At 27.8% G+C, this 144179-nt stretch overlaps 4 protein-coding genes across 6 annotated transcripts; 1 reads left to right on the forward strand and 3 right to left on the reverse strand.

Annotated features, from left to right (window-relative positions):
• Window positions 1-2406: 2406 nt before the first annotated feature.
• Window positions 2407-25978, reverse strand: LOC107450087 (matrix metalloproteinase-14). The gene is made up of 11 exons (XM_043042132.2): window positions 25714-25978; window positions 20079-20205; window positions 16326-16433; window positions 15042-15145; window positions 12876-13080; window positions 12067-12225; window positions 11687-11833; window positions 8791-8927; window positions 7103-7244; window positions 5163-5344; window positions 2407-3974 (listed from the first exon to the last, which is right to left on the reverse strand). The coding sequence occupies exons 1-11, from the start codon at window positions 25804-25806 to the stop codon at window positions 3894-3896; spliced, it is 1485 nt and encodes a 494-aa protein (XP_042898066.1). The 5' UTR covers window positions 25807-25978; the 3' UTR covers window positions 2407-3893.
• An 11644-nt stretch (window positions 25979-37622) lies between these two features.
• On the forward strand, window positions 37623-70838 carry LOC107450098 (tyrosine-protein kinase HTK16). 3 transcript variants are annotated; one of them, XM_043042133.2, is made up of 18 exons: window positions 37623-38188; window positions 40698-40880; window positions 41712-41870; window positions 42403-42546; window positions 43825-44009; window positions 45146-45283; window positions 47131-47236; window positions 48494-48561; window positions 49845-49982; window positions 53997-54114; window positions 54893-54927; window positions 57320-57479; window positions 61372-61442; window positions 61979-62125; window positions 63477-63662; window positions 66143-66234; window positions 67080-67206; window positions 69281-70838. In XM_043042133.2, the coding sequence occupies exons 2-18, from the start codon at window positions 40745-40747 to the stop codon at window positions 69461-69463; spliced, it is 2193 nt and encodes a 730-aa protein (XP_042898067.1). In that variant the 5' UTR covers window positions 37623-38188; window positions 40698-40744; the 3' UTR covers window positions 69464-70838. The 3 variants fall into 3 exon arrangements, with proteins under 3 accessions (XP_042898067.1, XP_015921309.1, XP_042898068.1); XM_016065823.4 differs by having other exon boundaries at window positions 57332-57479; XM_043042134.2 differs by having other exon boundaries at window positions 37667-37683.
• Window positions 70839-78692: 7854 nt separating this feature from the next.
• Window positions 78693-112295, reverse strand: LOC107450102 (thymosin beta). The gene is made up of 6 exons (XM_043042135.2): window positions 112123-112295; window positions 92224-92363; window positions 90409-90522; window positions 85637-85759; window positions 84943-85065; window positions 78693-79278 (listed from the first exon to the last, which is right to left on the reverse strand). Exons 2-6 carry the CDS (start codon window positions 92351-92353, stop codon window positions 79250-79252), a joined length of 519 nt encoding a protein of 172 aa, XP_042898069.1. The 5' UTR covers window positions 92354-92363; window positions 112123-112295; the 3' UTR covers window positions 78693-79249.
• Window positions 112296-128414: 16119 nt separating this feature from the next.
• On the reverse strand, window positions 128415-141123 carry LOC107450109 (steroid receptor RNA activator 1). The gene is made up of 6 exons (XM_016065845.3): window positions 140778-141123; window positions 139095-139214; window positions 138260-138468; window positions 135922-136024; window positions 132644-132714; window positions 128415-128629 (listed from the first exon to the last, which is right to left on the reverse strand). The coding sequence occupies exons 1-6, from the start codon at window positions 140794-140796 to the stop codon at window positions 128528-128530; spliced, it is 624 nt and encodes a 207-aa protein (XP_015921331.1). The 5' UTR covers window positions 140797-141123; the 3' UTR covers window positions 128415-128527.
• Window positions 141124-144179: the final 3056 nt, after the last annotated feature.

A 144179-nucleotide genomic window follows, 5' to 3' on the forward strand; every position in this document is an offset into this window, starting at 1 on the left:
ATAGCATTTTACTGATAAAAAAATGTGTGGTACTTTTTTCATGTAGGTTTTTTTAGCCGTTATAAAAGTTCAGCTGTATACGTATCTTAATATTTATTGCAATTAATAATAAAAAAACGGAACAAATTATTTAAATGAGAAGCAAATAAGGTTTTTTTTCCAGAAAAATTTAAATTTTATGGTGTTTATTTTTTAAAGAATTTTTGTAACACACGCTTAATTGGAATTTAAATATTTTAGAAAATGTTGCATTGTGACAGAATATATATTATCGATTTCTATTGATTTGAAATGAATAAGGCCCCAGGCTACCTACCAGCCCCAGGCCCCTTCTCACGCTGCTTCACCCTTGTATGTTTTTTCCTCTGCATCTCCTATATCTTCTTTGCAATCGTTAATTTGGGAAAATTTGAAAGCATTGGAAAAATTAAAAATGTTTTTTTTATTTAAATTTTTTTTTTCACTTTATTTACTCATTTATCTTTCGTATTGAAATTTTTCATTATTTTTTTATTTTATATTCATTTTTATATTTATTTTTTATTTTTTTATTACCGTTATTAGGATTGTAGAGAATCCACGAAAATGTTTTAGTAAAAAAAACTCATGTTATTTTTTTCTTTGAGACAGAAAAATTCAGGAAAAAATTGAATTGTGAATGGGTTAAAAAAATACTAATCTTTAATTACTTAAACTAATTAAAGATTTTATTTTAATTACTTTATTTATTTTCATTAATTAAGCTTTGATTAATTAAAATAATTATCACTATTAATTAAAAATGTATAAATTCTTTAATATCTGATTTGTTTAAAATGCTCATTTCCTCTTTTAGATGGCAGCACCTTATAAGAAAAAATAATTTGAGCTTTTGTTTTTTTTTAGCGAAGGGATTTTTTCAAGAAAAGTTTTCAAATTTAGACTTTTTCTAATGAATTTAATTTACTAGCATCTATGTATTTTATAAAATTTCTAATTAAAATCGGTTTCAATTCACAATAAAACATACGAATTTTGACGAACTATAAATATTATTCTCAGTAATTTGAAACACAGATTTCAATTATGTTAATCCAATAGTGTTAATTATTAATTCCTTTACGAAATCAGGCTCAAACACGTACTTTCTCCGAAAACATACACGCACGCCTTTTTTATTGTATTATTATTTTTCTAATTTAATACAATAATGTTTGAAAAATTTCAATTTGCATGATTTACAAATTTTCCTGTCATTTTCACACTTCGTAATTTCTAAAGACAAACTGTAAAGTTTGAAATAAATCGGTTAAATGGTTTTTGAATTAAAAAAATGTTTTTAAAAAAGTCTTATTTTTGAATTTTTATTTCCTAAGAATACAAGACTAATTTCATTTAAATTTTCCTTTTGCGAATTAAAATTGTGGGGTTTAAAAACAAAATGGAAATTTTCAGAGTTTACAATTCAAATTTTTTTTAAACAATTACTAAATTAAGTAATAAAAGATAATTAGCAAGTATTATAAATTATTTTTACGTGGAATAATCTTTAAATGAACGTGTTTTATAATTGAGGACAAAAAGTATTCACTTAAAAAATTTCTAACTTGTAGCAAAATACACAAAAAATTAATTTAAAATTAACGGATCCAAACTTTTTATCGCACTTCTGGCAACACTATTGGAACCACAACTTTTCAAATTGCGAATACCCCTTTTTTCGATAGTGAACAATCCGAATCATTCAAAATAAAGATATGTTTATTTATAGAAGGTACATTTTAGAAGCGTTTTGAAAGTACGTTTTTTCGAATTTCAGTGAATATTTAGCTCTAACTATTTAGCATATCTGAAGTCAATCCTTCAAACCTTTAAAAATTAGTTTCTGGTGGGCGAAAATCTGATCATTAAAACAGAAATTATTTTAGGTGATCCTTTTTTTGCTTTGTTTTTTTTTTGCTCATTATTCATTAGAGTATTATATATGCATTTAATATTTATTGGAAATATATGAAATTAGTGTTTTTTTTAAACATACATCATTGCTTTGTTCAGTTACTTTAAAGCGATGCTATAAATTTTCATTTTAATGGTATTCCTATGCACAGTCGGTGGGGTAAGCATTTTTTGATAAAAATAATCATCACTAGAGAAATCAAAAAGAATGAACTGATTTTGTACACTAAATTCTTATTAATCAAATTAAAGTCAATTACTTTTAAGCCTTTTCAAATACTACGGAATCTCTTTTTTTCTCCAGTTTTTGGTGCCATTAATACGCCATTCTCATCAAAATTTGAGAGGTGCATAATATGTATTATAGAGAGTTTCAATTTAAGTATTATACCCTGGTGGACATGTAAAGGTAAAAAATAAATGCCCGATACTTTTCGAACCTTCTTTATATAGAAAATCAGTGCAAAAAAATTCACCCTATTCCTTTCTGTTTTTATTTTGAAGAGCAAAGTTTTGCTAACAAACCTTATTATAGCACATTTTATAACACAACTGAAAATATAGTTCAAAAATGTTATGTTTAACAAACATTGGATTAAAAAAATATACACATCAGTGGTAGCAAATTAATATTTAAGTTAAAAACTGAATCACTACTGAAATTTGAAGTATCAGTACTGAGAAAGGTGGGATAAAACCTGTTTGTTGCTTCCTTTACTTCTGCAAGTTCCATGCCAAGTAAAGTTATTATTTTTTTTAAAGCAAGTAAAATTATGAAAAACAATTTTAAGAACCAATGTCATTTTCAGCTTTACACTGTCATAGCTTTCTCGGAAAAAATGGTCAAATAACAATATATCAAATTATTTCTTTACCATATTTAATCGAAACAGCTAAATGACCAGAAAAATATGGTATTCGAACTGTAAGTTGTGAGAAAAATCGTTTATTGACTGTTTTAATACGGTTAAGAAGCCAAAATGCTTCCCACGCCAACATAGGCCCACCTTATGAATCACTTAGTTTCTTGCAGCTGGGTACATATTATAGCCGAGAGGGCAAATCTGTAAATTTCATGACCAGCTGAACAGAGGTTCAGATCTCAGCGTAGTTAGCTTAAATATTTCTTCTATTCTTACAACTCATGAAGAATTTCCAGTATGCTACACTTTCCGACTGGTGATGGACTATTAAACTACGAAATTCTTACTCTCGCATGTCAGCAACACAGAACAGCAGAGCAAAAAAAGTATAGTACTTCTCATCTCTCATGATAGATGGCACCACCAGATATACTTATAAAGTTACATTCCTCGGTTTTGACAAAACACAACTCAACCACAACCTAACTCCAATGTCCATTACATAACTTTACTCTAATCTCCAGTTAAATTTCAATTCTACAGTTTTGAAACCATGCTAGTTGTAAATGGATACAGAACAGTATAATTTTGTATTTATGTTTTTTTTTAAACCATACCAGTTGTAAACGTTTCAAAAACAGTTCAGGTAAAGAAATGCTCCTAATTTTACCGTTAAATGGATATACACAATCTGCTGCCGGTTACTTTATTGTAATTTTCAGTTTATTTATTTTAACAGTTTAGTCTATGAGTCTTTAAATATACCACGCTTATGTCAACTTTTTTGAATGATCGGACAAAAGATTGAAATAAAAATTCAAGAAATTTATTCCTACAACCTTTAAACGGTTTCAGATGCAGTGCTTATTTCTGCAAATAAATAAAAAGTGATTCTTGATTTCTTCATCTTGTCCATATGAATCACCTGAAGTTACATGAAATAATGATTTGACTAGCTGAAATTTTGTTAATCACATCAAAAGTTGTGTAATTTCTTTTCTTGATGAACTATAGACTAATCATAAATTTATGTCTTATGTCATTCTTATACCAAGGCTTCAAAATGTATCGCAGCATCTGTACTTGTGATGTTAATTATGTTTCTTGTGGTATTGGTTTACAGAAAAACCACCAAACGGATGTTAATCGTGGATACGGTGGATCTTCTGCATCAATCTGTAAAAACATGAAATATATTAGATTAACTTTCCTTCTATTTCAACAAAAAATTTGCCTAGAAAAATACGTTTATCTAACCATGATTATTGTGAGTCAAATATCAGTTGTCTAGAATAGGTTATCAGGAACATAAACTTTGAGATGAAATTAGAATACATTTTATTTTTATTTTTTTATTACAGAAAAAAATATTTATATAAATAATAATTAACTTTCAGTAAAAACATTATTTCAATTGAAAGAGCTAAATTTGAAAATGACTATTCTAAAGGCGTCTACGTATTATACAGATAGTTTCTATTTGGCTCTGCTATGTAGAACACAAATAAAATTTTTTTCCAGCTTTTTCACAATGATAAAAAAGTATCAAATATGTTTTAATTACCCTTTTCTTGATTTCTATTATTAATTTGTTATTTTTATAAATTTACATTCCATTATTATTCTAAAATTACATTCTATTATTATTCTAAGATAGCATTTTATTATTATTTCAAGATTGCATTCTATTGATATTCTCAAATTGCATATTCTATTGTTATTCTATAATAGGTTATCAGGAACATAAACTTTGAGATGAAATTAGAATAAATTTCATTTTTATTATTTTCATCACAGAAAAAACTAATTATATAAATAACATTTAACTTTCAGTAAAAACATTATTTCAATTGAAAGAGCTAAATTTGAAAATAGCTATTCTAAAGACGTCTAAATATTATACAGATAGTTTCTATATGGCTCTGCTACATAGAACACAAATATAATTTTTTTCCAGCTTTTTCACAATGATTAAAAAGTATCAAATATGTTTTAATTATACTTTTCTTGATTTCTATCATTAATTTGTTATTTTTATAAATTTACATTTTATTATTATTCTAAAATTACATTCTATTATTATTCTGTGACAGTATTCTATTATTATTGTAAGATTGCATTTTATTGATATTCTCAAAGTACATATTCTATTATTATTCTAAAATTACATTCAATTATAATTCTAAAATTACAAAAAAAATTTCTTCCATAGTTCGCCCACACAAAATAATTTCAATCATCCCTTAATAAAGCAGTGTTTAAATTCTCAGTTAGAAACTAACAGTCATGCTAATTTTTATGCGTCTGTTATATTATTTCAATAGGAAATGAACCTTTAATTAATGAGATAAATTTCAAACTCACATTGAATGTGTTATCATCGAATCTATAATATCTGTCCCCTTTAAAGAAATAGGATTTTCCATTTTCAAACTGAAATGCAGCTTCAAGATTATTCGGCAGGCCAGTCCATTTGCTTATTGGTTGAGGATATTTACCACTTACCGGAGGATCACTGTTACTATCAAATCGCCAATATTTATCTCCTAATAAAAATTTAAAATTAGTACTCTTAAAGAAAAAAAAACAAATTTCTAAGAATTTTGCTTGAAGTATAACAGCTTTCATTTTAAAACACTTGCACAGATATTAGATTTTTTATTAGATAAATATCGATGCTTTTGTGAAAAAAAATTCCATGAAGAGGTGGCGGAATACCGTTATTTTTACAGTAATACTATCGGTAAAATCACTGAATCATTGCAATTAAATAGATATTACTGTAAAAACTACGATATGAAATTTTACGGTAAAATAGATTCGACGGAAGGGAAAATATTTAACATATGGTGCAAATGTGCGTGATCTTGAAGTTAACTTTTTGGATTGTAGGTGTTCATACACCATTCCACTTTCATACACCATTACGTAAGCTTGATTTAGTGTTAACTTGAAAAAAAGTGCTCCTTCACACAATTTTTGGGGTTGTTGCGCATTTAATTCGGAGAGATATTACACCACAGTTTTCACAGTGTAGCTGGGCATGCAAGGGCCCAAATAAATAAATAAAATGATGGATTAACTGCCTTCTGCTAGTGACATTCTTATATGCATTATTTTAGTATACATGTAGGGTAAATCAACCAGTGAAGGAACACTACCCAGTGAAGGAACATTTCATATATATTGATTAAAAATAAGAATTCGAAAGATTTTTCTATAGATTGATTGGTAACAATAGCTTGCTGCCAAACAATAGGAAGTCATCTAGCAATGTTTTGGATTACCTGGTCAAATAGACTTCTCTGGAAAAATTTTTGAATTTGTTATTATCTCTGCAACACCTTGTTTCTTTGAAAAAATTATAAGGTGAGTGTTTGTATTTATATGTTTGAAGTGGAATTAATTGCATGTAATAGTTTTATTTTTCTCACTGTGAAAAAGAGAATTCAAAATATAGTTATTGAAGTTACGTTTTATTTTTTTTAAGCATCATAGCATAATAAAGTACTGAGATAAGGGGGTGTTTATTCACTGGATCACCAAACGATGAAAAACCAGTGAAGGAACAAGTGTTCCTTTACTGGTTTTTTTTCTAAGTTAATGAAAATAAAAGATAAACTTTAATTTTCTTGTACCTTTAGTGATGTTCCGCATCAAAAGTATGTTAAAAATACGAAAAACAACTTCTAACCAGTGAGGGAACAGGCATGTTCCTTTACTGGGCATAGATTTCCCAGTGAATGAACAGTATGTGTTAATATGTTGACACTTTAATTTTCAATTCATGATTACAAAAAAAAGTTAACATTTTCCAAGTATTTATATGTTATAATTTCAAGAATAGGCTTGTTTTTAAATATTTGTATGGCTTATAAATTCATAAAGAGCATTAAAAAATAACCAAAATTAAGTGTTCCTTTACTGGGTGTTCATTCACTGGTAAGAGCTGCTCCTTCACTTGGTCTTCCTACTACTTGTTATTTGAACCTCCAAAACTTTAAAACAATATTATGTAAGCTCTCTACAATTTTTTTACATGATTTGCAATTAGTAACAAATATGCTGACACAGTCATTTAACTAAAATTACGAACTTTGAAATTAATATGATTTTTTAAAAGGCAAGAGAAGCTTAAGTGTTCCTTCGCTGGTTAGTTCACCATATACATATTTGTAAATTTAATACATTACATAATACACTTTGCTTCGATTTTATAATTCACACATAATTGCAAAATGAGCATTATAATTATGTTCAAACATTCATCGTTTTATAAATGTATAAGGAAAAAAATCACTAACCTTTGAAAAAATATGTTTTACCATTATTACCCCATACAAAAGCAGCATCTATTTTATCTGGTATTCCTTCAAATCCTTGTGATATTCTTCTGGGATAACCAGGTTCCATTTCTTTGTTTTTAAATTTCCAATACCATCTTCCCTGTAAGTTAAAAATGTTAAAGCGTAATTAATGAATAAAGAAATGTAGAATTCTGTAAATCATACTTATGCATCAAACATAAAACAGCATAGCATAGGCTGTTCAATTTGAAACATCTTGTGCATTCAAAAATGATTGAAATTGATACAATTTCTGGAAACTTTTACTTTAGGATCTAAATTCAATAAATATATACTGGGTGTCCCATAAATATTTTATTTTAAAATCGGTATTGAACAGCCGACCCAATTCTGAGTTGACGGCTATCAATTTTCATTTTTGTAGCCTTGTAGTTTTGAACCCAATCCAGAAGACTCCTGGATCAAGCATTGGAGAAAACTAGCCTTTGTAGAAGACTTTTTGAGGGTACGAACCAGTATTTGCATTACACGAAGAGATAAACCACAGAAACCTCCCATGGTTAGCCTGACGATAATGGAATTCTAACAAATGATCCGTCTACAACTGAGAATATTTTAGATCAGCACTGTAGTCGGTGTGAGCCAGGAGCAAGAATTCGTATTAACCAGCCACCGCTCAGATTCGATTCTGGGTCACCTCATTGGGAGACAAGTGCTCTATCCTCTGAGCTACCACGCTCTCGCATTAATATTTTTATTTCATTTCATAATCGTCGTAGGGTATATCAAAAGAAAAGAGAACTGAATAGCAACTCTTGACCTGGAAATGTTATCGTACACTGTTAGGAATATCATATCAATTGATGCCTCTTAATGAGTTCCTTTTAAGAAAAAATTGCGATAAGACTATTTTCTCCAAATTATATGTTAGAGGAAATTCGACAGTAAATATTATATTTCATATTTGTTTATTTTACGTTTACTACTTTCTTTTTTACTTTAATATGCAAATAAAATATTCGTCTTATTTAATCTGACCTCGGCCTGTACAGATTTTTTATCTATTTAAGTACAAGTAGTGTATCAATAATTTGTTAAGTTACCCTAGGATCTTAAGTATGAAATGGTTGAGAAGCACTAACGTATAATTTTATGTAAGTAGCTAAATAGTAGATTTCTCTTTCTGGGATTAATTCACAAATAAAAAGGACTTAATCTTTTGTACTAATTGCACACTGTAAAAACTTTCGAATCAAACTACCAGCACCTTGGGTTCCGATACTTTTTAATCCATTTTAACCGAAACATATTACGGTAGAAAAAAATTGATTTACCTTTATTTTTTTAGCAATAATCACAGTAAAATCTTTGAATCACTTTAATTGTATAAATAATAAATGTTATTGTAAAAATTACAGTGTAATATTTTAAGGTAAAAATTAATTTTACGGATGATATACCCAAAGCTCTGGTACTTTATACCGTAATTTGATTCAGAATATTTATAGTGCACTATTAAGCATTATTACTAGGCAGGCATAAACTACTTTAATCTTACCAAAAAGACGGGAAAATATTTAATACGCATTAGTTGCTACATCTCATAACATTTACGTTTGTGTTGACCTACCATTACACCTTTGACTACCATGTATGCATACATTTTTAATTTGTTTTAATCATACCTTAAAGAAGTAGGTCATCCCATTTGACCACGTTAAAGAAGCATCTAAATTTCCATCAAGACCATTCCAGTCGTCCTTAATTTTTCGGGGATATCCATCAGCTATTTTGTGATCGAGAATTCTCCAATAAAAATCACCTATATTTCATAAAATTTGATACTTGTAAAAATGCTCTCATAAATCTTATTCTCTAACTACAAGTTGTTCTGTAATGTAAGGCAAAATTAGTATTCATATTTCCTGCAAAGCATATCCTAAAATATGTCTTACATTTTGCGTAACTCACTAACTCTTGCTAGCAGTGTGTTACGAAATTATTTGTTATATTATTATATATCACTTCATATATCACTAATTTTTATACATACAATCAATAATTTTAAAACAGTAAAGATACTAAAATAAGTTATATTTCATCAAATAAATAAAAGTTAGTTTCATACAGCAAATGATTTTTTAAAATCTAGGTGTTACATTAGTATAAGACCACCTATTTCTTTTTTCAAAATTGTTTCAGTTTCAAAATCTTTTTTACTTTTTCTTTGAAAATCGTATTTTAAGTTTAACTTTGTATCGCGGAAAACGCAAACAATAGTTAATTTTATTTATTGAAAAACAAAGTTAAATTTATTTATTGAAAAATCACAATGCTTCGCGGAAAATAATTATCTGAATAAGAAGTTCGAACAATTTGGTTTTTTAAAGGCTCTGCAAAGTCGGAACATAAAGTATGTAAATTAATTAAGCGTTCTAAAACTGCCGTTCATTCTGTTTAAACTAAAGGAGGTTCATTGGAAAATATAAAAGATCTAGTAGGAAACATAAATTATCATCTTGAGAAAATAAATAAATTGCTTGCAATGACACAGAACTCGTTTACTCGCAAAATAACTCAGCAAATAAGTAGAATAAACTCCCATACAATTATCTAGTGCACTTAGAGATGAAATTTCAATTATTCTTCGAAAATTAAAAAGATATCCAAGGCTGTTAAAGCATCATAAAGAAGAGAGTCTAAAGTGGGCAAAAGAGATCATGATATGGGATGCTATGTGGAAAAAAGTTTTTTTTTTCGCTGAAAAGAAGTTTAATTTCGATGGCCCAGATGATAATAATTAATACTGGGATGATTTGCGAATAGAATCTCGTGATTTCTACTATAGACAAATGGGTTGTGACTCGGTATATGGTCTGGGGAGCTCTTGCGAATGAATATAATCACCACTATGCATATAATCACCCATATGATTCTATATACGACCTGAAAGAAACTATCATGGGTGAATGGCACAAAATTCCTAAAACTTAACTTGAAAACTTGATTCAGTCGATTAAAATTCGCATCTTCGAAGTTAGTCAGAAAAATGATGAAAAAGCATCCTTTTAGTTTTGTAGTAAAGTTTATTTTAACTGGTGGTCTTATAATATTATAACAGTCATTTCAGGGGGAAAAGTTTTGAAATTGGTGACAAAATATTCATATCTAAATATATCTTTTAAAAATTACATGCATGTATTTTGTTCTTCATTCATTTTCATTATCTTAATTCAATTTTGGAAAATTTAAAGCACTTATAATTAAAGCCACAAAAATTGCTGCGGTCTTATAATTTTTTTAACACTCCATCATAAGACCACTATAATTAAGATAATATTATATTTAAGATATTAAAAACTATATTTAAGATAAATATTTAAGATCTTAAGAAACTAAATTTAAAATATATATTTAAGATATATATTTAAGATATTAAAAACTTATTCCTGAGAAATAAAATTTTTAAGAAGTCGTTTCTTTAAAATTCAATTTCTCAAGAACTTTTCAACTGTTTTTGCTCAAATTTAATATTTTGCCATGTAAAATTACATACTTTAACACTAGATTGCCCGAGGAAGTCATTTTGACTGCTTTTTAATTTCAATTAGAAAAACAATGATGACACAGTTTCTTAGAATTTTGTGACTTTTTGTACAACACATAATTTTTTTATTGTTAATATTTACTAATAACTTGTTTTATAACTGAAAATAATATCAAAAATGTTAAAAATTCATTTTAAACAAATTTCTTTATACATTAGTTATTCTTTCACAATGCAGACATTTTGACTGCTTTTGGACAATTTAGGTTTTCAGTCTTTCTAGTGTTAAAAAGATGTAAAAAATTGTAAACTTTGCAATTCAAATTTTTTTCCGACAGTTATTGAATAACATAATAAAAAATAATAAATACATACTAAAATCTATTTTTTGCATAGAATTATCTTTGGATTAAACGAATTTTATAGGTGTGTGCAAAAGTTTCTTAAATTCGTTTAAAAAATTCTCCAGACATGGAGAAATACGCTAAAAGTAAACTTAACATTAAGGGGTCCAAACTTTAGACCACTCTCCTGACCAAACTATGGGAACCATAGTTCCCTGATATCCGCTACCCCCTATATTTTAGGGTTCAGAAATCCAAATCGGTCGAAAAATAAATATTTATTCAGAGAAAGTACGTTTTTGTGTCTGATTTTGTAACTTAAAATATAGTCTGCACTAATTAATTAGCATATTTGAGGTCACCCCTCCAAACCACTGAGAATGAATCTGAGAACGTGAAGATCTGATCATTAGATCAAAAGTTATTTAGGGTTGCTCGTTTTTCTTTTCTTTTTTTGCGCTCTGAAAATTGTTTCATACACATGAAAAAACATAACGCAATAATCTCACATTACATATTTATAAAATTAATCCATTTTTCTTTTATTCATTTTTTATCACTTTAAAATAATTTAAAAGCATGTGTTATGTATTTTCGGATTTATTTTAAAATATTAAAATTTTTCCTGTTATGTAGTCATATGTTTTTATGTTTTTTCATGCTAATTCACATTTGTGCAAAAAAAATTACCCTTAAAAAGGTAACTATTTCCGTTCTGTGTTCGTGTAGCAGCATCTATTGTACCATCTTGACATACATCTGGAGCATCATTGGTATCAGGTGATGGGTCAGAATGTTCCTCTTCAGGTGCAGGTAGTGCAGGACCTCCTCTTGAACCTACAAAAATGCAGTCATTTTCATTCTTTTGTGATCCACTATTTAAAACTTGTGATTATTTATGTATTTAAGTTTTTTTAAGAGTTAAGAGTTTTAGTTTAAGTTTATGTAAAGAGTTTTTAAAGAATGAATTAATTTTTTCAAACATCAACCTTACCCTGTCTTAATAATTTCAAACAAAATGTTTAGAGTTAGAGTTTTATTGCTGTTTAACAAATAAAAAATTATCTTACCATATAGAGCTTGAATTGCCTTTATATCATCGATATCAATTTCAAATGAAGGATCATACCCTTTGTAATGAGGAGTCATAATTGCATTTAGTTCATCCGTATGTGCAAGACCCAGAGAATGACCAAATTCGTGTGCTGCTACTTGGAATATATCGGTACCTGTTTAACAACATAATACACGTATTTAAAGAGAGTAAAGAAATAACTATTTCTGTATTATGGGTATTATATATATATATATATATATATACATATAATAAGAACTTGATAGAATAAATCTAAATTTTCTTCTCTAGATGCATTCCTTTACGGCAGAGGCATTTCGAAATAAAAATTAACTATCCTAAGACAATTAAAATGCATGAATGTCTTTATAATTTTGAGTCTAACTGAAGGATGCAAATTTCTAAAAAGAGTCTGTTCTCTTTTTTTTTTTTTTTTTTTTTTTTTTTTTTTTTTTTTTTTNTTTTTTTTTTTTTTTTTTGGCACACTCAATAATTGAGAAATTATTTGGATTTTACTTCTCAAAATCTTTCACTGCCATTTTTCCCTTCGAAAATAAAGTTTCACAGAGAGTGGTTAAATATAACTTCAAAAATATTGCTTGAAAACGTTTTTCAAAAATTTTTAATTATTTAAAAAATGTTTTAAAAAAGTTAGCATAAATTGTGATGCGAATTTTCTACCGAAAGCATAACAAAAGTTGCGTGAACTTAATAAGATGAACATTTATTCCTATCATTCCCTTAGAAACTAAGAATATGTCCAAGTGCCCAATGCAAACTAAAAAGTTAAAAATCAATCGATACCTGAACTTTCATCGATAGTCCATTCTTCTTCATCATCGAAATGAGCATTTCCTCCATATTGTGGAAAAAATGCATGAGCTAATGTATTACCCGGACCATCGAAAGCATCCTTATCTCCATGCTCTCTTCTTTCAAATCGAATATCAATATCAACTCGACCTCTCTTTCGTTCTCTGAAGGAAAGCGGTGCAACATCACTCCACACCTAAAACATTTAAAACAATCTCATTTAATATTCATCTTGGTGATTTAAATATAGTTTATTAATAAAACATGCTAATAATTATTAGTAAAAGTTAATGATACATTAATAATAATACTTTAGTAAAAGTTAATAATATGATAAATCCAAATGAAATGCAGCATGCAATTTTTTAAAAAATACATGCCCCACGGGAAATACAATTTAATAGCTTTGACACTAATTAAATGCAACTTTTTATCCATACATGCCTATCGGGGTATAATTATTTATTTATTTATCAGAAACTGATGAGTCGCCACTCAAAGGTAGCAAAAATTATCAAATTGCCAGATGGAATGCATCAAAAAGGCGAGAAAAAAAAAGAAAATGAATTATATTTGATTAGGCTTAGTAGTTACTAAATTTAATTATAAAAAAACAAGTAGAAGGGCATGCATTCGATGAAAATTCTTACTTTTTCTGATAATAATACTCCTTTCTTAATAAAATTTTTCTTCATTAATTCGATCACTGCTTGTTCGTGTCTAATATTTTTTGATTACTAATACTTCTTTCACTTGATTTATACTTATTATGGAAGTTTTGATGTAGATATTACGACGTTAATGTTTCTTTCCTTACAGATTAATATACACTGGGGAATAAATATTTGCTGCATTATACAAACACTTGTTAAGGCTTACTTGTTAATATTTGTAAATACTCTTAGGGCATCAGGATCAAGAGTAAATTGCACAGAAATCCATGCAAGAAAATGTCATTGGGCTTGACTAGGTCCGCTTCCCCTATTATGACTTGTTCAAAAGTACACAAAGAAGCAGTTCATATTAGGGAAGAACCCCTAGTGGTGCATGATGACTTTTTCGGACAAGGGTTCCCATGCCATTTTAATCCTGATGATATGCTCTGACTCCCTTAGAGGTTTATTCTAGCATTTACGTGATTCTAGCATTACGTTTTGTATTCTATAACGTTTTTAAACTTGTAAATTTCGACAAAAAATAGACTAAAAATGCCATTTAAAAAAAAAAAATCTGCAGCTTGGAGAAAGAAATCAATTGCAGAGTTGAAATCAGTGGTGCGAAATAGATCTTTTAAAAAATCTCATCCAAACGAAAAAAAATTATTTCTCAGTGTAATAGGTACATTCATAAATTTTCATGAACATGCATTCGAAAAAGATGTTCTTATTGGAGCATGTATTTTGAAGATTGACATGTACTGCGGAGCATGTAGAAATATTGAGATTTATCATGATGAATTGGACATATTATTAATCACTTTAAAAAAGAATCTGATTTTTGTCGAAAAAATCTTAATTTTTACATGCTGCTTTTATTTGCTTGTTCTGCAGCGTCTAACCCACGTGCTTTAAGCAGCACTCCGCAAAATTATTGAAATGTCGCAGACTATATAAAACAAGCAAAAACTGAGTTCACAATGCTACAACTTTTCCTTTTAAATATATTGTTGCATCTTTTAAATATTGAGGAAGATTAATTTTTAGGTAGGTTGTTGTGTGAAAACACAGGTGAAAAAATAGAAATCTGAAATCCTAATATTTGCTTACATTACTACACTGTAGCAAAAAGAAAAAAAAAATACTAAATGATCCAAATTTTTGTCCACACTCTTGACCAAGCAATATTTGGTCCATATTTTTCAGATTGCAGCTACACCCCCCCTCCCTATTTCAAGCGTTAAGAATCTAAAACCGTCAAAAAAGAAAAAAAAACTATGTTTATTTAAAGAAAGTACGTTTTGTGTCTGATTTCGTAACTTAAAATATCGAATGTAATCATACCACTAACATTGAGTCGTAATGCGTAAAAATTCAATCATTAGATCAACAGTTACTCAAAGTGCACCTTTTTTTATTTTCGCGTTGTGCATAATTGAATTTATATATTTTATTTTTATAAAAATTGTATCTAATGAAGGGTAGAGTTAATTTAGTTTACCTTGAAAGCTTTTTCGAATTCTTTATCCACCTGGTCTCTATTTCTTACCCTAGACGGGTATTTGGAAATTCGATAAGTAAGATGTGTCATTCTCCATTTGCTTCCTAATTTTCAAAATAAAAATTTATGAAATGATAACATTTGAAATGAATGAGGAATTGATTAAGACAAAATGAAATGAATGAGTAATTGATAGCTAATGAGACAAATTTTGCACTTAACTTCCAATTTAGTTTTTAAACTAGTTGTTTATTACAAATAATTTTGGATAAATTTTATTTGTAAAAATGTTACTCTTGCTAAACTGTGTACCGTAAAAAGACCATGTGGTCTGATAGGCAATACATGAAATTTTGACCCCCCCTCCAACATTTAAATTCTGCCGTAAGTATACATTTGGAAAGAAATTTGTCGATTTTCCGATTTTATCAATCTAAGATGATTTTTTGGAAGCAGATTTTTTAGATTATCTGGCAATAAAAATATATAATAATGCAAAATTTAGAAAAACCCAGATTAAGATGGGTTGTATATTTACTTAGAACTAACTGCATTAGGACCCCCAGAATGTATTTATAGTCATACCAACTAGCACTTAAAAGAGAAGGTAGTCAAAACCGATTGCCTTAATAGTGATTTAAAAACATTAAAAACAACTGGATGGATAAATAATGCGAAGGATACAGTTGCATGGTATCAAATTCCAAAGAAGGCTAAGGCCCATCCTGGGCAGTTACGCCACTAAGGAATGAAGGAAGCTTAAAAAAAAAGACCCTTTATCGGGTCGACATATGAAAAAGGGCATGAGAATTTTATCAAGTGGACGCATTGGAGCAGCAATTCTTTTTGCTACTAAACTTCTAGGTAATTTTTAAAACTGTTAAGCTATTTTAATCGATTAAATGATTTCAGTCTTAATAACTGAAATTTTAAAAGTATTTCTTTTACTAAAACAAATCTTAATAAAATTTTTATAATTGCCTTTAAAGATCCTCTTAAATGTAAAAAAAATGATTAAGGTTTGCATTATTATTATTATATATTAAGGTTCGCATTATATTATTATGAACAAGTTCGCATTGTTACGAATACTGCAAGGATTATAATATAATTAAACTGCTAGCATAGGAAGTTCTATGTTAGGAAAAAAAAAACTCGTTTTTGTAGTCGGTGGAAGTACAGGTCTTTCGTTTTGTCTTTAGAAAATAAGAAGATTATGCAAAATTATTCTTTTCACAAGAATTACATAGAATTCATGATTAAGATCATAGAAATATATAATACCTTGTAAAGCATATCGTTTCTTTCTTGTTGTATCAGAATGACCAATTCTATCCTTAACTCCACATCGTGGTTTGCTCATCATTGCGATAGTTTGTCTATCCAAAACACCTGTAGCAAAAAAAATATACAATTATTTTTAAAAAATTTGAAATTTATTCAAAGTTCATTTTTAATTAGTTTAATTTTAACTGCCGACGATGAATACGCAACATAGATGAGCTAAAGAGGGGAAGATTTTGAAACATTATCAAACTGATGAAATCACATTGTAAACAATCAAGAAAAGAATCACAGAATATAACTTCTTGTTAATGTAGCTATGAACTATGGCTTTCGTCGAGAAAATATAACATTCAAGATGTCAATTATTTTAATAATTAATAAAGTATTATTTGTCACTATTATTGTAATTTTAAATTTCTCTAGATGGAATATTTTTTTTTAAATATTACTTCTTTAAAACTAAGTTTTAGGCAGACAAAAACTGCTTTGATCTAAAAGGTTTCATTTTAGGAAAAATTTTGCAAGCACTTTTATTCTGCGTTAATATTACTTAAATTTTTCACAGTAAAAATTTCCGGATCAAACTCCGGTATAAATTTACCAATACTTTTTACCATAAAGTCTACTTTTACCGGAGCATGTTACGAAACAAAAAATCAGATATAACACAATTTTTACAGTAATAATTACCGTAAAATCTCTGAATCACTCGATCTCATTAAATAAATGTGACAGAAAAAAAGTTGAAGTATAATATTTCACAATAAAAATGAATTTTACGGATGATGCACTCAATGTACAGGTACTTTATACAATAATTTGATCCGGAATTTTTCACAGTGTATGTTAAAACTTGAAAACGTCTCAGAATGTATTATATAAAAATCCTTATTTTTCGTTAAATTTACAAGTCACTACTCAAATCGCAACACTTTTTTTAAAGGAATTAAGATTCTTATATTTTGATTATGCTGAATTTGACATATGAATGAAGTTTTTAAAACACAACAATGCAAACAACAATTTCACAATTAGATAAAAGGATTTTTTCTTATTTTAAACATATTTTTAAGTGCATACAAAAATTTCTGAAAACTAAATAAAATGTAAGTAATATGATTCTTAACCCAAGTTCTTTTTAAATTGAAAGTTAGAAATGTAATTAAAATATTTCAGATTATAAAACGCCTATCTTAAAAAATGCGTATATGAAATAAAAACATGCCATAAAGTCTTTAAGACGTTATTAAGAAAGTAGAATTTTTTGAAATAAAGAATATTTTTTGAACGATATTTAAGAAATTGACTCTAAAAAAAGAATAAGTGGTATGCTTCCAACTACCGACTTAAAAAATTTAGTATGTTTCTAAAATGTATATTTAAAATGTATATAAATTGCGTAAAATGCAACGAGAAGTCTAGTTTAAAGTTAACCAATATTTAAATTAGGTACTAAGACCTCTGTTTAAACAAAACTTTTCATGTTTATTCAGAAAAAAAATGTCTCAAAATTAATTTCAATCATAAAATTTTTCCTTTTTCTTCTTTCTCGTTTTATACTTTTGAATATTAGAATTAGCATTTTCAAAAATAAATTATATGGACTTTTTTCAAAAGTCTTTTTCAGAACGATTTTTCATTGAATCTTAAATAATTTTGCAGTGGTAAATCTTTGGTAGATTATATTTTTCGTACAATCATTTCTATTCTAGATTCAAAAAAATTTCTATTCTGTTTTTATTCTGCGAAGAATTTTAAGAGGGTTACGGTTCGTAAAAACACTAATTATTCGGGTGTGCAATTTGGATAAAAATTCCAAATGTATTTGAAAACCTGTATTTAATTTTTTTGCTTATTATTCTTCAATATTTGATGCTAAATGTAACATTAGTCATAAATTGTTTGAAGTTTCTTTCAGATGATTGAAATTTGAAGAAAAATACTACAATCAAAAGCAGCAGTTTCATTAATTTATTGAGGTATTATTTTCCACTTATAACAAATTCATTTTTTTTTTTTTTTGGATCCGCAAATAATATTCGATTCAACTAGTTTTTATCCAAAAACGATATATAACTTAATTGTAAATAATATACAGCTTTCATTACAAAACGGAGATGAACTGCATTAAAAAAAATCCATATTCAATAAGTGATGTAATTCACATTGCATAGAAAAGCTTTCACCTTACGAGCCTTGAAATTGACAAACCTGTTTGCTGCTCTAAGTTTGGAGTCTCTTTATTTTTTTCCTACAGGTCAGCAATGCAAGCAATTACCAGCAACACTCATTAAAATGTTGTTTGTTTTAATTATTGCTTTAGTTTACGTTTAATTGATATTTTATGATGACGGCGGAAGCATGTAGTTCTCTATAATTTTTTGTGATTATACCAATGAAAATTAAATTCAAAAATTTATTCAGAAAATTTCATAACTAATTACCATAAAGGTAATTTATTAACTTAATCACAATGATACATATTTAATAAATTTTTACAATATAAATTTAATACAATTTATAATATCTATTTTGAAAACTCTAAAATATTTGTTTTACTTTTCTAGTTGTAAATCTTCTAGTCTATTCTCTCATTCTCTCCTTCCCTTTGTTTACCAAACATTAAAATTTTTTTTACAAATTTTAATTACACTTTTTTCCAGTTTCTATAATTTAAATTAAGAAACAAATTTAAAAAAATACTAAATTTTAATAACATTTATTCAGCTAAAGCATACGTTGAATATCAAAGAGAATGTAACCAACTCTCGAATGATTGTGAAAATTTGTGTTAAATTTTAAAAAAATCATTCACATTCCATTAAAATATTTAACTAAACTCAGTCTCACATTCACAATTTTGAGATTTTTAGTACAAATATAGTTGGAGTTTCGATGCATATAAAATGTAAATTAACTTATTGACAAAAAATATACAATGCCAGTACGTCAGTATTATCGACAAATTAATTCGAATCAAACAAAAGTGATTTTTTTTCTTTCATTATTTAGCTGATTTAAATCAGAGATGCGTATCGTTTGGACTAATATGAGGCACTATATTGTATGTATAATTATTTTAAAGCTAGAGCATTTAACACCTTTTATTTGTGACAGATATTTTTAAAAAATACAAAGAAATTGCTGTTTTACTTTATACTTATATGGGATTAAATCACATTCTTTAAATTCAATCGAATAAATGAAATAAAATAAAGGTCAAAAGTTGTTTTTGTGATATTTTCTCCATGATAATTTAATAAATTTAGTCTCGATAGCCTTTGAGAAAAAGGAATATAGAATTCTGCAGTTTTTGAACTAAATTAAAGCGACTATAACTAATTGAAATTTAAATCTGTTCAAATAAATACTTATAATTTGAATCATTGAATCAATTGATTTGAATCAACATTACAATTTTTGACTTAAATCAGATTACAATCAGATTCCTGTCAGCAATTGCTGATTTAAGCGACGAATCTGTACCACACTCTGCTCACAACTATTAAAAACTCTGCGAATTACGAAAATAGGAATTTTGAACTTCGTCGTTATTCATCTTCACTGCTACAATATTTCGATAACTTTTACGACTCTATTTTTTCAATTTGATGGTTACGATTTTCATAACCATTATTGTATTATGTGCAAGCCAAAAATACATTTTTGACGCTCAATCAGGAAAAAAAAACATATTTGCTTGAAAGGAACTTATAATGTTTAATAATATTATGAGTTTTAAGATGTTACCAGTTTGGTTTAGACCAGAAAACCGCTGGAAATCTTTTAAGGCATTTGAAATTGAATCTCCTGCAGTGAGAGAGCCGGTTCTGCCATCTATTCTGTTTTCCAAATATCCAAATTTTTGTAAGAAAAGCTGAAATAAAAAAATTTTGTTTAGAGTCTTGATTATGTCTCAAAAAATCATGTCACTTTAAAATTACAAAATATTTACATACACATTGTTCCAAAACTCAATAAAATTAAGCAGAGGCTGCATGTATGATGATTATTCTTGAAAAATATATTTATAAGCCATGTTGTGGATGATAGTTATTTAAAATATATTTTCCTAGATAAGTTGAAAAATTTAATTATCTAAAAGATTTTCACTTACTGCATGCTGTATCTTCATATATGTTATAGTTGATACGAATAACATTTTTTGGTGAAAGAACATTTTTCTTAAAAAGGTATATTTTAAACGCATTTTAAACGCATTGTCGGATTTTCTCAAAGAATAAATAAGCAAATTGTGGTCTAACGTAGCATGGCAATTATAATTTGCTCGAATAATTAATTAGCAAAAACTCCTGTAAAAAATTCAGATTCCTAAGTTATGGAAAGTGAAAAAAATTATATCAATAAAGTCATATAATGAAACTTTTTCAAAGAAATCAAAACCACCAAAGTTGGTGTATCACTGGAAAGAGATTATTTTGCTGTAAAAAAAAAGCATTCAAATCTCATATAATAAAGAAAGAGATTTATTTAAAAAACAATTCTTTTCATGCAGCTGACATAACCACGTTATTTGGGTAAAAAGTATCAATACAAAGGAACTTATAAAAAGAACAACTTCGAAATTCAACAGTTATTGGCTATTTTTTTATTTTATAACCGTCATCGAACAGCCAACCCAATTATGGGTTTACGACTACCAATGTTCAACTCCATATTCGAGTAATTTTGAACCCAATCCAGAAGACAAGGGAACTCCTGGATCAAGTATTGGGAGAAAATTGTCTTCGTGGAGGACTTTTTTTGAGGGAACTAGCCTGCATTTGCTAATGAAGAGGAAATCCATGAAAACCTCTCACGGTCGGACTGACAACAAAGATTCTAACCAATGATCCGTCTACCACTGAGACTGAGGATATTTTTACGTTAGCACTCTGGTCGGGGCGAGCAGAGTGCAGAATTCGTATCGACCACCCGTGGCTGGGATTCGAACCCAGTTCTCCTCATTGGGAGGTTAACGCTTAATCCCCTGAGTCACCACGGCTGAGTTATTAGATATTAACTATTTTATAACTAATTTTTTAATACGCTAGCATTAAATGCTGTTTTTTAGGGAAAGATTAGGAGTTCTTTAATCGGTGTACCGCTGAAAAAAAAGATCATTTTATTGAATAAAATAAATTTGAACCTCCCATGATAAAAGAAAATGATTTAGTTGATTTAAAAGAGGAAAAAAGAAACTGTAAAGATGCATGAATTTGTTTCCGAACACGGAAGCGCTTATTATTTTATTTTCTGATAAGCAAGCCAGAACTTCTGAGGAAGACGTATTTCTTTCTTTTTGTTTTCCTCCGCCAATAAACACTGTTAGGTTATTATGAATTCTAGAAGAAAATTGTAAGTATAAAATAATATAAAGCGGGATTTTGTGGCAAGTTCATATTTCATGACGTTTGTATTTTCATTTATTTTACAAAAAGTGTTTTCAAAATATACACTGCAATAACTGTGGCGTAATATCTCTCCGAATTTGATGTGAAGCAATCATAAAAGTTGTGGGAAGGAATACTTTTTTTAAGGTTAACACCAAATCGCGTTTTCATTTACAATTTAAAGGGTAAATTTTACTTTATTTTATTTTATTTAATCCGTCGTTGAACAGTCCAATTTTGGATTTACGACTACTAATGTTCAACTCCGTAGCCTTGTAATTTTGAACCAATCCAGAAGACAAGGGAACTCCTGGATCAGTACCCCCAGAGGTATTGATTTGTTATGGGAACATGGAAGACTTTGCGACTCGATAGATTTAACGTGCATCTGTCACCATTTACTACACGGGAAGTCTTCGGCCGGCTGGGATCGAACCCAAGACCGCTTTGACATGGGCTCAGTGCCCTACCAACCAAGCTATCCCAGCCTTAAAGAGTACATGAAAGCTCTAAACACCGAACCCCAAGATCACTCGCCTTTGAACTACATGTTAAATTTTTTCACATCCGAAAACTCCAATGTTGGCGAGTTTTGATTTTCTCTGAAATTGCTTACAATCGATAACGAGTGGGGAGGGTTTGCAGCTGTCTTTAAAGTTGCTTATCATCTGCAGATGCTAAAGTTTGCAGTTCAGAGTATGTATATATGTTTTTAGCTATGTATGTTAAATTTTCAAATCCAAGCAAACTGTATGAAATAATTTTATAATGTATAATTTCTATTCGCTCCTGCTCTATTAAGCCTAGTTCAAATTCTTCTTAATATTCTCTCTGGTACGCGTATGGATGGTTTACCAACTCATTTTATTTTAAGAATTAGTGTAAATATGCATTCTAAATTAATAATTCTAACTTTATATTATATCGTAAAAATAACTTTACTGAATAGTATGTGTATTTATCTTATTGTAATAATGCATTTTATTTTTACTGAATATCAAAAACGATGGCAGTTTCTTCACACCAAGTAGTGTAAAAGAACATTTTTCGTGGTTCACTATACGAAGAACTATTCTTAGTTCATAATGTAGTTGTAGAACATCACTTTGGGGTAAAGTAGTTCCCCCCATTTTCGGTGTTCAGGTACACAAAACTTTTTTACAGTCGCCAACAAAGAAACAAAATAAAAAAAGCGGACTACCCTGAATAAATTTTTAACTAATGATCGGATCTTTACGTTCTAGGACTCAATCTTAATGGTACGAGGGGGTAACCTCAAATATGCCAATTAACGACGGTTTTTTTAATTACGAAATCAGACACAAAAACGTACTTTCTCTGAATAAACATATCTTTTATTTTAGATTTCTGACAGCCAAAATATGGGGGGAAGCGGAAATGTAGGAAATATGGTCCCACTCAGGAGAGTATCCAAAGTTTGGACCCTTTTTGCATATTTCGCAATGTCGCGAGAAATTTTTAAGTGAAATAAAAATGTTTTGCCCACAATTATAAAATTTGATTATTTAAAGATGATTCCATGTAAAAAATAAATTTTGGTATTTATTTATTATTTTATTTAAAATAGTCGAGAAAAATTTTCACTCTTAAGGTATACAATTTTTACATAACTTCGAAGTATTTAATTTTTTTAATTTTGCGTGGCGAATCCCAAATTTGAGCAAAATCGGTCAAACAGTTTCTAAGAAATCAAATTTAAGAAATTTTCCCAAAAACTATTCGACCGATATCGCTCAAATTTTGTGCTTTGCTATTTAAATTGCATTCTTTAAAGTGAGGCAAAAAGTTGCATACCTTACAATTCAAACTTTTTTCGACTATTATTAAATAAAATAATAAAAAATACTAAATATTTACTAAAAGTTATTTTTTGCATGAAATTATCTTTGGATAAACAAATTTTAAAACTGTGTGCAAAATTTTTTCAATTCGCTTAAGAAGTTATCGAGATATGGCGAAATACGCAAAAAGTAAAATTAACATTAAGGAGTCCAAACTTTGGATCTCTCACCTGAGCAAACTAGTGTGACCATATTTCCCAAAATACGGCTACCCCCTATATTTTGGGTGGCAGGAATCCAAATCCGTTGAGAAAAAGGTATGTTAACTCAGAGAAAATACGTTTTTTATCTGATTTCAAATCTTAAAATATCGTCTGCACTAGTTAATTAACATATTTGAAGTCACTCCCTTGAACCGTTAAGAATGAGTCCTAGAACGTGGGGATCATTAGATCAAAAGTTATTCAGGGTGCTCCTTTTTTTTTATTTTTTACGACGCAATGTAGATCCGCAAAATAAAATTGAAACGCACAATAAAAACATTTAAGTTATGATATTAAGTCTATCTGAAAGCACCTTACACGATGCTGATTAGCTATATGAAATATAAGACATGGAAAAAATGTTCAGGGTTTTCCCAAAAATATCAATCAAGATAACCTTTTGGGGAAAAACCAAAGACGTGTTCATCTTGATTGACCTTAAGATGGGGTCAATAATGTTAACAGCAAACCAGATAAAAGTGCGTGTTTTTAAAATTTTGAATCTACAATTTTTTTATTACTACTTTTAACTTTTCTTATTTTTGTAAACACAAATTATGACCTCAATCATTTTTAATAGTTTAAAAGAAATCTTTATCGCTAAGTTTTGCGCGTATTTTCTCTCTTTCTGAAATTTATAGATTACATTTTTGAAAATTATGCACTCAGCTATTAATTATATCCTGATTCAGAAAATTTATTAATCTATTATTGTTCTGATAACATCAAAAATATAATAATAAAAGTAAAACTATCATTCTTTACGTTTTAAAAATTCTTAGTTCTTTATTTATTCCTTATACCTCCATATTTAGAACTTCATTCCTTATTCTTAATTTTTTCAAGCATGCTCCGCATAAACCTACATCATTTTTATGCAAGCTATAAGATGCAATTGAACCAAAACAGCGTATTTTCATTTTCCGATAATATTTCTAGAACATGATTTATCCAATTCGTCAGGATCATTTATCATTGTTTGAAAACTGTCTATTGGTTTCAAAATCTCAGTATTTGATAATACTTTTTAAAAAGTATTTTTTTTCACACCATCACCGAAAATGAAAAAAAAAATTTCAAACATTCGCTCTTTTGTTTCTATTTTTAGTATCCCACGTTACAAAACTGTTTTGTAAAATATATGTACTTTAGTAGTCTAAATCATTATTACGTTTCACATCTGCAGAAACTAAGAAAAACTTTGGTTTGCATTTCAGTTAAAAAACAAATAGTCAAATTGTTTATAGACGGAATTTATTATGTACTTGTCTAAGACAGAAAATCGTTCAAGTCTATACAATTAAGGAAATTTTTTTTAAAGTTATATAAGTGAAAGTATGCTAGGAAAATAAAAATAAAAGGAGCATAAAAATTCGTTCGAATTTACTTTTAGCAATAGAAAAGAAACCCTTAATTTTTGTTACAAAACAGCGATATAAAATTTTATTGAAAACTCTTTCGATAATATTTATGTTAATATAAAACTTTACTACTAAAAGCAAAATGTCACGCGTTTGCATACATATTTTTGTTCATTTACTATTCCTCATTTTCACTAAGTTCTTAATATTGTTTTAAAATATACTACACTAAGAAAAAAGGTATGGTCAAAACTACCAGAATATGGTGAAATTTACCGTGTTACTGATGCTATGGGAACGCCAAAATGCTCGATAGTTTTAGATAGAAAAAAAATCAGATAGAAAAAAAATCCATCATGATATATATATTCCTTCCTTTTCAACTAGAATTATGTTAGAAAATTGTAAAAAAAAAATTACTCATCAATAAATAAATATCAACCCATTCCTTAAAAAAAATCCTTTCTATATTTATGGTTAAATTAATAATCACGAGTTAAATATAATTGATTTGTTTTTCAATTAACTTATAACATATTTATTACTAAATATGATAATTCACTCACCGCCGCTCTTATTTCTTCCGTAACTGGAAATGGTTGCGAAATAATCACTAAACAGAATACACAAATTATAGTAACGCTTATGCTATATCGCATCGTTCTTTAAATGATAATCATCTCCCAGCAAATGAAATAAACATTGTAAAAGGACGCTATTTAAAATCCTGTTCGTTGATGCGCTTCTCGCTTCGCTTTCTGATATCAGTCTGAAATCTTTCTTCGCTATAAACTTTTTGATAAATTTCTGGAGGCAACATCACTTAGACTCACGTGATTTAATCATTTCCTTCAACAAGGGGATACTAGGTGGCGTAGCTACTATTTGATATTCCAGTTACTCACAAAATAATTAATTAGCAAATTATGGATGAATAATAAAAGTTTCACAATAAAACATGAAGAAAAAAAAAAACATATTGATAATTTCTGTGTTTTCGAGGAAGTTCTTAATTTGTAGATTTGTTTTGGTTCAAAAGTGTATTATTATTTATTATTATTATTTATTACTATTATCATTAATTAATGATTTATTAATTTTTAATGAAGAAAAAGGAAATATATTTCTACACCTTTATCTATAAAAACTTTATGAGAAGTGGTAGCAAAAATGTCAAGCTTAAAAGTGTAGACTAGGTAACAAAGACATACTAGCATATTTGAAAAGTTCTTAGATATCTCATTCAATTTAGTCCGATATACATTTTGCAGAAATTTGAGTAGTTATTTTGGGCAATGGCAATGATTTAATATTTTCTCATAATAATTCTTCTAATTATAATGTTCATAATAATAATAATAATACTATTAATAATGATATTGATATTATTGTTAATAATGAAAATAATGATAATGGTAATGATAGTATAGGGAGGAAAAAATTCTGGTAAAATTACTGTACTAGAAAGAGATGACAGTTCTGGTAAAAAAAACATATACCAGACTATTCTGTGCTTAAACTATTCATATGTAATTTTTAAGTTCATATGGTAATGGTTCACAGGAAATGGTTCACTGATTTTCAAAAACTATGGAACTTATTACCAATATTTAGTAAAAAATGTAAAACTGAAAAGTAAATTTAACCGAATAAATGAATTTTATACCTTGCTCTAAAGCATCATAATAAAATTACTAAATTTTACCATTATTACCAAATTTCACGCTTTATTATAAAACCATATTTTATTTCTAATTTTACTAAAATTATTACCAAAGCGCTTCGGTAAAAATTATTAAACTTTTTGGTATTTCCATAGAGTCAGAATCACGTTTAATTTCGCCATTTTCTGGTAGTTATGACAATTTTTTTTTCTTAGTGTATTAATAATAAAAATTATCACTAATAGTATTAATTTTTTAAAGTTGTTGCACTCCTCTCATAGTGAAGCGTTCTGCAGAAACGGATAAGTTGCATGTAAATCTAGCTTATATCATATGCAATAACTTCTGGTTCGCAGTTCCAATCGACAATTAACTATATCACAGTATATTGATGCGTAGCAAAAAAAAAAAATCTAAATATATCTTATTATTTATTAGAATTTAAACGGAGTATAATATACATAAATTTTTCATCTAAAATATTAAAGCACAGAGTATTTTTTGTCTTAAGTCAGGTATTTATTATAATCATCAGCTAATTCTTTTTACTCAGCTTATACATTTTATTTCCTTATAGCATTGTACTTAATTAAGTCTGGTCACAACTTGTCTTAAAAAATTTTCCAATGCCATTACAGAATTATAAGAACTTTTGGAAATTGGCGTATTGAAACGTTAGTCATTGTGATGCATTTCTTAGAAATTTTCTATTAATGAATTTTTAAAATAATCAGGCCTTTACGCTAATTTAACAATAGATTATGTCTTTAATTTATATTAAATGTCTTTTCCGAAATTTATTTTCCTGTGAGCAACAAGCTGTAACAAATAGAAATATTTTTTTAAAATCTGTTTCATTTTAAATATGTATTTTTTTTAATAATATTATTTTTAAGCTTTCTAAGTTTCAAAGTTTATTTACAAAACGTGCTTGTAAATTTTTCTCTTTTAAAATCATAATTTTTACACAATTTATTAATTTTTGCATTTAAAAACTCAAATCTCAATCTATTAGATGGCTAGAATAATATAGGATAAGAGCTTATTAAATCCTTTTACCTCACTAGCCTTTTTTTACACTAAAAGCTCTTATATGCTTCCACATCGACTTTATTCTGCTCCGTGCAGTAAAGTAAATGTGCAATACTGACCAAATTTCAAAAATAATTTTGTTTTTTATAATAGTTTGGCTTTTTACAATATTTAACGATGTTAGGAGAAGTCACTATTTTTAAACATTTTTATAAGCATTTCTTAGTTACAAGCAATTTTAGTATTTGTTTAGGCCTGAGTATTTTGTTACCTGGATTGAAGCTTTGATTCGGCGCAGGATGATGAAATCGGTCATCAAGACTAAAAATTTTCAGGTTGCTGGATCTATCAACTTTATCAGCTTACATATTTAATATTGGCTAAGCATTTTACCGTTTTTTTTATTGAAAGGTTACATATCTGACCTGCAAAAAAAATTAAGCTTATCCTCAAAAAACATTAAAGAACATTTTTTTTAAAATTAAATTTTTGAAAATGAACGACCAGAAATTTGAACCATTATGAAGCATGAGATTTTACTACGGCATCGCAGACCAACATTAATATTGTATTAGGCTCTAGTGTCAGTTGGCTTTAATGTTGATTGAACAAGCATGAATCACCATAATACATTCAAAAGCGTAATATTTTCCCCCGCAAAAAAAGCTTAAGATGAATGTTGCTTGTTCTAGCTTAGGTAGAATTCTTTTTGATTTTATGAAACCTGACTCATCGATCACAATTGAAATATTAGAGCAACTATAGAACATATAGAACAAGTAACTATTCAGAATTATGCAAAACCTTAAAGAAGCCTTAGAGTGATCAACATTCCGTGTCCTATCATACTGCATCGCGTTGCCAAACCACACACTGCAATAAATGACTATAGCAAAACTACAAAAATTAAAAATGAAATTTTATCACCCTCTATTCTCAATAAATCTAGCTCCTACTGACTACTACTTCTTTCTAAATTTGAACAACTTTTAATAGAAAAACAATTTAGTTCCGAAAATGCTGCAAAACTGCTTTTCAGGAATTTATTGAGAATCATCCGCCGTTGTTTAATCTCACTTGCCTAAATAGCATGCAGTTTACATGATGAAAGTGTAGAGAAAATATATGTCCATACTTTGATGAATGAAATAGTTTCTTATATCTGTAAGCCATCAACCAACTTTGTATTTTTTTTCTATAAATTTTATACCTGATGACCTAATATTTTCATTTTTACATTTATATGGAAAATAGCATAAAAGGATACCCTCCACCATTATTAACTTTTATTTTTCGATGCAGAATTATGCTTACTAAACCTAATTCAGAACATTTCCGGCACCACTGGAAATTTTATCAAACACTGCTATAAAAAAATTTAAAATAAAGAAAAAAAAACATTATGGTTTTCTTATAAAATTACTGATATTCTCTAAACATGTTCCTGAACCTTTAAAAATAACTCTTGACATCTAAAAGTGTATACTCATTACGAGATGAAATTTGAGAAAAACGCTCAAGTTATTTTAAAAATTCAAATTATTTTAAAAATTCGAATTATTTCAAAAATTCAAATTATTTTAAAAATTCAAATCATTTTAAAAATTTAAATTATTTTAAAAATTCAAATTATTTTAAAAATTCAAATTATTTTAATATTTAATTAGAATAAATGTTAAAAATAAAACAAGTAGAAGAAATGCTGCATGCCGTTCACGTGACCACAAACTAAATTTCGGGTCACTAACAGAAGTTAATGATGTTTTAATATAGAAGAAAAATCGGAATTTTAATTCATTTTCAACTTAATTATTTATAGATTGGTAGACTGGGTAACTGAGTTTTAACCAAATTATTAAACTTTATTAGGTCATTCCTTAAATTTTAGTTTAAAATCGAATTAATCTACATAAATGCTTAATACACGTTCTTTTGTTGTTATAAAGTTTATCTTAAGAACTATTTTACAATACTAATCTAACAATTTTACAATAAATTGATGTTTTTATAGCTCTTTTTTATAAAAATTATTGATTCAACGATATTTTTTAAAAATATAATTTTCAGTTTTAAAATACATGATTTTAATCGTGTTGCATAAAAAGACAGTATGGTGAAATAAAAAGTTCGAATGTGAAAAGTGTATATCAAAATTTCCGTTCAATGGAATATTTGTCATCAAAAGGAAGCTATCTGAATATAATTAAGAAATTCATATCCAATTTATTTTGAAGTCTGTTTCATAAGCACGTTACATATGGCCAAATAAGAAAAAACGAGAGTGAGATTTACACAGAGGAAGTTAAGATAATGCGGAATTACCATAATATTTATAAATATTTCTCAATAATGGTATAATCATAAAAAATGTAAACAAACTGCGTAAGATATAAGTATTTAAAGTAGTTCTTTTACACTGCGCATAAGCAGAAAAAATTGAAAACAGTTTTTCAATCATTTTGTAGTGAATCGCATTTGGCAACTAATAACAAAAGTTTGATTTGAATATCTTAAAAATTTAAAAAGTTTCAAGCACTTTCCTAAATAGTTTTGCACTTTTTAAAAGAAAACTGAAAACGATCAGGGGTTTTCCAGAAAGTATATTATGTATCATAAGACAAAATTTAATAAAAAAATGATAGTACCTTACAATAATAGTTTGAAACCCGAAATGTGATGGTGTAATAAAAGAAAACATGCAAAATTAAACATACTTTTATAGGGGATGATCAATCACAATGACGGTCTCATTTTTAATAAATATTATTTAATAGTACCAAATGAAATTTGTGGAAAATCTCTCATCGTTTTCAGCTTTCTTTAAAATAGTACAAAAACTACTGAGAAAATTCCTTGAAACTTTTTAAATTCTTGAAATATACAAATCAAACTTTTTTCATTAGTTGCCAAATACGATTCACTACGAAATTATGAAAAAACGTTTTTAATTTTTTTCTTCACATGAGCAATATAAAAGAACTAACTTTAAATACTTACATCCTGTGCAGTTTAAATTTTTTAAAAAACGTAAAATTTTAAATCAACAATTTTATAATTAATTTTAAATTACTCCAAAAATTGTGTTTAATTTTATTGAATATTTATAAAGTAATAGCAAAAAGCATGAGGCAAAGAAATTAATTTTATATGTATATATATGGGTCGTTCTCACGAAAACTGTCATTTTTCAGTTCATAAAATCCTAAAAAAGTAAAGTGAATAAAAAGCTCTGAAACTTTTTATATTAATAGAAATATGTAATGGCATTATAAAGAAAGTATATATCCTATAAATTATACTTAATATTTAAATTAATTAATTTTTTAAATAATTAATTTATAATTAATTAATTAATTTAATAAATAAATTAATTAATTTAATAAATTAATTTATTAATTTTTTAATTTATTTTTCAAATTAATTAATAAGTAAATTAATTATTTTCACTATTTAAAAAGTGAGGGAATGACACTAATAGTGAGGGAATGATATTTTATTTTAATACATGTTTTTATCTAAGTTACATCTACCTAAAGTTTGAAAATGATAACATACTAAGTATATCTAATATTTATTATAATTTAGTCTTATATATTTAATAGTTTTTACAGGTTTGGGAAATAAAATTGGCTGGCACGATTGAACAAAAAAAAATTTAATAATATACTCATCTTGAATCATTCCCTCACTTCAGCGTCATTCCCTCACTTTATACACTAGTGAGGGAATGACGAATTCAATAAAATTTAAAAATAACAGTTAGGCCTAATTAATTTCTGAAGTCAATCACATACAATTATATTCATACAAGAAAGCAACATATAATTATCCACTTTCTCGATGAAGTTGTATTTTATTTTACTCTAAAAAATGACATGAGGGAATGACAAATGTAAAAAATTTTACCTGGTTTGATTCATTCAAATTTATTCCACAGCAAAGCTTCTTTAAGTTGAAGATGGAAACATACTGCAATTTTGTTCTATGATGCCAGTTGTTAACTTCTGAAGTTTTTATTAAAATATTTTTATTCTAAGAAGATTGCAGGTGATAAGAACATTGTTGTGAGGGAATGACGCGAAACACTGGGGACAAAGTTTAAAATAGTGCTGTGTTAATATTTTTATCAGAAATTAAATTTAAAATTGATTTTCTGAATTCTATATTTCAGTATTCTGAAATAAAAAACACGAATTTGTAAAAAAAAAATTTTTATTTCAGAAACAATTTTTTTCTTTTTTTAAATCAGCAGTGGGGACAAGTGAGGGAATGACATATTGGTATATTTTAATTACCTAAAATAAATAAAAAATAAAAATTGATAATTTTATTTTTATTCTTTTGTTAGCTTGCATTCTGAAGGACACTTTCCCTGAATTTCTTTTTTCGTAAGCTGTAAAACAAACATAAAATATACTGGGGACATGAAAATGACTGTTTTTGTGAGAATGACCCATATATATTCTTCTATCCATATTTTTCTTTTTCATAAGAGCAAATAATAACTTAAAAATGGAGAAATTGTTGCTCATATAGATGAGCCCATATCGCCCCGTAATATTAACCTTTAATTTTCAAACTCGACCAGATATCTTATTGTAATATACTGCATAATTCGAACCGAAGGAAATAATTATAGACAAATTAAGGGGCCTACTATGGGGCACAATATGGTTCAATTGAAAAAGGGCGGGAAATTACTTAAGAGGAGATATGGGGTCGTTTATCTGCATAGTATATGAGCAGCAATATGTCTCCAATTTTAAGCTTTTATTCGCTCTTATAAAAAAGAAAAATAATAATTTAAGGAAAAGGAACATTTATTTACGTTGAAATATTGTAAAATAAATAAATATAAAAAAAATTTTTTATTTTTATTAAATATAATTTTAAAAATATTGAACCTTAGACGGGTTCGATCCCCGAACCCTTAAATCTACTAACTCGTTGCTAATGGCCACGCCACACGTTGCTAATGGCCACGCCACACGTAACACTAATGGCCACGCCACACACGGCTTTGCCACTGATATTAACCTTTAAGTACTCTCCCGCGCTTTTCCAATGAAACCATATTTTGACCCCTCGTGGGCCCCCTAATTTTTCTCGAATTATTTTCTTTGGTACATTATGTTATAGTATAATGTTTAGAAGAGTTTGAAAATTATTGGTTTTTCCTAAGGGGAGATATAGGGTCATTTATATGCATAGGGTCATGTATATGAGCTACAAATTCTCCATTTTTAAGCTATTTTTCGCTCTCATATGGAAGAAAAATAATAATTTGAGGAAAAGGAATATTTTATTTACGTTATAATTTTTAAAATTATTTTAAAAAAAGATGAAATATAATTTTTAAACTATTGACCTTTAACCGTGTTCAACCCCCGAACCCTTGGGTCTGCTGATTTGTTGCTTCATATCATGTAGCAGTAATGGCCATGCCACTTTTAAGTACCTTCCCCTTGCTTTTCCAATGAAACCATATTTTGATCTCTCGTTTGCCCCCCAATTTGGCGATAATTATTTCCTTTGATACGATTGTATAGTATACTATAATATAATATCCGGTCGAGTTTTAAAATTATAGGTTAATATTAAGGGGAAATATGGGTTCATTTATTTGCATAGTATATGAGATACAATTTCTCCATTTTTAAGTTAATATTCGCATTTGTAAAAAGGAAAATTAATAATTTAAGGAAGAGTAATACTTTATTTACGCTAAAATATTGGAAACTATTAAGGTGAGATATGGGATCATTTATATGCATAACGTAGGAGCCGAAATTTATCCATTTTTAACTATAATTCGCTCTTATAAAAAGAAAAATAATAATTTTTGGAAAAAGAATACTTTATTTACGTTAAACTAATGAAGAATAAATTAAAAGAAAGAAACTTTTTTTTAAAAGATTTAACCCTTGCCCAGGATCGAATTACGGACCCCTTCATCTACGACTTTCTTTGCTTCTTAGCACGCAGCTTAATTTGCTAATTTGCCTATTAAATTAATTTGCCTATTAAAAATTCCCTTGGTACGATTATTTAGTATATTAAACTATAATTTCTGGTCCAGTTTGAAAATTAAAGGTTAATATTAATGGGAGATCGGAGGTCATTTATATGCATAACGTAGGAGCCGAAAGGTATCCATATTTGAACTATTATTAGCTCCTATAAGGCATAATATAAGTGGCGAAGTCGTGTACTGCGTGGACATGAGTCTTATGTATTAGGAAGCAATGAACTGGTTAACCGAAGGGTCAGGGGTTCGATCCCGGATAATGGTCAGTATTTTAAAAAATAATAAATCATAAAAATAAGTGCTTTTTTAATATCTATTTAAAATATTGTAACATAAATATTTTTTTCCTGAAATTATTTTTTTTTATAAGAGCGAATAAAATGATAAAAATTGAGGAATTGCTGCTGCTATGCATATAAATGACCTTATATCTCTCCTTAATATTAACCTATAATTTTCTACCTCAGCCGGGTATTACATAAGGATATACTATACAATCGTACCAAAGGAAATAATTATAGAACAATAAGGGGAGGGGGGCTTCAATGGGATATTATTATGGTTTAAAAGAAAAGAGAGCAGGAAAGTATTGAAGACATAATATAAATGGCAGAAATGGTGGGGTTCTAGTACCGATATAAAGATAGTAGGTTCAAGTTTTAAACAAATTAGAGTTGATTATAAAAATTGATCAAATGATAGTGGATTTAAACACCGATTAAAGGAGAGTGGTTTCGAGTACCGATGTAAAGATAGTGGATTTAAGTTTTAAACAAAAGAGAATGGAGTATAAAAATGGATCAAATGATGGTGGGTAAGGCTACCCTGTCTCGATTTGAAACTGCATTAGTTTTTTCTCATAATTTGAATTCAATATTCAATTTAGAATCTGTTTAGTTAGAGAATACACGTTTTCCTTTTATTTTGAATTAAATTTGTTCTGACTTCTATTTTGAATTCAACATTTAAAGTCCCGCAGTGGACTGATCGTTAAGACACGGTTCCCAGCAGATCACCGAAGTCAAGCATCACTGGCTGCGGTCAGTGTGCGGGTGGGTGACCACTTGGATCAGTCTGCGTAGGGACCGAGGGTGTGCGGTATTGGTCCTCGTTAAACTGCGCTACCGTAAAGTGCTCGACTTCGCGCGCAGGTCGTCGGGCTACCGAAGCGGGGGTGCCATCCCCTCCGCAGAGGATCAAAATTGGGATGGCATGTCTTCGGATCATCCTCCGGGATGTTTCCCAGACCGTCGCCAATAGCCCATTGTGCAGCTCTAGTGCGACGTAAAATAACAACAACAACAACATCAACATTTAAATTAGAATCTTCTTAGAAATAAAGTTTTTTATTTATTTATTTATTTATTTATTTATTTATTTTATGAAATGTGTGAAAATTGTGTTGTTGTTGTTCATGTACGTCGCACTAGAGCTGCACAATGGGCTATTGGCGACGGTCTGGGAAACATCCCTGAGGATGATCCGAAGACATTCCATCACAATTTTGATCCTCTGCGGAGGGGATGGCTCCCCCGCTTCGGTAGCCCGACGACCTGCGCGCGACCTGCTTTACGGTAAAACAGTTTAACGAGGACCAATACCGCACACCCTCGGTCCCTACGCAGGCTGATCCGAGTGGTCACCCACCCGCACACTGACCGCAGCCAGTGATGCTTGACTTCTGCGATCTGCTGGGAACCGTGTCTTAACGATCAGTCCACTGCGGGACGTGAAAATTGTGAGACGAATATGAACAGAAGAGATTAATGTGTGTTTTTGGCATTGGAGCCTTTATGGCCGAGTGGTATCACCCGCCAAACGCTGTGCAAAGCGTGGAGGTAGCAGGTTCGAATCCCGCCATAGCCCTGGATGTATTCTTCCTGATGTCCTTCGCTGAATTGTTCTATCTGTCTTTCTACTTGACAAAGGCTTATAAGCCTAAATTCAGCTCACGCCTGCAAATGTATGTAATTTCAATAAAGCAATAAACAAATAAAGTTTTTAACATTTTCATATTTGTGCAGATTTTTCTAAATGAGTTTTCTAGCTATTATTGAACTATTGTTACATTTTTGTTTCTTTACATAAAAATAATATTCCATGTTACTCATATTAAATATATTAGGGGCAATATAAGATAAGGAAATATAAGATAAGGAAATATAATAGGGGGAGGAGCATCATGAAGATGCCCAAAATTTCAACTTGTTTTCTTATCTTTAACAAACTTCTGAGGAATATTCTGAAGGTCAAAAACCTAAATTCGGTGAAAAGTGAATGACATGTTTATTAAGGGGTAGTACGTTTCTATATTCAATTTTATAGCTCATACTATTGCATGCACTAATTTTTTAGCATATTTCTATAGTTTTAAATAAAAATAAAGTAACTTAGAATTTCTTCGAAATATTTTGTAATTTAATTTAAAAGATATTCAAACCGTTGAAATTGTAACTGTACATGATTATCTGATAGTACTGATAATTAGGATAAGCAAAGGTAATTCTTTTTCTAATTTACTTGATGGGTTTTAGCCAATTTCGGACTTATGTGCTTAAAATGAACAAGCTGGAGTTAAAGCGAAGTAGTTTTAATTGAAATACACAAACTTTTTATTAAATATTTGATTCTTTTGAATAACTCCAACTCTGCAATAAGATTTAAAGCAAAATTTTGTCCTAAAAAAGGAGAAAAAATGTGAAACAAATCTAAAATCTGTATACATTTATATGCTGATGTGTACAGATATACGTAAAATAATAGAGAAGAAAAATGTTTTAAGAAGATCGCCGAAAGGAGGATTGCCATAGACGCCTTTTTCTCTAGATACGCCTCTGATAGTCCTAGACGTGCTTTTACCAATTGGCGTTCGAAATGGGCTACAGGTGGTGTAGAGCAGAACTCTCTACCTCTGGCACCACTTTGCATGCTTTCATCTTTAGCGTGTGGAGAGTCATAGAAGAAGGAAGTACGTTAGTTTCCATCTTGATTTTTAAATAGATTGAAATCTTATAAGCTAGGATTTTATACGGAGCTTAAAAATACCCTTATAAAAAAATTGAGGTATAAATTAGGTATAAACGAGGTATATTTTAAAGGTATAAAGGAGGTTGTTGTTTAAATACGTCGTAAAGGTTGAAAAGGGTGCAAATGAATACCTCAAAATCAACCTCAAATATACCTTAAATATACCTCCAGAGGTATATATGTTTCAGCCTGAAGTATATTTTTTTACACNTTTATATTTCTAAAAGGAAGCGTCATGGAAATTGAAAAAAAATATTTATAGCAGATTGAAGGGCCAAAGGCATGGAACTGGTCTTCTCCTTAAATGGCGTATTCGAGAGTTTAGAGGGCCCATAAGATTCTCATCGACCCTCAACGGCGATTTAAGTGCATGAAACGGATTCAGCAATATTGGCCCTAAAAAAAGGCTTAAAAAACCATTTAAACTGTATGTGATTGCTGCACCTTTGATTGTCGTTGAGACAGTAAAAGAACGGGATTGGTAAGTTTTTCGTTGGAAAATACGATTCATATATTAGGTTACTATATTTCTTCGACTGCTTTTATAGATGTGTGAATCGAATTCAGATGGAATAACTCTTAAATATATCTCACTACTCACGTACTAAATCGCATCTACATTTCATGTTACATTTAGTGAGAACAGTTCTTCAGTTCATAAGCAATGATGTCATTGATAAATAAAACAGCTGTAAGTAGAACTTTTTCATAATTGTTTGGCATCACTTTTAAGTTCCGATCAAAATATTTTGCAATCTTTCTTGTGTGATGCTTGTGTGTTATTTGTATGATTTGTTTTCATTCCCTGCGAAACTAATTTGTCGAATATTTTATAAAATAGTTTATGTATTAAATACCATTTTTTAATTCTCAGTTATATCAATCAATTGTTTTCTTTTTATCATTTTTGCATTTTATGAAATCTTCATCAAATGATCTTCTTAAAATAAGTTTTAGCTGCATGTTTGTCGGTGTTTGGAATACCGTTTTATTAACTAACTTAAAATCATGGCAAATTCTTAATTCATTTCTATGAATCACATATTTTTATATTATATGCCAACCACATATGTAATGATTTTACTATATAATTATAAGTTTGCTACATATTGAAATTATGTAATAATTTAAATCGTTTCAAAGAAGCAACATTTAATATTTCCTAGTTTAAAAGATAAACTTAAAGAAAAAGGTTGAAGTTTTTTTAACACAAATGTTGTCGGATCGCTAATTTGAAAAGATGAATTCTTATTTTCTCTGGAAGAAAAGCAAATTGCTTGTTAATCTCTTGTAAGTTTTTATTTTCTTTAATCAAATTAGTGTTTAATTTTTTTTTTTTACCAGTGTTGGTTTTAGCTATCCCTATTTTATTATTTCACAAGTATTTAAGACCAATGAGGAATGTGATTGATTTGTGTAAAAAACATTTGTTATGATATATGATACTAATGCTATTATGCACAGCATTCTGTAAAAAATAAAAATATTTTTAAATAAAACTGCTGAGCAGGGTTATGGAATATTATCGCTCAACTTCTGGGGCATAATTAAGTATCATGATTTGTCTCTCCAACAACAGTTGCCAAGGTGCCGAATAGATTTTCAATTTTTTTTTTAAAAATATATGTAGATGTTTGTCTGGGGTATGTATGAGTTAGGATAACTTTTAAGCAGGTCCCTTTCTGTAATGTTTTTTTAGTTTCTCACGGGCCGCTACCCAGAAGTTGCCAATACTTGGAGATTATTCTACCACTAATCATGATATGGAAATCTCCCCAAATTCTTATCAATCAGGATGACAACAATGATTTAAAACTAATTATTGAAATAAAAATAATATTTTTATTATTTCCTTTCAAATTAATTCATATATTATGTTAAAAATTTTAAAAAAAACTTAAGTAAAATCTATGATAAATTTTTATTATTATTATTATTTTTTTTTAATGTAATGGTATAATATTTCAAATTCTGGTATAATATTTCCAATTTGAAGTTATGTTTGGGCACATTGAGCAATATCTTGAAAACAATAAAGCAGGATTTCTTATTTCTTCTCTCCTTAATAAAGTAAAAGAAAATAGAGATATAATGTTTTGGAAAAGTATCAGTCAAGTCTAAATAGGGAAATAAAGCATCTTCAAAAGATTTCATGCTTTATTTGAAGCCAAATTTATTTGATTCAGCTTAAAAAGTAAAACCATAACATTTTATCTCTTTTATAAATAGCAAAGTTTAAGTTTTGCACCCTATCTCCATAAGATCTAGCTGGGCACTAAAACTCACCTTGGGGTAGAATGTGAGCTTCAAGTATTCTTTTTGGACCAATAATGATTTTGTAAAGCAACACAGGGTGCGTAGCATTTTTAAAAAGTGCTTAAACGTGCTTATTTTCAATTTTCGTTATTTAAAAGCCCTTAAAGGTGCTTTTATCATTGGGTGTTTTTAAAAAGTGCTTAATTTCCCTTTTCAAAAACTAGTTTTTTTTACCATGTCGATTTTCGCCACGTTTCATTCAAAAGCGTGCTTTTCACATTGTTCTAGTCAACGTTTTCACAATTCATTTCGGTGTACCGTCGATCTATAGCGTATAAAAGCGCCAATCATTTTACATGTTTGATGAAATACTTGCAAGTCCGTATGTGTGTCTACTGAGCTAGGTTTGGTGAGATTATAACCTTCTCATATGCAACTCTGTTGCATTTTGCAAGATATTCTCAATTTCAGACCTCATTTTCCACTCTCTGCTATCGAACCGAAAAATCTCTCAATCATTTTATAACGGCTAATATAACCAAGAAAAAAGTTATTTGTCAAAAGCTACTTATTTTATCATGATCATCTAAGGTCTGAAAATTATTTTGCCTTTTGTTAATGTATATAATGCTTAAAAAATTTTTTTGATTGCTTAAAAGGTGCTTATTTTCTCTTGAAAGATTTGGCTACGCACCCTGCAACAGTTCCCTAGTAATACTGAGAACAATTGCTCCTCAAGAGCAAACTATAGCGTCTAGGACCTTATTTATAAAACTTTAATTAACATAGATCTGTGAATTGTTTTTGCTATATTACGGCTTCTATTCTAGCAAATTTCATTCTTATTCACTTAGGTTTAGATGAAGGCAGTTAATATTCCTTATACCTGTGCAAACTTCAATTTTTGCTACTTTAAGGTCAATTATAAAATATTTATGTCTAAATGTTAGTGTGGAAGTCGAACACAAAGCCTTTATTAGTCCTGAGGTGCTGGGGTTCACTTGCTCCATAAAAAGTATTGCTACATGTAAATTGATGTGTTTGTCCTAAAATTCTAAAGGATCTTCAGTTTTGGTCCCAAAACCTCTGAGAAAGATAAATTTTCTTAAATAAAAAAAAAAAAAAAATTGAACAATTTCGGATAAAGAACATATTTTGAACATTTATACAAAATCAAAAATTTAAAGTATCTAACCTTGCCTGACTCTCAAATCTTTCTTTAAATAATAAAGTATCGTGAATAAATTTTACTACAACTTAAATTTATAAAAGTAAGAAAAAAATCTGATATGAAGAAAAAAATGTTATTCAATTCAAATAAAATTTTTGAAAATGCTTTTGAAGGAGAAAAAAAACAAGATTTTAATTAATCCTGGTTAAAGAGTGATTCCTTATTGTACATTAACTTATAATCCAGTTATTATTTTTTTTAATTGAATTTTTTTTCCTAAAATATTTTCTTTATAATTGTTTTGAGTCCTATTAAAAGTTTTTTTCTCGTTAGTTTGAAAATAAAAACTAATTTTTACTCTTCTTCTTTCAGCTGTAGTGTATAAATATGAAAATAAATATAATTCTCTTATTACAAAAATGGATGCTGAAGATACCTTAACTCACCCATTGCCTCCGTTAGTAAAGTCCGCATCTCGCAATTCTATTGATGAAGGAGTTTCTTGGTTTCATGGTAAAATATTGAGAGATGAGGCTGAAAGAATCTTATTAGCAAGTATGTTATGGAATTCAAGTCTATTAAATTTTAAATACATTATGATAAAATACACTTGATTTAACATTTAATCTGCTAATGATCTAATCTGTTTTATTTGTTTTCCTTCTTTTAATTCTCCTCAAAATTTAAACTTATTATAGTTATTGCTCATTTTTCTTAATTATTAGCGTTAACTAAATGCCAGAAAATTGTTTTAGGCAGTGATCAGAATCCCTTCCCAATGCAACAATTTCTGATTTTCAGTCACTATATACTGTATCATATTTTTAATATTTATCTATTTTTCAAGAGCTACTTTTGTTTTTTTCTTTCCTTTTTTTGGCTGAAGTATTCTACACTTTATTTTTTACATGTGGAATAATATGCAAAAATAAATAAATAAATAAATAACTAAATTCTTAAAAAAACTTTTATTTTCATATATTTGTTAGTTAGTTAACATTACAGAAACAAATGACACAGTTTCACAAAAGCGTAAAGTCCCTTTTTTTGTTATCAATTGCAAACTGTTGTACTGATTCCAAAAAGTATTTTGATAGATCTTAATATTTCTTATAAAAACGAATTTAAAATTCTTAACTAATTAAAACATGACGCCTTATAGAATCGTTTGTTAAAAAAAAATTATATAAAAAATTAGTACTAAAATAACAAAATATAAATTGTAAAAAATTGAACTGAATCTTTTGAAGAGACTGTTGTAAATGGATTTATGGGAAGGTCTGGTCGTCTATTATGGTCCTGTCCCTGGTTAGAGGTTTGCATGCAACAATAATTTTTGTTCAAATATCAGTTTTATATTTCTTATATCACATGTACGCATTTTAGATGGTAACATTGATGGCTTGTTTCTTGTAAGAGAAAGTTCCTCTTCTCCCGGTGATTATGTTTTAAGTCTTGTATATAATAAAGAGCCTGTTCATTATCAAATTAGACGTCATGGAGGGGATGCATTTTTCAGCATTGATGGAGGTCCTATTGTTCATGGTAAGCTAATTTTTTTAATATTAAAATTTAAAGTATAAAATGCAATTAGGACAGTACAATTTGCTGATGCTGTTGGAATTGTTATAATTTGCTTATAAAATAGGAGGGGGGGGGAATGTGAATTCACATAAAGTTGAACAATTTAGATGCACATAAGAAGACTAGTGCTTCTAAATTTTTTTTTTATTTTTTTTAAAAATAATGTTAATTCATCTAAGTATATCAGTATTTCAAATCTAAAGTTTTCTCAAAGGATTTTTTATTTGATTTAATGTTTTACTGATTTCTGAAAGATAATTTCACTTAGTTGTATCATGAATAATTAATTAGTTNTTATTTTTATTTTTAATTATTTTTTAATTATTAATTTATTTTTTTTTTTCTCATCTAAGTATATCAGTATTTCAAATCTAAAGTTTTCTCAAAGGATTTTTTATTTGATTTAATGTTTTACTGATTTCTGAAAGATAATTTCACTTAGTTGTATCATGAATAATTAATTAGTTTTTATTTTTTTACTTATATTTTACAGGACTGGAAATGTTAATTTCCTATTATCAAGAAGATGCTGTAGGGCTTTCCACTAAATTGGGACAAATGTGCAAGGGCCAGCCTCCCCCTTCCGATTCGAGAAGGCATGGCCGAACTAACCTTCTTCACAGGGCTACTAAAGAAGGTATGTGTTATTAAATCTCATTTCCATATGTTTAATTAAAGTAACAATACAAGTTTTTGATACAGATTTGTATTCAGTATGCACCCATTTTTGATTTTTTTTTATCGCCAAGTAGGGAGATAGTTGATTATAATCTAGTTCAATATGAAAGAGAGTTTTATCTGCTATCTTCACAAAAATTCCCATGTCTTTTATTTTTATTAAAATAAAAGACAGGGGATTAGAAAGTTTTATTAGAAAGATGTTGCAAGATTTGCTATGTAATAGGTATTAGAAGGACTTATAAATGCTGTACCATATGTTTTCCTCATGTTTTTTATTTTTATTTTTTTAATAACTGTTCACAGTTTAGTGAAAATAAAGATCATTGACAGGAAAATGTTTAGGTAGTTGTATTCCATTTTATTTTTACTACTTTTTTTACTTTCACTTTATTTTACTATACAAGTTTTTTTTTTTTTTTTTTTTTTTTTTTTNAATTTTTTTTTTTTTTTTTTTTTTTGAGATCTCCAAATTCGACAAATATGGAGCTATGAAATAAACTTGATTAGTATTATGTTAAATATATTTGATCAGTTTTTCTAAAAAAACAAAAAGCAAACGATAATTACAGATTATTTGTGTATTGCCACCTTGCTATATTAATTTACAGATGCTACTTATTTGCTTTGAGCCACAATAACTCAGTGGTTTTGGCATTAAACTGTCATTATGAAGAAATGAAGTTTGATTCCCATTTACAGCTAGAAAAGCACCCAGCTTCAGACGTACGAGTATCAGCTTGCTTGGGTACTAAAGACTGCCTGTGCTCAATGTCGACTACATTGTCACAATCATTTCATTGGTCTCAATTTTTTTCTTTATTAGCAGCTAAAGGAGAAGATTAGAATAATTCTGAGTTCCATATTACATCCTTGTTTTTTCGTCTTGATGAAGGTGTTTGATGAGTCCTAATAAAAAGCCTTGAAGGGAAATTCATTGTTTTATCTAGCAATAGATAGAATGTGCAAATTAACAGAATTATGAATGTGCAAATTAACAGATAAATAAAGAGTTCGACTTTTTAGTGAAAAGCGACCCTAAAATTTTGAAGTCCTAAAAACCTATAGTTAAGTCATGCAGAATCGCAGATTACTTATGCCACTTTATGAATTCAATAATAGATTCAAGAACTCTTGATATGTTATGAAACTTTTTAAAATCTTATTTAAAGAAATAGTTTTTTTATTTATTATTTTTTTAATATTTTTAATAGAATGTTGTTATTTTCTTTTTAAGGGGAAGTGACTGTAGTTCGAGAACTTGTGAAGTCGGGTTATCATAATTTAGATGCAAAAAATCAAGAAGGACAGACATCAGTTCATTTAGCCAGTATCATGGGTTTTGATGATATATTAGAGGTTCTTTTGAATGTAGGAGCAAATCCCAGCATTTTAGATGGCAATGGATTAACTCCGTTACATGTGTGTAAATTTTTTGTTTTTATTTAGTTTTATTCACATTTTATTTTGGTTTATGCATATAAGTTGAACTCATAATAGTTCAAGGGTCATATTGTTTTATAATAAATTTTGCAAAAGAAAATTTATAGAGATTGTGTATAACATTTAGCAAAACTTAGGTATTTAACTAATTTTTACCTAAAGCATTTGATTTTACCATTTTGTAAGATTTCTTTGATATTAAGTTTCTAGGCATGTAATTTCCAATAATCTGTAATTTTAATTTCATATGGAAATTTTCTGTCTAAGTGTAAGATACCGATAAACATTTTATCATTTTTTTGGTACTTATCTAATGGTAATTGTTATATGAGAATTTTTTTTTTATCATATAATGTTTGTTTTATTTTTGCCAATTTTATTTTACTTTTATCTAAATTTAGTTTACACTGCAATATTTAGCTTATTATTATTGTTATTATTTTCCCATTTTGTTGGGTTTTATAGATTATTATGTATAATGTATGGTTGTAGTTCAATGAATAAAAGTTAATTTACTTAATTATTATACCTGTTAAATTATTCTGTTAGCAAGACATTTAATTTTAATATTGAACAAATGTATTAATGTTAATTTTGGAACACATACGTTAATATGTCTAACACAAAAGTATTAGGAACTTTTCAATTTATACTGATTCAAAAACTTTCAATTTTTATTGATTTTTAATGTTTATTTATTTTTGTTATCAGATATTTTTTAAAGTACTTAAGTGAAGTAATTTTGTGCTTTTTGTTTCCAAATTTTCCTTTTAAATTTTTCCGATTACTGGTTTAGACATGTTTGTAGTATTTTTAAACATACACAATTAAGGTTTTACTGAGTTAATAACATTAAAGTTAATTATAATTTTCTAATAATTTTTTTAAAAACTAAAAGTTTTACAACTTTTAGTTATTTAAAGTTTTGTAATTTATTTAAGTTTTCTAACTTTAGAACAGTATTTTGTGGGAAAAAATCTAATTAAAACTCATAAGATTAAGCTAAAATAGATTGGTAACACAGTATATTCATATATTTATAAATATAACAAGAATGATTATAAGTGTTTTATGATATTTTTATATTAATTTTAATATCTATCATTGTTTTCTAGTATGCTGCACAGAATAATTTACCATCTACTATGTCTGTTCTAATAAAATATGATGCAAACCCTCAAGTGCGAGCTTCCGGATCTGGTTGGGTGCCATTGCATTATGCAGCAGATAAAGGATACTCTGGTGTAGTTAAGGTGAATAATTTTGTTTATTTCTTAAGCTTGAATTTGTGTACCTAGTTTGTTTTTTATCCTGCTGAAAATTAGTTTATTATAGAAATATCCATTATTTTATAGTAAGTATTAATATCAGTGTTGAGTTTTAATGCATAATTTAAATAACTGAAAAAGTGAATCAATAAAAAAAAATAGAAAATTTTTAAAAAAAAAAAAATTTGCATTCGAATTTTTTTTAATTCTAAGGGGGCATTATAAGATGGCTAATCATTAAATCAAATGCATAACAAAAAAGAAAGGATTAACATCAGTTTATTTGTAAATTCAGAGTGTTCTTAGTCACTCAGTAGCACTCTCAATACTTTTTCCTCTCTCATTTAAACTAAATTGTAGCTATTTTGTTGAAACTGTTCTTGCTTTTTAACCTTAATAAATGGTTTAAAGTAGTCTCAAATATAATTTGTTTGCTGTTGTATTAAGTGGAAAATAATCACAACAATATAAGCAAATTGTTAAGTGTTTTTTTTTGTTTTGAAAGTTTTTTTTTAAGTATATTACTTATTTATTTTTTTGCAAATTGTTTTTTTTTTACATCAATTTTGATATAATTTTAAATTTAAATACTAAAAACAAAGAATCTATATGATTGGTGAGTATTTTTTTTTTAATCAATTCAAAGTATTTTTAATTTCATTTAATACTGTGTATATCTTAATACTGTGACCGAAATCTGGAGAATGTCGACTCTCACCGGTGAATGTCAACAATCACATAGTCGCTTTGGTGAATGTCCGAAATATTTGTTATATCCAATTTTATATTAATTTATTCGTTGATATTATTATATTTATTTGGTATATTTATTGTATATTTTAATACTTACTGACGATAGGTTAGAAGAAACATCAGTGTTTGGAGTATCGGGCAAATATATACCGGGCAATGGCACTTGACCTTAAAAAAACATCAGTGTAGGGTAACCGGTCAAATGTATACCGAGCAGTGGCACTTAACCTTAAAAAAAACATCAGTGTAGGGTATACCGGGCAGTGGCACTTCACCTTAAAAAAACATCAGTGTAGGGTATACCGGGCAAATGTATACTGGGCAGTGGCACTTAACCTTAAATAAACATCAGTATAGGGTATACCGAGCAAATGTATACCGGTCAAATGTAAATGTATGCCCCGATACTCCAAACACTGATGTTTCTTCTGATCTATCGTCAGTAAGTATTAAAATATCGAATAAATGTAATTATATCCATGAATAAATTCATATCAAATCGAATGTAATAAATATTTTGGACATTCACCAAAGCGACTATGTGATTGTCAACATTCACCGATGAAAGTTAACAACCACTGATTTCGCTCATTCCCCGTAACATATGCATTAATGAAATTTTTGTAATCTGTGTTGAAAAAGTGTTACAGAACTATTAAATATCATCAATGTTTTAAATGTCTACTTATCGACTCTCCAAATAAACTATTAGAAGTGAGTTACTACAATGCAAAATTAGTATGTTTTAAAGTAATTTTTATAGTGTGTTACACCTATAGCAGTTTTTATCATGTTTTTACATAATTTTTTCTTTTTCTTGTTTTAGTAGTTTCTTTGTTACTGGTTTTTATTTTTACAATAAAAACCAGTAATTATTATACATCAACAAACTTTCTTATTTGAAATGGAAGTGTGTATTTGCATATCTTTACATAATACTTGTATTTTATCTAATCTTATTTTACCCCCTAGTCCTTGCTTTATTTCTTTATATTTTTATCATCAAGTTTTAGTATTGTATTTATGCTTTTTAAACTTACTGATATAAGCCTTTATTTTTTTTTCTTTTCCTGTTGTAGTTACTACTATCTTTGAATTGTCCATGCCATCCTCGTTCCAACTATAATGAAACACCAATGGATCTAGCTTTGAAAAATAATCACCATGAGTGTTATGCCTTATTAAGTATTAGTTCTTTTGATATTAATTTTTTTAACGGAATTTGTTCTAGAATTTAAAGTAATTTTTCAAAGTCTGAAATGTCTTTAACAGTTTTCTGATTTAACCTTTGGTACACTTTTTCTTATGTGTAAAATTTAATTTTTTAGTTGCCAGTAATTTTTTAGTAGCCATCTGAAATTCTCCTTATTTTTACTACAATATTATTACGCCACAGTAGTTTCAAATCACACATTTAAATAATCCCTTTTTGGCTTGCTTTATTTATATTGGTTCCTTCAGAGATCCAAATCATTTTTTCAATAGTTATTGCTACACATTTCTACGAAGTTTTTAAAATTTCAAAATTTTTAAAACGATATTATTATGACGTGTGAGTTATTTATTTATTTATTGAAAGTTAGTGCCATTTCTCTCCATGTGGATCATAAAATCCTAATTTTTTAATATGATTATTGCAAAATTCTAAATATTGAGAAATACATAAATTTGTTTCTGTTTGCTGTTTTTTATATTTTTTACGGTTTAAGAAATATTTTTTCTTTCTTTTTTACAAAAAAAAAGAATATATTTAATATTCATAAAACCTCAAATAATTCGTTAAATATAAATGTCTTGGAGTTGAAGTATATTTGAATCTAAATATTGATTATTATTTTACATTTAAATGATTTTGTTTTAATTTAATTCATTTTGAACCTGATAAATTTTTAATTTAGATTTTTATTGCTCAATATAGTATTTAGTTTTTATTCTGAGGTATTCTTTTACTTTTCCCCAATACTTATTTTTTGTATTAATAAATCTTTTTTGATTTGAAGGAAATATTGTTTTTGAAAGGTATAAGTTTCTTCAATTCTCAATTTTGGATGAATTCAAACGTATAAAAGTTTCTGCAAATATATTACTAAATAGTCTGATGAGAAGAATTTAATACTAAAAACACTAATATTTGTATAAAAATTACTATGTTTGCTGTTAACATATCGAAATAAGCATGCAGTCCATCATTGGTCAACCTGCTGTCATCATTGGTCAACCTGCTCATTTATTCAAAAAAGTTGTGCACCAGTACTGTATAAGAAAAATTTATAAAAGCTCTACTTGCTGTTTAATATTTGTTTTAGAATTTATTAATGTGGAAAAGCATTCTGATATTTTTATACCTAGTTTTAAAAAAAAAATTTAGCTGTTTGTTTGGAATAGTGGCAGAAATTTTTATAGATATTGTATTACTTTCATTAATAACCTTTCTTTTTTTAGAAAATCATATACCCGCTGAACCTCTTTATCCTCAATCAGAATGGTTCCATGAAAACTTAGATCGAGAAGTATGTATGAGAAAAATGTATATATTTATAAAAATTTTATTGTTGCTTACTTAACATGTAGTGTAGTAAGAAAGTTAGGCTACTCAATAGCAGTAGCCAAATTTTGAGGAACTTTGAAGAATCACTTTTTGAAGTGCACAATTTACCCCGATAGTATCATAAATCCATACGGTTTTCGATTGCTTTTCTGCCATGTGGTACTAATGATTTTTATATGATTTTAAAGATCCTAATATATTTAATTCAAAATGATAATTCGATTCACACAATAAGACGCAATGATGATTCTATCATTTTTTTTTTCAATCGTATCAATGTCAGTCATTGTTATTAATTTTTACATAGTTTTTAGAATCCAATATATTTAATAGCATATTAATGTACAACCAACAAATCTCGAAGCATGCTTTTGAGTTGCCCGTTTTTCAAGATGTTTGCCCTGCATGATTTTCCGTTTCACATACTTTCTTCATAAGCCTGCGTGATTTTCTTGTCATTCTCTTTCTTTCTTTTTTTGAAATCACAGCCACCCAATTCACGATTTCATTTTTTTATTACAACTTACAAAATGCATTAAGAAAGGTAATTAACACTCCACCCCCCTTCAAAATGTGAGAATAGTGCTCATAATATTAGAATGTATATTCATTTATATGTTGATGAAAAAAATAATAACATTTACAATTTCAAGAAATTATATACAGTTTTATTCTGTATGTGGTGGCTTTTTTATATCAATGCAAAACACTTCTATTATTATAAATTAGTAACCTATGTATTTATTATTATTAAAAATGTCTTGCAGAAAGATATGAGGGCTAGGGAAATTTGTCCCAGAAGCCAGAAAAATTTCTGCCTCTGAGTTTCTGGAATATTTTCAACAACTAAATACTTCCTTCATTAAGTTTTACAATATTTACATTTATTAAGGATTTTTTTTTTATTCCCTTGGTTTGTTTCTGAATGATGGCTTTGAAATGTGGGTAAGGTTTATTAAAAACATTCAGTAGTGAAGTAATCAAATATTTTATTTTTTTAAAAAAAACTTTTAAGTGTACTTAAAATGACTTTTTGAAGCATATAAACTTAAAATTCTAAATATATATACATGTGATAAATAAATATATATTTTAGAATGATTTCTTTGTTTCCCTAAAAATAAATTATTTGTAGTAAAATATAATCACGTAGTATTTAATATTATTTCAAGTTGTTAATAAGTATAATTTATTTTATCTAAATTATTTTATTAATATTGTTTTTTTATGCTGATTTCTAATTAGGGTACAATAGAACGTTTTCGGGACAATGGTTTTAAAGATGGTTCTTTCTTGGTACGTCGAAGCACAAGGAAACGAAATTTTTATGTACTTTCTGTTGTTTCCAACAAAAATACGTTTAACTATGAAATACAAAATAAGGTAAGATGGAAGTTAAGTAAGAATGTTGTAATAATATTCATTTATGTGAGACTTAAGAATTTAATATTTTTATAATTAAGTTAATTTTAACCTTTATGAAGTTACCAACTTTGTTTTATTTCACCAGTTTCTATTGGTGTCCTGTTCTAATCAAAAATTCTTCTAGATTTTTTAAAGTTTTGAAAATTCACAAAAATTAAAAAACTTTTCTGAAAAAAGCTTAGTCAAAATAATTTTTGAATGCAATTTAAATAAGTTAAAAAAACATGAAGTGAGCCTCATAGACAATGTAGTTAAAATCAAATATCTGGAATGAAACTAACAGAAATCATTTGTGCATAGGATTAATTTAAAAATTAGAAATTCTACTATAAAATACTGATCACAATTGTATTTAATGGAATAAATGCCCTCTGCCACAAACATTTTTGTTTTTTGTCAAAGGTTTTTCTACAGCAAGGCATTTATGAAATATGGAAAACTGAAAAAGTTTTATTTTATGAATTAGGAATGATTTTTTTCTGTTTCTCTTTTTTTTTAGTTCTATTTCATTTTAATAGTTGTTAGCCAGTTTTTCATTCGTCTTTATGAATAACTATTACAAAGATAGTTTTATCTCCCTTTATTATTTTTATAAATGTGGATTTTAGTAAGTATTCATTAAAAAAAAATTTATTAGCACTTTTGTTGTAGCAATGCTTATTTCCAGTAAATACAGTAGAAAACTGAAATTTTTGGAGTTAAATAATTAAAGCTGATAGTTATTAACAAAGCTCCAACTCATCTGCATTTAGGTATCATTTTCTGTCTTTTTTTCACTAAGTTTGAAATCTTCTGTATTTCAAAAATATACATTAAAATTTTGTAATTTCATAAAACTACTTATATATGGGGGTGCAGAAAAATCTCAGAGTCTGATATTTCCCCACAACACAGTTTTTTTCTTTTGTAATTTCCTCCATAATTGTAGCACTTTTGTTTCCCTTTTAAGTTGCAATAGCTTTATCAACATATTTTTAGAACGCAAAGTTTGCATGTTATTAAAGTTTTTAGATAATAATTTTTTCTAAGTAATTTGATAAGTAATTAGATTTTACACAATTCTTGAATAAACTTACATATATGTTGAAAATAATAGAAATCAAGATATATTTAAATAATAATTATTAATAATATTAATTTATTATACTAAAATTAAGGTCTCACACATAAACTTTACTAATTCAAACTGATAAATAAACAGTTTGACATTCTTGTTATATTTAATAATATATATTCTTTTTATAAAATAAATTGATATTTTATGAGGAATTAAAAATTATGTTGAAACAAACTTTTAAAAAATGTATATTTTAAAATTTATCAATCATCTACATTTCTGTGTTTCTTGTGCCTTTTTTGTCCAAATACTACATTTTTAATTTAACAAGATCTATCAATCATGAGGATGCTGAGGAGTTTAATTTGTTTTTGTTTAAAAAAAGAAAAGAAAAGTCTAGTTTAAAAAAATTTGTATATATCATCCCTAAATAACAACCTTCCTTTTTCCTTATGCATTTTTTTATTAATTGGACAATAAAAATTTCCAGTGCTACCTGAATTTCCCTCGAATATCATTCGTGCGATTAGACATGTTCTGCATCCTTGCTTGTGTGTATATATATATACGTGTGAGAGGCTTTCATGCCATACTCAGACAGTGACACTTTATTATCAGTTTGCTTCAGTCAAATTGATGTTGTAGATCATAAATTCATTCAAAGTATTGATTAATTTTAGAGTACTATATTTCACTTGTAAAACACTATATAATACTTTTAATAAGGAATAAAAATTGAAAATACACAAAATATTCTGCATTTTAATTAATTTGTACAGTAATTTTGTTGTAAACCTTCTGCATTTTAAAGAAATGAGGGTTGGCAGGTTTGATTTTAGAATTAAGAATTAAAAAGTTTTTTCTTTTGTTAAGTATTTTCTCACTTTACAATTAAATTTTTTTAAAATTTATTTTTAATAATTTTTTGCATTACTATCATTTAGTTTTTTTTTTCTCCTTTGAAAGTGTCAATTCTGATGAACTTTTATTTCTATTAAAGTGTGGCACTAGTTCTGGAAATTAATGTCAAGTATGAAACTAAGTTTTGATTAGCACTCATGTATCAGGGATATCGTGATTTTCGCACATTTTGTATAGTTCAGCTTTTAACCCCATAACGGACAGATTTTTTTGTAAAAAAACCGGTCAAAAAAATCAAATTTTTTTCATGTAAAAAAATTTATTCTGCTCCTGGATCAACTTTTCTTTTGGTGGGCAATTTTGATATACTGTGCTTTTGTTCCATGGAAAAAGACTATATTTTATTCTTGAATAAATAAGTGTATTACTTACAATCCTATATAAATGATAAATATGAATAAAAAGATTTTTTTTTTAGCTTTCACATTGTTATCTTCAATTCTCGATTATATTTGAGTGTGAAAAATTATAGCAGCATAAAATACAACGCCGCTCAAATTATTTCGAGTGTGCAAGTTTGGCCTGTTTAGCATGCTCGAATTAACTCAACTCGAGCGCGTAAGTTAAGGGGTTAATAAAATATGATGCTAACATTTTCGTAAATTTCCTAATTTTTAAGGAAACGTTTTTGACTTTTTAAAAAATTTCAAAAATTATATTTTTGGTTTCAGTTTTTACCTTATAATAAAGTTTTACTATATTTTTCAAGAATAAGATAGAGCTATCAAGAATCAATTTAATCTTTATTACTATTCATAATTTAGAATTTAAAATATACTAAACATAAGATTTATTATTTATATTCAGGTTTGTTTACACTCTATCTCAAACAAAAATATTTCAGCCAATTTAAATTTGTAGTACTAGTGTATGGTGATTGCTGATCTGAACAAAACTTTGTACTAAAGGGTTAAGTTCAGCTGAAAATATTTTTGCCCTTATATGATCTCATGGTCATGAGGTTTCAAAAATTCTTATGAACCGTCTAATTGAAACCGTTTTATGCTGATATTGTAAATATCTTATTCTTTTTTTCCAGTTATTAGGCATTTAGTAAAGATTATATTTCTGTATGAAAACTCTTTTCCCTTTTTAATTACGTTATAATGATTGCCTTCAGATTTTTGTAATCTACGAAAACCTTTTTTATGCTGAAGAACTAAAACCGAAAATGTAATATAGTTTTGATATTTATTAGTCTTTATGGATGGGGGGGGGACCTAAAATTTCTATTATGTTAAATATTTAGATATTGTTCAATAGTTAGAAAAAATTAGACCTAATTATTATTTTCTAAAATAAGCTGGATTTATTCCTGTTTTGCTGGCAGTTAATGAATTTTTTTTTTTTTTTTNTTTTTTTTTTTTTTTTTTTTTTTTTTTTTTTTTTTTTACCATAAAAATCTTATTTTTCTTGTACCTTAAGAAAATTGCTTTTGCATCTTCATTAGAGATATAGAATTAAATGTCATATATTTTTATTAATGAATTATTATTTTTTTATTATTTAAAATGAATATTTGATTCTTTGTTAGTCTTTGAATTTTCATTCACATGCATAATCAAATTTTTAAAAATATAAATTTCATACCATTTATATATGCGTGAATAGAATCATGTAACATTTTGAAGTAAAAATGTAAGATGTCTCCTTTGTTTATTTAAATCTCTCCCCAGTCTGACAATGAAGAACACTAAAAAAATAATAGCATCTTGAGTTTAAGCTTATTTATTTAGGACTAAAGGAAATGAATTATTGTAGATGTTAAAGTTGATCATTTTACTTAGTTTTGTTCTTTAGTAGATTCTTGTGAAATTAGAATTTTTTGAATTAGACATACCGTACCTTATTTTCTTACCTTATAGTAATTTTAAAATGAATTAAAAAGCTTTTGTTCTTTTAAATTTTTTCACTTTATTGCACTGAAATGCATATTAAAATGTAAAAAATGAAAAGTGAAATTAAACTTTAATATTTAACATTCAAAATTTTAGGATAAGTTCTACTTTATTGATGATGGACCATATTTGGAATCTTTAGATCATGTTGTTGATTATTATCGTCGTATACCAGATGGTCTTCCAACTAATTTGGTTTGTGCAGTGCCTCCAGGTACGTAGTATGTTTTTTTTAACTGGCCTCCAAAGTTTATGAACCTTTTTTTCCGTGTCTAATTTGAAAATGAAGGAACATAGAAGCAAGAATATTGTTGCAAATGTGTGCTAAAGCAACCTTATTTAGAAGCAAGAATATTGTTGCAAATGTGTGCTAAAGCAACCTTATTTAAATACAAATATGATTTTCAACAAGGAAAACACTTTTGGCAGAGAAATCCCATATCAGAGAAAACCCTACATTATAGTTTTGTTTGGAAATGTGTTGTGAAAAAATTGTAAAAATGTCTTCTTATAAGGAATGTGTCTACTATTTTAACAGTTTATTGCTGACCTTGACTGTATCTGATATTTTATTCTTAATTTCAGTGTTTGACAACTTCATTGGCAGCATTAAAATTGATGATGCTAATGCCTTTACTAAGGGGTGGACACATTCCTTATGAGAACTAGAACACATTTTTGTAACATTTATACAACACATAAAACAATGTTGTTGTTTTTTTTGTTTTTCAAAAAAAAGAAGCTAGTTTACGAAATATGCTTTTTTTGTATTTTTATGTTTGTGTTTAAGCATTTATGTATTGTGTTCTGTAAAGAACTGTTCAGTACACTTCTACTCCAAATTTCTTATTTCTGCTATCATTCATTTTCAAATTAGACAAAGGAAACAGGTTGCATCTTAAATTTTGGAGAACAGTGTGTTTTAAAATAGGCATAACTTTTGTACTGTTTAATTTTATTTAAAGAACTTATGTGATTTTATAATTTTTTAGAAGTTGCATTGAACAATAATCACCAAACCTGCGAAGTGAGTTTTTTAAGTTTATTTCCTTACATTTTATTTTAAGTAAAATTTTATACCTTTTCTATGTCTTTGCAGCATGATTTTCATTTGCTAACACTTTAAGTAACATAGCTGTATATTGTAATACTTCTGACGTTATAATGTATTTAAAAACGTTTGTTGCTTTTTAACAACTTTTTAGATCAAGACCTCTTCATGCAAAACGTTTTTACACGATCATATTCCACATTTAATGTATATATTAAATTTATATGTTAAAAATTGATATTATTACATATGCAAAAATATGTTTACTCAGTCAGAAACTATCTTTCTAATTTCATTTGCTTCCATAAAATTCATATATTTTATTTTGAAATACAGTATTCAGTATTTGATTAGTTATGAAGTGTTTAAAAAATCTTAGTTGAAAAATTTATAAAGAAACTTTATAAAAAATTATAAAGTTCTGGCAAGAATTGAAAGAATACTTTCCTATTTTTCCATGATTTTATTTGGGGTCTTTTTTCCGAGTCTTACCTGAAAAAAACTCTAGCGTTAAAAAATGAGAAATGTGTAGGTGGCAAAAAAAAAACAAAGACTTACAGTATTTTTAGGGGCCAATATGGATGGCACTGAAAAATTGAGACCTCTTGTTATTGGTAAATTCCAAAAGCCACGTTGCTTTAAAAAGGTTAAAACTTTGCCTGTGGATTACGACGCAAACAAAAAAGTGTGGATGACCGCCACCATTTGGTTGGGAGAAAACGGTGTTTAGACAGGCAGTTTGTGAAGTAGAAGCGAAAAGTTGTTTTCATAGCAGACAATTGCACAGTTCATACCAACATCCTACAATTAGCCTCAATAACTTGTTTTCTTGCCTCCCAATGTGACCAGCATTCTCCAACCATTGGATCAAGGAGTTATTCAAAACATAAAAGTGAACTATCGTAAGCTCCTCCTGAAGGACTTTATCGCTGCCATCAACCAAACATAGGAGTTTCACGTTACTGTCTTGGATGCCATTGTACAAAAGTTGGAACATGGTGTCCACCACATGCATAGCAAATTGTTTTCGTCATGCTGGTTTTGTGAGTTCTCTGAATATCGTGGATGACGTAACTGAAGAAGAAGACGATATTCCTCTATTTGTTCTGATGGAAGATCTGAAAAATCGTGGCCATGCCATTGAAGAGGAGGTTGAATATGGTGTGATTGATGAGGAAATTGCCACCACTTCTGAAGCTACAATTTCTGAAATTGTTTCACAAGTTGTGGACCAATGACAGTGATCCTGAGGCTGTAACTCAAGCAGAAGCCTTCAATGCAATATATGTCATAAGAAATTTGTTTACAAACCATAAGGGAGCTGGGGAACATTTTGTGAAGTTAAAAAATCTAGAAAACATTATTCAAAAAATGAAACCAAAATCGAGACAGACCTGCATAAATGATTATTTTAAATAAGGTAAGATGTAATGTATGTATGTACACTTTGAAAATTTGTATGTATGTACACTGAGGAAACAGTTTTATTTTAAATAAAAAAAATTTTAAGAAAATTTAACTTTCTTTATTTTTTTACTAATTCTGTTAAAATTTGTTGGCTTAAATATTTAATTTATGGCCGATCGTTTTCGTTTGTGATACCATTTTTAAAAAATCATAATGTGTGCTATTTACGTGCTCAGTTACGAACTGCTAATGAATCGGTTAAAAGGTCACCCCGCTTATAAGGTCGCTTTTGCGATGTCCCTTAGGGTGGCCTTATATCTATGTCTGACTGTATAACTTAAGTATAACTTACTGAGCGAATTTTGTACTTGAAGCATTCCTGCCTGCTACAAAATGCTATTCACTCCTGGAATTACTTGCTAGGGCACCATGTTTTCCTAAGAATTATTTCTTATGAAAATAGCTTAGCAAACAGTGATTAAAATTTAGTTTTTATCTATTTGGAGAAGATAGTTATAAGGCCCACTTTTCCTCCCATTATGATTATCTAAAAGCAAAAATTAAAACATTTCCGCAATCCATTGTAATCCAGGCGTTCATGGAGATTAAGACTGCACAATTTCATAACCAATAGCACGGTTGTGGTAATGTGCTCGGCATTGCACAGGAGCCACCTTTACTTCTGACACATATCAAAGCTAGTACCCATAGATCTGAAGCTGGGTAGTCTTCAAGCCACTTCTGAAGATTTAACTCCTGTTTTTTATAATGACAGCTCAATGCCTTAAACCACTGAGACATTGTGACTCATTATGAGTACATATTCTCATTACATTGGGAATTTACTCTAAAAAATCAAGAAATCAATAATTTATTTTTCAAATTTTATTATTGCTTGTTTAAAAGGACTCAAGTTGAAAATTTAATTTTTATATTCTTGATGTATATTTTCAAATACTAGTATTTCTCACAGCAAACAATTCCTAAGCCTCCTCCTGTGAAGAACTGTGTTTCAAATGGGGAAAAGTCACCAGAAAGTTGTGCAGTTAATGGAAGTGATGTCCAAAGCTCTTGTCCTGTGTCAAAACCAAATCTTATCTGTCGAGAATCATTGAAGTTAGGTAGGACTTTTCCATTTAATTAACTTTTCTTTCATTAAATGATATAATAATTAAAATCTATGTAATATGAATTTTTATTTTGTTTTAAATTATTTTACATATTTTACTATTCTCTATGACAGTACAAGCAATTGAATCGTAAAATATTCTGATTACAAGACGGATAACTGTAATAATGTGTCATTAAACTTTAATATTTGATAATTTCATGTATAAGTTAGATTTTATTATTTCAATATTTTTGACTTTACCTTGTTTTTATTCTTATTTGATCAAACTTTACATAGTTAATTAAAAAAAAATGTAATTATTTCTTAGTTCAGTTCTTTTTGTTAAAATTTAAAGTTTTAAAAAAAATATGGCCTTCAAGGTATTAATCAAAATGTTTTATTTTTTATCTAGCAAGTGTGCTTATTGAATCTTAAAGTAAATTAGTGAATCTGAGAGTTAATGCAAGATCACAAATGTCGTTTTCCAAAAGATTAAATTTAAAAAGAAGCAATACTGTTTATTAGCTAAGCAACTGAATTCTATCTTTAGTAAGATGAATGGAAAGTCTGTTTCATCAAATCTTTATTATGGCATAATTTTAAAATGCACGCAGTGAAATTTGAATACATTGACTGTGGATGGTGAATCAATTTAGTGATCAACTTCGACAGTTGATCACTAAATTGATAACATATAGTAGGAGATGATTATTTATTTATTTTATTCTTTCTTATTTAAACCATAAGAAGGTATGTTTTGAATGAAGGGGCAACTTTATTTATGAACAAAAATAAAGTTAGTCTTACTTTCATGTTCATAAAGCCGTTCTAATATTATTTTAAACAAGAAAAACTCCAGTTATTTTTGCTGCCAGAGGCAAGCACAAATCAGATAATATAGGAAAAACAATACATTTATTTGAAGTCTGTTCTGCGTCTCAAAATAAACATAGAAGTAATTGGCTCACTTATTTAAATAAAACTTTAATATATTTATAAATATAGACTATATATTTAATATATATAGACTTATTTGTTATTCTTAAAGTCTGTTTAGACAAAAAATAATAATAATAAAAGTTAGCATTTGTATTTTTTTATCAATAGCAATTAAAATTTCTTTCTTGTTTTGGTCAATTTTATTACAAGCTACAATCTGAATTGCCTTAGAATATTACAGTTGGAAGAAATACTTTTGTGTGTGTAATATTGATACTTGCTTTGATGAAAAGAAAGTGTATATATATATACGTGAACCTAAAAGAAACTTCTTTGAAGCCTTTAATAGTTTTTTTTTTTTGTGTGATCAATTTAGAAAAGGGTTTAGGTTAGTTTTGAATGCTTTTTCACCCATTCCATGAAATTTTAGTACAGATAATAGACAATTTTCTGAAAGAGTTTCCTTTTTTTGTCAAATGGTTTCAAAAAATGGTGTAAACAAGTATTAATAATTCTGCCAGACAAATTTAATTGGTTAACATATATGTTAAATGGTTTTATTAACACCAAAAGTTTTGTACTCCTGTTTTTACTAGCTAAAGTTATTCTTAGATAATGATGGTCAACTGAAACTCAACATTGCAATATTTTTAATTTTCATTAAGCTATTAAAGTATCTAATTAAATATTGTTAAAACTTTGTAAATCAAATTACACAAAATCGAATAATAGTGAAATTGCAAGACTGAAACAAAGTTAAATTGCAAGACTGAAAAGAATTCATTGATCAGTAATATAAGTTATTATTTTCAAATAGCAAGTACTTATTTTAATGTTTTTAGAAAGATGTGAATGGTCTTTTCTCTTTCCAGCTTCTCATTCTTTATCTCCTGTGTATTTTCATGCCTTTCCTTATTCTCTCCTTATCTGAAAATATATATCTTCTGCACTTACTGTCTATCAAAGAATTTCTGAGGTATCTATAAAAATAATCAAATTGATGTTTTTTTTGTTTTTTTTTTCTTCTTTGAAGCAGTTTATTACATTTTTTAATTTTGTTGTTTGATTTTACTTAAAACCCCTTTCATTCAGGAAATTGTTCTACTGTTGTAGTATTTTATGTTTAACATTCATTGTATTGTATGTTAAGCATATAATACCATGAATTGCGTGCATTAATATTCATAATTGATGTTTCACATAAGACTTTTAAGTAAAAAGAAAAAGAAAGAAATACTCCATAATTTCGTGATCATCGCCATAATTGTAACAATGTGGTTTTGCATCATGCACAGGCTGCTTTTACTTTTCAGCCAAACTGGTGCCCATGAATCTGAAGCTGGATGGATTTCAAGATGCCGCTAGAGATTAAAAAAGTAAGGCCTTTCCATAACAGATACTAGGGGAATGTATAGCTTAAGGCTAGGCTGCACAGTTTCTTGACCAATGGTATGCTTGTGGCAATGTGGTCAGAATTGTACTCAGGCTGTTTTTATACTCACAGACAAACTGATGCCCATTGATCTGAAGTTATGTGGGCTTTATGGCACCGCTGGGGATCTGACCCCAGTTCTTCACATCAGCAAATCAGGGCCTTAACCACTGAGCCATCTAAGATTAAGTACTTTTTAGAATTTGTAAACTGTGATTTTAGTGGAAACTTTGCAGTATATGCATTTCAGGACTTCATAATAGCATATTTCATGAATTATTTAAGTCAAGTTACTCTGACATTAGTTAGAAATCAAAAAAGAAGGATAGCTTCTTTATCAAAATGGCAGTATCCATCATCATAGCTTATGTTTTTATTAGGGGCCTTTTGTTTTTTAAAATCTTTATAAAATTTATGTTACTGTCAAACTTTGTTAAGATAAGTTTGATTATTAAAATGTCTAATTGGAAAAATGACTACATCTCAATTTATGAACATATAAATATGATCTTGTTATATTTCTGCTATTCAAAAATAAAATGTGTCAGCTTTATTTTTTGAATCAGAGTTATAAATCTTCATTTCAAACATAATAATTTATTCTAGCATTCTTTGTGATGAGTTGATTGATTTTATTTATTTTATTCTCACTTTAGCTGTCTTCCCTTTTTAATTTTCATCTTATTCTGGGTCTTGGTTTAGATTAACATAGATTTCATAACTTTGTGATTGTTCCTTCTTTGTTCTCATTTTCTTTTGTTTCCATCAGACTTAAATTGTTGCACTATTTTATTAGTTACCTAGAAATAACATTAACACTTGACATTATTTAGTCAATTCTAACTCTTCTCCAATTAACTGTGACTTCAGTTTAACCTTCAATGTTGTGATTTTTTACAAAGTAAACCTTTTTCTCTCATTGTTATTTAATAAAAAACAGTGCATAGAACAAATGTGTTCAATCAGCTGAAAAATATTAATAAAAATATTTTATGGCATCCCTCCTCTTCTGAAATTATAATGTAAGATTTCCCTAGTAAAACTGTTAATGTAACTTCTCTTATTTAAATAATTTATTTAAGTAAAAAGTTGCTTTTTTTAAACTATTTAAATAGATTAAAAATATGACTGATCTAACTCAAAACTTCTTTATTTCAGGTCTGTCTGCTGGTGATACTAAATACAATACTATACGATACTAAATACTATACAATATTATACTATACTGTACTGTACTATGCTAAATACTATACTATACTGTACTATATTATACTATACTAATACTATACTATACTAAATACTATACTATACTTTACTATACTATATTATATACTATACTTTACTATACTATATTATATACTATATTATATACTATAATATATTATACTATACAATATTATATACTACATTATACTATACTAAATACTATACTATACTAAATACTATACTATACTATATACTGTACTATACTAAATGCTATACTATTCTATACTATAGATTAAAAATCTAACTCAAAACTTCTTTATTTCAGGTCTATCTGTTGGTGAAGGAGAATTTGGTTCTGTTTTGCAAGGAACGTGGATAAATCAAAACAATACTGAAGTAAGAATCTGAATCAATATTAAACATAACCTTCTCTTTTGGTAATTACATTAGGAAGGCATAGAATTATTGATTATTAAAGTTAACTATAATTGAATTTTTTTAAATTTTAAAATTTTTTATTTTAAATAATGAAATTCAAAATTTTATCAAAGTCAGCCTAATTGTTTCTGAGTAATGAAACTTTAAAACAGTCATATTTTTAAGGTTTCATTCCTCAAGAGCTATTTAACTTGATTCTAACACTTGATTTAAAAAAAATGCTCTACTTCCGCATTAAGAATATTCTTTCAACCTTGTAAGAGACCCATAAAAGATGATTATGCTTGTTTAACTTAGAAAATGAGATACAGGTAACTTTCAGACTTTTATTCAATTTCTTAAAGTGCAAAATAAATAATTTTTTAGCATTTTACATAATTACAAAGTGTTATGAATCTTAATGGCAGATATGATAGACTAGTTTGTGAGATTTTCAATTTCATTTTATAACTTCAATTGATTTGTTAATAATATTTTTTTTTCTTAAAATATAGGTTGCTGTTGCTATAAAAACATTAAGAGATGAACAGATGCAGAGCTGTAGGGAAGAATTTATACGGGAAGTTGAAGTGATGGTTGGGTTAAACCATTGTTGCATTGTTAAACTGCTTGGTGTTTGCCTTGGACCCCCTTTAATGATGGTAAGCATTAGTTAAAATTCAAATTATATGTTTATAATTTATAATATAAATTAAATTTAATTTATTGTAAAATATACTTTGATACTTAACTTTCTACTTATAATATTCTTTATTCATAACGTGTTTCTCTTTTAGCTTATATCAGGGTATAAACTGTGCTTTTCTGAAACAAGATTTGTGTGCATAATAGTTAAATTTAAACTTAGTCTGGTAACTCTTCTACAAGTTCTTCAATGACAAATTTTATTTTACCCCCTCCTTCTTAAAACTTTTTTTTATCTCACAAGTTTTGAAGGCCTTACTATAAGGGGAAAAAGTTTATAATTGCTCCTATCGAAATAATAAAAATTGTGATTTAAAAATGTTTGGCTTGTGGATAAAGAAAAACAATATTTTTATATTTATTTGTTGTACTTCAAGAAATTTAAAGCAATGAAAGTTATAAGCATTCCTTGAGTTCTTAACCATTGTTCTTAAGATTAAATCTATTATGAATTGGGAGTGGAACAAATATATCCATGTTACAATGGAATTTTTATTAAATGTAGTCCCATTGGCAAATTGATCACTATGAAGGTATGTATCATTATGTTCTTAGGTTAACTTTTTAGTTACATTTTAAAATTAAATTTAAGGTGTTTTGATTAATTGGTTAAAAGTACAATTAAACATAAAATATTTATTTCTATTAATGGTATAATAACTCAATTGAACTATATGATTTGCTTAATACTGCAATATAAGTTTTATAAAAAAATTTCTAGCAATGATTTTTGTTAATTGGTAAAAAGCATACCCAATTTTGATTTTGTAAATTAAATAAAAAAGAATTTTAATTTTAAATATTTAAAAAATTTATTTTTCTCTTTAATTATAAAAACTATAAAAATGAAAACCAATTTTTTTTTTCATTTGCATGTCAAAACAAGTATTTGTAAAAAAGATATCTAGAATTTTAACCATATGAAACTAGTTGTGTGAATTTGCATTGCTGAACTGAACCAAAAATTTTTTGGACATCACTATTTTCTACAAAACTTTTTTCTTAAATTTCATATTCTAAAGAGTTCAAATCAAGTTAATAGCTATCAAAATAATTAAAGCAAATTAGCTAATCAATACATTATTTTTCATATTAACTATCATAAATTAAAGCAATTCTAAAAAAAAATGATTTTTAAATTGTTTAAGCAATGTGTTTTAAAACTGAAAATAGATGAAAAAAATTCTTTGCTTATAAATGCTGGTGTTAGAAAATATTTATTATGCATGCACCAAAAAGAATGTGATAATTAATCTTAAAATCCTTGTATTATGTACGTGCTTTTATTATTTATTTTTAATACTACAGGTGCAAGAATTAGTTCCAATGGGTTCACTTCTAGATTATGTGTTAGATCATTCTACTGAGATCCACTTACAAGATATGCTGATATGGTCTGCTCAAATTGCTTGGGGGATGACTTATTTAGAAAGTAAACGTTTTGTTCATCGAGACTTAGCTGCAAGAAATATATTATTGTCCTCCAAAACTCAGGTTGCTACTTTTTTAATGCTCAATTTGCATTTATGTAAATGTAATTAGTTTTAAGCGTATTTATCATATTTATGTACTGCAAAGAAAGAAAATAGCTAAATTCCTTTATAAATTAAGAAACTAACTTGCTTTTAAAAATTATGTTTAATATGGTAGAGCTTATTTTTGAACTATAAAAATAAGCTCACTGGACAAAAAATCATTAGGTTTCGTTAGATGATGATGCAGTCAAGTGACGTGCTCAACTGCGTTTGCACTGCCTCACCGTGGTCAAAGGCAAGTAGCTATCTGTGAGATATTTTTATTTATTTTAATCGGAAATTGTGTGTACATATGGGTAAGTGTAAAGATGTGACAGAGTGGCAAAAAGGGGCAATTGTGTTTGGCCGTGCCCATGGTCATATGGCGAATGAAGTTGCTGGATTTGTTGATATTTCAATGCGAACTGTTCAACGTGTCTACAAGCAGTGGTGTAATACATGTGGTCACAAAAGACGACGTCAAAATTATAGTTGGGAAAAAAATCCAGCATCGAAGGGACTTGTCAATCAAAATCGCTTCCAAACCCAACTGGAATTGCTTTAGATAGTAAATGAAGGTCCATCCCAACCTGTTAGTGAGAGACCATTGTAACGGGAGCTGCATACAATGAGCATTTGGAGTCGAACACCTCGTAAGAGGCCATTGCTCAAACAGACACATAAAGCTGCACAACTTCAATGGGCTAGAAGTCACTGAACATGGACAGTTGCTGACTGGCGGAATGTAATATGGTTTAACGAATCACGTTTTTGCCTTTATTCAAATGATGCACGTCGTCAAGTGCACCAAAGACCAGATGAAGAATTTCATACTGATTGTGTGTAAGGTCAGGTTCAAGCCGCAGGTGGGTCTGTCATATTTTGGGGGTGTTTTTCTTATTATGGATTGCGCTTCCTCACTGAGGTGGCCACTAACATGAACCAACATGCTTATTTGAGCATTCTGGATGATCAAGTGTTGCCTTTCAGTAAACATCTTCGTGAAGAGTAATGCTGTCAATACCCCTATTTTTAAAGATGACAACCACAAAGCTCATTGGGCTGGAAGAATATGTGACTGATTTTATGAACACTCAGACACTGAATTAAATCTCCACTAGCCTGAAAAATTACCTGACTTGACCCCCATTGAAAAATTGTGGTGCATGTTGGAGCAACGGGTAAAACGCAAAAATCAGCATTCTCGCAATTAGGTGGATTTGCGCTATCAAATCTTCATCGATTAGCTTAAAACTGGATTCGGCATACCTGCAAAACCTTGTAAACTCACTTACTAACCGAATCCAGGTGGTGTTACACATTATTAAATGTTTTTCATGATTTCTCTATGGTTTGCTAATTTTTTGTCCAGTGTACTTATGATTGCTAAATGGGGTGGGGAATCTTTTAATGTAAATGAAAAATGATCTAATGTTAAATTTTATATTGTGTTTTAATTCTACATAGATCTTATTCAATATTACGTAAGAGATAGCATTTAAAGATATATTTAGCTGTAAATCGCTCATAAAAGATCTGATCAGCTATTTTGTGCTTAAATATGTTGGCTTTGATAGTTTTTTCTAAAATGTTTCAAATTTCTTTTTCCACATAAGTATTTAAATTTATAGCCTCTCAAATTTAAAATTTTCTTGGATAAAAATTATTCAATTAAGACTTAGTTTGTCTTGAATTTAGAAATTGAATGGTCAGCCTTAATAACATTTTTCATTAATTGCTGTGACACTTATAGGTAAATTATCAAGGTCAATGTTTTCATACAGAAATAACTTTTTAGTTGTTTATATATATCAAAAAGTAATTTACCATTATGAATAAAATAAAAAATGATTTGTTAGAAGTTTTTTTTTTTTTGTCAAATAGCCCTCAAAATTTACAGAAAAAAATGAGTTATTTTTATTTAAAAAATTTGTATGTTTTAATACATGATATATTTATTTATGATAAATTATCACAACAACAAAAACATAATGTAAGGGAAAATGATTTACAGCAGAAGAGCAATTGAGCTTTTGTTTTAATTTTTAAACTTTCTCAGTTTAAGTAGTTATTCTTTTACAGAGGTGTGCATATTTTTTCAGACAAAGCAAAAAACATTCAATTCTTAATGAATCAATTAATTGGTGTTTTAATCTAATCAAAATAATTCAGTAAATATTTTGAAGAAAATTATATTCATACACATTTTCTATTGATTTTTGAATAAAAGATTTGTTTTTAATAATGTTATACACAATAATACAAAATAAAAAAGTTAGCTTAATTAACTTAATTCAAAAGAAGACAATATTTTAATCTAAAATCTTACTCTAAATTTGAATAGTATAAAGAATTGAGATAACTTTTTTATGCCAAACTGCTATTTTCTTTCTAAGTTTCAAGCATTTTTTGACTGATATATTTTTATATTTGTACTACATACTTTTTGCACTTTATTAGGCTAAAATAAGTGATTTTGGATTATCAAGGGCTCTGCGATCTGGTAGTGAATATTACAGAGCCAGTACCGGTGGAAGATGGCCTGTAAAATGGTAAAATCTGCTGTATATAGAATTTTTTATTAATAATTTCATTTCTCTGTAATTAATTTTATTTTTAAACAGTTCATTAAAATTAAAAATTCCTTGTATTCAATATATTAAATAATTATTAAAAGTGTCAAAATGAATGCAAAATTCAAAAATCTCCATTAATTTTCATTACTGTTCATAATTGCTGTTTGAATGTTATCAAATAATTTTAAGACGTTTTCTTTTGTTATGTATTTTTAAACTNATTAAAAATTCCTTGTATTCAATATATTAAATAATTATTAAAAGTGTCAAGATGAATGCAAAATTCAAAAATCTTCATTAATTTTCATTACTGTTCATAATTGTTGTTTGAATGTTATCAAATAATTTTAAGACGTTTTCTTTTGTTATGTATTTTTAAACTTTATCTACTAGTGTTTTAGAAGTGTATTTAATTGGTTCTTTCAGATGTTGAAAATTAACTTTTATTTTTATCATAAAAATATTTGAGATCGAAGAAATGTTTTCTTACTTGCATAATTTGACCGTCTATATCATCACACTATTACTTGAATATAGTGAAAACACTGGCTTTAAAAATCAACTATTTAAAGTTGGTTTACTAGAATTGATAAACTAAACTACAAGTTGTTGTTTGTGTACTTTTTTTTATTTTGTATTTTAATTTATGCACTAAATGATCAGTGTAAATAAAGTTTATCCTTTGAATGATTGAAATTATGCATGAAAATCTGATCATAAGGAAGTAAGCTTGTATTGTGGATCAATGGAAGTTATTAAAATGATTTAAAACTATATCAGAAAAGTTTTAAATACTCTAATAACAAGTTTTATTTATTTAGGTATGCTCCTGAATCTATAAACTATGGTACCTTTTCTCACGCAAGTGATATGTGGAGTTATGGCATCACATTGTGGGAAATAATTACTTTAGGAGAGCCTCCTTATGGAGATATGACTGGCACTGAGGTTGTAATCTTGATTATATAATAATCATTTGTTTGACATATTAAGAAAAAGTCTAAGCAAAATAAATCTAACTGCAAGGTTGATTATATTAAAAACTAAACTAAAATGTCATGTTATTGAAGTATCTATGATTTTAATTTACTAAAATATGCATGGTGAAACTACTATTGCAGTTTTCATTTTTTTAAGCTAGGAATACTATGTTTTTGGAAAAATAAGATGATGAAAACTTGTAAAAAGATTGGTCATTCATTTACTTTATGAAAATAAAATATTTCCTACTTATAAAAGACAACATTTTTTTTTAGCTTAATCAAGGTTTGGTACTTAGTGTCCCTTTTGTATTGATTCAATGCAGACAACAATTTTTATTATTTTAATTAAGAAACACTTTTCTTTCAAAAATAAAAATAATTTATCAAGCAACACATCTCTTTATTGCCATCAATTTTTCTCTTAAATTATTCAAGGAAAAACAGTTATTGTCTGGGAAGTTGTACAAATTTTCCCAGGACTCTTAAGATTTTTGTACAATATTTAATGTTGTTATTATAATTCAGAAAAAAAAATGTTTTTAAACTAATCATTAATTCTTATTGAAGTTGTTTTTCTTTAAAAAAAAAATTTTTCTTTTGTGGTTACAAAAATGGAGAAACATAGGTGTCAACTGCCGAATCCTTCTATTGTTATTAGTGATTGCTGTTTGTTTCCAGTTAAATAATAATTTATTATTCATAGTAATATTACTTTTATAAAGTGTAATAGTTCAGCATAAATTAAAAATTTAAACTAATAAGTTATATATAGTTTCTATATTTCTGTTGCAACATGGTGTCAGGGAAAAACTGTGTTTTTGGAGTGAAACATTTTATCCACCCTTAAGTCTTTGAACACACATACAAATGTTGATGTCTGCAGTTCTCATATATGTCACACCCTCCGTTAAATAATTAGTGGAGAAACACCATTGGTATTAATTGCATGTAATATGCAGAGCTATCTGATGTCTGGAAACATTTATGTTTAATCAAGTGTATAATATATCTTTATATATATCACATGCTCCATTAAATTTTATGTAGGAAACACCATTGGTATTAATTGCATGCTAGAGGCAGAGTTATCTGATTTCTGGAAAAGTTTATTCAATGGTTATAACAGACATCCTGAACCTTAAAATGCATATCTAGGAAACAAAATTATGAGAAAAAAAATTGACAGTGGCCTAAATAATTCAAAAGCGGAAGGTGATTGTTGATATGTGCTCCAAGTCAGCATAAACTGAGAAAAGTTCTGAAAAATCACACCATACTTATTACTCTCTAAGAGTTTCAACCATAATCGTCATCTGTAAAAATGCTTATCTATTTGGTTTTCATGGTCATGTTACCACTCATAAGCCTTTGATCACAAAGTCCAAGCACATTGGCAGATTAATTTTATACAAAGCAAGCTAATAGTGAATTGTAGATCAGTGGAAATGGATCTTTTACCATTGAGATGACATGGCCTGGCTTCTGTTTGGAGAAAGTCTGTCACAATGAATTGTTTTATTATAAAGTTTAAGGGAGATAGAATTATGATCTGTTCTTTCTGGTTTGATCTTTGTTCTCTTAGTTCAAATTCATGATAAACTGAATGGCAATTCCTTGGGCACTATTTTGAACAACACTGCATTTGCTACTTTGGTGCAGTTTTACAGATTGCACCTATGCTACTCAATTGGACCAGCCTGTCCAGATCCCAGACTTGAACCCTCTGGAGATCTTCTGATATGAGTTAGATCATGTAATTAAGAAGTTAAATAGAAATCTAATATCATTGAAGGAACTTAGAAGTTTTCTTTTAGCAGAGAAAGAAAAAAGCTAGCTGTCATACAAGAACTTAATGTAGGTGTAACCGCTTTTTGAATAGGCTCTACCAATTAAGCAATGTGAATAATATTTTTTCCTATCACAAGTGTCTAAATACTTATTGGTTGATTGTTTTGATTCTCTGCTTATTTCTTATGACATTTTATTGAAAGTTGTATTTGAAGTGCATATTTATTTAAATTTATGCTGTCATATTTTAGGTTATTCAACTAATAGAAGCTAATAATAGACTTGAAATTCCTGAAAGTTGTCCAGTCAGCATTAAAAGTATAATACAACAGTGTTGGTTATATATGCCAGAGAGGAGGCCTACTTTTAAAATGCTCTACAAAAAATTTTGTTCAGAGCCTGAATATTGCTGTATATGGGAGTTTATTAAATGAGTGATAAATTTAAAATTGTATTATTATTATTATTGCAATAATTGTGATTACTTTTAACATTGGTTGTAATTTACTGCATTACCATTTTCTTGCATCATCGCATGTAATGAAATTTATTTTGTGCTTACTTAAGCTTCTTTAAAGGGTAATTTATTAAATTGTAACTCTGTTAATGTAACTAATGCTATTAACTTAAATGGCCTTTTTATTGATAATTGGTGTTGTTAACTCTCCATACTTACTATAAAATCACTTTAAAATAAATATTTTCAGGACATAAAAATTTGCCCATTGATGAGGAGTGTTTCCTTAGTAACATTTAATGTGCAAGAAACATTAGAAGTTTTTTTTTATTTACTTGAAAAGAAAAAGAAGACTTAATATTTTTATAAATTTTTAAGAGGGAGCAATTTTATTTTCTGTAACGAATTAATTGTCACATTTTTGTAATGTTTAATGAGAAATCTAAAGAATTAGTGTGTTACATTTGTTATCAATTTTGTGCAGTCAATATATGGTTAGAAACCTAATTGCGAACTCATCAAGATCCTAATATATGCTTGCTTTGCATAATAATTTTCTTGGCAATGCTGATTTGTTATATTTTAATTAAATTAGGTCACATTCTGAAAGCACATAAGCATTAAAATTCACGTGTAAAACCTCTATATTTATGCTATTTTTAAATAAATTTTTATTGTGACATTTTTTGGTCTTGTAATATTCTAAGAATGTGACTTGAAAATTAATTTTTTTAGGCTTTACTCCAAAGTATAGTAGAAGCAGTTGCAATACTTATGTGTCAGATAAATGGCTACTATGATCTAATATAATGAATAAGTTGTTACTACGTCCATTTAAAATTATTTATCAATCAGTGAAAGAAGCGATGGAGTATGCTGGTCACACAATTTAGTACGAAAGTGCCATTACAAGAGATCTCTCTACCCTCTTATTCGACCAAAAGCACTTCTTTGGAAGAGGAAACACTTTTAGTTAATTTTCTAAAAAATAATGCAGCACTGAGGCATTTAAAAAACTGATGTTGTCCTTTGAACAGCTTTAATGCCGTATAGAATCATAAGTTTCCTTTCCTAATTTTGTCCTTAAGCAAACACTCACTCGTGCAAAATTTTTGTATACAAGAAACACTAATAAAAGTGTGTTGTTTATATCAATAAAGTAGAAAACAACTGTGATACTCAAATTATTATCTCAATTCAAAGAAATGAGTGTAAATTTTACTAGTAAATGCATACTCCCTTTAGAAGTCTGTTAAATAGAATGCGGTTTTACAGCATTCATTTTATATATCCTCATTATGTTTAAATATTATGAGTATTAAAGCTCAATGTTTTAGAGAAAATAATCAAAATGAAAAGTCAATTAAATAATCTACTCACTATATAAAAATAATATCTTTGTACGAATTTCTATCTATCTTTGTACTTTCATCATAAAAACAGTTTCTTCTTGAGTTTTTATTATTGAGAATTAGTTGTTTTGTTAATATTACATTGTGTCAGAATAGTTCAGTGAATTCATCTTATAAGCTTTTATCTTGTGACTAAGCAGTTTTTATACTGAGTGACAAATTAAATTTCTTTAATGTTGTTTCTTTATTTGTTGTTTGTAATAGTAGGGTAATTTTATAAGATAATACTTACACTATACTTGGTGGTAGAAGACCTACATAAATTTTTAATTAAAGAACTTTAACTTTTTATTGAGTACTTACAAGCTTTCATGTGTGTTTTGTTTGTTAAATGTGCTGTTTACCGATCAAATCTAAAGGATCACATTAGTTAGTAAATGTTTTTAATATGTTAGCCTAAAAATGGCTTTTCTGCGCAATGTTAAAATTTTGTATTTAAAAAATGAAAGTTAAGATAATTTTTTAAAAAAGCAAAACGCAATTATAATTGAAGGGCTTAGTAGATAAAATAGGTATGTATTGTTCTAACCTTAAAGTTTTCCTAATTGATGTTTTTGCTTATCTCTGTTTTTGAAATTTAGTGAAACTATACTTATTTGTGTTGAAATGGAAATTTGTGTAGAAATAGTGTAAAAGAGTGTTTTGAGACTAATCTAGTGATCTCTACTCTAACATTTATTGTCTAATATGAATTGTTTGTTTAGTGTATGGGGAATCCTTGAATCATCTTTTATAGCTTACTCTACAAAAACAACAGCTTTTGTTAGATTTACTTGGTCTTTTTTTTGTAATAATGCAAATAATTAAAAAATTAACTAAAGTAGAGAATATTTAGTTGTATCTTTTTATTTTATAACTTATTGTTAAGCAAAATTTTGCTACATTTTAATTATTTGTTATTAAATGTGAAAGTTTAATGGAAAAAAAAATTTTTTTTTGAAGTTAATAAATTTGAAAATTATAAAATATTTTTGCTTAAAAATGATAAGCAGTTCAACTATATAATATTTGATGAACTTGATATCCTTCTTCTAATACTTATAAAAATTCATAATGTAAAGGGAAACACGAAAAAGTAGTTGTATAAGAGGGGAAAGGATTAAACAATTTAAAATGTGTACTTCATTTAGCTAGTAATAAGCAAGTATCGCTTTGTTTTAAAACTAAGCTTGCTCAATATTTTTATTAATGAGAAATTCTGTCTGCTCACCCCTTCAATTATTAGTGTAGAAATGTATATTTTTTCCAGTAATAAATATGCATAAAACTAAGCATGCTTTTAAGAACTATATTTGTGTAATTTTATTCTTGCCATGTGAATTTCATTTACAATAATGATGTCATATTTTTGTAGTTTTTTTAAAATGTGTCAAATGTTCTCTTGTTTTTACTTGTTGTTTAAACAGAGTTTATGTAGAGGCTGTTTAATTATTGGAAACTTTTATTACTAAAAAAATATTTAGTCATTTTTATATGTTTTTAGGTAAATAAATCAATGTTTATTTGATATATATATATTCAGNATATTGTTAGAAACTGGGGTTTTATGTTTGGAATGGATTATTTATATTAAAGAATTGATGCATTCTTTATGATTGATTTTTATGTACATAATTTGTGAAAATATATAGTCTGGAATTTGTGTATATACATTGTTGTTTAATATAAAAGGTGTTGTTTACCTAATTGCTTGTATTTTTTTTATTTGAATTAGTTTAGGTTTTATAAGATTTACTGAAATTGTTTTAAGTTATCAGCTTTGACAAAAAATTTTGAAGTATTGGTTTTGATAAGTTTTTTTTCCTAGTACACTGCAGAGCTTCCTTCTGAATTTGCGGATAACTTTCTCACTTATACAAATTCAATTAAAATGCATTTAAAATAAAAAATAAACATTTGAATCTCATTAAAACTTATAATCAGAACTTTTAGAACAGTTTAGATATTACTTGAATAACTTCAATTAAGCATATTTTTATCCTACTAAAATTTAAAATAATTTTTCCTTTTCAAAATTTGAATTTAAAAGCATGATTCCATGCTTTAAACACATACATAATAAGTTCTTTTTTCAGTCAGTTAATATATTGTACTATTATTTTTTTTATCGCAATTTGTTTTAAGAGTGTAACCATTCAACTTGTTTTGTTACCATATAAATTTTGTTTTGAAAATTTAGATTGGATCAGATTGAAGCAACTCTTAACATTTAGCATCCATAAATAATTATTAAACTACTACTGTTTATTAATTTCAATGCACCCTTTAAAATTTTGTTTTATCATCCTCTGTCCCTTAGTGCCATCATATGCAATGAAATAATTTGTTTTAAGATTCAACTTCTAAAATACTCAAAATCGACTCTCTTTTTAAAATTATGAACAATCATACCTTTGATGTTGAAATAGATTTATATAAAATTACATTATATTTTTTTGTCTTAAATTTTTTTTTGTCAAACATTACAAAAGATAACGTTTAATTACGAATTAAACTTTTTTTCTACTTTAAAGACCAGGGCATGATTACAACTGGACAGTCAAATCATTATCTTAAAGCCTCCCAGAGCAGCCGAAATTATTTTATTAAACTCAATACAAAAATTCAAGTGCTTTTTTCCATTCATCTATTTTCAAAATATATTTATTGTATGTTATGTTCATAAAAATAATTTTTCTGAATTTTAGATTAACAATCGACTAATATACACTCATGGACAAAAAAAATTAGCGCACCAAGCTAAGGTGCATGTGACGACTAACATTTTAATCACACTTATTGTAGTTATATTTGCAATTAATTTTTATTTTATAATTGTTCTTATATAATTATAATCAATCAAAAACATTCCAGGTAGGAAGTAAACTTGAAATACATCTGAACTGTTAAGGGTAAATGCTAGTACAGGTTCTTCTGATACGAATGTAAGCCCTTCTTCAACTAGTGCAAAACATTCTTATACTGGTGCAAATGCATATACTACAAATACTAATGCTAATTTCACCAACACCCAATTTATCAACATTAACTCCAGACTTATTGGATAAACAGCTTCAAAGTCTGGTAATTTTTTACTTAATAATACCCCTTTACAATTAGACTACAAAAAAAAAAGAGTGGAAAATAGTATTGGGCAATAAAAAGGCAAGTGATAATATATTAGAAAATCTCATTATAGTTCCTCAGAATAAATGGGGTATGTGGTGTAAAGCATTACAGCATGCTTAGAGTTTGTGCCCAAATTAGAATTGCTCTGATTTTTAATTAAAAAAAGAATTGAACTTTAAAACTCGCCAAAAAAAAATAAACTAGTTAGCCACTTTTCCAATTTTGTTTATTATTAATGTATTCAGAAATGGCTAGAATGCATCTACAACCTTCTGAAACAGTTCCAGTTTATTAAAAGCTTACAAATTTCAATGAGTTTGCTCTCATGAGATCGAAATACTCGAGAACAGTTTTATTTTACAGTTAACCCTTTTCTTACGGTGTTTCATGTTTTACCATCACATGTGGTCCACATATTGTAACAGCCGTAAGCAAAAAGTTAAAGACAAAGCTGGGAAAGAGTTTTTATCTAACTATGCTAAATTGTGCAATTCTTGTAAAGAAATAAAGGGTGTAAATTTAGTGAAAAGGAAATTTTGCTTAAAACTAATCCTCTCTTGTAACCCCTTAAAGAGATAAGGATAATTTTGAAATAATAAATTCTTTCATTGATTTGTGCAATGTTAAAATTTCTAATGCACTAAGAATTGCAGATATATACTCGTACATATGAAAATAGCATTTTTAAAATATAATAACTTGATTTACTTAGTTCATATAATAAAGAATTATAAGTGATTTTTATTGTATTTCTAGAGGACAATGATTAATCAAATTTTGTATGGTTTTTCCTTTTTCTTACTTTGTTCACGGTTTACTCAGTAGCAATCATTATGGCCATTAACAGCATAAGTCATAATGTCTTGGTATTTAACAAAAATCTTACTGATATATAGCGAATTACCTCATTCTTACGGATATTAGGAGCGGTTACCTCATTCTAGCTGATTCTTTAAAAATGACCTCCTGAAATGGGGACCCCACTTCCCCCTTACATTTATCACTTGTCAATAATTTTGTTACTATGAGGAAATGATGGTGTGAAGTTTTTATATTGCTTATAATTTCCAAATCATTTTCAGCGTATCATTTGCAGAAGTACGGAATCCATGTGGAAGATACCGGAAATTCAAATCACATTAAAGAAAATTACATTTAAATAAAACCAGTAGTTCAACTAATGAAGGCGCAAAAGGTAACAACAAGCCATATCATTATTTCTCTGCTTTTAGAAACTGTGTAATTTTTGTATATTTTATAAAATTTGACACTAACAGAAACAGATGGAAAAGTGACTGATTGTTTTTTGGCAAATCCGTCATTCAATTTTAAAGGTTTAAAAAAATCAGAAAAGTGATTGGAATTAGTGATTTCTTGCTCACTTTCAATACGCCGAGACTTTTCACGTAGATGTTTATACAGAATTGACGTCACTCGCAGCCACGCCCTTTTTTTAGGCGAATCCAAATTTTAAGCGTTAATTGAATAGTAACTAGCATTAAATTATCCGGATATTATAGAAATAGCTTTTAGAGTACCTGATTACTGATTTTCAATTGTCAAAATGATCAATTTGAAGAAAGGGTTACTTCCCTACTGTGTCGATTTTACCTGCATTGTCATTCCAGGTTATATGGCGAAAGATTGCAGAGCCATCGATTGGACATACACTGACGAGATCAAATTCGAATTTTGCTGCTGATCAACAGCAAACTGTTGATTGAGGTAAATCTTGACTACCCCAGAGGTTATTGTTGATTTGTCGCATTTTTGAAACCGAAAGGTACGGTACTGTGAACACGGATAAAGTCGAGAAAAGTGAAACAGAAAAATTCGTGAAATGACGAATATTTGAGACGAATGTTTTGTTCATGTTGTAGCCGATATTTATTCAAACCATGGTTATAACCACTTAAAATCCCCTCTATACTTAATCTTAGGTAAAAGGGAGATTAATTAGAGGCGTTTTTAAAGCTAATTTCTAATAAAAAATAATTCCACTCATAGTTAATCGTTTCAAATTAAAATTTTAGTTCCGCCTCCGTTAAATAAGTTGCTTTTAAAAAAGAACTAAATCAAAAGTATTTAAATTTTCTTGCATTGTTTCTACCACTTTTAACCAGATAAAAAATTAGTAATAGAGTTGAAATACAGCTAAGCAGAAATCAGCTAACTACCATAATATTAGCTTGCAGATGGAGTAGACAGGCATGAAAGTTATATTTATCAGTAACGTTGAATATCGCGTCCTGTCCAACTAGATAAAAGGCACAATATTTAGTAGTTTTTTTACTTTCCATTTAGGTCAATCAACGTTTAAAAAGAAATGTTTTTAAGTGGTCACAAAATGTAAATTATTCTTATTTATTTTTTTAAAGTAATTTTTCCACACCACTGCATGTCAAAATATCTTAGAAAATGCACCTTTATTTTGAGATTTAAAATCGTGCAGTCTAAAATCAAGACAAAATGTAAGTATGAACTTGTGGGGAAGTTTAATCTTAGACTATGTCAACCTTCATCTATCAAATGGTACATCATACTAGAATCAAGTTAACGTGTCTTATATACTAGCGATTTTTTGTTGTTGTTATTATTCTTAATTTTTGTTTAATGATCATGAGACTTTATTTACTTCACCGGATTTTTTTTTTTTAAGCTGTTTATTTTTTTTAAGCAAATCAACTGTTTAATGTGGATCATCCATCAATATTCGCCAGTTCTTCAGGATGCAGTAGCGTTTTTAAAAAAATTGCTTAAGGGTGCTTATTTTCGTTTTTAAAAGCCCTTGAAGGTGCTTTTTTCATTGGGTGTTTCTAAAAAGTGCTTAATTTTTCCTTTTTCAAAATGAGATTTTTCCTTTACTATGTTGATTTTCGCTACGAATTATGTTCGCATTGTTCTACTCAACGTTTTCACAATTAATTCAACCACAATCTATTTCGGCGTACTGTCAGTCCGTGGCGTATGAAAACGCCATTCGTTTTACACGATTCAAAATTTCATGATTTTTGACAATTGTCAAAAACAATGCCAAAAGGTTTTTGTTTTGACATGACGGTTAAAACAAGGTAAAACAGTCAATTGTCAAAAACTTTCCAACCCTGCCTAATCATGATATTTTTTTTAAAGTGTTTAAAAATATTTTTTGAGTGCTTGAAAAGCGCTTAAAAGGTGCTTATTTTTTGTTGAATAATTTGGCTACGCACCCTGTTCTTATCACATCCGCAGATCACCATTGTGAGGATTTAATTTTTGACTGTGTCAACCTTCATCTATCAAAAAGTACTTTAAGATAGAATCAAGTTAACATGTCTTATATACTAGTGATTTGGTATTTAATATTTGTAGTGGTAGTTACACCACAAACTCATATCAAGTGAGAATGTATTTGGCCATCCTTGAGATAAAAGGATAATTTTTACTTTTAAAATTCTTATAAGGAGCGCAAGAGGCGAAAAAAAATCTAAAATCTGTATTAAGTGTTTGATTGAGAGAGGTAGGATGTCCTTTCACAGAGATTTCTTCCTAACATTCTAACAACAAGGTGCACGTGAGTGAATGTAGGAAAAAAAGTACTAGTATGGGGGAAAATATTTTAAATGAGATTGGAGCGCCTTTTCGCCGTTTCATTAATATGAAAAAATATTTGAAAATCTATTTTTAAATTAATAAATTAAAAAATTTAATTTTATAAAAATAATAACATATCTCATCAATAACATCTAAGCAAAAAGTTATTGAAAAAAATAACATCTTCCATTTAAAAAAAATTAAAAAGAGTTCATGCTTTTAAAAAAAACAATAAAAAAATTATTTAAAATCAAAAATAATTTTTTTGCAATTTTTTTTAAAGGAATTAAAATAATTCTCCTCTATTATAAAAAAAGAACGAAAAGAAGTAAGTTCGGCTCAACATGAAATTTTTCTTATCACATCCGCAGATCATTCTACAGAATTTTTCCTGTTAAGGTACCTTTTTTTTCTTTCAGGGACGTATTTTACCCAACCCTTTTTTTTAAATGGATCCTTTTCACTGAGACTTTTTTTACCATCTTCCCAAGTGAACAGTTGTTTTACTACATTGGCTAAAGTGGGTGAGAGGCCAGGACCTCGTGGAGTGAATCTCTTGAGCTATGTCGCATGAGCTTCAGGACCCCTCATCTGCTTTTTTCCCGAATTGCGTATATATATTTTTAATATTTGAAAAAGGTAAAGGAAGCTGAAATTTGAGGAAAATACTTGTAATAAAATCAGAAAAATTAAAACGATTATTTTTAATTTAATTTTTTTATGATTTAAGAGGGAAAATCTTATACAGTTTAACTGTTCATGTTTTAGAACTTTTACTTTTCTAGCTTCTCCGAAGAAATTTAATGATTATAATTAGCCTTTTTCTTAACTGAAAATTTAATTGATGGTCCTAAAATTATCTAAAAGTTATGAATGGTGGAAAGGGGCGTTTCCAAAAGATGGTGTGTGTTAAAAGGGCAATATGCGGACACAGGTTATCATTTTACGTAAGACTCAGCAGAAATGCTGTCTGGGTATGAGTTTTTGCAACGCAATGTTTTTAAAGAACTAGATGCAATAATTTTCTAATTTTTTGTAACAAATGGTAATGAAAATATAACTTGTACTACTTTTTGAAATGAACATTATGTTGTAAACAAAGAAAATATTACATTATAAATAAAAGTATTTATTTAAAAATGAGCATTTTTAATTATTTGCAATTATAGAATTCGAAACACTTTGATGAAATGTAAATTATGCATTGTTCATTTAAGTACAAATAATATGCATGATATGCACGTTTTATAACAAATACAAACTTTCCATTTAAGAACAAGTTGTAGTTGAAGTATAACAAAATTATCACCGATTTTAAGTATAGTATTAAAAATTCTTATCAAACATACTTATGAATAATTCACTGAATATGTAACTTTAAAAATTCCAGTGACTAAGAAAGAGATACAAAAGCTAATCATAAATATATTATAAAAATTTGTCTATAAAAAGGACTGACTATAGGAATATATGATATGATAGCTTATTGAAAAACATGAGAATTGTTATTAGCTTTAGCCATTATTGTCATGACACATTGAGAAAATTAAAGCAATATTGCCACGTTTTTTCAAAGACGGCCACATTGCGAGTCTAACTAGAATAAGATGGTTTGACAGCAAACAGAGAGAGTCCATTGAAGACAATCACAATTGAAAAACATCCATCACTTAAGCAGCACCTTTTTCTTGAGCGATGACTAGAAGAAATTTAAAAGTATCAATTATTTATAAATGTATAATTTAGTAACAGCAACGTGAATAAATCAAGACTAGAAGAAATTTCAAAATATCACTTTCTTATAAATGTATTATTCAGGTACAACGATGTAAATAAATCGATGACTAGAAGTTATTTCAAAATATCAATTGCTTATAAATGTATTATTTAGGTACAACAATGTCAATAAATTGAATTTCTGTAATAAAAATTGAAAAGTAATTTGGGGTATTATTTTTGATAACAAAAATTTAAATTAATGAGTTTCAATGGGTAATAATTTATAAATTATCATCAGTTTTAGTAGGAAATTTGAATATGAAAAACTCTTGATGAACGAAAGTTTTTATAAAAAATATTAAGAGTTCTAAAGTTTTCGAAAATTTGAATAAATCAGTCGTTAATTAATCGAAATGTACTAAACCATTCGCATTGTTGAATTATTCAAAAGAAAAGTATTTTAATGTGTTTTTCAACTATACTTTTTTTAACGAGCAAATATAATTATTTATTTTTTTTGTACGTTTGGTCCTGGTTTCATAAATATTCACTAAATTGTTTTTTAAATTTTATTTTGTTTTTGCCAGATCAATAATTTCTGGCCAACTTAGTGATAAATTTTGTACACAAGGTTCGAAGTTGTCCTTATATTCCTGCTGAAAAATACTTTGTCCTAATATATCCTTATTTTTAGCTTTTTGTCCTGATATTCCTGATTTTTTCGGTGTCTACAGAACATCCGACTTTCTACAAATAAAAATGCTGATTTTAAAATTCTTAACTTGAAAATCGAAAGATTTTGATTTTTGATTTAATTAATATTATGTTGCTTTAATTAATAATTTATAAAAACCGCAAAATTTTGCAGTTCAAACCTGGAGATGGTTATATACATGTTTTAGACAAATAGCCTCACCAACACGATTCATTGTTTCAAAATTTTTGGAAAATCAGTCATTTTATGAAGTAGGAAACTTAACTAATTTGCATTATAAAATTTTTATGGTGAGGAATTCAGGGGTCATACGCTTATTTATTATTTTTAGCAAATGCAAATATTGTGGAAAAGAGATCTGGAGTTTCACAATTATTGATTCATCTGTTTCATCTGATTTTGAATCCAATCAACAATACAGCAATCATATAGAATTTTTAAATGATGAGTTTAAGGATAATTCACTGAATTACTTTATTTGCAACAAAAAAAAGTGTTAGTTATATTTACTGTGTTTCTGTTACGAGATTATTAAAACCCCCCAGTTTAAATTTATTTGATTAAGGAAGTCTTGAACTCAAGAACAAATGAAGAAAATTTTTGGTGTACAGAATATTTTATAATTCTTTTGGGATAAAATTTGCCTATATTATACTTAAGTAGAGCAAATTATTATTTTTCTTGTCTTATTTAAAAGTAGTCTGGTATATGTCTACTGATCTAAAAATTGTCCTGATTTTTTTTTAAATAATTTTTCCTAAATCCTGATTTTTCCGAAAATGTTGTCCTGATTTCCTTCTTTGGCACCATACGAGCATATGAACGTGATGCCATCAGACTTAGCACTAGTCTGTACACTAAGACGAAAAGTGAGAGCATAAAGTTTTCTCTTTCAAATGAAAGGTTACATTTAGAGTGAAATATAAAATTGTGCACATTAAGAGTCATATATTAAGTAAGAAAAAGAAAAACTGCTATTAAAACTAGCATCATTAACTAGGAAGGAGATATTAAAAACATCAAAACCTGTCTGTTTGCCACTGGAAAGAAAAAGGAGCTGAAAGAAATTTTTATAAACACCTTCGAGTTCCAATTAATAAATCAAACTGATTATATTTTATTTTATAACTGGTGTTGAACAGCCGAGTTTGGGTTAACGTCTATCAATGTTCAACTCTGTTGAACTCAACCCAGAAGACAAGGGAATTACAGAATCAAGCAGTGACATAAGACCTTTGACTGACTTTTTGGTAGAACTAATCCGCACTTGTGTTGCATGAAAAGGAAACCACGAAAACCTCCCACGGAAAGCAAGGCAGCGAGGGGAATCTAACTACTGAAGATATTTTATATCAGCACTGTGGTCGGTGCGAGCCAGAAATTCGAATCGACCAGCCATTATTGGGATTCGAACTTCGGTCACTTGATTGGGAGGAGAGCGCAATCAAACTGATTATGGTGTTTTTTATTCCGTCTTCCTCAAAAATTGATCTGTTGGATTTTGACAATGCTTGTATTTTTTCCTCGCTTTAAAAAGTTCAAGGCTTCTAATGAGCATAGAGTTTTTTACTTCATTTTTGACAGACATTTTAAATTACTCTCATAATTCCTGATATGATATTATATACTAAGTTAAACAGTAAATTTTTTTCGAAAGATATGCAACAGTTAATCAAATATCACATGAATCAAATGTGAAACTGAATTAATGAAATCTATTTTTATGAGTTCAAATATAGAACAAAAAAGTGAATTTCAAAAGAGACTGCTATTAATAGGGAAGAAACTACATTTGTAGTTCAAATTGGTATAATTATTTTTTCATTAATGGGATCTTCTATTATTTTTGCTATCGGTATTTTTATTTTCTGATCAATACATATTTTAAAGCTAAATTTTCTTGGGTAAAGTAAAGTGTCATAGCAGAATCGCAAGGTAAACTGTAAAAACTGTAGTGTAATATTTCTACAAATTTGATACCATACGTTAAACATTTTCGCATCTGAAAACACCAATATTGGAGGTTTTTGATTGCGTCACTTACAATAGATAACGAGTTGATGGTCAGTGATTACGGCTGTTTTCAATGTTGCTTTTTAACTGCAGAAACTAAAGTTCGCCGTCAGAAATATGTATGTATGTTTTTAATTGTGTAATAAAGATATTTATATTTTAATTTCAATTTTGTATAAACTTCATTAAATAATTTTATAATGTATAATTTCTATCCTCTCCTGCTCTGTTTAGCCTAGATCAAATTCGTCTTAATATTCTTTCTGCTTCTCGTATGTTTGATTTAAAAACTCATTTTATTTTAAGAATAAGGATATGTGTATACAACCTCAATTATTGGTTCTTACTTTATGTTGTCTCGTAAAAATAACTTTACTAATTCTTATGTGTATCATATCTTATTGTAATTATGAATTTTAGTGTTACTTAATAACAAATATGGTGGTTGGTGGCGGCTACTTTACACCAAGAGGTGTAAAAGATCATTTTAGGTGTTTCACAGCACCAGGAACTATTCTTGAGTTTTGGTGCAGGGGAACATCACTTTGGGGTAAAGTAGTTGGCACCATTTTTGGTGTTCAGATAAGTGAAAACTTTTTACTGTGTATCTTTTTTTTTTAATAAAGAATTTAATACACCTTTAAATTGTTTACCTTCTTTAAGTGAACACGACCCTCAGGTGCACCAATGCTCTTTTCCGCTCTTAACCTAGTTTATAGCACTGGTATATCATTTAACCTGGAGTTGACAGCTACATAATGTCGTTTGCGTCGTCGCAAAATAGCCAATAGAGAGATTTTGCATAGGGTTTGTCTTGCGTTAACTGTAGTACTAACCTCATTTTCTCCCTTTTAATGACACTGTGATTTGCGGAGAACTTTTTGCGCATGCGCTGTGAAGCTCAATCAGCGTTAGAGGGAACCGTAACGCTTTGCAAAATCTCTCTAAATCTAAGCTTTATGTCCTCAAACCATAGGTTCAACTCAATCCTAAACTTATAGTGCATATCGTCTACCAAAAAAAAAAAAAAAAAGGAAATTTTTTTTTTAAATTTTATTTCTTTGTTCGTAGTTCTCCCGATATTCATGGTAAAAATATTTTGACCTTATTTGAAAAGTATAGCTATTACTCTATTTGACTTTCCCTGTTTGTTTTTTTTGACATACATCACTTTCCAACTTCTCTACCAGCAACAGACAGCAATACCATTTGCATTCAATTTAATACCACCAAAAATTTCAATGGATTGCAAATAGGTGAACATTACATTCCTATTAAAAAACCATCGAAATCAATTTTAGCACCACAGTAACCAGCGTAATCCGCAATAAGATTAAACTATGATATTATTGCAAATTGTGTGTTAACCGACGTTTGAGTGCAAATATTTATAAAAGCATGTCCATCTTTTTGAAATGTTGTTAAAATGCAAAATTACGAAAATAATAAAATGAATTTTTTATCTTTAACAAATTGCATCCTTAATACTTAAACACTTATAGCTTAATTATATGAGCCAAAATTGTCAATTGAGAATTGGAATTTTTGAATACTGCAGGTGAACCTATCGTTTAATGCATAATATGTGAATATCGTTTAGTGCATAATATGTGTGCGCACTGTATTTCTTTATATACAGGTTATCAGTTTCCTGGAAACAAACATTTGACACTTAGTTAAACCTTTTGAACTACAAGTCTTGAATTTGTTCTAAACAATTAATATTTTTAAATACACATAAAATATTACATTATGTAATGTTACTAGTAAAAATATTTGTTAGTCATGCTTCGTGCAAACTATAAAGAAAAAGAAAATCTAACTAAATTCTTTCTAAGTTTGAAAATACTCATATTGATTTTTCTTAACCAGTTAAGCGTGGAATTTAATTATTGACTTTCCCTACAGGATGCAGAATAAAATTCAAGCTATGACGTGCATTATACTCGTCAAACGCGGAGCAAATGGGCCTATTATAAATCTTACGAAAAACGTAAAATTATAAAAGTTTTACTTAATAAAAAATTAACAATTCAGCTCTGAAAAGATAACCGTTATTAGAAACTTGTTTAAAAATTAAAATAATAATAATAATAAAATACAAGAGATATAGTATAAGAATAATACCAGGCGTAAGCGAGGAAGGGAGAGCTTTTGAATCGAATGGTTCGGATTCTTCTATTCAATTCTCGTTGAGCAAAAGGTCAGTATTTTATTTAATTTTATAATCAGCGTTGAACAACCGACCCAATTCTAAGTTTACGACTATTAATGTTCAACTCTGCAGCCTTGTAATTCTGAAACCAATCCGAAAGACAAGGAAACTCCTTGGTCAAGCGTTGGGACAAACTAGATTTTGCGGAGGTGTTTTTGATGGAACTAACCCGCATTTGCGTTACATGGTGAGGAAAGCCATGAAAACTTCCCACGGTTAGACCGATGACAACTCATGACCCGTCTATTAATGAGGATATTTTATGTCAGCACAATGGTTGTTGTGAAAAGGAAGCAGAATTCGTATCAACCAGCCACAGCAAGGATTCGAACCAGGGTCACTTCATTGGGAGGCGATTGCTCTATCCCCTGAGCCACCGCGACTTAAACGGCCAGTATTAGCTCTGCTAATTGCTTAAGCAATTTCTCAGCAAATCAATGCTCATCGCGCATCCGCAATATAAAATACTTAGCAGTTCGATTGAAAACATAAAGGAATATGACCAAATAATGTTATTTCGTATTTTATTGAAATTTTGAGTTTTTATAATCAATGGTAATTTTCCATTTTTTATGACAATTATATATGCTCTGCAATGGAGATTTGACCATACGATTATACACGCTTAACTGGTTAAAATATTGTTTTATGTGCTGCTATACAAATAGAAATTTTAATTCAAATAGAAAAATTTAAAGAACCTTCTTTTGTTGGCAAAGGATTTTTTTCTTGAGTCTCGGTTGGTTTTAGTTTGGCAGTATCAAATGATTCAATACCTTGGAGAATTGCACCATAACCTTGATTTGCTTTCTCTTGATCAATTACTGTATTAGATGGGAAAGAAAGTAAGTTTGCCATGTTTGTTAGTAAATGAAAAGCTTTATGCAACATATTAANACAAGGGAATTCTAATCCATGATCCGTCTATTAATGAGGATATTTTATGTCAACGCAGTGGTTGTTGTGAAAAGGAATCAGAATTCGTATCAACCAGCCACCGCAAGGATTCGAACCTGGGTCACTTCATTGGTAGGCGAGTGCTCTATCCCCTGAGCCTCAGCGACTCAAACGCCTAGTATTTGCTCTGCTAATTGTTTAAGCAATTTCTCTGCAAATCAACGCTTATCGCACACCTGCAATATAAAATACTTAGCAGTTCGATTGAAAACATGAAGGAAACTTATCACCAACTAATGCTATTTTGTATTTTATTGAAATTTTGAGTTTTTATAGTCAATGGTAATTTTCCATTTTTTATGACAATTATATACGCACTGCAATAGAGATTTGACCATATGATTATACATACCAAACACGTTTAACTGGTTAAAATAGTGATTTATGTGCTGCTATACAAATATAAATTTTAATTTAAATAGAAAAAAGTTAAAGAACCTTCTTTTGTTGGCAAAGGATTTTTTTCTTGAGTCTCGGTTGGTTTTAGTTTGGCAGTATCAAATGATTCAATACCTTGGAGAATTGCACCATAACCTTGATTTGCTTTCTCTTGATCAATTACTGTATTAGATGGGAAAGAAAGTAAGTTTGCCATGTTTGTTAGTAAATGAAAAGCTTTATGCAACATATTAATAAAACGTCATGCATAATAATAATACGTATTAAATAAAAATGACAAAGTAATTCATATTAGTAGGATCTCATGTTATACCAACATTAACAAATAAATTTAAAGATGCAAATTATTATTGAAGAAATTCTTTAGTCATTAAAAAAATTATGGGTAAATTTTATAAGAGTAGAGCAAAAATTATTTGTTTGACCTAGTTATTACAAAAAAAGGAATGAATTGCAAAATCCCTGGTTAAAATTTGTTAATGTTGATAAAGGGTGTTCCAAAATTCACACAACTTTTCAATTCTGTTTAATAGTTGTAATAAATTGTCACCAACGAAAGAAGAAAAAGATGACAGTTTAGGGTCATTAAAAATTAGAAAAACGCGAGGAAAAACGCGTTTCCACGGTTAAAATCAGAATTTCCGCCCAGATCATGCAATTTAATGTGGGATGCCAACAAACCCACTACCAGTCAAGCCTTAAATGTAGAAATTTAGTGCTGTCTGGTAAATTCAACCACATTTATGCAAGATGGCCACTGAAAATTTCAGCAATTTTAGTCTGCATGTACCAGCAAAACAGAGGAAATCATTTACTCCATACGCTGTTCCATACGTAACCTTATAGATGGTTAACGGAATGTAAACAATGACAAGCTTCTTGAAACCAGAAGAAATTTAGAAAACTTCCGGTGTATCCCTCCGCTTATGTCATGCTTACGAGGCTTAATGTTCTAGGAAGTTTTATTATTGTGTTTTGAGTTTAAATTTACACGTAATTTTACCATTCATAAGAGTTTACTGTAATTTATAAATTTTAACAAGTCATGAGCCTAAAACATATTTAACAAAATTAATATCACTGCATAAATAAAGTGCAAGGTTTGCCGTGTTTTGAGTGTCATTTCTTATTTGGGTATATTTGTGTTTTTACACAAATATAGTACCGTTTGTTTTACCTTTGGTTAGCATCATAGCAAGCTTACGGAATCTTCCAAATACATTTGTTGTTTGTTTCGTTAAAAGTTAAATTAAAAGAACGCGTTATATTGAAAACACTACAAGTATAATAATATTGAATGACGCTTTTTTTCAAGCTCAGGCGTAAAAATCAGTCAAAAGTAGTAACTCAGAAGTCTTACGACTAATTTTGATCATCAGCGCCATCTGCACTTAGCTTCACACGGTCAGCCATCCATGGTGCATAATTTATGAATTAAAACGAAGAGCAAATTTTTAATTTAAAACCTGTGTTTCCATTTTACAGTGGAAACCATTTACGTATAAGATATTCCATACACAACCCTAAAGTGCATACTTTTTAATGCCTCTCAAAATTATTGCTTGCGTAGATTTTGGGACACCCTGTAGGAAAAAAAAAATGAATTAAAGCTCTCATAATAAAATGAGTCAATAATTCGGGAATTTCTACTAGGATAAAAATATTAAACGCATGGATAAAATAGTGAGTTATTAGTACTGTATAATTTATACAGGTAAAAATTTTGTTACTTTCAACGTGCATCAATCCTGTTATGAGCAAACATGCTGATAATATATTAAAATATGAAACCTTCTTTGGTTGGAAGAAAATTTTTTTCTACTGTAACAGTTTTCTTCAATTTACTTCGATCAAAACCAACTAGATTCTGTAGGCATTGTTGCTTTCTTTCATACACTTTTTCTTGCGTCAGCACTGGCAGATAACAGTGCACACTTTAGTAAGTGGAATACAGATAAATTTAACAATAATGTTCTAATATACTAAAAAAACACATTTACGCTTTCATGCATAAATATAAATATAACTTAAAAGTTATGAACTTCAACACAAATAAATAAATAATTGAAATTTAAAATACAATATTCATGCATGGGTTTTCTTTAAATCAACAGTAACCTTTTTGGAAAAAAATTCATATACTTCAAAAGGAAAAGGAAAAAATCACAGTTTTTGCAAAAAATTAAAAAATAATATTGGTTATCCTAATTGATCTAAAGAATTTAACGACGCTTACACTTTTCATGCTTAGAAACAAGCATAATTTACAAGCTCTAGAAAAAAATTTCAGTGATAGATTGCTTCAGAATGACGCGACACACAGTACATTAAGAATTTTAAATGTGTGACTTCACTGTGAAAAACTCACCACTGAAATTTTTAAAGTTATCGTCCATAAAATACGTTGTAGGTGAAAAATTGAAATTTATAGTCATGCCCGTTTTTCCACACAACTTCACAAAAAAGGATCATGTAAATTAAAAAATTAAAAATAAATTTTTACAATAAAAAAAAAAGTCATGTCGAGCGTCACATTTCGTGTTTAGAACAGAAGTGAAAAAAATAAAATTCTTCTATGTTTGGATTGCAGGTGTGGTTTGTAGCATAGTGAAAAAAGTATATACACAGTAAAATTTCGATATAACGACTCTGGCACACCGTTAATACGAAAAATTCCCAAAAAACCATATAATACAAAAAAATTATTAAAAAATTTTTAAAGTTTAAAAAATTGCTTGTTTATAACGAATTAAGAATTTTCTAACCTTCAACTATTGCGACAATTTTTATTTATTTATTTTTTTGTTGAAAATAATACATTTTTCTGCTCTTTAAGTGCATATTATTATATATATTATATAAAATGGGACGAAATGGAATAGATTTTTTGTTAATATCTAGTATCAATACAGAAAAGTAAAAAAATCGAGCATCATTATACCATATTTCTTTTTTACTATCTCAATCTTTAATATTCATATAGCAAACATGCATGAATGAAGGCTGTTATATTTCTCATAACAAAATAAAAGAACATCTTTTTTCATTTTAGGACTGCTGCAACGTTTGTCAGAGATATTCGTATACCAACCGCATACATTTGTTGACCACATACCCACCATGGCCTTTATTTTTTTCTTAGCATCTTATTATTGAAATGAACATTCAGTGTTATTAATGACTTCTAAGTTTATTGCATACCATTGCAATTGATATTTTTTATTACTATTTTAATATTAAATATGTATATTTGCTTATAACGACAAGCTCGGTGTAACGTTTATACCTTCTGCTATTGTGAATTGTCGTTATAACGAGCTTTTACTGTGATATAGTTGCAAACCACGTTGAGAGCGTGAAAATCACGAAAAACTCGGTCAGGCTCTAAATCTAGAGGAGAAGAAAGGTGCTAGGCAGACATCAAAAGCACGTTTGGCTTCTTCAAATACGTCCGGGAATCATTTTTATGTTGTTGTAGACTGTGCAATGACGTCAGTGGATGCCACTTTGAATAACTGTTAAAATAATTAATAAAATAATTTTTTTGTTGTGCATAAGTTTGTAATCCCTTTTGTAGTTGTTTTTTATCGCCGAAACCTACATTGATTGTTCGGGCTTTCAACCGCATGTTTAACGATAAGTTTTCATCCACTTCGTGCTTTTTACCACTTTGTACCATTTTTACTAGCATATTTAATTTGTTGGTCGATGGACCGATTGTTTTTGTGGTCCTCCCACATTAAATAATTCATTTCATAATTGATGGTAATCATTTCATTTGGGGGGGAGGATGAAATAAATACCTTATACATTTTGTGTTCACTAGCAGCTTTGAAAACACTTGCGTGTATATTGAGCTTTCTTAAACTTGCTATTACAAAAATAATTTTAAATGTGCAGTACAATTGAAAAAACATCGCTACATCGTGACATGCTCTATAACTATTAACTTACTTGATAACTATTTTCTTTCCATTGTTAACACAATCCACGATGAAATAGAATTCGCGAAAACTGATAGAGAAAAATTTATTTTTGAAAAAACAAATCATTTTGAAATATGTAGCTTATGTGCTAAATGCCAAATATATTAAAATCTCGATATTGAATTTTTGACGCCTAAGTTGATTTTTCTATTGAACGATAGTATTCTATTTACAAAGAGTATTGCATAAGTAGCATCTCCCACGTTCACATTTATTCTGCACATGCTGTGAAGAGAACCGAGTTTGTTCTGTAGCTACCTCGCTACGCAAAACCTTTATTCACGATCACCAGAGATATTACGTTAAAGTGCTAAATCTCTATAATAATGGGATACTTTATTCATTAGCTTGATATTTTAATTTCCTGAAAATTCCTGTTAACACGCTTCGTAATATAGTTTGTTATGTTTTTTTCCCCACCTTTTATCTAAAATACAGTTAGTAGATTTTGCATCTAATAATCTAAAATTAATTAAAATAACTATTAATCTTAAGCTATAATGAAATATCAATCAAAGCATTTAATCAAAGCTATTAAAAATCATTAAGCATTTTGTGAGTTTCTATTAAAACTAAAGCAGTTAATCACCATTGCAGATTGCAGTTAACACTATTGCAGATCATTAAGCATTGAAGAATTCGCTTTCGATTAACATATTATGTCAAGAATGAGCTCTAAAAATTTGAAAATGAGCAGACATTGAAAGCACTAGTAAGTTGTTAATAGAATTTGAAGAAGTTTATTTAATGCGCAGCCTTTATTTGCAATTAGTATTTGTTGAAGTTTCGTGTTATCGAAATCAGGCAGATATTTTTAGAATCAACCTTCTTTGGTCGGTAAAACAATCTTCTCCTTTGTGTTGGTGCGTTTTAGTTTGGCTTTGTTGAATGTTGATACACCTGTTAGCAGTTCATGATGTTGTTTTTCTTGTAAAACATCTGATTACATTAACAAAACAAAAACAATACTTATCAGATTTTTGTGTAAAAGAAAACTTAAATACATAAATTTGCTGCTGAAATTATAATTAGTATCTAAGAAAAGTGAGGAATATCATTGAACGAGTAAATATTGTCATTTTAATTATTACGATTATACTTCGATTAATTATAAAATAATGTGTATTTTTATCAAATATTTTAAAAGCCAATTTAAGGAATTTTTTATTTTAATAAATTATGGATTAATTTTTCTTTTATCTTCAGAATTTTTCACATCCAGAGAAAACTATTTTGTAAAACATAGCGAATGTTTCATTACAGATATGAGTAATAAAAACAAAACTTTCATTTATTGTCCCTGATCAAAAACTAACATTATCAGAATAACGATTTTTGTGAATAAAATAAATAAAATGAATAAAATTAAAAAAATAAATAAGCTTCATCATCTTTACCGGAAAAAATTGTGATAGGTTTCGTTGAAGCGAAATAAAATATATGTTATCTTTACGCAAATTATTCATTTGATCAGTTGGTTGATTTGCAAAATAACTAGTTTTATAAATTGTAACCCTAACAGTCGGGTAGGTAATTATGATAAAATATTCAAAATTTAATTATTTCTATAGATCATTTTGCTTAATATCTAACAAGATTTAATATAATGATGTAATTCATTAAATTTGTTTCATTATTCCAACTGTTTATTACAGCTTATTGCTTAATAACTTTAACAAATTATTCTTATTGTTTATATTAAAATTCAAAATAACTAGTTATAATAATTCATTTAACATAAATAAGGCAAATTTACTGATATGTTAGGAAGAGTAATAATATTAAGTTTCGTAAAAAAGTTTATGAAATTTCGAATATTTTACAATATTAATCATGTATTTTTGTTTTTGTATATTATAACCAGTCATTTTTGATATTAACCAAATTTATTACAAAAAAGTAATTAGTAGTTTGAACTTATTAATTCCACTTATAAAGCATCCCAATCTATCGTGATGTAGCTTATGCAATTCTCAAATGCTTATTTTTTCCACGTGTACAAGATGTACATGAAAGCTAACATCTATGCGTTGTTTCGTAAACACCACCCTCATTCATTTTTAAAAACTTTGTCAAAAATGAAGTAAAAAGAACTATGCACGCAAGCTAAAATTTTAGAGAGGAAAAAACTAAAACCTCATCAAAATCTAATAAATTACAATTAATTAATCCGAGATTAAAAACGTTGAAACCAGTTTAAGTGCCGTGCGAAATTTAAAGGCCTTTTTACCAATAGCTTTTCCCTTTATCTCAGCTACCTGCAGCAATCAAATATGATACTACATTTTTGATCCCTTTTCTCTTTATGTTTTCCACTTATATATTAAAGTGCGATTCTCAAAGAGTAAAATAATTAATTTAGACCAAGGTTTTAAAAATGTATTTAAAGGGTGGTGATTGCGAAATACTCTGTATATTTTCAGATTACGATTGTAGCTTATTCCTGAGGTTACAATTCTGATTAGTTCTAATGATTAAAGAAAATTTTCTGATGGGAGCAAATTCAATTCATAGCAAAATGTTATAATAAATATAATTTCCAATAAACTATTTTACTTCAAACAGAAAAAGTATTGTTTGTTATTATAACAACATTAATTCGGAAGAAAAGGTATATTGAAAAGACTTATTCTACTTAACCTTCTTTTGAAGGTAAAGGATTTTTTTCTTTAGTATCTGCATGTTTCATTTTCCCCGCATCAAATTTTTCCAGTTCATTTTTGAATGCACTTGAGACTTTTGGGAGTTCTTCTTTTGTTGGACTGGCCATTCTCACACACCTAATACGAGTAAAAATAATAGTCATGTAAAGCTTTAAAAGGGAGAAAAAGTTTCATATTTCAATATTTCTTGTACTTTTATCATCAGTCATCTATATAGTAAAGAATTTTGTTTGAATGCCACATATAAATAATGTGTTAAGTATTTTTTAAAGAGGATGACTTGTTATAATACGCAATTACTAGACTATACATTTCAAATAACCAATAAAAAATTTTCATTATATAAATGTGTGTATATATATATATATATATATATTGCGTAAAATTCTATGAAAAAGAAATTGGTTGTAAAGCAGGTGTTCAATTTAATTTTCTAAATTGTGTATTAGCAGACCTCACCACTTCTATAATAACTTTTTTATTTTTAGGATTTGTTCTTGCTATTGAGCATCCTCATACTTATGTTGTTAAAGTCTGTCAATTGGTGAAGGGTAGGTATCTGTATATAAATATAGAACAAGTTTTATTAAAATGACAATTAATTTAACTTGACAGAAAACTCATTTTTAACACATTGTTGGCACAATCACAAACTTATCAATTAGGCTTATTTGTATTTTTGGCATGTTGCCAATGACATGTTTATTATCTTTATTTCTGGATATCAATTCCTTACAAATTATGTATGATTATTGGATGCTTATCTATGTCTGTATTAAATTGACACTGAATTTTGTGAGTTTGAAGAGTAAAAGTAAAATATACTTATTATAATTTTGTTTTGCTTTTTTTTCTGATAGTTTTTTTGTTGCTGTTTTTAGAATTTTACTATTTGCATTTAAAAATTGCAATTAAGTTATTTTTTTATGTGTGTAGCTNTAATGTTTTCCCCCTATTTTGTCCTAAATTAATACAAAATAATAGTAAGTATATACATAACAGTACCCTATAGAACACAAATGAGAATATAACAGGCAAGCAGGTCTCAGGGATCAATAAGGTTTTAAGTATACTTTTGAAAAAGTTACTATGTAAGGAAAAAAAGGGCAAAGTGAAAATAAAATGATTTTATATCTTTACATTTTTAATCACTATAAACGCACTCGTAGTATGAACAATTTTGACATTTAAAATATGAAGATCTTGGGGCAATATAGTCATAAGCCATATTTTTTCCTAAGTTATCATTTTTGCACTAACTATTTCTTAGTAATGTTTGCAAATAGGTATTTAAATTTCTGGGATTTCCATTAGATAACAGCATTGTATACAGCAAAAACTTATTGTCAGCATGGGAATGTTGGTGTTTATTTTTCCATAACTAATCTCCTAAGCAATTTCAATCCTTTGCTATCATATTGAATTTAAAAACACTGGTCAAAATTAATTTTTACTGGAAGTACATAGTATTCAGGATAATAACGAAATAATAATAATTTTAGAAAAGAAAAAAGCGAAATACACTATTACGCATAAGGAGAATTTGTAAAATATTATTTTGAATATTATATTTGTTAAAATAGAATATAAACTTAAGTTGAAAGTGCTTTTTGCTACTAAAATCTGTAATCTTTCACGGCACCCTATTGAGATGCAATAACTCTCAAATCAATGACGATGGTGGGAAGTATACTTCCCTCCGATAAAGAAGTTATAAAGTACTTCAATTTCAGCTCGTCTTTCGCTCGCTCTAGCTACATGTAAAATTGATTTCATCTTTTATGAAAAAGTTGATGTTTCGAACAAGTTATAATAACATCGAATCGAAATATACAAAAAAATCCTTAACATTTAATTTCTCCGTTTTAAAAATCATTTGTATACAAAGTAATGGATTACCATTTTTGCCAGACACCGTATACATAAAGCCTAATATGAATGTATTTAAAGTTAATTATATAATAAACATAATAAAACAATAGTTGTCATTAAAAATATTATTTTGATGAAAAAATTGTTCAGGTTAATAAATTCATCATTTTTGTGAAGAAAAAATAGTTAAGAAAAGAATATTGGTTGAAAAAATGAGAGAGTGTTAGTGCGAGAAGAAGAATAACTAACTCCCTCTCCCCCTCCCCCCAAAAAAATTTCCAAACACAATAACCAACTATTTAATTCAATTATCATTTTTGATAGCTTAGTTTTAAAAGTGAACCAAGGATTTGTAAATGATTGTTTATCATTTAGATGAAAATATAATATAATGTACTAAGTTTAACTTTCTGTTACAAAATTACTTTCTTAGTAATATAAACATCGATATAGCTATTTTGAAAGTAATATTTTTATCTAATCAAACAGAAAATATTTTAAGGTTAGTTCAAATAAGCATTAACTTAAGAAATAGCAAAAGATAATAAAATAAAAAAAATGCTCTTCTTTTATAAACAACTGTTTTTTTTTTAAACTAACAATACCTTAATTCATTAATCTTAATATTTAGCGCCCCATTTAAAGTTCACAGAAATTATTTTTTTCGATGCAAAATATCCTTAAAAGAATATGAAATATTCATCGATAAAAAATTTATAACAAAAATTGGAAACTGATAAATTTATTCTTTGGAATTGATTTCGTCTTAATATGCTAGACAGGATTTATTTAACATATTTTAAATGCAAAAAATCAATTAATCTTTATTGTGTTTTTAATTATATTAAATGTTTTGCTGAAAAATAGCAATTTATTTTAAAATTTTATTGATAGACTTAGACTGACTCTACACTCTACACTTTGTAACGTATGGGTTGTTTACAATATTAATCATGTATTTTTGTTTTTGTATATTATAACCAGTCATTTTTGATATTAACCAAATTTATTACAAAAAAGTAATTAGTAGTTTGAACTTANCAAACTAGAAATTATTTTTAGACTAAAAACATCCAACAGTGTCGGCAGTCTCAAATTTTTAAATTTTAAGCTTTAAGAAAAGCAATCTCGTAAAAAATTATCATTTTTAAAAATCATAATGAGAATATTAATACTAATATTATTTAACTAATAACATTTAAAAATCATCAAAATTGCATTTACTATTATATCGCAATTTAAACGCTAAAATTTTAAATTTACGCATTTCTAATTAAGTTTTGTTCCTATTTAAAGCACAGTTTTCCAAAACCTTCATAAGTTTTTCGTCGGTTATAATTTTAGTTAGAAACTCCAATTACTATAAAAAGAAGCTTAAATGAGGTTCATATTTTTCAAATAGAAAATCAGACTTACTATGACAAAATAATCCAGGTTTCAAACAAATGAATCTGAGTGTTGGAAATTTAGATTAGACTACGGATTGGAAATGTGGGTGCATGGAAAAGAATATTTGACTTTCGGTAGCTGTCTTCTAGGGAGCAGATATTTTGGGACTAAACGCAGATTTCGTCTAGCTGACGTAATCATGTGGTGGGTGAACTCCGATTTAAACAGTCTATCTACAGCAGATGAGTCCAATGGTTTTTTGGTAGCTTACATTTTAATTCTGTTGGGATCAAGTGCTTTCATGCGAACGCTTAAGATTTTCTTTCCATCATTTCCACTTCAATTACAGTGCTGTTAGAAAGAATTACCTTTTCATTTTAAGTGATATTCCTAATAAAATTTTTAATCTTAATGCATTATTTGTTAAAAAATGTAACGCAAAAATTAATGAATAAATAATTTTTTAGCGCATGTTCAATTATTTGAAATGACTCGAATTGATTAAAAATTTTATTTTCTTAAATTGTTTTTAAATATTATAACATTTGTACAGGCTCTCATTATCACGCAAGTATGAGAAATGGCATTATTTTGAGGAATTCATACATTTTGGATGAAATTGAATGCAGCCTTTGAATTAGCCCTTTGACTCAAATGAGACACGGCTGTCCCTCTTTTTCTGACGCTCTAATTACAAGTAAAAATATATTTTTGTATTTTTTAATTATAAAAAACAGTCTAATAGTTACTCAAAATATCTGTTAGCTTATCGGAATTATATTTGTACTAAAATAAAAAAAAAAGTAGTTGACATTTTTTTTCTCCATTCATATTCAAAAATTTATCAATAATTGATTTTGTGAACTAAAATTTCAATGATGACAACTGTTTCTCTTAGATCTAACTAACTGTAAGTAAGTGTAAACTTGAAGGATTATTATTTTGGAGATTTCATCTTTAACGCAGAAAAATGCTGTATTTCATTAACCTTAAATTATTAAAATGCTAAATATAATGTTTTCCCCCTATTTTGTCCTAAATTAATACAAAATAATAGTAAGTATGAAATATATGTTTAATAATTCTACGTGAAAGAGTTAATGTCACAAAGCTGAAATATGAACAAAATGCGAGGGTGTTATTAACTATTAAACTATAGATCATAATTAACTAAAGTCTGAAGCATTACAAAATAATGAATATTTAAGAATGATAAATTATTTATATCATTATTGCATTCTCAAAAAATCAGTTCAACCTTGTACCATAATATCAATACTTAAACTATAATAAGATGCAAATTTGAGACAACTTTAATAAGATCCTGAAATTAACAATATTTCAGTTCGAATTGGACTATGTTTCAGTTCGAATTTAATCATGCATCAGTTCGAATTGAACCATGTTTCAGTTCGAATTGAACCAAAGTATCGTGCAATAACTTAGTGTCGAGTATCATATTAAACCAAAGTATCGTGTTAAACATAACTTAGCACCATATTAAAAATGCAGAAAATATAAGCGCTATTATGTTTAACACACTCTTAAATTTCTAACAATGTAGAAACAATCAGAAGATTCAAAATAAAGGGTCAAAAATTGTGCATGCTAATTTTATTCGTGAAAATGTTTATATGATATATTTGAGATATATGTTTAGAGTTCTTTTAACATAATTAATATTTTACAAATACTATTTGTGCAAAAAACAATTAATGGAGAGTGGAGCACAATGAACTATTTTTAAGTAATGAAATCTTTATCTACACTAGCTAACTAGTAAATTAAGCTTATACGCATTTCAAATTATAAATTTTAATTATTTTTAAATAGAAAAAATATGTACTTTGAGCCTGAAAAAAGTGACACCCTGCATGGAGGTAATAATAGTATATCTTTAAATAAAATAATTTTCTTTTTTAAATCAAAATGTAAAATTTTAAGGCACTTACATTTATTAGACAGTTTGAAAAGTTTCCACTTTTAAGAGACAATTTAATTATTTTATAGCCAAAATATTTTGAAATTAGTACAAATTCTAAGCAAATTTGTTAATAACTTTCCTTTTTAATGTTAATTAAATAATTAAATTAATTGAATTAATATATAGAGATAAAAACTGGGCATTGATCCTGTCACAATGAAAAAAATATAGGTCCACTTTAAGTAAAAAATTGTTTTAGAACATTTATTAATTATAATTACTTAAACCTACAAATATTTTTTATAATTATTGTTTTTTCAATAGCCATATAATGAATAAATTATGAAATGGATATGCCATAATAATAAAATTTAACAAGCATTTCTCATCGGGCTTTTCAACTCAAAATAAAATAACTAAATTTAAAAATAAAGACGTATATCTCTGATAACTATTCTCAACGTTTATTACATTCTTGAAAATCATAATTCTGGTTATTTTATTCATTTTCAGCATATGAAATTCACCAAGAATAAATTCATAATATTAAATATTTCATTCTTCACATTAAATATTTTCAAAATGAATAGTCTTTTCCTTCTTTTTTTCTGATTGGCATATTCACAGCTGCTAATGAATTTTTCTTTAAATAATGCTGGGGTTCTGCCAAAAGAATCTCCATCATTTAGGGTTCCATAGCCGAACAAAATTGGGCACCGCTGACCTAGAAACTAACTACCAGAAATCCAATTGTTTATTTAAAGTATATCTTATTAGGGAAATATAGCTGCATTTCTGATAACGATATAATGTATTTTATTTACTGAAAACGTTATCCTATATTCAATCTGTTTACCTTTGTTTCAAACTGCAATAAGAAATTTTTGAATAATAGAAAAAAATGGTATTATTTACTTATTGAAATATAATATTCTTAAGAAAGGATAAGCTATTCACCCTTTGACGCAGATGGGACACCGTTGTTCCGCTTATAAATTTTTTCTGGTGCTTTAATTACAAGCAAGAATATATTTCGGTATTTTTTAATTATAATAAACAGTCTAGTAGTCACTATAAAAATCTGTTAGATTATCGAAATTACATTTGTACTAAAATATAAAATCCAAAAAAAGTAGTTTGAAAATAAAAAATTTTCATTGCTATTTGAAAAGTTATTAATAATTGATTTTCTAAATTAACGAAGTTTTAGTGATGAATTCTCTTAGATCTAAATAACTGCAAATAAGTGAAAAATTGAAAAATTATTGTTTGGAAGATTTTATTTTCAACACTAAAAAAGACATCGGTATTTCATGCTGTATTTCATAATCATAAATTATTAAAATACTAAATATAATATTTTTCACTTATTTTGACCAAAATTAATACAAAAAGATAACAAATTTATTTATGTATAATATGAAAAATATGTTAATAAAATTTTTGTTTCTAAGGATTAAGAATGTGTTTTTTAATGGTATTTTTTTATTTATAATCAATAATATCTGTTTAAAAGTAATTTAAAAAGTAATTAAAAGTAATTTAAAAAGTAATTAAAATTAATTTAAAAAGTAATTAAAAGTAATTTAAAAAGTATATAAAATTAATAAGTATTAAATAAAGATAAATATCGAAACAACGTTTTATCAATTATTGCGAATAAATACAGATTTTAATTTTGAAATTATATTAAGATAAGTAGCATTTTCCTTTTTTCCCTTTTTTGATAGCTTCATGACGAAATATTTTTTTCATTAATTCATGAAATATAGCTGCAATTCTGATAAAGAAGATAAGGAAATCAAATATTTTATTTATTTATTTAATAACATCATCGACTTACAAAGACTATATTCATTCAAATGACTTGAGTTTCAAGCTTCAATGAGCATTTTTGCATTATAGAAAAAAATGGTTTTATTAATCTTTTGAAATGTAATATTCGGAGAAGTAGTTTATTAATGATTAAAAATGTGCTTTTCTAATGATATTTAGAATATAACCGAAACGCTACGTGTGACAAGCTTGTTTGATTTCTATCTCCTAATTCATTTCTCTAATTCAGATAACGAAAAAAAAAGTCACATGATCCTCACGAGGTCGAAAGAAATATTTCTTACAATTAAATTGAGAACAAAATTCTTCATCGAATTACTAACATCGTTAATTTGGAGACAGTAATTTATTTTGAAATGTGCTAGCAATTATACTTACAATAGCTCATTAATTTTTTTAAAAGTATTTTTAATAAGCTCATTAAAATTTTCTAAAATATGTGTAATAATAGCGTAAAATCTTTTTACTTTTTAGTGTGTCCTTAAAACATTATTTTAAAACAGTTAAATAATAAGCCCCGAAAAGGAATGAGAATATCTTACACATTTTCTCTTCTGTTACATGTAAAGCAAGCTGCATTAAGATTTTCATACATTAGTAATTGTACTTACAATAGTGTATTTATTTTTTAGCTATTTCTAATAAACTTATTAAAATTTATATTTTATTTTAAAGCATACACATATTTTAATATGCGTATTAATAAAATTAAATCTGTTTACTTTTTAGAGTGTCCTTGAGACATAATTTATAAAAAGATAAATAATAAGCACTAAAAAGAAATAAGAGTATCTTACAAATTTTTCCTTCTGTTATATGTGAAGCCAGCTACATTAAGCTTTTCATACATATTTTTTCTAGTAATTGTAAGGATTTCATTTAATTATAAGAAAAAAATATTTCTTTCTATTAAATTGAGAACAAAATCCTTCGTCGCAATACAACTCGCGGTTAATTCAGAAATAGTGATTTGCTTTCAAATGTACCAGTAATTCTTAAAACAGCGTATTTGTTTTTTTAGGTATTTCTAATAAGCTTATTAAAATTTTCTAAAATATGCGCATTAATGACTTATTTTTTCGTTACTTTTTGGAGTGTTCTCGAGAAATTAATTTAAAACAGCTAAAGAATGAGCATTAAAAAAGAAGGAGATTATCTTACACATTTTCTTTTCTGATTACATGAAACAAGGTAAATTAAATATTTTCATACATCTTTTTCTGGGGAACAAACCCAAAATTTTGGCGATTGTTGAAAATTTTGATGGTGAACACAACCTGCCTAATTTCAATTTGAATGGATGCAAATTATTATATGTAATATAAAAGAGTAGCATTTAAACAACTTAAATTATTATATTTTAATTACAAGGGCTTTTAGTGTATTCGTTGATATTTTTCACTGAAATAATCATGCTATATTTAATTGAAAGTCAAGTTTAACTTCAATATTTTATATTTTTAACTATATAAATCTATTTAAAAAATTACTGAATGCATCAACTTTGAAATTAACTTTTTTTAAAATTAAAAAAAAACAGAAAACAATTTTTTAAAAAAAAGAGTTTTATATTTTTATAACTGTTCGTTACTTCTGCAGAAAGATGAGATTGCATTGATTTGAGTTTATGCTCTGTTAGGAATTTAAAAAAAAAAAATGAAAAAAAAAAGAATTTTCAATACTCTTCCCCCCCCCCTAAAAAAAGATTTTCTCAGGAATGGACAAGGTTTTTCCACCCTTAGCAATTCTATTGGGAACCAATAAAAGCAATTTATCTTGTAACTTCAGGTTTAGTTTTTCCCTACAGTGTATCCCTATTTTCCCTACAGTTATCATCGCGCTAAAACGTATTAATTTTACGTAAAAATCGAAACGAGAAAGTAAAATTAAACTCATGTATAGTTTAAATGATGGAGATATAAGAACATATTTCTCACTGCCTCATTTAATAAACTGTGGGAGACAAAAAAAAAAAAAAAACTATTACGTTGGACGGATTACGTAAATGGTTATACCAATGTTAATTCTTTTGGGAGCCTCCCTGGACACAATCTCTTAAGTAGGTGGTAGCGAGTTCCACTATTAATTTGGGTGTTTTCTTTTGTCTTCTCTTTCTCATGTGAGTTGCAATATAGTTTCATTTGACAAAGCCGTACAAATGATTCTTGAATCATGCATGCAATTCCAAAAATTTATGTATCCAATATGAAGTGAAACCATTCCCTCTGACATCAAACAGTGCATTATCTGTTCTAGTTAATTTTTAATTATTTCAATTAATTTCAGTTTAAGCGATTTAATTAACAAAATTGATTCTATTATCAAATACTTAAACTTAATTTTCTTTAAATTTTTAATTAAATTGAGCTAATTATATTAGTTAAAAACAAAAAATCTCTAGCAGAAAGTATTGTCAATGAAAGTTTTACAAAAAATTTAGCATACTAATTTCATCATTTGTATTATCCGCAAATGTTTCAAATCTCTTTAAACAGTTAACAATACTTTTACTATAATGATTTATACTAGCAATTTTGAACCTTTTTTTTTTACCTTAGCTTTAATCTCATGAGCAATATTTATTTATGAACCCCAAATGAAAATTAGCACAGAAAACTATATTTATCAAATAGTTATAGAATAGATTTAAAATTTTTCCGCCATCCCATTTCATTAGTGCCATTTTTGATGAAAATATAACTGCTTTAAGAGAGTCTTGCCGAATCTATTTTTGGATACTTTCACCCACAGATACGTATAAGATGACATCTTAGTCAAGAAATAAATTCTGGGGGAATCCCTACGCTCTCGGTCTCTTCCCTATTATTAGGCTACCTTATAATATAGACTAAGTTCAGCAAAAATTGTCAATTATATGAACGAGATTTATTGGTTTATGAAGAAACACTAATTAACTATCTGTGAATGGAAGCATATTATTGATGGAATAATTTTTGATGAACACAACTTGTTTTCTTTTATAACTTTTTTGAACCCATAAAAAATAAAATATATATTTATAGATCTGATTAAAATTAAATCATGTGTATCAACTTTTACATTATTCTACAAACTTTAACTCAATTTGGAGAAACTATACGCATGCATGGTCAATTACGCAACGACTTTGATCTGAGTATACAAGAGGAAAATTATTCTGGTATTATTACAGTACTGTATGACATTTGTAGAAATAAAAACATAAGTTTAGTTATCAAAAAAATACGATATTTCGACCATTAATTTGGTAATTTTTCCATTTATATAGCAACTGCTTGCCAGAAATTCTGATTTCCAAAATAATATTTCTTATTATCACACATTTAGTAAAAACACAAAACAGAAAAATAAATTTAACGAAGTGTATGATTTTATGCCATGTTCTAATTAATATATCATAATAAAATTACCAGACCAAATTTTTCTACATTTATTAAATTTTATTACACATTAGAAAAGCATATTTCATTGTAGATTTTACCAAAATCAATGCCAAAGCGTCTCGGTAAAAATTACGAAACTTTTTCGTTAAAAAGCAAAAAATATAAATAATTATAAACGAGCAAAAATCTTATTAATTACAAGAAAAAATTATAAGAAATCAAGTCATATGAAATCAGTTTCATGGTTTCAGTTTCATGGTCAGTTTCATCAATTCCAAATAAATTGTATATCCAGCAGTAATTATATTGATTGGTTAACCAAAACTACTACATAACTTCAAAAACCACCTTCTCAAATGATAAACCTAAGAGGAAAACTTAAGTCCTATGTGGTTTCTAAATGCGTGACTAAAAGAATAATGAGTAAAAGATCAAAACAATGAATAAATGAATGAGAGAATCAATAAATCAACAAATTAATAAACGCATGAATCACTGAATAAAGCAACCTATGAATAAATAGATCAACAAATCAATTAATGCATAACTTATAAAAGAACGGGTCAACTAATTAATGAATTAGCATATCAATGAGAAAAAGAATCAAAGCAAAATACAATCATTGAATGAAAGAATGAATGAGAAAAGCAATAAATGAGAGAAGCAATAATTGAACGAATCAATTAATGAACGAATCAATAAGTAAATAAATCAATGATTGAGCTATAAAAATAAAAATGTAAATAAATGCAAAAATAATTATTTATTCTTTTACTTTCGGATCTCTTAGTATATCTGAAAGTAATGATTGTACTCTCATTGTCGTTCGAAAACATAAAATTCCAATAATGATTACATAAACTAATATTCTAATGGTTTAAGAAAGTAAATAATAAAAATAAATTTTGCATGCAATGGATGGTCGAAATCAAAAGTTATTTTTCTTCTAAATTATGTAATTAAGTAACTAATAAAACAAATGTATAACCAAAACTAACAAAGTCATCAATATTTAGAAATTTAATTACTAGATCACTTAATAATTTAAATGAATAAAGAAACACGACTCTTTAAACTGAAGTTATCACAGCCTAAAATCCCCTAAGGAACATTGAAAGTGATTTTATAGCACAAAAAATGATTTTCTAATTGTTGTTTCACTGCACAACGAAAAGTTCATTTAATTGCGCAAATCATCATGCAATTTGATTTGTGAAATTATCTGTATGAAAAATTCTACTATATGAACTGTATGAAAAATTCTAGCGGAAATAATTGAAAACTAAGTGAAAAACTAACTATGAAATGAACCTCGGCATTGTTTGACCTTCATAAAAATCACAAGAAATTCCCGTAGTATTTAATATTCAAATAATAGAGCCCTAAAAAGAAGGAGGGTTTTGTCCATGGTTGGGATGTTTTATGCGCTTGTAACGGTTTATAAGTCTTAATTTTTAAATTTTTTAAATTTTTTATTTTTTTAAAGAATTATTTTTTAAAACAGTTATTTTCAAAATTCGAAGGTCTACAAGGAAAATACTGTAATATAATGAACAAAAAGGCTAAATTAAGTGAAGACTGTAATAATATTTAAAATAAGCTTAAAAAATGACTCTTTATTAAAAATATCTTGCTCCTCGTTGAAATTCGCTTCAATTGTCAAGAAATCCAACTTAAGTTAAAAGCAAATATAAAATTTTTAATATCTAAAAAAGTAATAGCTGCAAATTATTCTCACTTGTAATTAAAGCGATGAACCTGCAAAACTTTCTCAAGCATCAAAATGTGTGACTCAGGTAGATACATTATGGCAATGATATAACTTTAAAAAAAAAACTGATTAAATTTCAAAGTTCCATTTGGAATATTCCCAGTTGGCAAAAGTTGATTAAAAAGTTGCCATTCATCAACCCAGCCTTGTGATCTACCAACTCTTCTTTTCTCATTCGATTAATTTAGGAGCTCTGCGTCTGCTGTTAATGATTTACATAACAAATACACAACAACCAGGGAAAAATGGGATATTAAAAAGCCTTTCATGCGAAGTTTGTCGATTGATTTAACTATCTTTACAAATTGTAAAAAATACTTTTACTGATCTTCAAAAAGATAATAAAAGTTTTAAATGGAAAATTCATTGTCATATTATTTGGAAACTTAACAACTTTTTGAAATTTGATTTAGTACCTTGACCAGAAAAAAAAACATGAATATTTTTATAGCAAAATTAAAACCATTCTAATATTCATGTGCGTTTTTTATTTGTGGTTTTTAAATTTTAAGAGGCATTCTTTCTCATTTTTTTCTTTTTTTCTAATATAATATCGTATCTAAAAACTGCTTTAAAATCTAACAAATGATAACTAAATAGCTAATTTTGATTTGATGAAAAAAGAACTGTCGCGGAAAAAAAATTTTAGCTTCTTTTTATCCCGATAAAACAATAAAAAATAATATCCCAAACAAAATGTGAAGAAAAAAAACTTTTACTCTTGTTTAAGAACGTTTTTCCATGAAGAATGTGCTATGTTAATAAAATAAAATGTAAGTTTTATTCATTGAAATAGCAAATTAAATATATAATGAAATGGAGTTTAAAATAATTAATTTATAAATATTAAAAATCAGATTTTTTGTGAAATAAATAAGTAAAATATTCATTAAGCAAAAATAAATTTATGTAATTTTAATTGCTGTTTTAAGAAGAACATATCAAAATTCAGTCACTTTTTCAAATTGAACATACACACGTAACAATATTTCTTAAGATTTAAATAATATTCTATGTACACTGACACATATCATTTTTCAATGTTAAGCTTATATATATCCCTAAAGAAGATATTGAATAAAATTTTCGTGCATGATGAACTTATCATTATACATACATAAATGATGAACATTTTAATATTTTATTGTTTATCAATGATGAAAATTTAATTATACAATTAAATTAATGCATATTCTTCAATAAGGAATATTTAAAACGATCAATTATCGACAGTAATCAAGGGATATGATCCATTACGATTAAAGTTTCAAAGCAGTGTTTTTGCTAATTTGGTATGAAAAGTAGATCATTTAATAACTTTTTTTTTAAATATTCTACATAGTTAATTTAAAACATATGTAAATACATATTTTCAAATGAAAAATTTGTGGAACGTCATTCCGAAAATATTTAAATTTTCACTATCATAATATCGTACTCATTATTTTAAGTCTTCTGAATAAATATAGACAAAATTAATGTTTTCCTTCTAATTCCTCTGATTTTTCGCTTTTCTTATAAACTACAACTACAGCTGCTTAAGCAATACTTAGAGATAATTTATAAAACCGGAAGTATTGCCTCCCAACGCGGATGCTCATAAAAAATGTTTTTTGCACGGAAAAGTTCTCATTGCATTCAATGTTTTAGAAAAAAATAAAATTTAATTATTAACAAATGTTATAAATGAATTTTTAGAATAAATATACTGCTGTGTAACAGAAAATTCACCGCAAACAAAAATAATTCTAAGTTGAGTATTTTATATACACGGGAAAAAAAATTCTGGCAAATTTACCGTACTGTATGAGAATGATATTTCTGGGAGAAAAAAAAATTATAATTAATTAAACAATATATATATATATTTCTGATTTCCAAAATAATATTTCTTATTATCACACATTTAGTAAAAACACAAAACAGAAAAATAAATTTAACGAAGTGTATGATTTTATGCCATGTTCTAATTAATATATCANTAATAATAATTATTAATTTATAACTATATTTATTAATAATATAATTAGGTATATATATATAAATGTATGGGTGATTCTCACGAAATATGACAATTTACAGTTTCTGACTCCAAGATCTAATACTATACCATTAAAAGAACTTTTTTTTAAAATTTTAATAAATAGCATTGCTGTTAGCATTTTAAAATGACCTTGTACTAGCATTGATTGTTTTGTATATTTAAAAAATTTAATTGAATTTCAAAATGTCATTTTCCTGATATGTCACAAACAATATTTCCAATAATAACTAGCTTCAAAACTTCCCACAAATTTTTCAAAATCTAATTTTTTTTATCTCAACCGTTGTAAGCATTTCTAGAATGTATGCAGAGGGTATTATTTACAAAAAAATTTTTGAAAATAATTTTTTCTGTCAATAATTTGTTTGTCACAAGAAAATCAGTCATTTTCCTGACTACTTTTATTTAGTGATTTATAACCAAAATAGATAGCGCCAGCTATCAATATCTTATGTTAATAGATGGATTAGAATACCATCATATCTGAACATGTCGTATTGCATGAATAAAGAACCAACTTTCCGGTTCAAAATCTATTTCAAAAAATTTTTCAAGGTGAAAGGGTTTTTATGTTGTCATTTTTCTGTCTTCTTGAAACCATTAATAACATAAACTATTGTACATAGATTTACCTGAGTTATTTCAAGAAATCCTGTTGTTTTCTGCGGAATGTAAACGTCTTAGTTCGGAATTTTAAATTAAAGTAAAGTTAAATGCTATAAAATGGCAAATTATCATTATCGTGGCTGTCATTTTCCTGGTTTATGAATGCCAGAACATTGACATAGTTACCAGAAAATTTTTAAAACATATAATGTGGGAAATAATGTATATATATGCGTATAATGTGGGAAAGCAAATATTATTACCAAGTTTATGTAAAATTGCAATGTGCTTGAATGTAATCAAAGTTATTATTTTTTATTTAATGATTGATTATAATGAACAATTTTATTCTGTACATATCAGCGACAAAAAAATTTTTGATTCTTTCTACAGTGGATAAAAGAATTAATTTAAGAAATTCATGGTCCATCTAACGCAAAGGTTTAAGTTGAGTTACATACAATTAGCTTAAAATGACGGGCTTTTTTTTAACTTCTAGGCAATTATGTCATTTTCCAGGCATTCAAAATTTGATGAATTTCTATTTTTTTTTTTTTTTTTTTTTTTTTTTTTTNGATATTAATAAATGTAACTAAATAAATATACAAAAAAATTTTAGATTATTTTGAAGACTTTAAATTTGAAGAAATTTTCTGTTCCGCATTGTCATGTTTCCAAAGAATCACNCTGTAAGATATTAATAAATGTAACTAAATAAATATACAAAAAAATTTTAGATTATTTTGAAGACTTTAAATTTGAAGAAATTTCTGTTCCGCATTGTCATGTTTCCAAAGAATCACCCACATATATATATAACGGTTATTATATATATATATATAACCGTTAACGGTAAAATAGAAACACTACCAAATAAATGGTTTAAATATTGCACATTTTGGTTTTTAATACCAGAATTAGGTTTTTGTTTTGTTTTGTTTACTAGAAATACTACTACTAAATGTTAGGGTAATTTCACCAGAATTTTTTTTCTATGTGAAATAATTTTACTTTTAATACTAGATATTTATTTAAAACTATTTTGAGTGCGCTTTTTAAACCTTTTTGAAATTCTAATAGGCTTAAATATAGGTTAAGGTTATATACAATGAACCCAAAAAAATTTATAATATGTATCAAATTTTTAGTTTTAAAAAAAAAGGAAAAAAAACTCCAAAAATAAATATACATTTTGAAAGATGTTAGTCTATTTGGAGTTCCACGAATCAAAATCTTTCGATATATATATATATATGACACATNATACAAATATATATATATATATATATATATATATACACCCTAAACCATGAATTACTTCCGCAACACTATTACATTCATGTATTTTGCTTTGGTTATTGCCTTGTAAATAGATATATATTTATTAAAATAATATGATATTAAATTGGAACAAAAAATTAATAATATGATTTTTCCAAAAATTATAATGAATTTATTTGTTCACATCACCCTACATGTCATATATAATTTAACGCTTTGCTGTACACATTTGTTAATTATTTTATTAAATACAGACACACCTATTCATTGAAAATTGTGCTCACGCCAACTATGCACTGTGAGTCATTTTGTAATATCAAAAATAGATCATAGACATCAAATTTAAATGAGATGGAAATTTTGCGGCAATGAACTACAATAGACTGCGTGCTTAGCAGGAAAAGTATGATCACAGAGGAACTTTGGAGGGGAAAAAACATAAAGTTACAGCAAAACGGGGCCATAAAATACACAACAATAAAAAAATGTTCATGCATAATACATACAAAGACGCATAAATAATAATTGGAATATTTTTTTCGTTCTTCTCCATACATTTAAATACATACGCTTATACATAATTTGGAAAATTTTCAAATTCAAGGTACGTAATTTTTAACTAGGTATTAAGTAGGTTATTTAATACGGCTGTATCTGTTCGTTAAGGAAAGTTAAAATAGGGCCCTATCTTTCTTTCTTTCTTTCCTCTATTTTTATTCCTCTCTGAAACATTAAATTACAATAAAGTTTGAAATAATTGAATAATTATGCATCTTAGCATTACTTATCGTACGTTTTTGCTTGTAATGAAGAATTATTTTACAAATTAAGATCTTTTTTAATTAACTGTTAAAAACACCAAAATAATCATTAGATGGGTCTAGTTGGTGTGATAAAATTCTGGTTATTTAACCGTATTAGGTGAAGGCAGTTAAAAAGGGTTTTTCTTCCAGTAAACAGTTTGAATACAATCTTATTTATGGTTTTTCATTTGTTTCATTTTATTATGTAGTAAAATAACAATTAAATAAATTGGTTTTTAACTAATTTTTCCGAGATATTTCTAACAGTGCATGATTTGGAAAATATGATCCCAATAACTGAGTCAGGAAAAGAGGCCAAAAATTGCGGCGCACTAATAATAATTTTTTCGATTGTTTTTTTTTTAATCTGTTGTTGTTATATCTATGAAAATAATTTGTGCAAAATCTCTTTGACCCCAAATTTTTCACCCTAAAATACTCTGATACCCAAATAAATAAATAAAAATTGAATGTTACTATTTATAGTTCTTTAATTTATTTGCAGTGAAATGTCAAATTTATTTATTTATTTATTTGAATTATAACGTATACAAATTTTTATTAATAAAGGTGAAATGAAATGAAAATATCCCAAAATTTGACATAAATGGATCGAATATTCTACGAGAAATTAAAAAATCCTAATTCGAGGGGGAGAAAATGAATGTTTGTTCCAAAGAAGTTCATTGGGTCCGAATTCGTAACTTAATTAAATGACTACACTAATTAACCAGCATATTTTAGATGGTTCTGTTAAACAATGAAAATCTGATCATTTGGTCAGAAGATATTCAAGATGCAAATCCCCCTCATCATATAGAGGTTTACGTAGATTGTTTTATTGTTAAAATATAATGTTTTATAATAGTTTGAACACGCAATTATTCTACGGAATAAAGTATTTGAAGGAATTAGTTTCGAAACTAACTCATCCCTCTGAAATATTTTTATTTTTTGCAAGTGTTATGCCTATTAACTATTAACCTTTGAAAGATTTGTGGGAAAAGAAAACCCAGCTGTATTAGGATTTATTCTTTAAATTTTTAATTTTGACATTCTTCGAAATATTTAAATAAACAAATAAATGTATACAAATATTGAAAAATACTTTTCATCTAAATTATTCTTTTCAATATAATTTTTTTAAAGAATACTTTAGAAATTAAAATGCTTTATTCGGTAAAAAATAATTCAACTTTTATTAGTTTTTGAATAATTCAACTTTTATTAGTTTTTGAAAAATATCAACCAAAGGTATGAGATAAAAAGTACCGTTGGATGTTTTTTCTTCTAAAATTAATGAATGAAAATTATTTCATGTACGAGTATCAAATATAACTCCATTCAAATGCTTTTTTTTTTAAATTTACATAAAAATTAAAATATTTTAAATTAAAAAATATTTTAAAAATATGTAAAGTTATGTCAATTTCAAAAACAATAAAAAACATTTATCAAATTCAAATGCCTTGATAAGAGGTGTTTTTTTTTCTTTTATCTGTGAATTTTCTAAGACTGTTAGTGAATTTTTTCGAAGAGCTAGTTTGTTTCCAGTCATATTCAAATCGAGTGGTTAGGTTCAAAAATTAAATATGTTTAATTTTACATACAAACTTACCTTATTTTAAGAAAAATAAAATACGAAATTTGTCTACAGTTCACAAATAATCGTCAATGCTTTTACCATTCATGTTTAAATTCCTTGTAATAAGAATCCTTTGTTGTTTGATTTATTTATTGTGAAAAATTCATCTCCTCGAATTTTGTTTCATTTAAAAAATTTCATCACGTGCCATGAAAAGTTTAAGAAAAACATCAACTAGAATATTTCAGATTGATAGAACTTTCATGCTTCAATATTCAAGGTAGTGCAAACGATTTTTTACACTATAAAAAAATCGTTTGCACAATTGCCTTTTTTTTTTATATACAAAACAAAACGGAAACATTCACACAAAAAGAATATATCTCATTGCATATTCAGGTTTTATTTAAGTTCATGTGTATAGTTGTATATAGTGTATAAAATATCAGGTCAAACTTAGTTAAAGAAAAAACTTATGCTAAATAATAATAATAAAACAAAACATTTGTTGAATCGCGGAATCAGAATTCTTTTCAATTTATTTAGTAAAATATCACAGTAGAGCTATGGTAATTACACGCTAGAACAGAAATTAGCTATACAAGCTATATCAGCAATACTTTTGTTGTATTACTTAATAAATTAAATATTTTATTTAAATATCAATTTCAATTTATTATTTAACTTTGAGGCTGCCAATATGTTATAACTGCAACCATATTCATCGCAGATTATAACTGTAACCGTAGTCACGTTATAAAGGGGAATTAACACTATACTTTTCTTCAAGCACATGTTGAATACAATTTGTAGTCAGACTACCATTTAATTCATTTGTACATCTTTTGAATGTTGTCATTACTTTTAATAAAGAATCCATAAATTAATTTTAGTGAATTTAAAGTTTCAACCATCTTGCAAAAGTTCGCTTAGTTAGTCAATCATATGTTTAGACATATGCTTTCAAAAGATGTTTGATTGCTTTCGGAAATCTTAACATAACTTTCATTTCGAAACTCACAATGTTGCATGAAAAATAAAAGTCCATCTCAAATAAAAAATATAATTAATTAAAAATAAAAAATATTTTACTTAAATTTTCAGCAACAAATATTAAATCATCATTTCATTAATAAAGCGAAACTTTGAAAGTTGATTATAAAATATTTAAAGTAAATTTTAAATCTATTCAAGCCCATAAATTCTAGGAACTATGAAGATGATTATGATGAGCTAATAGGGACTCCACCTTTTTATAATTGTCTGTTAATTTACCCAAGATATAATGATTGACAGTCAGAAATTTTAAACAAGCAATCAATTATTAATGGCATGCAACAAAAATCATTGACATAAAAGGTAAAAAAAAAGCATTCGCATACCTATTCTAAAAAATTGGATGCTCTTTTAAAAGAGAGATGAACTTGCGGAGAAGGAGAGATGAAGAGAAGCAATCGATACGCGTCCAATGGCGGCGAAACGTAGACTTGAAAAGACGTTCCCCAGATCTCGCGCCAACTAATACGCCAAACTCTTCCTGCGCTTGGGCGACGTCGCAGCATACGTATCAAATTTTCAACATTTTAGACACGAGAATAAACGCTATAATGATTCACGGGGGAGCAACAGTCCCATCGCCTCGATGATACATTGGAATATTCCTACGATTTACAAACAACCCTACTATTACTATGATGATTTAAATAGTTATTTCAACTCTTCGCAATTTTTTTTCGATTCAGATTATTTATTCAGATCCGTTTTTATTAATTATTTTTTAAATAGTTATAATCAAAAAAAAAAAAAACTCTCATCTTACATATGTTTATAAAATAGTACATCAGAAATTTTTTTATATCGATTATATAAACTAGTAATCACAAACGATTAACTTAATTATTGACGATCAATTGAAAATATTATGAAGTTCTCCAAGCATATAATAACGATTTCAATTACTATTTCAACTTATAACAGTCTTTATTTTTCACCTCAGATTAATTTTTGCAAGATGCATTTTTCTGTTACTTTTTTACTAAGCATATACTATTAAAAAGGCATATTTATAAAAAAGTAGATGAGAAAAATGTTTATACCGATTATATAAATTAGTAATCATAAACTATTAACTTAATTATTGACGATCAACTCACAATATTATGATGAAGTTCTTCAAGCATACTGTAATAATTTGAATTGTTATTTCAGTTAATAGCAATCTTTATTTTTTGCCAAAGATTAATTTTTGCAAGATGCATTTTTCTGCTACCTTTTTACCAAGTAACAAAAAAGTGCTAAGCTTTTCTTAACTATTTGTGTTTATAATTAAGTATATCAGAAAACTTTTTATATCAATTAGATAAATTAATAATCACAAACAATTAACTTAATTATTGCCGATTAACTTAAAATATTATGATGAGGTTCTTCAAGCATAATATAATAATTTGAATTGATATTTCTGCTCATAACAATCTTTAACAATCAATCTTTTCGCCTCATAACAATCTTTTTCGCCTCAGATTAATTTTTACAAAATTAATTTTTCTGCTACTTTTTACTAAGTTTACTATATGTGTTTATAAAAAATTATATCGGAAAATTTTTTATACCGATTATATAAATTAGTAATCACAAACGATAATTTTAATTATTAACAATCAACTTAAAATATTACGATGAAGTTCTTCAAACATACTAAAATGATTTAAATGGCTATTTCAAAGCAAAGCAATCTCTATTTTTCGCTTCAGATGATTTATTCCAATATACGTTTTTTATTACTTATTTTTTTAATTAGTTATTATCCAAAAAACGTCTATCTTATATATGTTTACTGAAAAGTATATTAGAAAACTTCTGATAACGATTTTATAAAGTAGCCATCATGACAAACTTGTGACGACCAACTTAAAATATTAAGCAAACTATAATTATTCGAATTCTGTTTAACTCAAAACAGTCTTTATTTTTCGCTTCAGATTAATTTCTGAAAGATAATTTTTCTGTAATTTTTTTGCTAATTAATTATTATCCAAATTGCTTATATATTGTATATATTTCTGAAAAAAAAGTAATATTCAGAAAATTTTTAACACATTATTATAAGTTAGACATTAATTTTTTTAAAAACAATTTCGGTTTATGGGTCACTAATTAATTAATTATAATAAACACCATGAAAAAGACATTCTTATCAAAATTGAAATAAAATAAAAGCACATTACTTAGGCATCCATACATAGTAACACAGCTATGAAGTCCAAACTTTAAATTTTTTATAGATAAAATATATAATATAGATAAAATATATAATATAGATAAAATATATAATATAGATAATTCTAGATTTGATTACTTATGTAAGTCATTTGATTTTGAATGTAATTTTATTTAATTGTTCAATTCTGTCAATCATTTCTCTTCTTAAACGTTTTTCGAAGCGATGACATGTTTGTTTCCTCAAAGATGCGTCCTTTAACAAAAAATTGCTTTTATTTTTAACCACATTGCTAGAGGATCACATAGTAAAAACGTTTTTGAAATTTCTGCGATTCATACAAAAGTTAAAAAATTGGTAGCAAAACTGCTTCGTTTCCGCTCCTTTTTTCACAGAAATTATCCGTTCGTGATTACTACAAACACAAATGATTCAGTGTATATGTAATCAGTAATGCAATCGCTCATCGTAGCTTTAAAAAAAAAAATTTAAAAAATGCAGTTGTAGCTTTAGTGACAAGTTAGCCCCAGCTTTTATGAAATCTTGCCTACTATTTTTTTTAAAAATTTTTATTTATGGCAGCTGTAATGCATTTTTTGAAAAAGTTACCCTCATGCAACTTTTTCAAATAAATTTATAAAAAAAAGCAACAGAGAACTACCATAAGGGAAAAAAAGAGAGAAGAAGAAAAAGAAAGAATTTATTACAATTAAACATACTTTGCTAACGTATTCATGTTATATAACGATTTTATCATATGAACATTATGTTGTATGACCATTTTATTATGTAACCACTATGTCATATGACCAAATTTGTTGTTTTCACAATTACCTCGATAAAGGTTTTGACTCGACACTTGTTGATTTAATATATTTTTATTTATACAGTCTTCATTTTAACTTTTTGTAGAGCAAAGAAAAATTTTTGATCATTAACTATTTCACTCTTTAGAACAAAATTATACTTAACAAGCCATTTTCAGTACACTACAGACACAACAGGAAATTTTGTATAAATCCATACATTCTAGTTGTATTAGAAAATTATAAATATTCTCTAAACATGTTCAGTGTACAAAATAAAAAAAAGATATCATCCAGAGCAACTTTTGTTCCAATGATCGAATTTTTACGAATAAGTGCTAATCTCAATGATGGAAGAAGGTGTCCTCAATCACGCTAGTTAATTGGTGCAAATTATAAATAACTATAGTATACAATGCAATGTGCTGTATGGAATCACCTAAAATGACGTACTTTTTCTTAGTAAACATATATTTTATTCGACTATTAAAATACGGGTGGAGGAAACAATCTCAAAAGTATGGACTCTATAGTTAAATTCAAATACAATTGCAAGTAAAAATGTTATTTAATAATTAGTTATTATTTTAATTAATATTATTCAAAAAAAATTTGAACTGTATATGACGATTTTTACTTAAATTTTAATCGAATAATTTTAAGTGACAAAATATTAAATTTTAAACGAACTCAGTCGAATAATTGTTGAGAAATAAAGATTCAAAAATGCAGATTTTTTTTTAAATTTTGAAACTCAGAAGCTATGCGATGGATTTCACTCAAAATTTGAAATTTGCCATTTAAAGTTGCATAATTTACAATGGTGTAAAAGGTCGTAAACCTTGCAATCCTAAATTTCTTCAACCACAATGAAATAAGCCCCCAATGAATAAAAAAATAATAAATAATTATTAAAAATGAATATTTATACGCAAATATTTTTGATTGACGAAGTTTTATAAATGTGTGCAAAAATTTTTCGATTTGCTAAAACCTCGATTTCGATGTTCTACGCAAAAAGGGAAATTAACTTAAGAGGGCTCAAACTTTCGACTGTTCTCTTGACTAAACTGTTGGGACCTTATTTTTGGTTTCCGGATACCCTCATTATCTTAATAATATTGGGGAACATTTTTTTCGTCTGTTGCATGAGATTGTTTAACTGATCTTAGATATTTTTGTTATGCTTATTTCTAATCTGCAATTCGTTTCTCTCTTTAAGTTACAGTAATTTTTTACAAGGGGTACTTTCATATTATGAACTGTTTCTCCATGTGCTTCTGAACAGATCATAGTAAGGAAGATCCCCTAGCCGCGTACTACGACATATCTGTGCAAGGATTCGCATGCAATTTTAATCCTGATGATGTATCCTAACTTCCCACAAATTTATCGCAATATTTCCGTGAACCCAAATTATAATGTTTTAAAACTTGTATATTTCAACAAAATTAGACAAAAAATGTCAATTTAAAACTAAACCTGTAGCTTTAGGAGCTAAACTACTTTCAGATTTAAAATCATCACACCCTAATTAAACAAGATCAAGTATTTGTATAATACAACAAAAAATTTCTTCCCCAATGTAATCGAAAACCCAAATCCGTCGAATAAAAGGTTTGTTTGTTCGGAGAATGTACGTTTTTTTTGCCTGATTCTGTAATTTAATTAATAATTAACACTAATTAATTAGCATATTTGAAGTCATCCCTTTGAACCATTAAGATTGGTACTTATTTCGCGAAAATGCGATCATTTTAACAAAAGTTATTTAAGGTATATCTTTTCCATTTTGCGTACTTTTTTTTCATTGAAAACTTAGATTAGAGAGAGAAAAAAAATCAAATTATCACAAAAAACATACATAGGAAAATCGCACATAGAAAATAAGAAATGTTCTCAGAAAACTAATAAGATTAATAAAATGTATTTTTAAGAAAACAAATTACAAAATAACAAGTAAAAAAAAATCGAGAAAATTTAGTAACGGAGAAAAAATCACCAATTATCAAAAGGTTTATTAAAAGTTATGCTGGTGGTTATAGCAGTTCACATCTCCACTCCACAAAGGAGAGGATGTGGACAAGACTCCGGATGGCCCCGGCAGATATTTATTGGAACACGTTATTCAGCAAGAGACATGCGAAAACAATCGCTCCCGCATTAAATACTTACAGATTTTGATGTAATTAGGTTCCAGTCGTACATACCTTTGTAACTCTACGCATTATGGAAAATCATTTAATGCTTCCTAATATGGAATGAAAGAGGAACAAGATTCTAGAAATAACTCCTCCTTTGAAAGATAATCTAATTATTATTTAATGGTATGTTTTCAGCCTTGAATTCCCAAAATAGAATATCTCTACCCTTACTCTTTAATAAAGACATTTCATGAAACCGAACGAGTTTCATTCTTTTATTAATACAAAAGTATTTATTATTTTAGTATTACATCCCCCCAAAAAAAATTTTTTGGTAAGCCCAGCAAAAAAAAATTTAGAATACTTTAAATTTAAAAATTTAGGTTGGCACGACTGTTCCTTTTCCCTACTACAAATATTTTTTCAATTATATGTTAAAAAAAACAACAATTATTTGCAATGACAAAAATATAAAAAACATGGTAATGAAATTTATCTGTTTAGTCATCTAAACAGAAAGAAAATTTAAACATATTTATATAGTTAATCTACTAAAATTTTCAAAAATTTTTCACACAAAAATATACAAAATTTTTTTGCAAATGAACTGGACAACACGTGTCATTTATTCAGAATTTAAGATTCTGTGTGGTTAAAAGGGGTTATTTACTTGATGAAAATCTGTATTCCCTGTTAAAATGGAGGAAAACAGAATTTCATGAAGCAGAGGGAAATTGAGAGATCCAGATTGGACAATACAAAAATATTTTATAAAACTTTTTCTCACTTTGTTGAGAAAAAAAGTTAAAACTTTCATCGCCCTCACATCCAGATGATGTAGAGGTAAACATCTCCACACGCGATTCGGATCTCCCAAAAAAAAAAAAAAGTTTTTACTTCTTCCGTTGAAGAAAGTAAAAAAAAAAAATTTTCTTCTGTTTTACACATTCATGATTTAATTTCAACATTTGTGGGTTGTGATATTTCCTAAGCTTTGATACATGTACTATTTCAAAATTTTGTTTACTTAAATTTAAATTTTTTTTTTTTTTTTTTTTTTTTTTTTTTTTTTTGTAATCGGTTTTTTGGTCATTCTTTCTTTTTCCTATTTCTGTTTTTCTTTCTGCTACCCTTATTTTTTTCTCTTTTTTTTTCGTCGATATTAACCTGATAATGTACGCATCCCTTACCTAGATCTATCTTCGAATCATTTGAACTTTTTGGACATTCTTTCTTTTTATTTTTTCGATGCTTACTTTTATTGAAACATCTTTTTCATCATTTTTAACAATAACATTTTGAGAATTCTGCTGCCTAATGTGCAAAGATAAGTTGTCACTTACCAAATAGAGTAACAACTGGCCCGACACAATCAATAAACAAACAAAAGTCTTTGCAAGTCTGCAACCCTACTAAAGCATATGGTAAATCAGTAATACAAAAATAATAAATACTTTTGTATTAATAAAAGAATAAAACTCTTTCGGTTTCATAAAATGTCTTTCTTAAAGAGTAAGCGTAGAGATATTCTATTTTGGGAATTCAAAACTGAAAACATACCATTGAATAATAATTAGATTTATATTTCAAAACGGATGGGATGAGGTATCTTTCCTTTCTTTCTACGCTTTTTTCACCGCAGCCCTTTTTTCCCCCGGTGGGTGATGGGATGGGGAAAGTTTCCGAAGTCACAGCCGGTCTCCGCTATGCTTAGTTTCTGAGATAGAAATGCGTAAGTTTCCTCCGCTAAGGAATTATCCTGTCGACTTATAATAACAGGGCTACATCCCTGTTATCATTGGTGTATTCATCTTTAGAAATGCAGTCAAAAGCCATAATAAGTTATCAAAAGGTTTATCAAAAGTTATGCTGGTGGTTATAACAGATATTTATTTGAACACGTTATTCAGCAAAGAGACATGCGAATTAGCTTAATTTGAAATCTTTTTACCATATATTTATTTAATTAAAATAATTTTTTAATTGAATCATTAAATATTAAGAGGAAAGGAACAAATTTTTCACTTTAATCCTATTTAATTTTTTAATTGCATCGTGAATTAGTAAGTTATGGGAAGTAATTTCAGGGGATGACAATATTTGAAGTTACTGAATTTAAACGTTGAAAAAAATTATTGTTTGACTTAACCGTGAGGTATTATAAAATGAATTGCACATTTAGAGAAACAAAAACAGTCCTTAGATTTAACAGTAAGAATAATTCTTCTACATTTTTATTGTGGTTTAAGAAGGTTATTTTCGACATTAAAATATTTTTTAAGTTACACTTTTTCTTATCATATTAATGGGATATTACTAAATCCACAAAATTATAATATTCGCAGCCATTTTGTCATAGGAATTATTTATGAGGAGAATTGAATATTATTCAGGAATATTAGGTGTTTTGATTTGTTTTGGAATAATCTCCTTCTGTAAAAAATGCATCACTTATTTTTAGAGGCAATGTATATTGAAAAATACACGAGAAGATGATTCATCAAGAATTGATATGTGTGCTTAAGTTTAAGAAGCATATTAATATATGATAAGGATATTAAAAATTATTTCAGAAAGTATTCAAATATCGTCAGTTAAATATTTATGCGAAAATTATTCTTCAAAATAAAAATATAATATAGTTTAAAATTTAAAAGCTGAACTGATGATCCCCTATATTCAGTGGGGAAGGGAGATTATGTCTTTTTAAAGATTTCTTCAAAAAAAAATTTTGAAAAACTTTTTTTTCTCTTCATTTCTTATCTTATATTTAATAAAGCAAGTAAGAACTCATTACGTTTCAAAATTTCAAGGCAGGGGCATAAGCAAAAAAGAGCTCAAAGCATCTAATTATTAGAGCTAAAGTTTTATGATAATAAATGTACGTAAATAAAATTTCGATCTAAGAGCAGCATTTTTTCAAACAAACAATTATTGCGAGTCAGAATGAAAATTTTAAGAAAAAATTAATTACAGTTAAATCAAAATAACAAAAATTATTTTAAGGATACGAGGCATGTCTAAAAAGTATCCGACCTTAGGCCCGAAAAAATATTTCAAATACCTGACGGAGTTGGGACCCTAAACCCCTTCAAAGTAGGCCCCTTGTGCGTGCACACACTTAGCCCACCGATCCTTCCACTGCTGGAAACACCTCGGGAAGTCATCTTTTGGAATGGTGCTCAACTCCGTCGTCAACGGGATCCTTTCAGTGGCGTCTTCAATTTTGGAAACAACCAGAAGTCGCAAGGAACCAGGTCTGGAGAGTAGGGAGGTTGGCGAATGGCTGTAATTCCATGTTTAGCTAAGAAAGTGTGGATCAATTGGGATCCGTCCACATGTCTGGTCTTTTGCTCCGAACTGCGTCCCGGAGTTGCCGGAGAACATCTTGATAGTACTCCTTTGTCATTGTTTGTCCTTCCGGTGCGTATTCGTGATGCACAATTCCACGGACATCAAAGAAAACAGTCAAAATCAACTTGATTTTGCTTCGCACCTGCCGCGCTTTCGTCAGCCTTGGAGAATCGGGATGCTTCCATTGCGACGACTGTCTGTTTGTTTCTGAGTCGTACCCGTACATCCATGACTCATCTCCAGTTATCACGGTGTTCAGAAACACAGGATCAGTGTTGGCGGTGTTCAAAAGGTCCTGTGCAACGTCAAAACGGACGTCTCTTTGTTCCGGCGACATCAACTTGGGTACGAATTTCGCAGCCACTCGGTTCATGTTCAAATCTTCACGCAAAATTGCATGTGCAGAACTTTTACTCACTCCAACCTCTTATGCAATCTCCCGCACTGTCAAAAGACGATCTTCCAACACCAAATTTCGCAACCTCTCAACATTAGCTGCACTCCGAGCAGTCGTTTGGGGCCTGCCACAACACTGCTCACTCTCCGCTGATATGCGGCCATCTTTGAATCGGTTGAACCACTCCTTAATTTGCGTTACACCCATCGCTTCTTCCCCAAACACCTGCTGAATCTTACGAATTGTTTGGTTTGAGAATCACCAAACTTTTGACAGAATTTGATGCAGTATCTTTGCTCAATACGTTCAGTCATCTTGCGAGAAAACTAAATCCGACGAACACTACGAACAGCACCTTACTTGGTGAACACCAGTCAGCGACTTGCACAGGCGAACGCTGTGAAAAAATTCAAACATGTGCATTAAGGTTCCTCCTTCCACCGTGCACTGTGGCGCCGCCTTAGAATCATTACTTTGAGCGGGAAAAATTAAGGTCTGATACTTTTTAGACAGGCTTCGTGAATAAATATGATTCTTTAATTTAAAATAAACTTTTAATCATAAAAGGTCCTAGTGTCACAGTGATATGCTCTATTTTTTCCTGAAGGTGATATTTTATTTTGCATCGAGCTGTTCCATAGTATTGTTTTTAGATATTCCACAATTCTTATTAAATACCAGCATAATATGCAAAGAATTTTATTTCCTATTACTACACAAGCTTGACCACAAGCACTCAGAAAAATATTCTCTTGCTGATTTTATGGAATTTTTCTGATTTTTGTAATCGGTGGCATAAATTTTATTATTGATTTCTCATTTAGGCCTCATTCTTATGCCTAAAATATAATACAAAACACTTATACTTGTTTATAAAAATTGAAAATAAACAATCTTTTCCTAAAAAAATAATTAGGTCTTTAGGTACCTCAAACTAAGAGGACGCTACACCGCAAGATAAAGCCTTCAATGTCAATTCTGTTTCCTTTACATAAGAAATTTAAAGAATAAAAAAAAATAAGTTAAGGTGAACCTAGAGTAAACCATAAAATTTCGAAGAGCTAAAAATTTTTTTTTTCTTTTTAAATATCAAAATGAAAGCATTATTTGCATTTTGATATATTTGTAGCATTTGAAACTTTTTCGTTTACTCTAGGTTGACCTGAACTCTCTTTACTTTTTCGGAATAAGAAGGGAATTTCGGAATAAGAAGGGAAATGAAACAAAATTTGCCATGATAAGTTTCTCTGTGGTATAGCGTCTTCTCAATTAATTTTCCCTGACTTTTTGAGTATTTTAATTAAACTCTCTGTTCTGTGGCCACCCTGTTCATATAAATTGCGGTATTATACACAAAAAACACTCCAAGTCCTTCACATATTTGCAATTACAGTTCAGTTGTAATATAGTATATTTATGACTATCCATTCCTGGAGTATCCTATGAGTTCCTGGAAATTATTTTCTTCAGTAAACGGAAAATCCGGCATTTTTATACCCAATAAATCAATAAGCCCCCTACAGATAGATTCTCTTCAAGATTCTGTTTCGATATCAATAAACTCTTCAAATAATTCACCCTTGATCCTAATCTCATTTTATAATTCTCTATCAGACTTGAATCTAATGAAAGATCTAATTTACTACAGTAAAAAAAACTTCTTCAATTATCCAACAATAATTTGTGGAGACTTCAATTCACATCACAGCTTCTGGGGTTATTCAAACAACGACGCAAGGGGAGAAGTATTGTTAGATTTTATCATATCCAACAACTTAAAAATTTTAAATTCACGACCAGCATTACCGACTTTCGTAACATCTTTAACCTCATCTTTTCCAGATCTTACTCTTACAAATAACATAGATATTTTAACTTTTTCTAATTGGAATGTTCTGGATATAGAAAGTAATTCAGACCACAAATATATCTTATTACAAATCAATAACAAGTATACGTTCTCCTCTTTCACAAGGTTTAAAACTAAGTTTGGAAATCATAATAAATTTAAAAAACATTTCTCGAACTTTATTCCAGATCTAAACATTGAACTAGACAACGTACAAAATCCTATGGATCTTAATATTTGTACAAATAATCTCATTAGTAAAATTTTCCTAAGCTGCAAAAACTCCTACAAACTTAAACTTTTCAATCGTGCTACAAACACTTCTTGGTGGACAGCACTACTTTCAATCCACAAAAAAAGAATTACAAGCAATTAAAAGACGTTTTCAGAGATCAAATTTTGATGAAGAAATTAAAAAATATAAAGCTATTTACAAGCAAAAAAGAGCACAATACAAAAACCTAATTATCAAAGCAAAGTACAATAGTTGGCAATATCTCTGTGAAAGCATTAAAAATCCCCATGGAGCTCATTATAAGTCATCCTTTAAAACAAACTCCTATCCGACCATCTTAACTCAGATTTATGACACTAACTGTCCAATAGAAGAGGCCAAGAATGTTCTTCATAATCTTTTCCCGGATGACAATGTGATCCAGCAAAACAAATACAGCTATCAAAATAAAAATCCAGATCCTCCCTTCATCCACAATGAACTTCAACGTCTTCTTAGAATACTAAACAACAAAAAAGCACCAGGCACAGATGGCATTGATTATATAATTGTAAAAAACTTATTCATGTTTTTCGATCCACTTATCCTAAATTTTTTCAACAAATGTCTCACTCTGGAAGTCTTCCCTGACCATTTCAAAAAAGGGCAAGTTTTACTTTTTCTTAAAAGAGGCAAAAATCCCAATGTTTTATCTTCATATCGTCCTATAACACTACTTCCTTGTTTGGGTAAATTCCTAGAGAAATTAATCGTTAAGAGACTAAATTTTCATTTAGAGAAACTCAACGCACTGTCTGATTTACAATACGGTTTTAGATTTGGTAAATCGGTCAATATAGCACTAGAAAACTTCAAAGATAACCTATCACTTTTAAAAAATAATCACAAACACGTCGCCGCAATATCGCTCGACATCAAAGTGGCATTTGACAATATCCAGTATGATCTAATTAATAGAGAATTGTCAATGTACCAAATCCCATCCAATCTTTGCTTTATAATAGAAAGCATCAATACGAACAGGCAAGCCATCTTAGCAACAAATCGGGGATATGTAACAAAAGCAATTCAAAAAGGCTGCCCACAAGGGTCTTGCATAGGACCGACTGCGTGGAGTTTAGTAATTAATAACTTTTTGAAAATGCAGTTTGAAAATTCCATAATACAAGCCTTTGCAGACGACTTGATAATTCTTACATATGCCAACTCTAGGAGGCAGTTAGAACAAGTATCGAATCTAACTCTAAATCGTATTCAGAATTGGATCACCAACAATTCTTTAACTCTTCCAATTGATAAAACAGCCTATATACATTTCTACAACACTAACAGGGGTGCAATCTTCAAAATTAACAACGAAAAAATTAAGCAAACAAATCATTTTAGGTACCTTGGAGTTAAAATCGATAAAAAATTGAATTGGGGTCTTCATGTCAATATCCTTAAAGAAAAGGCAAACACTCTTCTCAATTCTCTTTACAAAATCAATAATAAATCTTGGGGAATAAATCAAAAAGCAAGAAAACTCATTTATAACACAGTAATAGTCCCCTCTCTAGCACACAATATTTGACAATATTTGGCAACAATGTTGCAATATTTGGGCAAAAAATATCTCACCCCGGATATCTAGAACCTTAATTTCGATTCAACGCAAATTCCTTTTGAATATGACCAGGGCATACCACTCTACTCCCACGGCAGCTCTTCACGTTTTAACAAATATTCCCCCCCCCCTTCCAGACCAGATTATGCTCTTGTCATGCTCAACAACATTAACTCAAATTTAAAAAAATGCATTCTTCCATCAGATAAGTTATAATTATCAGGACTATGAAAATAAATTAAAAGTGCCAATTTATCACCCATCTTATTATATAAAAAACAAAATCTCTTTAATTGAGCAGGGTAACTACGACTTTAGAAAAGATACCAACTTCTTCACAGACGGTTCCAAAACTGAAACAGGCACTGCATTCGCATTTCTTAACAATGCTCATTCACAAACCTTCACATTGGATATTAACAACTCTATTTTTCAGGCCGAACAATTGGCAATATTAGAATGTGTAAAACACATCAAAAATAACTCAAACTTTAACAGACAAATAAATTACATAATCTGGTCAGACTCTAAAGCCTCAATAACATCAATTAAAGACGCAGGATCAACTAACCTCATAACCAAAGACATTCAACATGCACTAATGGACACCGCGATTCAAATCTCTTGGATTAAAGCGTATAACAATAAAGAAGGTAATAAAAGAGCGGACGAATTGGCCAAAAAAGCAACACAAAACATTAAAAATTATTCCTTTCCTCTCCCTGTTTCACACCTAAAACAATCTCTTAAAAAATCTTTATCTAGTAATTGGCAAAGCCAATGGAATAATTCCGATAGAGGAAGACGTCTGTTTAACATCATCAATAATGTCAACTACTTTAATTCAATTCCAATTAAACAAGTCATCTGGTTCCTAACAGGTCACGGCTCTTTTCCTTCTTTCTTTCATTACCTTCATATCTCGGATACAAACCTTTGTACCTGTGATCAACCAGGTACACCAGAGCATTACTTATCAACTTGTCTTTACACAATATCATGGCATACACGGCTTTCAAACATTAATAATTTACATATTTGGCAAAAAAACTTACTTGCAAATAAAACATTAAACTCTAAATTAATTAACGTTATGAATTTTCTAGCAGAAAACGACTCCTTATTAAAATTTTAATTAAACCTGACTTTTTATGTAATCTTGAAAGTGTTTAACAGTTTTTGATTTTGTCCTTCATTATACATTTCGTCCTCGTTTACATTTTCTTTATTTGTTTTCTTTTTGCTTCTTTTTTTTCAATTATTATGTATATAACAAAATTCGCTTCATTTATTGTTCTCTTTGCTTCAAATTATTTTATTTTTTATTTTTTTATTTTATTTTTTTTAATAAATTTAACTAATGTGATATGCATTATTGTCATCTGTATTGCGCAATTGTGCTTTGTAATTGTGGTGCAGTTATGAATTTTGTAATGGTTTACTTATGTGCCGCGTTTTGTGCGAGCTAGACTGTCGTCCAGACGTGGACTATATGGTTAAGGGTTTTGCAAACCTAGGTACGTGTCCACGTCTGGAAGAAAAGAAAAAAAAAAAGTATATTTATGACTACGCTTCTTAGTTATCACTTTCGGTACCTAAAACATTTTCGCATTATGTCCCACTTTAATTTTTACTTTAAGCAGTTTACAGTTACAGATGAAATTATTTGAATGGGAGCTGAGTGGAGAAATCTACGAGCCAAATTATCAGATTTTAAGCACTATTTTGAATTACAGAAATTCTTTCCACATACTTAAAGATGTGTGTAAGAATAAGAAGCAAAACAAGAAAAAGAGAAATGTCACCCTAAATAACTTTTGTTCTAAAGATCAGATTTTCACATGCTAAGGGCCAATTTCAAAGATTTGAAGGATCATCTTCAACAATGCTAATTAATTAATGCAATTAGATCGTATAAATCGTGGTTACAAAATGAACACCACAAAACAATTTTACTCTGAATAAATATGCCTTTTTTTTATGGCGGATTCAGATTCATAGCATCTTAATCTGGAAAATCCCTCCATATTTTGTTAATCAAAAACTCAAATCTGTTTAAAAAATATTTTAATGTTAATTCAAGAAAAATTAAGTTGGCTTAATTTATAGTTAGCACTAATTAACTAGCATATTTGAAATCAACCATTCAAATCACTAAAATTGGTTTTTAACTGGTGGCGTGCATATGCTTGGGGTAATCTCTTTAGTTTAATCAAAAAAATATATATATAAGGTAGGTAACGTGACCTTGATTGATACTTTGATATGAAAAGAGCATATGGCCAGGCATCCTATACTTACTCTCTAATATCTAAGAAATCAAATATTACGGTAGCGAAAGTTTGATGCTTCGAGCAAGCATGTTAAAAAGCAACATGACCCCATCCCCTCATATGTTTTAAAGAGTCACTGGTTTGGTTACAGAAAAATATTCAAGGAACAGTTCTTGCTCTTATAGAGACCGAGTTGTTTCCAATTTCCTTTTAATGGACATCAATGCACAGTCACATGAACATCATCATGCCCAAGAATTTTCAGAATGTGAAGAATTACATATCCAGGACTTTAGGCTAGAATCTAATAGAGAATGTTTCAGGCCACCTAGGCATACAAGCCGCTACTGGAACGTTGATGTCAGCAATGAATTACAGTTAGGCGAAGTGGGCATATTCCTGACAAAAACTCATTTTTTGCAACATTTTAACAATTTTCCACATAAATCTGTGGTAAATTTTTTTCTAAAAAGGATATTTACAGTCAAGATCGCTTTTTTAAAAATCATGGTTGTACCTGAATTAATGTAAAATTCTATGCAGCAATCAAGGAAGAACTGTTTGGCGCACATTTTCTCCAATTTTCTTGTTTCTAGGTTCATTTTTAAATTTATACGCTGAGAACAGGTTGTACCTTAACTTTTGGAGGACATTGTTGTTTAACCAAGAATGCTGTCATAAGTTTTGCTCCCTTAAAGTTAGTTTTACTTTTTACATATTACCAATTTAAGCAAATGGAAAAGTTTTTGCATTTAAATATAAAACTCACTTTTCCAAAAACAATTTCATACATGAAACTACTTTCAACTATTTATTAATAGTCAGAAAAAAAAATTGCAAGGTGCCAAAATACAAAATTTGAGCAAAACTGGTAGAATAATTTCAGATACATAAATTTTAAAATATGCCAAAAACCTTGCATATTTAAACTTTCAGTTCTCAAAAACTATTTGACCCATTTTGTTTATATTTTATATTTAATAATATAAAATTAAAAGCTAAAATAATGTAAAAATTTGGAACATATTACAATTCAAACTTTTTTTGGATCATTTATAAAAATTAAAAGTTACAAATTATTTAGTGAGACTGCAATTTAATCACAAGAGGCATCGTTCTACTTATTAAATTAGCATATTTATTAAATTTATGCATAAAATTTTATACTGCAAATTACTTAGAAAAATAAAGAGGGTGCAACAAAGCTTTGAAATAAAAGCCACATTAATAGTACAAGCAAAAAATATTGCATGAAATCTATCTTACATATCTCTGAAAAACATGCTAAGACATGGCTCCTATATTTGTTGAACTAAAGGGCTGTCCAATATGATATAATTATTGGAGGGGTTTGTGAAATCGCATCAAGGAAGATGGATAGTAAAAAGTATGACCCCACATTTTTGTTAAAATTTAAACATTTATACCTTTATCCTATTTCATACAAATACAAAATGAGTACAGATATCATTATTATTGTTTTGCTTACAAATATTATTAAAACATGAAAAAATAAAAGTATTTGAAACAAGATTTATTACATGGTGTGTTGTTACTGAATTGTTATTATATGTTTATGTAATATAGCAGGGTATGATAAAATGAGAATCTTCGTAAAAGAATAAAGGGGGTTTAAAAATATTGAAAAAAGTGTGGGGCAATTTACAGATAACTCAAATATTTTCTAGATTTGGAGTTTTACATTAAACTTCACTGCTTATAATGCCGTCAATTCTTTAACTTTAAATAAATCATATAAGATTGTTTAAAATAAATAATAACATCAAAAAGGCATTGAAGAACAATTTATTTAAAAATAAATGGCTGACTTAACATAACTGTACAATTTAAGATTCAGAAACTGATGACAAACACAATTTATTCACCGTAAAGCAAAATGATGTCACAAACATGAACTAGAATCAATATTTTGAAGTTTATCAGGAACAGTTTTTTCTTTTTTCATTTCAATTATATGTTTTACACCAACCATCCAACTTTTCACCTATAAAAAAAATGGTAAGTATTTTTTTATAAATTCATATCAGGGCTCTAATTTTTTTCTTCAAAACAAAACTTTTCACTACTTTTTACAAATTTTTAAGGACCAGATAAAAATTTACATTTCACAAAAGTCAGGTGTTCTCTAAACGTGTACCATAACACAATGGGTGCTGCGGAGTGAGAAAAAGGTTGGCATGACTTCAAATCTTACATTGATTTAATAGTAATCAGCAGCTATTCGAAAAAATTTCTATGCATTATAAATACATGTAAGGTATGAATATCTAGTTTTAATTGAAAAAAGCTATGATAGTTCTCACTCCCTTTGTAGGAAATTGATTTTTCAACAGTTACTTTTCTTATGTGCAAATATCATTCATAAATTAATATTGAAGAAAAAAGAAGTAGTTAGATCGAATTTAGCCCATGATTTGAAAATTTGTGGGATGAACAACGAGTTCATTAATTGCACTAAATAAATTCCCAAAACCTTTGATTGCAGATAACTTTTCTTTGTTTACATCTTATCTTAGATAATTAATAAAGATATTATACATAATTACTTGCTTAATTACAATTAAGTTACTTTGGTGTATTAATGTATGAGTTACATTAACTATGTTTATATTTTGCCTTCTGGTGCTCTGGATCTTAGATCTACAGAAGCTGTACCACTCTTTCTATAGTCGTGAGTCACCTTTTGAACTGTGAGGTGCTTGATTGAAACAAACTCTAGTCCTCATCTTGCATTAAATTTTTTGAAGATTCTTGGATTCCTAGACTTGTTATGGAACAATTCAACAACAAAATATTTTCCTCACTTACTTCAAAGTTTCTAATTCGTAGCCCACTCATGAAAAATACATATATATATATGTGTGTGTGTGTAACTAAAAAATAGTATACTGCAAAAAATATTAAATGAATGAGGAGCCATGAGACAATACTGAATGTTGCTTAAGAATCCAAAGCATAGATCACATAGGTCAACTATTTTGATAGACTTCTGAAATTACTGGTTCTTAAGACTGGATCCCTTTTAACTATAAGTAATTCATATTTTAAATATATATTTAAAATATGAATTCTCTATATCTTTATTCCTCTATTAATAAGTACATTCAAAATGATTCATCTATTGATAGGCAAAATAAAGAACTTCAAAACCAGAATAGAGCTATCAATGCTTTTGATATAGATTGATCAAACACCTGCATCAAGAAAACACAATATTGTAATTTGATACTCAGAATAATTCTAATTTTCTTCCTCAGCAATTAAGAAGAAAATTAATTGCACATATTTGTTTTTAAAGTTTGGTTATAATTTTGCTAACAGGAATCTGCTATCTTTAAGGAGTAGAGTATTAAGTTTCCTAGGATGTGTTCCATTACTTATTTTTCAAATCCCCTTTAAGATTTTTGGCATATTTAAAAATATAAACACTATAGTGCAGAAGAAGAACTGTAGATCTAAAACGATTAAAATGGAAAGTAATTTGGGCTTATACAAATTTAAATTCATACAAGATAGAACAAAAATTTTGAAACTCAACATCAAAAAATTACTCTTTTAAAATTATATCGTTATTAAATTTTGAGGGAGACATGCATGGCTAATCTTTTAGGCAAGCACATAAATTAAATGCTTAGAACTTTTTTTTAAAAAAAATGTGAACATTGCATGCTGATTATCACATTATTTTATTTAACAATTATATATGTATAAAACATCAAATCCATCAGAAACTATAGTCAAAGTAAATAAAATTTTTGTTTACATAATAATCTGGACTTACCACCAGATTTTATTAATGTAATTTAAAATGTGTGTTAAATTTTTTCAAAAAGAATGCTTGGCCAAAAGATAAGACATCAGATAAGACAGTAAAATCAAAATTTGCAAATATCAGGATATTTATATAAAAATCCTGATATTTGCCTATAATCTAATTGGCATAAAATATCATCAGATATATTAACAATAAACAATAAAAGCCTATTATAAAGACAATTCACAATAGCAGATAGAATTGCTGTTACAGTGAGGTTTTCACGAGCAAATACACATATTTAAAGTTAAAACAGCAATAATTGAAGACCAAAAGATGAAATAGACACATTTTCCTATTGCAATTATTTTGATTTAAAATATTAACAACTAGTAATTGGATTTAAATACATATCTAGAGTAAACTGTAATTGCCTGAATGGACTGAGCATTTTTGCAATATATTAAATGAAGAACAATAGCTTTTACATTATTGATAACACTGAATACTGATTTCAATAAGCTGTCAAAAAGGGATAGATTAGGAATGTGGTCAACAAAAGTCGAATTTTTTGAAGTGTAGGTCAGGATTCTTAAAATTTGAAGATAAAAAAAAAATTATTTCTAAGGAGGAAGATATAGCCAGTGGATGCCCTTTCATAGCTTTATAAATATAAAGGGATAAGCATATAGGTGAAATGAAGTCTGTTTATCCCTGTTCTGTATAGATAACACAAAAGAATAAAAATATCTTCTATTTTGCTCTTTTTTCATAAAATATTTTTAATTTGAACAGCAACAAATGTTTCTCCCTAAAAAAATTGCTATAACAGAAGGCTAGTAATTTTTAGCTCATTATAAACATTTAACTTATGTATTTTTAATATTAGCATTTTGAAATTGACTTGGAAACTTGTTGAAATAGTGGCAAACTTCATGAAACATGCCACATTTGTTATATCAAGCTTTTACTATACATCAAAAGTTTAATGCACATCAGATCAGATATATGTATGAGACTACTCATACCTACTGGTAAAAAAAATTTTTTATATGACAAAAAAATAATAAATTTTTCTAAGTAGTTCTGTAATATGTTTTCTTTTTTTTTTTCAAATTAAAGTTAGTTTAAAAAAAGTAAATTTGAAGGCTATGCGTATATGATAACATTAACATTACATAAGCTTTATATAAATAGAATTTTGTAATAACTGCACTTAAGACATATTTTCTGATATTTTATTAAATTTAAAGACTGCAGCAATTTACAGCTTCTTTTCAATACCCTTTGTTTAAAATAATTAAAAAATTACTCTCTAAGAATTACTCTCTAAGAAAAGAAATCTAGTATCATATAAAAATCTTTTTTAATGAATACAGAATAAAAAAAAATTAATGTTTCTATAGAATTTGATGATTTGAATATGCTCTCAGTGCTTATTTAAAAGGATTAAAGAAAATTTTTGATCAAATGAAAAAATTATAACTAAATTCTATTTTAAGGGCCTGCTGTTTTCCTTGAAAACATAATTATATATTTTTTACTATTGATTTCATTCATATTAACAAGATTTGACAGCCTTTTTTGTTTATTTTTTATTATTTTCGACACCTACTCAAAAAAAAAAAAGATTTAAAAAAAAAAGGATTAGAAAATTAAATGAATATCCAAGTTTTTCAATTTTTAGAATTTTCTTATCTGAAGTTTTTTATAAAAATTAAATATAAACTCTCTACAAAGTAATATAATATAAAAATATTTAATTCAGGTTAAGAAAGAACAGAAAATATGAAATATTAACAGACTAATATATGATGTCTAACATATTTGTTTGGTCAAGTTTTAACTACTCTAAAAGATATATTAAATTCTAAAAAATTTATGAAATTAAAATTAACTGCTAAATTTTAAATATCCAGTTGGTTTTCTGTGTTTTTAAAGAACCTTAAAGCAAACAGCTCTTAGGATAAAATACAAGCAAATATAAAGTACATTTCAAAATGGTTGTACAAATTTTCTAAAAAATGGCTGGTTAAAGTTTGATTTAAAACTTTTCAGAGGATTTAATGGTGTTGAAAGAAAGAATTATGTTGAACACTTTCTTATAGAAAAAATTAATAAAAATATTTCACTTCAATTTCTACTTTCTCATAATGAATCACAATAATGTTTTGGTAAATTTTAAAGACAATATTTTTGCAACTGCAGGTTGTAAACAAAATTGCAGAGAAAAAAAAAATTTACCTCTCTCACATTTTCCATCATTAATGACCATTGTATTTTTAATGCTGCATCAATATTACCCTTTTCTAGCTCTGAAAAAGTAGTTTATTTAAACAAATTGAAATAAACAAGCAAAATAAGTTTAAAGCTTTAAAAACATTTACTTCAAATTAATAAATAAATAATAAAAATTAACAACTTAGGTAATTTTTGTGACAGTCAAATACTTAATCCACAATAAATAAAAAAATGAAGCTGCTTAAAATAATTAATCATTTTTTTACGACTAATCAATTTAAATTATATTTTATAAACAACTTTACTTCTATTCCTCCTGTCTTTATTTTGATGTGAAGTAATGAAGTTTAACAAATAAAATATACTTTTAGATTTAAGCAAAAGCATAGATGAAAAGGGAAAAAAAGGTCATTCGACTGACTCATCTGATCTTTGAAGTATAAGTAGTTTTGCAAGAAGAATTTCATATTAATTCTCTCTCATTTACAAAGCAAGTGTTAAGAATAAATGGTAAAAATAAATATTTTAAAATCTTGAAGAGCCGTTACAAATTAAGAAAATTTAATACAACAACAAAAAATTACTAATTCTATGATTGAAATTAATTTAAACATGTAACAGATATTAAATGGGTAGTTTTCTGTTTCTTAACTTTCTTCAAATATGACAACTCTAAAGCAGGCATGTTAAACACCTTTCCAAATTAAGACAACAAAAACTTTTCTGAAGATACATCACACAACATAAAAAACACAATACCATACACTTTAATGTAGGTACACAATACCAAAGTTTCTTAAGTAATTAAAAATTTGCTGATTTAAAAATTAATTAAAAAAAGTTTGTAACAGGATTTATAACAGTTTGGGCTGAAAAAAAACTTAAACATTGCATTAGATGTGTATGCCTCAGTTAATTAAAAATTTAAACTTGTGTGTTGTCTGTTGAAAAATGGTGTGTAGAAACTGAAGATGTGCAAAATAGGATCGATGATACAGAACAACCACCAGGGCCTATATCTGTAGAAGGTCTCAAAACCATTGAAAATTTTAAAAACTTTCTATATTTACACAAATTTAAATAAAAAGAACAGTAATCTGTTGCAAATGTTAAGAATTTTTTGTTTGTGCTGAGACAAAAAGAGTGTGTTTAAAACAAAATTTCTATAATTTTCAAACAAAAAATGTCTATTAAACTCCCTTTTGCATTGCAAGTATTTTCACAGTAAGCGCATAATTTCTTTAATTAAAAACCTTTAAACTTATTGTAATTTTAATAATTTTCAAGTCCATTACTCCTTCAGCACTTTTCATACTTCTACAAATCATTATTTTATGTTGACCCACATTCGTTACTTTCCTGTATCTATAGTTCACAATGAATGGTCCCATGAAAAATGATCAAAGTTCTATGATACACAGTACATCAAAAAATTAAAAGACAGATTTTTGAGCACATAAATTTAACATTTTATATCATATTTGATAGAGCTTGGGAAAAAATGCATTATTAAATAATTAAAAAAATTTAATATATATACAACAATGCATTCCTTAAATAAATATATAACTGAAAAAATTTACTTAATGGGTTTCTTGTGAAAATAATATCCCTTTAGAATTCATTTCTACAGGCTTATACACATTCTTAATAACATGTAACACACAACATTATTAAGACTTCTGAACTTCACATTTGAGTAACAACTATTCCTTAACAATTTATTTGACCTGCCTAATCACACAATTTACAATTATATTTATTGGCCACTTCCACATGTTTTTTTCCAATTCCGATATTTTAAAAAGAATATCAGTACAACACATGTATGCTGAAGGTTAAGGTATTATTTTTGGACTTTTTACTCAACGAATAACAGAGTTTTGGAACAGCTTGGAGCAATTTTGAGAAAAAAACAGTATTTTATAGCAGCTTGAAACAGAATTTTAATTTTGAAGTAATTTCAGCAGCTGATCCACCCTGCAAATGTTCCACAGAATGAGCACGCTCAGTTAACCTACCCAGTGCTCATCTTGAGATGGCCAGAGAGTGGTAGCATTTATTGATAGTAGAAATAAAAGATTTATACATTTCTTAAAAAATAAATTAAAAAATTTAAATTTGTGTGAAATGTTTTATAAGATTAGGTACTCTCAAATTAAACTTTGATCTAAATTTTATCAAAAATTTATAAATTTACTTAGATAGCTTCTATGTCTTTTTTTTTTCTTCAAAATATTTCATTTATTTAAAAATTCATTAAAATAATTTTCAAAATTCCATAAAGCAAAAATAAAATGTTTTATTTAAAATAACTTTACAGAAATTTTGATATTTTTAAATTAAATTAAAAACATTGCAATTTAGTTTATGAATAATTTTATAATTTCAGTACAATAAAATTAAAAAACAAATTAAATGTGCAATATTTTCTTTAGAAACAGTTCCATTATTCCAATTCTAATGAGCTTTAATTGACTATTAAGCAGGCTGTTTTTTACATGCTGCAAGTTGACTGTTCAGCAGGCTGTATTTTATATGCTTTTTACAATATATTTATAATGCAAAAACAGTTTGTTTTCACTGTTTCATAAAAACATAGCAAAATTATGCTTTTTATGCATTTAAGAAAACCGTACTGACAACAAAATTGATAACAAAGCTACTTTTGCCTTCATATAAAAAACACTCACTTAAAAAAATTAAAAAATAAATAAATAAATTTCAATGCATACATCATAAATCTTTAAAATAATGAATATCTGATAATACACAAACTACAATAAATTAAGTATAATATAATTAAAAGCAGTTATATTAATTTAACTACCAACTCAATTCTTTTATAATATTTTTAAAAAAAGCAGAATTAAAATATTGTAGTAAACTGCAGACATATACAGACTGAAAAACATATCGTAAAGTTTTTATATTCTAGTGGTAAAAATTTTTTTTACAATTGTTACTTTACTATCAATAAAGAAAAATATTGTCTCTGAAAAGTGCATACATTTCAGGTCAGCAATTTAGCAAAACAGCATGTAAAAAATACCAAGTGCAATATTTAAAAAAAAAAAAACATTTATATTTAATTCCCCCAAAGCAGAAAAAAAACGTTCCATGGGTAAAATTTACGTACTATTGTAATTTGATGATGCTGTCAGTGGGATTTTTAATAAATACTAGGTACATAACTAACAATAACACACACTTTACAATAACTAACATGAACTTTTGCAATAATAAAAATAAATAGTTAATTGGAATAATTCATATCATACCTTGAGCAAGTTCAAACATTTTATTCTTAACTTCTTTACTAAGCTTTGAATTCCAAAAATCTTTCATAATATCAATCCTCTTGTTTACATCTTTTGTTGTTTTCTAAAAATTAATAAATGAAAAAGAGAATATATTAGTATCCAAGCCAAATAGACTAATACAGACTGCACTAAATACAAAAGCTATTAAAATTACCAAAGGGTATGATTTAATTTAAAAAGCAATCAAATTTAAAGTTTATAAAAATCCCCACTTGTTTAAAATTTTGCCTTTACAAAGCAGTATTCAAAAGAATTGTGAGAATTCAGATTCAGTGAGAAATATTTTACAGTGTTTGAATAGATTTTTTAACTTTTACAAACTAACATTAAATGAGCTAAAAAAGTATTTCACCTATATTAAATTGTAACAATTTGATTAATTGTATTGAACTTGTAACAATTTAAAAGTAGAAAGAAAAAAAAGGAAAACTTTCTTTTGCTGAAAAATTGGGTTTGCCTTTTAAAATATATTTTAAATATAATGTTTTCCAATAAATTATTTATTAGTGTCTTACTTTAGCTATAAAGCCAGTTAATTATCAAGTTAGTTAACACTGAACAAATATTGGCCCTAACTTTCTTAGGGAATTAAAAGTGCTGTTACAGAATGCAGTGATGTGAAAAGTGTTGTTACAGAAAGAGTGGAAGTATATTCAAGATTAAATTAAGAGGGTATACTATTATATTAGCTACTAAGATTTTTAAAATGATACAGATACAAATTAGAAGTTTTGTATTACAAAATGGTCTTTAAGAAAAAGCCAGCAATTGTGCTAGCAATTTTTCTTTTGTTTTTCAAAAAAAAAGGTAAATAACAGTTTTAAAATGAGAATGGAAATTTATTCATCACTAATAACCACCAACAATACCTTTTTCATAAATGTTTGCTTCTAAAAGTTTTATATTTAATAAACTTCTGGCGATTGTTGTAGTTGTGAATTAGTGATTGTGCTTATTACTTAAAGGAAAATATAGAATTTAGGGTTTAAATATTAATAAGACAAATAGTAATATTTTTTAAAATAACTAGAGGATATTTACAGTGCAACACTGTTTTACTCCTTCAGTACTGTGATCACATATATTTGATTGAAGGATTCTCCCTTCACAGCCCTCAATATCATGTATGAAATGAGCCTATCTGACTCTACCTGTCCAAGATCACTCAGATATGATCTCAATACTGTACTCTTATATAACATCTCCTATTAGTTCATATGACGCCCGGTGGCTGAGTGGTAGCGCTTTGCGCTCCCAGGTCCTGGGTTCGATCCTCAGGCCGGGCAAGGTTGACTCAGCCTTTCATCCCTTCAGTGGGTCGATAAATGAGTACCAAGTATGCTTGGGAACTAAACACTGGGGGTTCCGAGTTCGGCTGACCACCGGACCGGAACATCTGCTCCTGCACCCCAGAACCCATGGTCAAGAAAACTGAGATAGGCACAGTAGGCCTTGGCCCTCTATGGGCTGCCGCGCCGCTGAGTTATTAGTTCATATAAACTTGAAGTGTCAGGGCCTGGAAATGGAAAAGCACTTCTTGCTTTAGCTGCCTGCCAGCTGAAGAGGTAAAAGGAATGATGATTTTATAATTCAATAAAAATTTTAGTTGAAGGTATTTTAATGAGATTTAAAATTTTTTAATAACAATTTATTCTTTTATTGAAAAACATATAGTTTTCAGCTTTATAGTTTCCTTTTATGTGATCAGACACTATTTTAAAAATAATAATTTGATGAACACTTTCATTTCAAATTTTTTATTTAATTTTTTTGTAAAAACTTAAAAATGTTATTTGTCAACTTAACTTTGTTTTTACTATATCACATGCTTTTGCAATATTTCTTTATTTTGGAAATAGCTTTTTTCTTTGAAAAAAAAATTCTAGCTTATTTATTATATTACTTTTTATTGTCTTTAGAATAACACTTTATTTCTTATTTAATAATGAAGGAATAATTTTAATTCAAATATTTTTTAAATAAATTAATCTTTAGTTAATGAATTTGAAGTTTCCTCTTGTAATTTTATGCAATCTAAACAAATTAGCCTATAAAGTTTCACACAACTCTACTTTCTGTTTATAAAACTTCTAGTGACAAAATTTAAGTAATTTTTATGCAGTTGCTTTCACTCAATAGTCAGAGTATATTTGAAAAATACCTTCCCATTTGAAAAATTTGTTTTACTTGTATCTTTCAGTAGTTGTATCTTTTTTTAGTTCAGTGTCTTTTACAGTTGTGTTAGCAAACAAACAAGTTACAAATTTAATTAACGTAAGAAATGGATCTTAGTTACTTCAGATTTATCTGCAGTTTCATCCAAAATTTTCTGTAAAGTCCTAACTACATATGACAAAGTTTCTTCATCACTTAAAGGTAAAGTTTCAGATCTTTTTACTAAGTTCTCTGATGTCTCATTATCTTCACAAGCTACAGGAAACTCCTTTTCAGAGATATCAGAGATATAACTCTTGCATTCTGAGTCAGAAAGCTCAATTTTATTGCCTTAAAAAGAAAACTGACAATAAACATAATTTTTAACAAACCATAAATGGCAAAAACGACATTTAAAAAAAAAATTTAAAGGCAGAATCAATATAACAAGGTAAAATACACAATATATTTAACTTTTAACTAATCAAGCATTTAGCACTCTGAAGGGGCAGTTAATCAGCCTTTCCTCATTGTTGTATTTAAGAAACTTGAATGATCTGATAAAAGTGAAGAAAAAAAAATATAGACAAAAAACTTTCATTGCCTCATAACCAGTTAATGTGATGCAAGTTAGTAGAAATGCACTTAATGCATAAATCTGTTCCAAGATGCTAGATTGATTATATGTTACAATTCTTTAATTAAATTTAAAATCAGAGATCCATGGAATTTTTTTTACAATAATATCAAAAGTTCTAATTAAGTATAAAATGTATTGCTGTTAAATAATTTCAAGAATTATTAATGTATCTAATTCGAGTTTTGATTGGTAAATAAATAAATATAATAAAAAAACTGATTCAATATTAAACAATCTGTTATTTTAAAAATATTCACAATTTTTTACCAACCCTATACAGCAGCCTATTGGATTTTGGCATTATGAAATGAAGAATTTTGGAATAAGAACTACTAACTTGATGCTGATGCTTGGTGCTTTGTTTCATTCTCAACAACCCGTTTATTTAACAGATGGTGTTTTTTTGCCGTGTTAGTGATTTCATACTTCACCACAGGTGGATCATTCCAGGAACGATCTATAGAAAAACATTAGATAATATTTACCAAATGTATAAAAATTACATTCATTATAAATGCAAAATTTTAAAAGATGATGTTAATAAAGCTTATTACACATCATTTTAAGATAGTTTCCTAAAGAAGAGAAAATTTTAAACAAAAAAAAGCTTTCCGGTGGATCAGTTTAAGAACAATCTATAAATAAACATTTGATAATATTCACACAATGTATAACAAATATATAATTATAAAGGTAAAATTCAAAAAGATACTTAATAAAACTTATGTAAATAAAACTTATTACAAATAAACTTAAAATAGCTTCCTGAAGAAAAGAAAATTTGTATTAAAATGTAAGGCTGTGTAGCACTCAAAAGAAGGGGAAAAGATTGCTGTGTAGGAGGTGGGTGTTGCTGACAGCATGGTCATAATTTTTTACAAAAAACATAATGTTTAGTAATTGAAGTTTTATTTTAAACAAAACACACATAATTTCTTCATTGTATCATTATTATTAGAAAATTTTACAAAATAAATAATAATATAATTCAATAAACATTAAATTCTCAACAGAAATAAAAACTAACTAAACAATTAGAAGTTAATAATTTAAAATGTTAATAAAAATTTATATTTCTATAGCAAAAATAGAAACTATTATTTTGAATAAGGCTTTTTACTAAAGTTTACAAAATATGAAAATTAGGCTTTTTGTGTTCTTTAAGCAGAGGCCCACAATGAATTTCTTCTTTGAACTCATAAAACTTATGTGTAACTTAGATTTTAAGTAACTTCATTTGAAAAAGAGCAAATCAATTAGAAAATGATAAAGAAATATCACATTATCTGATGAGCATCTGTACTCACAACTGATTTGGCCATAATATACAAATTACAAGTAGTTTGGATAATAAGCACGTTTTTAGAATAGATATAGCTCATAATTTAATATACCACAATATTTAAATCAGAGCAGTTATAATTAAATAAAGGGGCAAACCCCTGAACAAAAATATCTATCAGAAAAATTCTTTGATGTAAAATATGATTTTAACTATTAATTTTTCAACTTCCTCCCCCGTGACATTTGAAAGCAGTCGAGAATATATCTGTCAAGAAGGGGATATTTCCATATAATTTCATGTTGTGTTTAATCGTTTTGGGCTGTTTGGACCAGTCAAAATGCATTAAAAACTATTGAGAGCCAAAAGTAGCCTACCCCTGCCATTTTTCTGCTCCTAACAACTCTAAGCTTTTAATAAATAGCAATTTTACTATTAAGAAAATATTAATTTCTTCTGAACAAGCTTCACTTATAGAATTTTGCATTAAAAAATGTTTTATAAGGATTAGGAAGTGTTGCAAAATTTACCTAATATTAGACAAATAAATAAGACAAAAAGGTACGAAACATCAAAACACTTATGGCAATTTTAAAGTTGATGTTAAAATGTTGAAACTTCTTGTTCAATTAATTCAGGAATAACATGTTGAAAATTAAGTTCATTATAATTTTTTTTTAATCATTAGATAAAATTACTATGATTTTTTTTCTCTACAGATTGAAAAAAGCTACACACCTGATACACTCGGATTCATATTTTTACAGGGAGATTAACATAACAAAATAGCTATCTAATAATTTTCCTTGATTCGCTTTCGTGGCACGTTTAAATCTGATGTGTTTAGTTTGTATGACATGAGCAGCCGTTTTTCTTTTTTGTTTTACGATTTACAACAGAGAATTTCCATTAAAAATAATAAACAATGATAAACTTAATGATTGACACAATTAAAATTATATGAGTGACCAGTAAAATTGTAAATCTTAAAACTCCAGCTGATAGAACTAAATTAGCATAATAACAACAAGAACAAAGTGTTGTGATTCCAGTGGCAAAACACCAAATCGTTAATATTTAACGTAAAGAATATTTGGCTTTTCACTTACTTTGAGAACTGCAAAGAATCTCTACTGCACAGAAATAAGCAATTAACGCTTGGATACGCCATCTGGGAAGAAGACTGGTTCCATGTCTTGATATTACCCTTTTGCCACTCTCCCTATTCTTAGTTGTACAGGAAGCACAGGAATGTACTGCGATATTTTCCCTTTTCTTAATAAGTTTCGTATTTAATTGCCATAAAAAAATTTTTTTAATTCCACGACGCTTTCTTTTGTAATTTTCAGTTCCAATAGTTAATATGAGAATAATTTACACTACTTGAAATTAATTTAGAAAAAACAAAACAAAAAATAATAAAATTCAGCAATAAAATTCTAATTAACATTTTTGCTATATTTAATTCGAAATATATTTTTCTTCTAATTCAAGAAGCAACGAAAGTTACATTTTGATGAAGAAAAAAAAATAAATTTGGAAATATGATTTGCCTAACATTAAATTTCCTAAAAAGCAAAATTTTGCTAAGCAAAGGTTCAACGAGTATATTTCATAACACTCATGTAAAATAGCAGTATTTAAGTAAAAAAAAAAGAAATATTTTGAGCAGAAAAATTTTAATTTAAATGAAAATAGTTTATTAAAAGTCACAACAGTCACCCATTTTATATCTTACTTGAGATTAAAACCAAAATTAATTTTTACCAGAATTATTACTATTATTTATATTGTTTTATTAAAAATTATGTTATTTTTAAAAAATTTAATATAAACTCCAAATATGTTTATAGACACGAAAAAATTTGAAACAAGAAATTTTTAAGTAAGGAGTTTTTTTCACAATTTATTCATTCTAGTTTAAATAATGCTAAAAAAATGCTACTGAGTTAAAGAACCATGCAAACTATCTTACGTATCAAATAGAAAATTCAGTTTTCCATATTAGAAATAAATTTTAAAAAATATCTAAACTTTCAAAATTGTTAAAACATTTCTTTAGTGTAACTGGCATAGGCCCATATATAACTGGAAATATTTATAAAAATTTTTCCAAACAATTCGTTTTTTGCCAAAAACAAGTAAATTCAAACACATATTTAGCTTTAACATATGAGTAAATACGCTCTGATTTTTTAAAATCATTTTTTGCATTACAGGACTTATTTGAGACCAGTTTCATAATAAAATATATGTATGAAAAATTATCTGAAAATGCCTATGTATGACTTAAAATATGAATAGAAAATTTCTTAAAGAATTATAATTTGTCCAGCACAAGTTCGTAAACGTAAGGTTGGGCAGTTGAACGTTTTGTGAATTTTTAATAATGAGGGATAAAGTTTAAACTAATTTATTATTAAAATTTGGACGTAACGTTTTCTGAAAATTTCTCTACATAACTTGAAATATTTATTGGAAATATTTTGAAAACATAAATATAAGGGTGGACTTTTCGTGAATTTTTACACTTTCGTCATATTTTTTGAAAATACCCGCACATAACTTAAAATATTGTTAAAATAGGATAGTCTCTCAATGGTGTGATCTGAATATGACTCCCGGCAATAGGTGGTAGATACGAATTCTGTTCCTGGCTAGCACCGACTATAGTGATGTAAAATATCTTCATTGGCAGACGGATCATGAGGAAGAACCCCCGTGCCTTCAAGCTAACCAAGGGAGGTTTTCCTCTTCATGTAACGCATATGCGGGCTAGTTCGATCGAAAATTCTTCTACAATGGCTAGTGTTCGTCCTAGGATGAGTTAATCCAGGAGTTCAAAATTGCAAGGTTATGGAGTTTAACACTCATAAACAAATCAAAAACTGTTTGAATTTTCAAGTTCTAGAACTCAATCTTAACACGTTGAATGCCGCGTCATTCATATTCGAGTGACAGCAAAGTTTTTGATTCGGCTGCGTTACCCGTATTGGGATGACACTTATTTGACTACTTGCGAAGGATACTCGTATGTATAAAAGATATTTCACAGGAAGTAATAAAACTATTGAATTGTTATAAAAGTAATACAATAATAATTTACTAAGAAAATAATTGTGAGCCTCGTAAAAGCTTTCTGTTCACTATTTGACTTTCTAAGAAATAAGTTTTCCATTTTTCGTTTCAAAATTTCAATGAATTAGTTGTTGTTGTTAATTTACGTCGCACTGGAGCTGCACAATGGGCTATTGGCGACGGTCTGGGAAACATCCCGGAGGATGATCCGAAGACATGCCATCACATTTTTGATCCTCTGCGGAGGGGATGGCACCCCCGCTTCGGTAGCCCGACGACCTGCGCGCGAATTCAATGAATTAGAGTAAAGATTTTAAGTTATACTCCTATCGGCAAAGATTCAAACTCATCAGCTGAGATGAGAAACAGAGGCGAAGCAACGGACACAAATAAACAGACATGATACCACGGAAACAAACGGAGTGAGATATTATTCTTGTGACCGTCAGAGACTCGCATTATCAAAATATCGGAGGAAGTACATAGCAGAATATGCTTTGCATAGCGGTACTTGTAGCCTGAAGGAGATTTCATTGTAAACTTACGCGGAAGTCAACGTGTTAATGGCGTCGTGTCGAGACGTATTTTGCTAAGTATTTGTCGAGACGTCGTCGTCAACGTGTCGAGAGGGTGACTTCAAATATGCTAGTTAATAAGTGCAGACGATATTTTAAGTTACGAAATCGGACAAAAAAACGTACTTTCTCAGAATAAACATACCTTTTTTTTTCTGATTCAGATTTCTGACCTCTAAAATATAAGGGGAAGCTGCAATCTGGGAAATATGGTACCAATAGTTCTGTCATGAGTGTTCCCTTAATGTTAATTTTATTTTTTGCGTATTTCGCTATATCTCGAGAATTTATTAAGCGAATTGAAATTTTTTTAAATACAATCATAAATTTCGTTTATCCAAAGATAATTCCATGCAAAAAATAACTTTTAGTAAATATTTATTATTTTATTTAAGAATGGTCGAAAAAATTTTAAATTGTAAGGTATACAATTTTTTGCATAATTTTAAAGAATGCAATTTTACTTAGCAAAATACGAAATTTGAGC

The sequence above is a fragment of the Parasteatoda tepidariorum genome, chromosome X1 (genome assembly GCF_043381705.1).
Source record: "Parasteatoda tepidariorum isolate YZ-2023 chromosome X1, CAS_Ptep_4.0, whole genome shotgun sequence".
Taxonomy (NCBI): Eukaryota; Metazoa; Arthropoda; class Arachnida; order Araneae; family Theridiidae; genus Parasteatoda; species Parasteatoda tepidariorum.

Excerpts from the sequence above, each read along its gene's own strand:
- LOC107450109 (XM_016065845.3), bottom strand. Across the intron at positions 138,469-139,094 it reads GCACCAAGCATCAGCATCAA|GCAATAAAATTGAGCTTTCT; the intron begins GTTAGTAGTTCT and ends TTTCTTTTTAAG. Across the intron at positions 128,630-132,643 it reads TGATGGAAAATGTGAGAGAG|GTGAAAAGTTGGATGGTTGG; the intron begins GTAAATTTTTTT and ends TTTTTTTTATAG.
- LOC107450087 (XM_043042132.2), bottom strand. The coding sequence starts at position 25,806 with ATGCGATATAGCATAAGCGTTACTATAATTTGTGTATTCTGTTTAGTG. Across the intron at positions 16,434-20,078 it reads TTCTGGTCTAAACCAAACTG|GTGTTTTGGATAGACAAACT; the intron begins GTAACATCTTAA and ends TTTTTGCTACAG. Across the intron at positions 15,146-16,325 it reads GAAACGATATGCTTTACAAG|GAAGCAAATGGAGAATGACA; the intron begins GTATTATATATT and ends TTTGAAAATTAG.
- LOC107450098 (XM_043042133.2), top strand. The coding sequence starts at position 40,745 with ATGGATGCTGAAGATACCTTAACTCACCCATTGCCTCCGTTAGTAAAG. Across the intron at positions 44,010-45,145 it reads ATGGATTAACTCCGTTACAT|TATGCTGCACAGAATAATTT; the intron begins GTGTGTAAATTT and ends ATTGTTTTCTAG. Across the intron at positions 63,663-66,142 it reads TATTGTCCTCCAAAACTCAG|GCTAAAATAAGTGATTTTGG; the intron begins GTTGCTACTTTT and ends GCACTTTATTAG.
- LOC107450102 (XM_043042135.2), bottom strand. The coding sequence starts at position 92,353 with ATGGCCAGTCCAACAAAAGAAGAACTCCCAAAAGTCTCAAGTGCATTC. Across the intron at positions 90,523-92,223 it reads TCCTTTACCTTCAAAAGAAG|ATGTTTTACAAGAAAAACAA; the intron begins GTTAAGTAGAAT and ends TAATGTAATCAG. Across the intron at positions 79,279-84,942 it reads TCCTTTGCCAACAAAAGAAG|TCATCGCTCAAGAAAAAGGT; the intron begins GTTCTTTAAATT and ends AATTTCTTCTAG.